The 144,179-nt window shown below is 41.0% G+C and overlaps 3 protein-coding genes across 8 annotated transcripts; 2 read left to right on the top strand and 1 right to left on the bottom strand.

The window, feature by feature from the left end:
* Positions 1 to 2,839: 2,839 nt before the first annotated feature.
* LOC117559685 (polypyrimidine tract-binding protein 1-like) lies at positions 2,840 to 45,707 on the bottom strand. Of its 6 annotated transcripts, XM_034236355.1 has the most exons (16): positions 45,623 to 45,691; positions 38,741 to 38,774; positions 28,066 to 28,120; positions 27,143 to 27,203; positions 26,774 to 26,946; positions 20,948 to 21,094; positions 19,850 to 19,978; positions 19,567 to 19,677; positions 18,995 to 19,169; positions 18,366 to 18,443; positions 13,957 to 14,096; positions 13,117 to 13,150; positions 10,880 to 10,972; positions 6,817 to 7,033; positions 6,624 to 6,701; positions 2,840 to 5,903 (listed from the first exon to the last, which is right to left on the bottom strand). In XM_034236355.1, the coding sequence occupies exons 3-16, from the start codon at positions 28,075 to 28,077 to the stop codon at positions 5,771 to 5,773; spliced, it is 1,581 nt and encodes a 526-aa protein (XP_034092246.1). In that variant the 5' UTR covers positions 28,078 to 28,120; positions 38,741 to 38,774; positions 45,623 to 45,691; the 3' UTR covers positions 2,840 to 5,770. The 6 variants fall into 6 exon arrangements, with proteins under 6 accessions (XP_034092246.1, XP_034092245.1, XP_034092244.1 ...); XM_034236354.1 differs by lacking the exon at positions 28,066 to 28,120 and having other exon boundaries at positions 45,623 to 45,707; XM_034236353.1 differs by lacking the exon at positions 38,741 to 38,774 and having other exon boundaries at positions 45,623 to 45,700.
* A 6,359-nt stretch (positions 45,708 to 52,066) lies between these two features.
* On the top strand, positions 52,067 to 140,183 carry obscna (obscurin, cytoskeletal calmodulin and titin-interacting RhoGEF a). Its single transcript, XM_034236358.1, has 75 exons — positions 52,067 to 52,265; positions 53,517 to 53,619; positions 53,701 to 53,967; positions 54,345 to 54,506; positions 55,104 to 55,208; positions 55,288 to 55,554; positions 55,898 to 56,167; positions 56,837 to 57,103; positions 58,348 to 58,611; positions 58,910 to 59,176; positions 59,645 to 59,911; positions 60,264 to 60,530; positions 61,507 to 61,773; positions 63,171 to 63,443; positions 65,727 to 65,990; positions 67,037 to 67,303; positions 68,966 to 69,232; positions 69,742 to 70,011; positions 70,790 to 71,056; positions 71,893 to 72,168; positions 73,462 to 73,728; positions 75,624 to 75,890; positions 76,889 to 77,155; positions 78,161 to 78,427; positions 78,517 to 78,783; positions 79,443 to 79,709; positions 80,498 to 80,764; positions 84,266 to 84,535; positions 85,312 to 85,608; positions 86,413 to 86,670; positions 86,776 to 87,042; positions 88,045 to 88,311; positions 88,435 to 88,701; positions 89,300 to 89,566; positions 89,709 to 89,975; positions 90,227 to 90,493; positions 90,640 to 90,906; positions 91,154 to 91,420; positions 92,163 to 92,429; positions 92,677 to 92,943; positions 93,091 to 93,357; positions 93,581 to 93,847; positions 94,066 to 94,332; positions 94,667 to 97,000; positions 97,089 to 97,161; positions 97,257 to 97,357; positions 97,703 to 97,815; positions 101,118 to 101,318; positions 101,542 to 101,624; positions 104,734 to 104,907; positions 106,556 to 106,715; positions 108,033 to 108,134; positions 108,357 to 108,521; positions 108,857 to 109,015; positions 111,113 to 111,287; positions 112,399 to 112,512; positions 116,587 to 116,754; positions 116,916 to 117,018; positions 117,224 to 117,353; positions 119,383 to 119,757; positions 123,298 to 123,464; positions 127,608 to 127,735; positions 128,630 to 128,742; positions 129,731 to 129,899; positions 130,198 to 130,285; positions 130,982 to 131,182; positions 132,051 to 132,111; positions 132,210 to 132,287; positions 133,290 to 133,462; positions 136,104 to 136,130; positions 136,243 to 136,395; positions 136,602 to 136,647; positions 136,730 to 136,807; positions 138,231 to 139,157; positions 139,501 to 140,183. Exons 2-75 carry the CDS (start codon positions 53,568 to 53,570, stop codon positions 140,110 to 140,112), a joined length of 18,522 nt encoding a protein of 6,173 aa, XP_034092249.1. The 5' UTR covers positions 52,067 to 52,265; positions 53,517 to 53,567; the 3' UTR covers positions 140,113 to 140,183.
* LOC117559684 (obscurin-like) lies at positions 140,116 to 144,176 on the top strand (the record flags this gene model as incomplete). The annotated part of the gene is made up of 6 exons (XM_034236351.1): positions 140,116 to 140,301; positions 140,672 to 140,800; positions 140,927 to 141,049; positions 142,313 to 142,480; positions 142,768 to 142,873; positions 143,948 to 144,176. Coding segments are annotated over exons 1-6 (861 nt in total), but the record flags the coding sequence as incomplete, so codon positions are not given.
* Positions 144,177 to 144,179: the final 3 nt, after the last annotated feature.

Below are 144,179 nucleotides of genomic sequence, written 5' to 3'. Positions count from 1 at the left end.
TCTCCTGAATGTGAAACCCCACGCTTCACTTCTTCTGTTTTGTATTATCTCCAAACACTCCCTCCCTCTGTCGTCTTCTTCTGTTTCACGGTCTTGGCTTGGAATCAAAGCTTGCAACGGTTGGAGAAAAAATGAAAATGCATTAAAAGTAACATATAACAACTAAAGGTAATGAATTGCTGGCTTTATTCTATGTGTAAACTTTAAATAAACGCACTTAAATGTAGTGTCAAGCTTCAATTCATCATGTTTTGGCTTTGAAGACAACTCACTAGGATATAATATTCAAAGTTTTATCAGAAGCCTTCAATATATTTCTTCAACCGAACACCTGATGTGCATCTTTGGAGTCCAAGGTCACGAAGAGTTTTTGTTGGCGGGACTCCCTGAGAAATGTAAAGCATTCGGGTCTTATCGAACAAAACTTTAATACATTTAAGACTTAAGACATTCATTCAAAAGTCTTTCCTTGAGCTTTTTAAAATACCCTCCTCTCTGATGTTTGAATACTCCTTGCGTTTTAATACCGTGCTGCTAAACGTTTGATAGAGTGGGATGTGTTCGGTGTTTTGGGGAATGTAGAGGATGATGGATGGGGAAGTAACGGTGTGAAGTGAATGTTGTGTTCTTTGTATTTCTGGGAATAAACAAAACGGGCGAAACACTGGTTTTCAAATCTCACAAAAGAGTTAAGGCCTTAAAATGAGAGTTAAGGGATTTAATGTTAAGAAGTATAGATTTTGGTTGATTACTGCATCCTGTTTCTTATAGATTGTCTTGGTATACTCGTTAATTAACTACCATGACTTATAGTAATCTTTATTGTTGCTGTATTCTCTCTAGTACACGTGTCAAACTCAAGGCCCGGGGGGCAAATCAGGCCCTTGGTGGATTTAATTTCGGCCCGCAGGATAATTTCTAATTGCTATTAGATCTGGCCCTCCGGTATATTGCACGCACACCTTCACTCCATCCTGAGGGTCTCCTCAGCTCAGAGCCCAAACATTGATGACCTTGCTCCCAAGAGGAGATGCCAAGTATCTGAACTAGCATCACAGAGCAGCACACTGAGTTCAATGGATGTTTCCTTCTGCACTTTCTCTCTCAGGACAACAGGGCATGTTTGGTTTTCTCTTTGAGGGAAATAGTTTTGTTGAAGCTGTTGTTGGCCTGTGGGAAAATGTAATCATAAGAAATGACTCTGGAAAAGCTGCAGATAGAGCCATAAGAAATGAATGCAACTGATTATTTAATGTTGTTTTTATAGGCAATAATTTAAGCTGTGTTAGTTCCAGGTTTAATATGTGCAATAAGTTCATTTCAATAAGTTCTGCAATAAACATTGAACCAGTCCGGCCCTCCACTAGTACCCATTGTTTTTATTTTGGCCCACTGTGTATTTGAGTTTGACCCCCTGCTCTAGTAGTTTTGTTGTTTTAAGAGATTAAAGTAGGTTTTTTAAAGTACTTTTAATCCTACATCAATGCAGTTATAAAGTCATGATAATCTGACTTGAGTACGGTTTTGTTAACTCACCAGTGACCAACCATATACAGTCTGTTGTGTTCAGAAGGCGTTTATTATCTGTGGTCTTGTTCAGTGTTTGCTGCCACCTGCTGGTTTGGATCACCACATTTCAGATGTATTCTTTCTGTTCATGTGTGTTGGTCCTCTCCTATTTAAACTGCATTGTACATGTGAGTTTGATGTTAAAGTTGTGTGTTAGATTGAATCTGTCAGACTTGAAGCAGCTTCTGTGCGACCGACTTTAGAGGAGGGGGATGTTTGAGTATCTGCTCTTTAAGGACTGTACAGAAACTGAAGAGAACTCCTAATCATTTCAAATAAAACGCCACCTCTGAACATCTTGGGAACAGACTGTCATAACAGGGAGGATAATGACCGAATTGAGTTTGAAAAAACTGGTGAATATTACTGATATTACACCGTCAAAATACTCTTACTCGAGCATTGGAAATGTACCTTTTGCAAACATAAGTATGTAGCTTAAAAGTATTTAAGTTAAAGTTAAATATTGTTTCTCATGCATTTTCAACCATTAACAGTTTTCTTTTTCATACCATTCATTTTGTTTACTAATACAACTAAACTAATACATTTTTATATGTAAAGTAAAAGCAGCAAATCTGGAACCATTACATGTTTTTACATAAACAAAAAATGTATTTTCTGTGAATTAACTTGTTGAATGAAAGAGTTTGGTATTTATGGTTCTGTGAAATAAATGAGTCTGATTTATTATTCTTAAATATCAGGTTCATACACTTTATCACCAAGGATTTTCAATGACTTCTCCATGACCTTTACCTAAATGACTCTTTCTCAGCGGTTCCACTGATTTATTTTAACATGGAACAGTAAAATAAGGTCTGCATCTGAAACATGTTGCCTATCTGAAACAAATCAAATAGGCTGACTAGCTTCTACTGAAATCTCACCAGCAAAACACCTCGACAGTTAAAAGCCATTTTACGTTTCATTACTATACGATACAGTATTTATCATCATTATAGAATTACTATTTCGGCGATTAGATAAAATATAAATTATATTTGATGCAACTTTAGTTACATTTCCATGACTTTTCCAAAACTTTGGGAAAAATATTGTTTTCCAAAACTTTTCCAGGGCCTGGAATTAGCATTTTGAATTTCATGAATATTCCAGGTTTTCAATGACCGTAAGAACCCTGGACTATACACTAAACGATAACCCTTGTAGGAATACTAAAAGCATTACCACATGTAAGAAAAAGGGTATTTATATTAAAAACTGCAATAAAGTATGAAGAAATTTTGTTTCCAAAAACATCAGACTGTTTCTGCTTCTCGTCTTTTTATTTTCATCACAACATCATACAAACATCAACAGTGTTGGATATAAACAGACGACTCGTGCCTTCAGAGTTTTCTGATAAAAAGTGATTTTAATCTGCTTCTTGTTTTTGTGACACAAACAGTGAAAGGCTCAGAACCGGGCGCTCACTTTGAATCAAAATATACATCAGATATAAAACCACCATCAGCTCTGACACGTCACTGTGGTATAAAACACGTATGTACAGCTCAACACCCCCGCCCTCCTCCCCCTCCCCCCCCGCCTCTCCCCACACTGAGGCCGTGATGCATTCAAGGCCCCTGGGAAATAACTGAATGTGTATCCGTCAGAAAATACAGGACTTAATGCCAGTGTGTCTTTCATTTTTCTGGCAGACACACTAAAGGAATCTCTGAAAGAATTAACAAAACTATTATTTACATCCAGCAGGTTTTCATTGGTCCACTGGGAGAAAACAGCTGCTCACATCATTAGTTTTGATGTGGTGTGTGTGAATGTTTAAGCTCCTCCACACGGTGTGAAAATGATCTTACACACTCACTGGGAATGTAACAGGCAGATCTTTTCTGAAACATATTGTATTTGTGACATGCATTAAGGCCATTGAAGGAAAGAATAAATCCATTATGGAAACCGGAATGAGGTACATTCAAGAAAAATACTAAATACTTAACATGCACACTTACATGCAGTTTTAAAAGATGCCATTTACATTTTATATTATGTATTGATATTTGGAGCCTTACTTGGCTCAGCGGCTCAGTCTCTAGACTTGGGAACTGAAGAGTTGCCGGTTCAATGTTCACTGTTTTGCGCCGTGACTTAGTATAGACTGTACAGCCATGTAACAGTGCAAAAATATGAGTTTCATCAATTGGTTTGACTGAATTTGGCTCATTCAAAGTTGAATGATTGAAACAAAGCTCATTATTTTCTATCATTTCATTTATTTTTACGTGTATGAATGTGTACGTTTTCAAAGTATCAAAGAATTGTATATCAACACATTTTAAGGTTCAACAACCGGTGAGAAAAGTTGGAAAAAACATTTGAGTTATTAGGAAAATGCACAGCTAACTGGAAAAAGTTAAACATTTATATACAATATTCATGCTAACGGCCTACGAGGGAAGGGTCTTTCATCCAGAACAAGGGCGTCAATTATATTATTTTGTGCGTAGAAACGTAGTCAGTTTAACTCTGTATGGGAACCTTCTCTGAAGCTCTGGAATGAGTCCGGACTTCTGTTCAGTAACTGTTTAAAAGCTCAGCTGCTGAAACCTCCCAGGGGCCTTGAATGCATCACGCCTCAGGGGAAACGGGGAATCGGGGAATCTTCGTCACGAGCAGCTGGAATGTCGACGTAATAATATTAAGACACAGATAAACCAAACCAGCACCTTCTAGTTTCAGCACATTTGTGACGGCCGCGGGGTTTTCTTCTCCGTCAAACTTTCATCTCGGAGTAAAAGAGGAATTAATACCTGATGTCCGACTCGGCGCTGCGTTTGAAGGCACTCACACGTTACATCTGGGTTTGCAATAGAGATCCAGTGAAGCGGTGGAGAAATGAATAAAAACCTCCCACAGGAAAACACCACCAAAGCCTAAACCAGCTCACAATCTTCCATCTTTGTGTGTTATTGTTCTGAAGTCCTTAAAACCAGAAACCTGAGGCAGGCGGATTTGTTGCATCTAAAAAAGGCCGTTTTTGGTTTCAGCTGTAGTGGATCACAAACGTATAAATAAAACCGTTCAGAGGCGAAGCGAGAAGACGAGACAGGCGAACACGTCGCGACTCACAAACCCGACAGAAACAAAGCGACATTCGTCAGATTGTAAAAAGGCAGCAGGAGAAGAACCGCCGAGCCACCGACAAAAAGAAAAACCAACAAGTAAAAGTTGAGGAATGATTAAAATATTGCTACAATATTTGATTTGAATAAAACGTGATTGCATACATGGAAATAAAGAAATCAAAAGGAATAGAGGAACAAAAAGAGTATCTAAAGAAACCCGCTACAACAGAATCCGTTCACATGTTCGACGCTACAGTAACCAGCAGTACAAAACACTAACAAAGGAAAAACACCAATAAAATACACATAAAAGGATATATCTGTAATACATTAACAGTAAACCTTTATCAACTGTAAACCTGCACTTCGCCAATTTACAGAGGCATGATGGGAGATTTTTTTTTTAACATGTCAAAGTCGAGCTCATTCTGACTCCAGGAATAAGGCACAGGGATCATATGAAGGTCAAACTAAGCCTTCTTAACGAGGCCTTCCTTAACGAGGCCTTCCTTAACGAGGCCTTCCTTAACGAGGCCTTCCTTAACGCGGCCGGACTAGATTCTGACTGCTTGTGGGTACATTCTTGACTTCCCAAACGTTGTCAGAGCAGATCATTTAAAAAGATAGAAGCGTTACTTTAGAAGGGGGAAACTTTAGAGAAGAGGATTAGGAACGTCTAAGGACAACTTGAAATCTGAGATTTAAGGGAGAATTCTGAGTTTTTTTAAGTCGGGAAGTCAGCGTTGAGGAGAAAACTTTAATACCTTAATTGCAGGATTAAAGTCTAAAAGGCAAGAGTGGCTAATGGTTAAAAACTTCCCAACAAGGGCACTAATAACTCGATTATAATCAAAATCCTGACTATAATCGGAACATCTGTTTATTTCTGACAAACTCAGAATTCCGACGTCCGACATAAAAATCCAGAATTCTGACTTCCTCCCAAACTCCTTTTTTTCTTAAATTGCCCCCTAATCCTCTTTGAAGGCAAAAGAACCTAAAAATGAGTTTAAAAAAATAATTTAACATCACACCAGACTTCACGGTGGTTTCTTGCAGACGTGCGTAGGAATGATGGGAGTGTAGTGGACACGGTTCAGACGCTCTGAGGCTCAGATGGAGGATTTGGAGAAGGAGACTCGGAGGTGGTGGTTTTCTCCCAGGTCGTGGTTGTGGAACTCGATCAGGGACTCGATGGCTTCCTCCACCGAGCCCATCTGGATCAGAGCCATCTTGTGGTCCTTCCTGAAGGAGAAACATAACAGACGAGGACGATAAGTCAAGGTTTTTATAGGGTGGGACAACCGCAGGAAAATAGGAACGAGAAAAGATAGGTGAAAACAAAAGAGGAAGAGAATATAAGAATTCCAAAAACTATATATTTTCTGACTTTTTTCCAAAAATCTCCAAATTCTGACTTTTCTCCAAATTCTGAAATTGTTCTTACAAATTTGACATCCGCAGGAATATAGGAACGAGAAAAGACACTTGAAAACAAAACAGGATGAGAATTTAAAAAAGATCTATTTTCTGAAAATCTTAAAATTCTGACGTTTTGTCAAAAATCGGAATTTTTTCTCAAAGTTCTGACGTTTTTCTTACAAATTTGACAACCGCAGGAAAATAGGAACGAGAAAAGACACTTGAAAACAAAAAAGGATGAGAATTTAAGAATAAATAAAAAAAATCTATTTCTGAAAATCTCAAAATTCAGATATTTTGTCAAAATCTCAAAATTCTGAAATTTTTCATACAAATTTGACAACCGCAGGAAATTAAGACGTGTATATGGGTTTCAGGAGAGGACGTTTGACTTTAAGATAAAGGACAGCTTGGGAATAGTTGCAAGCTGCTCTCGCGTTTCTGTGCTTCTACATTTACAACAAAGGATTTCAATGTGAGAAAACGCAGCATTATGTACACCAATATGGCTTTGAAAGCAGGGACAGTAAACACAGGACTCACTGGAAGAACTTGAAGGCCTTGACCATGGCTCCTGATGTGGAAAACAGCATCTTGAGGTCGTCCTCCACCACAGACGGCCTGAAAACACAACATAAGCACACTAATTAGCATTTGGCGGTTTCCGTCAGGTGTATAAAGTTCTCCCTGAGTTTGGTCTACAGGCTGCTCCAGCACCTGCAGTGGGAGGACTTACGGGATGTTGGAGAGATGAAGGGTGGCAGAAGGCGGGAAGATGTTGGAGTAGTTTTTGGATCCGGGCTTCTTGAAGCGGTGCAGAGGAGAGTTGCTGTAGTCTTTGGTCAGGCCTTGATCCTCGTGGCCTTCACGGGGAAGCTGAACGCTCGTGTGTTTGGACGGCGTGATGCGGAGAGGCTTCCCGTGAAGCTGCTGCCCGCTCAGGTGGCTCATGGCTGCAAAGGGGAAGGGTGATCCAGTCAGAAATGTTTTTATCTTAAAAAGGTCCCCTATTATACTGTTCTTCATCAATGTATCACAGGTCTCAGATATATCCAGAGCCTGTCTCTGATTGGCTGAAACACCAAACAGATCATTGCAGCATTACCCATAATCCCCTCTGTTTCAGCCCTGTTTCCAAAGTGCTGATTCTCTGTCTGTTACTTTAGATGAAAATAAGGAGCCCCTCCCCACGCCCCTCTGTGAGAGGTTTGGTTACAAAGAACTCAATGTGCTCTAGGAGGAGATTCAGGTGATAAGGGGGGGGGGGGGGGGGGGGGGGGGGGGGGTCAACCACATGTTGATGTAGAAGAGACATGAAGAAGAGGGGACACATGTTGATGTAGAAGAAGACATGAAGAAGAGGGGACACATGTTGATGTAGAAGAGGCATGAAGAAGAGGGGACACATGTTGATGTAGAAGAGACATGAAGAAGAGGGGACACATGTTGATGTAGAAGAGACATGAAGAAGAGGGGACACATGTTGATGTAGAAGAGACATGAAGAAGAGGGGACACATGGTTGATGTAGAAGAGACATGAAGAAGAGGGGACACATGTTGATGTAGAAGAGACATGAAGAAGAGGGGACACATGTTGATGTAGAAGAGACATGAAGAAGAGGGGACACATGTTGATGTAGAAGAGACATGAAGAAGAGGAGACACATGTTGATGTAGAAGAGACATGAAGAAGAGGGGACACATGTTGATGTAGAAGAGACATGAAGAAGAGGGGACACATGTTGATGTAGAAGAGACATGAAGAAGAGGGGACACATGTTGATGTAGAAGAGACATGGAAGAAGAGGGGACACATGTTGATGTAGAAGAGACATGAAGAAGAGGGGACACATGTTGATGTAGAAGAGACATGAAGAAGAGGGGACACATGTTTGATGTAGAAAGAGACATGAAGAAGAGGGGACACATGTTGATGTAGAAGAGACATGAAGAAGAGGGGACACATGTTGATGTAGAAGAGACATGAAGAAGAGGGGACACATGTTGATGTAGAAGAGACATGCAAGAAGAGGGGACAATGTTGATGTAGAAGAGACATGAAGAAGAGGGGACACATGTTGATGTAGAAGAGACATGAAGAAGAGGGGACACATGTTGATGTAAGAAGAGACATTGAAGAAGAGGGGACACATGTTGATGTAGAAGAGACATGAAGAAGAGGGGGACACATGTTGATGTAAGAAAGAGACCATGAAGAAGAGGGGGACACTGTTGATTGTAGAAGAGACATGAAGAAGAGGGGACACATGTTGATGTAGAAGAGACATGAAGAAGAGGGGACACATGTTGATGTAGAAGAGACATGAAGAAGAGGGGACACATGTTGATGTAGAAGAGACATGAAGAAGAGGGGACACATGGTGATGTAGAGGAGACATGAAGAAGAGGGGACACATGTTGATGTAGAAGAGAGATGAAGAAGAGGGGACACATGGTGATGTAGAGGAGACATGAAGAAGAGGGGACACATGTTGATGTAGAAGAGACATGAAGAAGAGGGGACACATGTTGATGTAGAAGAGACATGAAGAAGAGGGGACACATGTTGATGTAGAAGAGACATGGAGAAGAGGGGACACATGTTGATGAAGAAGAGACATGAAGAAGAGGGGACAGATGTTGATGTAGAAGAGACATGGAGAAGAGGGGACACATGTTGATGAAGAAGAGACATGAAGAAGAGGGGACACATGTTGATGAAGAAGAGACATGAAGAAGAGGGGACACATGTTGATGTAGAAGAGACATGAAGAAGAGGGGACACATGTTGATGTAGAAGAGACATGAAGAAGAGGGGACACATGTTGATGAAGAGACATGAAGAAGAGGGGACACATGTTGATGTAGAAGAGACATGAAGAAGAGGGGACACATGTTGATGTAGAAGAGACATGAAGAAGAGGGGACACATGTTGATGTAGAAGAGACATGAAGAAGAGGGGACACATGTAGATGTAGAAGAGACATGGAGAAGAGGGGACACATGTTGATGAAGAAGAGACATGAAGAAGAGGGGACACATGTTGATGTAGAAGAGACATGAAGAAGAGGGGACACATGTTGATGTAGAAGAGACATGAAGAAGAGGGGACACATGTTGATGAAGAAGAGACATGAAGAAGAGGGGACACATGTTGATGTAGAAGAGACATGAAGAAGAGGGGACACATGTTGATGTAGAAGAGACATGAAGAAGAGGGGACACATGTTGATGTAGAAGAGACATGAAGAAGAGGGGACACATGTTGATGTAGAAGAGACATGAAGAAGAGGGGACACATGTTGATGTAGAAGAGACATGAAGAAGAGGGGACACATGGTGATGTAGAGGAGACATGAAGAAGAGGGGACACATGTTGATGTAGAAGAGAGATGAAGAAGAGGGGACACATGGTGATGTAGAGGAGACATGAAGAAGAGGGGACACATGTTGATGTAGAAGAGACATGAAGAAGAGGGGACACATGTTGATGTAGAAGAGACATGGAGAAGAGGGGACACATGTTGATGAAGAAGAGACATGAAGAAGAGGGGACAGATGTTGATGTAGAAGAGACATGGAGAAGAGGGGACACATGTTGATGAAGAAGAGACATGAAGAAGAGGGGACACATGTTGATGAAGAAGAGACATGAAGAAGAGGGGACACATGTTGATGTAGAAGAGACATGAAGAAGAGGGGACACATGTTGATGTAGAAGAGACATGAAGAAGAGGGGACACATGTTGATGAAGAGACATGAAGAAGAGGGGACACATGTTGATGTAGAAGAGACATGAAGAAGAGGGGACACATGTTGATGTAGAAGAGACATGAAGAAGAGGGGACACATGTTGATGTAGAAGAGACATGAAGAAGAGGGGACACATGTAGATGTAGAAGAGACATGGAGAAGAGGGGACACATGTTGATGAAGAAGAGACATGAAGAAGAGGGGACAGATGTTGATGTAGAAGAGACATGGAGAAGAGGGGACACATGTTGATGTAGAAGAGACATGAAGAAGAGGGGACACATGTTGATGAAGAAGAGACATGAAGAAGAGGGGACACATGTTGATGTAGAAGAGACATGAAGAAGAGGGGACACATGTTGATGTAGAAGAGACATGGAGAAGAGGGGACACATGTTGATGTAGAAGAGACATGAAGAAGAGGGGACACATGTTGATGTAGAAGAGACATGAAGAAGAGGGGACACATGTTGATGTAGAAGAGACATGGAGAAGAGGGGACACATGTTGATGTAGAAGAGACATGAAGAAGAGGGGACACATGTTGATGTAGAAGAGACATGAAGAAGAGGGGACACATGTTGATGAAGAAGAGACATGAAGAAGAGGGGACACATGTTGATGTAGAAGAGACATGAAGAAGAGGGGACACATGTTGATGTAGAAGAGACATGAAGAAGAGGGGACACATGTTGATGTAGAAGAGACATGGAGAAGAGGGGACACATGTTGATGAAGAAGAGACATGAAGAAGAGGGGACACATGTTGATGTAGAAGAGACATGAAGAAGAGGGGACACATGTTGATGTAGAAGAGACATGGAGAAGAGGGGACACATGTTGATGTAGAAGAGACATGAAGAAGAGGGGACACATGTTGATGTAGAAGAGACATGAAGAAGAGGATTTTGCACAATAGGTGACCTTTAAATATGTATATCTGTTAAAGTAGTTATAAGTGTAGGAAAGAGGAACAAGCCTCAATATCACGGCTGGTTTAATGTAAAAACACCAGAAGAAGTGTGTTAGGTGGATGCTGTTACCTAGCTGAGCCTGTGTGCAGTCAGACATCTGAACCAGAGCGTTCTCCTTCTTGTTGAACAGGATCTTCACTCTCATCACGTCGCCATAAACACCTAGTCAGAAACAAAGACAAAGGTTAAGCTGTTGTTGACCAGGAAGTGATAAACATAATAATCTAGACTTTGTTAAACCCTACAGACCCTTAGATTAACGCTCAAATTAAACTTATAAAATAACTTCATGTAAAACCTGGAGCGGGAGCGCCTTTGAGGATTACATTTAGAAGGCAGGGGTTTTTCTGGATGTTGAAACACAGGAAATGCAGTGAGGAAATTAAGGGTAAGGGTAGATGGCAGATTACACCGTGTAGGAGCTCTGAATTATGGAGTGTTGACGAGCAGCTGATTCAGCACTGAGGACATGCAAACAGAGAAACCAGGCATGCAAACTCAAAAATGTAGACTATACTTAGATCAGATAAAACACAATAAATGCAGCTTGAAAGAAAAAATAATCCCCTTCTGACTTTTTTCTGAAAATTGCAAAATTCTTCCTTTTTAGAGAAATTCCCCCAATTCAGAGCTTTACACCATTTTCACTTTTTTTCAGTTCTGACTTTTTTTCTCAATCTCATAATTCTGACTTTTATTCTCAATATTTTAAAGATTGATCCTAAAATTCAAACATTTTTCTCAGTGTTCAATTATTTTTCTCAAAAGATCAACATTCTGACTTTTTACAGAAAATCTCAAAATGTCAACAATTTTCTCATAATTCCGACTTTTCCCCCAAATTCAGACTCAATATTCTGAAATGTTTATTACAAATTCGACTTTTCTGAAAATCTGAAAATCCTAAAAATGCTGACATTTTCTTGAAATTATCAATATTTGGAAAAACAAAAAGTTTCTAAAACCACCTCAGAAAGAAATGACTATAAAAGTTCCCAGAGACTCTTTTCTTTCAACCCATATCATTTACTGGCTACATTTTACTATTATTAATTATTTTTCAGAATGTCATCCCCATGACGCGTCCTAAAACCCGGAAGTAAACTCCTTCCGGTTCCTTCGACAAAAACGCAATGCAGTTCCTCCATAGGGTTTAGGAAAATAGCTGAAATAAGGTCTGTGGTTGAAACACATTGAAGAGACGGATCACGTTTTGTTCAGCCGGATAATCTCCACCTACTTTCATAATTTTCTAATCATAAATCTAGTCGCCACGTTATGCTATAAAGCAGTGCTTCTCAAAGTGTGGTCCGCGGACCACTGGTGGTCCGTCAGCGCCCCCTAGTGGTCCGTGAGTATATTGGTAAAATTTCACATTTGAAATAAATACATTTATTTAAGTTTTCCGCACTCTCGCGGGAATATCTCCGCAATGGAACGAGCTTAAGTTTCACTTTCAATTGCATGATATAGCCCAGATAAACACCTTCATCACACATGTTGCCACTTGTTTGTACCATATTCAGGCGATTTGTAAAAAATGATGTGTTTTTGGATATTTGTGGAGTTAGGTGGTCCGCGAGTGTTTTTTTATTGGTTAAGTGGTCTTTGGTATGAAAAAGTTTGAGAAACACTGCTATAAAGGAACTACAGCCGGGTCGCTGCTTCAAAGTCACGCCAACTTAAGATCCATACTCAAACATACAGATTCTAAATGGAACGAGTTGAAGCGTTTGTTTGAACAGTCTGCAGGAGGCAAGGACTTGCTTTCAAGCAGAACAGAAACTAACTTAGAGGAGTGTTCACGTGTTCGGCGTAATGACATACAACGGCCTCGACAACTTCTGTAGTCCTATCCAGCCACTTGGTAACAACCATCGTTTCTCAGACACGTCAACTCTTCAGAAATCTCCAGCGGGGTCACTGCTGATGGATTTAATGTCGTAGAACAAAACGTGATCCGTCTCTTCAATGTGTTTCAACCACAGACCTTATTTCCAGATATTTTCCTAAACCCTATGGATAAATTCCATTGGCTCAGAGACGAGGGAACAGGAAGTGGTCAAATGCTAACTTACTTCCGGGTTTTAGGAGGCGTCACTGCGGCACTCTATGGTACGCCGTTATAAAAAAACATGTGTAAAAAGCTGCAAATATTGTGAATAAACCAAAATCATCAAGCAGAATCTGAGAAAACCAGCAGACAATAATTTCACTTTTCATTATTAATAACAAATGAAAAATGACAAAATAAAAAATCAGAAAAACCATCATAATTTCAAAATAAGAAGCTAGTGACAACATACCGAAGAGAATAAAGAGGCAGTGGGGCGTAACTCTCTTTAAAGACAGCAGAGAAGGCAGCGGAGGGACAGGACAGGTAAAGGTGGGAGGGCAGGACAGGTGGAGGTGTCCGAGGCGTTTCCATGGCAACAAATTAAAATAAGGGGAGAAAAAACAGATGAGGGGTCAATCAGAGGGTTAATTACCTGGAGAGGAGGGGTCAGATAATGATATCAATGTGATTGGACAGGTGTGTGTGTGTGTGTGTGTGTGTGTGTGTGTGTGTGTGCGTGTGTGTGTGTGTGTGTGATAATGTGAACACATTAAAAACATTACAGGGAGTCATAAGGCGAGACACAAGGATAAACACACATGACTCAAACAGCCAATCACAGGACAGAACACTCAAATATCTTTCTGATATCACTATAGGACAACGTTTTAATTGGAAATAAATAATGTCATAATAATACATTAAATATATGTTGATTTATCTCTGAATAATAGCCGTGCATAATTGTAATAGTATTATTTTGCATTTCTATATATTCTTTACTAATTTTCAAGTTTTTTTTGTAATTTTTAGAGCCAATTTTCTCGTCAAATAAAAAACGGATCGTCAATGCCGATTTAAGTGTGGCAACCCCTCTTAAAATCCTCCGCTTTGTAATATTTGATGCACTATTATTAAAGGGTGGAAAGCTATGCATGTTATTCTGTAAATACAGTAGAAATGTCTGTCACTGCCGTTTACAGTACGGCCTTATACTTGTGATTGTTTAACTGTCATTTCTGCTATTACTTCCATTACATTTAGACAAATTGTGGATAGCGTACAGACGTTTAGTCATCTTATAAAGTACCTCTGGGTTCAGGTTGCTGACCAGCAGGACAGAGACTCCTGCAGAGATGTGAGGGAACCCCAGCCTGGAGGCTCCAGGGAGGGAGAGAGCGGCGAGGCCTCCTGGCATCCCAGGGACCAGACCTGGGTAGTGGGAGGACACTGGGGGAGAGGGAGACATTTTGCTTGATTAATATGATTATTTGTATCCAATAGGAGGTCTCTTATAATCTATCTGTATCAATAAGCCCCTTTTTGGCTTCAAACTTCTCCTGCACAACGTTTGAACTTTTTCTTAAATTGTTACGATAAGATAAGATAAGATGGACCTTTATTAATCTCAACATATATACATATTAAATATATTTACATGTATGTGTGCCGGTAAAAACTTATTGTGAAAACAATGCATTATTTATCTGCAGTACTTTATTGCCTCGACGGCACACTTTCATTCAAATCTCACATCAGTAATATCACTCGGTCTGCCTATTTCCATCTACGCAACATCAACCGCCTCCGGCCGTCCCTTAACCCTAAGACCACCGACATTCTTGTTCACACCCTGGTCACTTCCCGCATCGACTACTGCAACTCCCTTCTCTTTGGTCTCCCTCTCAAATCCATCCACAGACTTCAACTGGTTCAGAACTCTGCCGCCCGCATCATCACCAGAACCCCCTCCATTAACCACATGACTCCTGTTCTTCAGCAGCTTCCCTGGCATCACCAGAACCCCCTCCATTAACCACATCTCTCCTGTTCTTCAGCAGCTTCACTGGCATCACCAGAACCCCCTCCATTAACCACATGACTCCTGTTCTTCAGCAGCTTCACTGGCATCACCAGAACCCCCTCCATTAACCACATCACTCCTGTTCTTCAGCAGCTTCACTGGCATCACCAGAACCCCCTCCATTAACCACATCACTCCTGTTCTTCAGCAGCTTCACTGGCATCACCAGAACCCCCTCCATTAACCACATGACTCCTGTTCTTCAGCAGCTTCACTGGCATCACCAGAACCCCCTCCATTAACCACATGACTCCTGTTCTTCAGCAGCTTCACTGGCATCACCAGAACCCCCTCCATTAACCACATCTCTCCTGTTCTTCAGCAGCTTCACTGGCATCACCAGAACCCCCTCCATTAACCACATGACTCCTGTTCTTCAGCAGCTTCACTGGCATCACCAGAACCCCCTCCATTAACCACATGACTCCTGTTCTTCAGCAGCTTCACTGGCATCACCAGAACCCCCTCCATTAACCACATCACTCCTGTTCTTCAGCAGCTTCACTGGCATCACCAGAACCCCCTCCATTAACCACATCACTCCTGTTCTTCAGCAGCTTCACTGGCATCACCAGAACCCCCTCCATTAACCACATGACTCCTGTTCTTCAGCAGCTTCACTGGCATCACCAGAACCCCCTCCATTAACCACATGACTCCTGTTCTTCAGCAGCTTCACTGGCATCACCAGAACCCCCTCCATTAACCACATCACTCCTGTTCTTCAGCAGCTTCACTGGCATCACCAGAACCCCCTCCATTAACCACATCTCTCCTGTTCTTCAGCAGCTTCACTGGCATCACCAGAACCCCCCTCCATTAACCACATCACTCCTGTTCTTCAGCAGCTTCACTGGCATCACCAGAACCCCCTCCATTAACCACATCACTCCTGTTCTTCAGCAGCTTCACTGGCATCACCAGAACCCCCTCCATTAACCACATGACTCCTGTTCTTCAGCAGCTTCACTGGCATCACCAGAACCCCCTCCATTAACCACATCACTCCTGTTCTTCAGCAGCTTCACTGGCATCACCAGAACCCCCTCCATTAACCACATGACTCCTGTTCTTCAGCAGCTTCCCTGGCATCACCAGAACCCCCTCCATTAACCACATCACTCCTGTTCTTCAGCAGCTTCACTGGCATCACCAGAATCCCCTCCATTAACCACATCACTCCTGTTCTTCAGCAGCTTCACTGGCATCACCAGAACCCCCTCCATTAACCACATCACTCCTGTTCTTCAGCAGCTTCACTGGCATCACCAGAACCCCCTCCATTAACCACATGACTCCTGTTCTTCAGCAGCTTCACTGGCATCACCAGAACCCCCTCCATTAACCACATCACTCCTGTTCTTCAGCAGCTTCACTGGCATCACCAGAACCCCCTCCATTAACCACATCACTCCTGTTCTTCAGCAGCTTCCCTGGCATCACCAGAACCCCCTCCATTAACCACATCACTCCTGTTCTTCAGCAGCTTCACTGGCATCACCAGAACCCCCTCCATTAACCACATCACTCCTGTTCTTCAGCAGCTTCCCTGGCATCACCAGAACCCCCTCCATTAACCACATCACTCCTGTTCTTCAGCAGCTTCACTGGCATCACCAGAACCCCCTCCATTAACCACATCACTCCTGTTCTTCAGCAGCTTCACTGGCATCACCAGAACCCCCTCCATTAACCACATCACTCCTGTTCTTCAGCAGCTTCACTGGCATCACCAGAACCCCCTCCATTAACCACATCACTCCTGTTCTTCAGCAGCTTCACTGGCATCACCAGAACCCCCTCCATTAACCACATCACTCCTGTTCTTCAGCAGCTTCCCTGGCTCCCCGTCAAATCCTGTATCGTTTTTAAGATTCTGCTCCTCGCCTTTAAGGCCATCCATAACCTCACTCCTCTGTACCTCTCCGACCTCCTGCACATCAACACACCCATCCGCACACTCAGGTCTTCTGCTTCCCTCAGCCTCACTGCACCCCCCTTCCGTTTAACCACCATGGGGTCTAGAGCCTTCAGCCGCTCTGCACCCCGCCTCTGGAACTCCCTCCCACCTGACATCCGCAACACTGACTCTCTCCCCATTTTCAAATCACGCCTCAAAACATATCTCTTCACACTCGCATATCCACCCTGATCATTATCCATCACACATCCTCTGTTTTATTTATTTGATTTGTTGCATTGTCTTGTTTATGTTTCTTATGCTGGTGTTAGGTATTGTGTATCTTGTTTTTTATGTGTTTGTACGGCGACCTTGAGAGCCTTGAAAGGCGCCTATATAAAATAAATGAATTATTATTATTATTATCTTGTTATATATGCAGTTACTGATAGGAAAGGGTATCATTAAGGTTTTAACAGTACTACTACTTTTATCGATACCGCTTATCGATCCGGTCTTTTATCGGTTCTTTGAGAGAAAAAAGGTAAACTAATTAAACAAATTGTGAACAAAACTAACATTGCTTTTTATTTAAATGAAATAAATAATATTTCACATCAAAAGAAACAACGTTTTCACAAATCGTGTTAAATAATGTGATGACAGAACTGTAAACAGAATAGCTGAAACTTTAACTAAGTAACTCAGTTTCCTCTAATCATTAACCCATGTTTGTATAATGGAGTTAACTCCGTGTGTTGCTGCTAACATACATAACACCTGACGTGGAAACGTTACTCGTGGATGGGGCTACAGAGCTGCTAGAAAGACAGTGGAACCCGGTACATTCCTCCGTCTGGATGTGGTGCACTTTTGCTAAATGTTTAGACACATTGCTCGTGTCACCGCCCTTACATGATAAACTCTTATTCCACTTTAGGCAACGAGCATCGAGACGGGTAAAGTTTAACCACACCTCGGAGCGAGTTCTCTCCGCCATCTCCTCCGTGTGTGTGTGTGTGTGTGTGTTGCTGCATGTAGCAGCTGCGTGTGTGTAAACTGCCCCGCCCCCTCGCACACAGGCGGGGGAGAGAGATCTCGTCTGGATTGGAAAGATCGAAAATACTAAAAATAATCATAGTCTTTTTGTTAGAAACGGAGTTGGCGAAACTAAAACTGCAATATAATGTTTGTGTAGCAATAATACATGCCATATTTTCCGCAGTCTTCAGTACCGATAAAAAGACCGATAGCGTCGGAGCTTAACGGTACCACGGTCTTTAATAATTCAGCCCCGGGGCCCCTTTAATACCGGGGCTCGGTACCCATCCCTAGGTACTGAGGTACTGTGGACAAGCGAGACTATTGTATATTCAGAGAAAAGATGGACCAAAAAAAGAGAGAGAACTTCTTTCCCAGCTGGTAATCTGCATCACATGCATGCAGATATGGAAAACCAGATGCACCGTGGTGCTAAACCAAACAATAATTAACAGTGGCACTGTCATTAAACACATCCTAACCGAATTAAGGAGGAGGAAAAGCCTTGACTTTACCATGGACCGTAATGAGTCAACGTGATTGAACAAAGGCGATCGGACAATGCACTTTCTGCACCTCTGAAATGCTGTTATTGTGTGTTTAAGTATGTATTCGTATATTATGTGTATTTTCAATGTAGTATTTTGTGTATGTCTATTATGTATTGACAAAACAATTTAAAGGTGAGACTGACTTGTGGGCTGCAGGGTGAAGGCGGGGGGGAAGCCGTGGGCCGCTCCTCCGTACGGGCCGGCTGAGATGATTCCTGGAGCTGCAGAGAACAAAGCGCAGTCAGAAAATCCCCCGTGATGAGTGTCTCCATGCAAGACTCTGAATGTGGACTGCATGTCCTGATCCTGCAAGCACGTGGTTCAGCAGTAGGACATCGGGCTACATTCTGCCTTTTTACAGAAAATCTCAACAGTTCCTCAAAATTCTGACTTTTCCCCCCAATTTCCAAATTCAAGATTCTTTAATTACAATTCCGACTTTTTACAGAAAATTACAACAATTATTAGTGTGTGTGTGTGTGTGTGTGTGTGTGTGTGTGTGTGTGTGTGTGTGTGTGTGTCTGTCTGTCTGTGTCTGTCTGTGTATGTGTCTGTCTGTGTATGTGTATGTCTGTGTATGTGTATGTCTGTGTATGTGTCTGTCTGTGTATGTGTCTGTCTGTGTATGTGTATGTCTGTGTATCTGTCTGTGTGTGCGTATGTGTGTGTATATGTGTGTGTGTGTGTGTGTGTGTATGTGTGTGTATGTGTGTATGTGTGTGTATGTGTGTGTATGTGTGTGTGTATGTGTGTGTATGTATGTGTGTCTTACTGAAGGCGCTCATGCCCGGGTGCTCCATGGTGGGCTGGCTGTCCCCACTGGGCAGGTCTGGTCTGGTGAAGTCGCGGCTCTTCTCGTTGTTGTACTTGACGTTGAGGCTGGTGAGTTTAGAGAAGCTGATCCTCAGAGTGCAGCAGCCGTTGTAGATGTTCTGTCCGTCCAGAGACTGAAACGCAGAGAGAACAGCTGCTCAACACCTCTCTAATTTAACTGGGACTCTAATGCATTAAGTGCAAATTCTGTGTTTGAAATCAATAGAACATCTTAAAGTCCCTTGAACTTTCATTTGTGTTGTAACCGAGTGTTAAAGGGGGATTGTGCTTGATATGGTACATATGTTTGATTGTATGACTGCGTAGGAAATAAATACATTATTAAAAACACACAATAAAATAACAATAAGGACTTAATCGTGAATAAATAGTGATAGCTTTTGTATGTCTAAATGTTATTTTTGTGTGTGTGTGTGTGTGTGTGTGTGTGTGTGTGTGTGTGTGTGTGTGTGTGTGTGTGTGTGTGTGTGTGTGTGTGTGTGTGTGTGTGTGTGTGTGTGTGATGCTCACCAGTTTGGCTGACTGGGCGGAGGCTCCTTCAGCGTACTGCAGCAGAGCCTGAAACTGACTGTTCTTAGTGAAGACGATGATCCTCAGCACCGTGCCGAACTTTGAGAAGATCTGAGGACCAGAGAGGAATCAGGGAGTGTTTTTATTACAGGAGTTGTAAACAATGATGGTAAAGAAAACAGCATTCAAGATTCAAAGGTGTTATTGTCATATGCACAAAGCTAGTGTAGAAATGGCAATGACATTCTTCTGACCTGAGCATTTGTGTTGTTGTTGTGTTTACCTGGCAGAGGGCGTCCAGTGTGACGGGGTAGATCAGGTTCTCCACCACCACCCTCAGCACGGTGCTGGGAGCCACCACTACCCCGTCCACATGTGAGGAAGTGAGGGCGCGAAGAGCTGCCTGGGCTCTCTGAGGGAGGAGAGAGAGCAAGAGCAGGATTTACATGCTATTCTTTAGCTTAAGGAGGTTCCTAACTCCTAACAATATGTCCAGAACTCTGCCGCCAGGCTTCTCACCCGCACCAAGCCATGGCACCATATCACCCCCACCCTCATCCACCTACATTGGCTGCCGGTCAAGTCCCGGATTCAATACAAAACACTCCTCCTCACGTACAAGTCCCTCCATACCCTCACCCCTCAGTACTTATCGGACCTCCTCCATCCCTACACCCCTTCTCGGAGTCTGCGGTCCTCAGACACGGCCTGCTCTCCATCCCCCGCTCTCGCCTCCGAACTGTTGGTGACAGGGCATTCAGTGTTGCGGCCCCCACCCTCTGGAATGCACTTCCTGCCGAGATCCGTAATGCTGCCTCCCTGGACATCTTCAAATCATCATTAAAAACACACCTGTTCACCCTGGCCTTCGGGCCCGAGCCCTTTTCTGGTCCCCCGGCTTCCTTTATTTATTTATTTGGTTTGCCCGTTGATTGTCTGTTTGTTTTGTTTGTCCACCATGTACAGCGACCTTGGGTCCCTTGAAAGGCGCTATATAAATATCATTTATTATTATTATTATTAACTGAGTGAAATGACCCAGGCGTACTTTAGTGGCAGCCATGGTAAGAGCAGTTCAAATGATCTAGATCAGGGGTTTTCAAAGTGTGGGAACATAACAGCCGCGCCAGATACACAAACCGTCCTTTACGAAAAGGATAGATGAGGCTGTCCCATCCTTCGCTTGATAGAAACTCACATTTTGGCGTTCATGGAAACAACTGCTTATCACGACCATCAAACACAGGTTTTGTAAGTTATCATTTTCAACACTATTTTCTGTTGTGAAATGATCAAAACAAAGTCAACATGTGAAGATGTTTCCTGAGTTGTGTTTGAGTTTCTTGAGCTTATTTGTGCTTAAACCCTGAGAGATGGTTACCTCCTGGTTGGGGGAGTTGTCGGTCTTCAGCTCCTTGTGGTTGGAGAACTGGATGTAGACCGGGTGGTGCCTGATGATGGGCACCAGTGTGGAGTAATATCCCACCATGTTCTGAGCCGCTTCCTCCGAGTTCATCTCTAAGAAGGCCTGAAGAGGGAGGAGAGGTGAGTATGGTAACGGAAGTGTAAAATAATAATACTGCAGACCCTGCTGAGCTTAGGGACTAGGGATACATATCGTTGACTTTTTTACGATACTGATACCACTGAACGATACCGATACATATCGTGATACTTTCTTGTTGCATAAGGGAACATTGAAGCGCTTTATGATAGTTAACATGTCAAATGAATATTACAATTAATTGTGGGACTTCAACCTTTTAGTACTGAACAAACAATGAAAAACACGTTTGACAACACGGGCTTGCAGACTGTACATTCCTGTACTCTGATTTTATGTGACAGTAGCAAATGTTTTGAGAGGTTGGATGTGTTGCCGCTAGTGCTGCGTACCTGGACTCACATTCAGGCTTGTGTCAAGTTGTGCGAGTAACTAAAGTGAACTTATTGTGAGCTAATTATCAATTGAAAATTAACTCATAATCAACTTAAATTCAAACTCGTCAGGTTTATTGTGCTCCCTTCCAACTTGTGTCTACATTTCTCTACAAAGTACAAATGTAAAAAAAACACTTTTTGCCACTTAGTCTACAAATGACTTATGACAGCAACTACAGTGAACTACTACAAAGTGCAAACATTTATTTCATTTACCAAACTAAAGTAACCGAACAGTCCCTGAGCTGACTGAGCCTAAATCCCTAAAACGTTGCTGAAAGGTAGAGTGTAGAGTAGACTATACGCATTACACTGTTACACACCTACTATACAGTATAGGCTACACTGTAGTGACTGTACAGTCAGAGTGTACTGTACTGTCTGTACACCATGTATTTTCTACAACTCTACATGTGTAGAGTTATACAGTACATACTACTTACATAGTGATGTACATACATACTGTTAGAAATTAAAAGCAATATGGCGTAATTTTGAATTAAATACACTATTTAATTTAAATCAGTTTTATTCTGAAAAAACCGGAAGTTCACACTATTAACGTAATACTTTTATTCTGAAAATTATTCACTTCCGGTTAGCATTAGCATGTGGCGAAATGCTACGTTTTCAAACCGTGAATCGAAGGTGAAATGACATGTGATGTTGTACACTGAGCACACTGGGATTAGCACTCATTTATTGACGCTGAATAACGTTTATCAGGGAATGTTTAAATAACCACAGACACCAGAATATACGTAAGTGCTAGTTTTTTTGCGAGTCCAAGTACCGGTTCCCGACGTTCCGGTTTTAACCGGACTTGAACCGACATTTTTTACAAGTCCAGTACCGGTTCTGCGTACCGGTTCGGCGTACCGGTACGCAGCACTAGTTGCCGCCTTTCCCAGAAATAAACTTCTTGCAGTGGTTACAGACCCCACCATTCAGACTGGCAGTGGTTACAGACCCCACCATTCAGACTGGCAGTGGTTACAGACCCCACCATTCAGACTGGCAGTGGTTACAGACCCCACCATTCAGACAGGCAGTGGTTACAGACCCCACCATTCAGACAGGCAGTGGTTACAGACCCCACCATTCAGACTGGCAGTGGTTACAGACCCCACCATTCAGACAGGCAGTGGTTACAGACCCCACCATACAGACTTGCAGTGGTTGCAGACCCCACCATTCAGACTGGCAGTGGTTACAGACCCCACCATTCAGACTGGCAGTGGTTACAGGACCCCACCATTCAGACAGGCAGTGGTTACAGACCCCACCATTCAGACTGGCAGTGGTTACAGACCCCACCATTCAGACTGGCAGTGGTTACAGACCCCACCATTCAGACAGGCAGTGGTTACAGACCCCACCATTCAGACTGGCAGTGGTTACAGACCCCACCATTCAGACAGGCAGTGGTTACAGACCCCACCATTCAGACTGGCAGTGGTTAGAGACCCCACCATTCAGACTGGCAGTGGTTACAGACCCCACCATTCAGACTGGCAGTGGTTACAGACCCCACCATTCAGACTGGCAGTGGTTACAGACCCCACCATTCAGACTGGCAGTGGTTACAGACCCCACCATTCAGACTGGCAGTGGTTACAGACCCCACCATTCAGACTGGCAGTGGTTACAGACCCCACCATTCAGACTGGCAGTGGTTACAGACCCCACCATTCAGACTGGCAGTGGTTCCAACCCCACCAATCAGACTGGCAGTGGTTAGAGACCCCACCATTCAGACTGGCAGTGGTTACAGACCCCACCATTCAGACTGGCAGTGGTTACAGACCCCACCATTCAGACTGGCAGTGGTTACAGACCCCACCATTCAGACTGGCAGTGGTTACAGACCCCACCATTCAGACTGGCAGTGGTTACAGACCCCACCATTCAGACTGGCAGTGGTTACAGACCCCACCATTCAGACTGGCAGTGGTTCCAGACCCCACCATTCAGACTGGCAGTGGTTCCAACCCCACCAATCAGACTGGCAGTGGTTAGAGACCCCACCATTCAGACTGGCAGTGGTTACAGACCCCACCATTCAGACTGGCAGTGGTTACAGAACCCACCATTCAGACTGGCAGTCATATGCAGCCAGACTTTAGATTTTCGTGCTGACATTGCGCAAATGAAAAAACGAAAGCTAACCGAAAGGCTCAGACGTTTGGGAGGAAGGTGAAGGGCGTTGCTTGGCAATCAAGCCAATCACCGAAGCCGTTGCAAGACGTGCAAACGGATTGGCTGGTGGTTTGGGCGTGAGTTTAAGGATATCACGCCTAACTTAAAAAAAAAAATCGAAAAAATATCAAAAACCGGATCTGATTTCGGTACGGTATAACGTAGCCGCCAGTAACCGGTATTTCGGTAATACCGGGAACCGGTATGCACCCCTATTAGGGACCCCACTCTACCAGATATATTGTAATGCTATGTAATAGAGCTGCTCAATTAAAGCCAAAACCACAATTATTTTGATCAGTATTGAGATCACTGTTATTCATCATAAACCAAATTATCCAAATAAACAAAGCACTTCTTTTTACTTCCATGTCGTGCTACAAATATTGGAAAACCTTCATTGCAATATTTATTTTTCTGTGATAGTTATTGCAATATTAATGGGATATTCACCCTACATTAATAAATTCAACATGTTATGCATTTTGAAGGCAACATAATGAAGCTATATTAAGATTTGATCATCTTTACATAGGTTGATAATACAGCTCAAAGGACACCGCAAAATGTTTTTAAATCGCTTATTTCAAACTTTAAAATGTGATTATTCCTGCAGCTCTAGTATTTAATATCCTTTTTTAAATATATGTTTGACGACAGTAGTTCCCAGTCAGCGTGCGTCACCTGGTTTTTGGCTTTGAGCATCAGCAGGTTGGTGACGTCTCCGAAGGGCAGACCGAGGCTGATGACACACCTACTATACAGTATAGGCTACACTGTAGTGACTGTACAGTCAGAGTGTACTGTACTGTCTGTACACCATGTATTTTCTACAACTCTACATGTGTAGAGTTATACAGTACATACTACTTACATAGTGATGTACATACATACTGTTAGAAATTAAAAGCAATATGGCGTAATTTTGAATTAAATACACTATTTAATTTAAATCAGTTTTATTCTGAAAAAACCGGAAGTTCACACTATTAACGTAATACTTTTATTCTGAAAATTATTCACTTCCGGTTAGCATTAGCATGTGGCGAAATGCTACGTTTTCAAACCGTGAATCGAAGGTGAAATGACATGTGATGTTGTACACTGAGCACACTGGGATTAGCACTCATTTATTGACGCTGAATAACGTTTATCAGGGAATGTTTAAATAACCACAGACACCAGAATATACGTAAGTGCTAGTTTTTTTGCGAGTCCAAGTACCGGTTCCCGACGTTCCGGTTTTAACCGGACTTGAACCGACATTTTTTACAAGTCCAGTACCGGTTCTGCGTACCGGTTCGGCGTACCGGTACGCAGCACTAGTTGCCGCCTTTCCCAGAAATAAACTTCTTGCAGTGGTTACAGACCCCACCATTCAGACTGGCAGTGGTTACAGACCCCACCATTCAGACTGGCAGTGGTTACAGACCCCACCATTCAGACTGGCAGTGGTTACAGACCCCACCATTCAGACAGGCAGTGGTTACAGACCCCACCATTCAGACAGGCAGTGGTTACAGACCCCACCATTCAGACTGGCAGTGGTTACAGACCCCACCATTCAGACAGGCAGTGGTTACAGACCCCACCATACAGACTTGCAGTGGTTGCAGACCCCACCATTCAGACTGGCAGTGGTTACAGACCCCACCATTCAGACTGGCAGTGGTTACAGACCCCACCATTCAGACAGGCAGTGGTTACAGACCCCACCATTCAGACTGGCAGTGGTTACAGACCCCACCATTCAGACTGGCAGTGGTTACAGACCCCACCATTCAGACAGGCAGTGGTTACAGACCCCACCATTCAGACTGGCAGTGGTTACAGACCCCACCATTCAGACAGGCAGTGGTTACAGACCCCACCATTCAGACTGGCAGTGGTTCCAACCCCACCAATCAGACTGGCAGTGGTTAGAGACCCCACCATTCAGACTGGCAGTGGTTACAGACCCCACCATTCAGACTGGCAGTGGTTACAGACCCCACCATTCAGACTGGCAGTGGTTACAGACCCCACCATTCAGACTGGCAGTGGTTACAGACCCCACCATTCAGACTGGCAGTGGTTACAGACCCCACCATTCAGACTGGCAGTGGTTACAGACCCCACCATTCAGACTGGCAGTGGTTCCAGACCCCACCATTCAGACTGGCAGTGGTTCCAACCCCACCAATCAGACTGGCAGTGGTTAGAGACCCCACCATTCAGACTGGCAGTGGTTACAGACCCCACCATTCAGACTGGCAGTGGTTACAGAACCCACCATTCAGACTGGCAGTCATATGCAGCCAGACTTTAGATTTTCGTGCTGACATTGCGCAAATGAAAAAAACGAAAGCTAACCGAAAGGCTCAGACGTTTGGGAGGAAGGTGAAGGGCGTTGCTTGGCAATCAAGCCAATCACCGAAGCCGTTGCAAGACGTGCAAACGGATTGGCTGGTGGTTTGGGCGTGAGTTTAAGGATATCACGCCTAACTTAAAAAAAAAAAATCGAAAAAATATCAAAAACCGGATCTGATTTCGGTACGGTATAACGTAGCCGCCAGTAACCGGTATTTCGGTAATACCGGGAACCGGTATGCACCCCTATTAGGGACCCCACTCTACCAGATATATTGTAATGCTATGTAATAGAGCTGCTCAATTAAAGCCAAAACCACAATTATTTTGATCAGTATTGAGATCACTGTTATTCATCATAAACCAAATTATCCAAATAAACAAAGCACTTCTTTTTACTTCCATGTCGTGCTACAAATATTGGAAAACCTTCATTGCAATATTTATTTTTCTGTGATAGTTATTGCAATATTAATGGGATATTCACCCTACATTAATAAATTCAACATGTTATGCATTTTGAAGGCAACATAATGAAGCTATATTAAGATTTGATCATCTTTACATAGGTTGATAATACAGCTCAAAGGACACCGCAAAATGTTTTTAAATCGCTTATTTCAAACTTTAAAATGTGATTATTCCTGCAGCTCTAGTATTTAATATCCTTTTTTAAATATATGTTTGACGACAGTAGTTCCCAGTCAGCGTGCGTCACCTGGTTTTTGGCTTTGAGCATCAGCAGGTTGGTGACGTCTCCGAAGGGCAGACCGAGGCTGATGACCTCGGCCTCACTGATGTCAGTCGGGAGCTTTCGGATGTGGATGACCCTGGACGGCACGCCGGGGCCTCTTATGTCACCTTTGAACTTCTTACTGTCGTTGCCATTGGCTACAGAGGACAGGAGACAACAACAGCAGCAGCAGGTCAAGACAAATTCATAACAGAAACACTGATGATACACCAGCAGTGATGGGTTATATCCATTCGGATTATTCTACTACTCTTAATACGATTTATCACTGAGCACATTTTTAAGAAATTGCAATTTGTATACAACAAAAAAATACAAAGTGATGTATCTGACCTGTGGTGCTCATGATATACGGGGCGCTGGAGACGCTGGGGAAAAGCTCTTCAGATCCTCTCTGAAAAACATCAAAACAAAACACCCGTTAATTTCCTTAATTACAATTATTCTAAATAAACATTAATAATAAAAGACATTTTAGCAAACTAGCCGTCAGGAAAACATTTTAACAAAGCTGCGGTTTTGATAAACTAGAGCCTCAGTTTAATCTAAGGATGCTAATAAGCATGCAGGCTACAATAATAGTAAATGTTTGGTCGGTAAAATGTCAGAAAATATAAAAATGTGTTCTTAACAAATTGTTCGATGACATATTTGGTTTATAATCACAAAACTAAAAGCAGGACATCTCCACAGGGAGCATTCGATTCCATTTCGCCTTTAAAGAATGTCTGTTTTATTTAAGGAAGTGATTATCAAAAAGGTTTTTTGGAGGATTTTCTGCTTTTTAGTTAGAAGTTAAAAGTGAAAGTGGCACAAGCATGCTGCTGCCACCAGAGGTCAGTAAAGAGCATCGTCTCACTAACACATACTGTGTATATATTTAGCACAACTGAGGTGAACTGTCCTTTGTGTCATTTCAACCGTTAATATGAAACGGGTCAAACATCCGCCGTCATCCCCCTTCTTCGACCCACAAAGAGCAGTCGAGTGTGTGTGAGTATGAGTGTGTGTGTAAGGGGGGTGAATTCCTGTGTTGTGGAGCTCAATGAAAACCAGATGTAGACAAACAGGCTGGGCCACATTCAACACACTGCAGTTCTTCTACTGTTTGTCACTGATGCATTTAACACTTCAGAATGATAAGCTTCTGCTCAATGCTCGGGTTGGGGACAAAAGGATTTCGACCAAATACAGTCAGTACTACAGAATACAGATTCACTTTAAAACAATTGTTGCCCAATGTAATATATAAGTACCTGAAATTGCATCTCGGAAGAAGAGTAACTTAATTTAGAGAGAGAGAGACCAGGCCTGAAGAGGGACACAGGAAAAGTTAGAATGGCATCAACATGAAACCTTTTAATGACACGGTTCCATTTTCTTTTACAACATCAATGTTTTCGACCACTTTTTAAAGTCACCTGAGAGTCATCTGGGTTAAAGAGCACCCGACATGTTATGGAGACCTAGGGGAAACTATACCACGTAATGCTACAGCTTGTTTGAGTCACAGTGAGGTTACACTTCTCTTTTGAGACTAGATATGGTTTTAGTTATGTGTTATTTTGATAGGTTGCATTACAGTCAAGTCACTTTCTGACCTGTTCAAGCAGTTGTATTATAACCTCTGCCTGTCTACTCAATATATACCCACTGCAGTCAGCATCCACGAAACTAATGGCTATTCATCAAAAAAACAAAGTTACAATATTGTCGCTTTATCAATGTATGTGATGAGAAATATTGTAATCTTCTGCATACAACCCAGCCCTACGTCACTAGCGACGTCTCAATGACACGACTCAGGATGGCGTTTCATTTTGGCTGACAGCATGGCGCTGCAACAGCCGCTTTTGTTTTTTTGAAAAGGTTCAGCATGCAGCAAGGCTCGCCATCTGTAAACACAGCATTTGAAGTGTGCCCTTTCTCCTCCGTGCAACAAGTAAGCAAACAAAGAGAGAGTTAGCATCATGTGTTGAGTGAGCCTGCACCAGTCAATACAATCTATAAAACAGTTTTAAAAATGTGCAATTTCTGGATCTAGCACTTCTAGCTAATGTAGCTGCAGGATGCTTGCCTCTCTTCTGCATCAGATTAATGAAACGCAAAGTAAGAAAGCAGTGAATCAGAGATAATAAATGATATTTTCTGTTTGTGTCACAACAATGATATTCACTAGACCAGGGGGGTCAAACTCAAGGCCCGGGGGCCAAATCCAGCCCGTGACTCCATTTTATGTGGCTCCACAAGAGCTTGCAAAGAATATAATAAGTTTATTATACGGTTCGATGCTACTTTACAGAAGCACGTTGCCCAAAAACTACATGTCCCACAATGCATCTCAAATTTGACTTTTTTCTCAGAATTAGATTTTTTTTTTTTATGTCACTTTCCACAGAAATGTTACTTTCTTTTCAAAATGTCACTTCTTTGTTTTGTTTTTCCAGAATTTGGCTTTTCTTTTTAAATCATTGTGACTTTCTCACTGAAGAGACCTGCAATTATTTGCACTAGACTTCTGCTTTCAGACGTAGTTAATTATGAAGTTATTACCCTATCCGATAGCAATCCAATGCAGAGGAAATAATGTAATATAATGCATTATTTTATATATATTAAATATTTATATATGTATTTTTATATAGTCTTAAAGTTACAACCGGCCCTTTGAGTGCAACCTTCATGCTGATATGGCCCGTGATGAAATTGAGTTTGACACCCCTGCACTAGACACCCTGCAGGAAGGTGTTGGACTCAAAATGAATGCAGTGAGGTGCACACTTCGTCCTGCTGAGTGTGTCACTTCCATATGAAAAACACAGGAGAGTTTGACATGATGCATTTGTGTGTTTCTTTGGATCGGAAGCAGCCTGGTTCTCTGAGAGGAACCTGAGCAGCACACATTTCCATCTGAACAAAAGCAGCTGAGATCTCCTTACAGCGCCTGCCATGAATAATAGAGCAGAAACCTGAGTGCTGCTGTCCCTCTCTGGATCTGCTGTCGGACAGCTGCTGACCGACTGACCGGCTGCCTCAGGCTGAAGGAGGACAAAAGACACCGAGACAGACAGACAGCTAACAGTCTGTCAACCAGCGAACCACAACAAGATGACTGTTGATATAATGACTGAGGAGCTCCGTCTCAAAACTGCAGCAAATCCATAACCTGAACTCACTTCTTTCCTTCTCTGTCTGCAGACCAAACTATAAGCTGAATCATTTCAATCGCAACATGGACGAGTGCAACATTGCATTAAGCGCAATATTTGGTAAAGATTCAAATCAAAATCATGTTTATATATTTTTTAATGTGACTACGGTTACAAAAAGGATAATTTGCTGCATTCTGCAATTACAATATCAGTGAAAATACATGCAATTAGTTGTTTTTAAAACGGTGCAGCCGTGGCTTATTTGGTTGTACATCTTCACGTTTCTGCAACTACGGGCTAGCGCTATGCATTTGGTTGTTCAGATATAACTGCACACAAATACTGATAAAAGATAAGAGCTTTAATTAAAATGTAAAATAATCAATTCCTTTTTCACTAATAATATCTCCGTTTTTTTTTGTAAGACAGCCACTTTGTTTTACAAGAGTATTAAGGTGGGGTAGGTAAGAACGGAGAAACCAGCTCGAGTGCGCTAGAATTTAAAAATACACAACCGGGAAAAATCCTTCCTTCAGACTTCCTTACAGAGCCCCTCCTCCAACACACACGAACGAGCACATGACCAATGAGGGCACGAGATAAGTTTGTGCCCAGATGGAAGGCTGACAGGCAGGTAGGCCATCCAGTTACTTTAGCCGGCTCAGATGATTGGTCGTGCTTTTTACAGCGCCACGGCTTCCACAGATGAAATGTTTATGTATTTATTGTCAAAGCATTTAATGTATTCATTGCTATCGGCATGTTAAGAGCATTCCATGGAATATAACAAGTGTTTCTGGAGTGAATTACCTACCCCACCTTTAAGTGCAGCTTTGTGAAACTGCATTTGAGTTCATATTTGACCAAATTAATTAGTTTACAGCATTGACTTTGTTTTATTGGGATACATTTGATGTTCTTAACCGTTTTCTCCTTTCTCAAGAGCGATTATACAAAAGGTGATAAATGACTACCTTGTGTTAGGGCTGCTCAATTAATCGTATTTTAAATCGCGATTACGGCTTGCAACGATTACGAAAACAACGTAATCGAAATAAAACGATTATTTTTTAATTATTACTTTATTTTTTTCAGTTGAATTCTACTTAAAGTTCAGGGTAATCAACTGTTAAAAACATACTGTTCAAATGTTTTTTCTCCAATAAATGGATGTTTTCAAAGTCAATGAATAATCGCAATTACAATTATTGACCCAAATAATCGAGATTAAGATTTTTGCCATGATCGAGCAGCCCTACCTTGAGTATCTGATATGAGACTCCTCCTTGGCTTTGAGGAGTTACATGTTTGGTCTACTGCAGTCCTCTAGTGACCTTCAATGACTTCACACTTATTAAACTGAATATTATGTCTATGTGCACATTCTGACAATCATGCAACATTACGTTTGTCTATTATCGTCTTCTGCTTAAATTTGAAGAAAGAAAAAAGAACACGTACCAAAACCAGTTCTTAAACTGGATCCATTGAAGACGTTTTCGGTTTAGTTCAACAACTGGTGGTTTCTTTGGTTGTTTGATAAATTGATCAGATATGATTTTGGTTTGCTGGCATGCAGAGTCTGCGTGTCACAACTAGTGATTGCTCAGAAGCTTTTATTACGAGTAAATCATATCCTCTCCGACAGACTTCTTGCAGACAAGTCATTCAACATTTTCTATTAAGACACAACAACTTTGTAGCATGATGATGGGTTTCAGTTCATAGAGCTCTCTTGACATCGCATGTCCTTCAATATGACTATTGCGCATGCACGGTTAATGTAGAGTAATTCTGACACGGCCTATAGTTACGTTTATTTCTATTTAAAAGCACATAAAGTCCTGCCAAAGCACAGGTGTACAAGAGGTCATTTTAAATCGCACTTTCCCTCTTGCTACTCGTGCTATTTCATCATTTGTTTATTTTAATTAGGAAGACTTGAGATTTCAAAGCAAATGACGTTAATATAACTTGACATGAATTATTATTCCAACAGACTATGGATTCTAGTGAGATGGGCGAGGGTAGCAACACTTCTTAACAAACTACCGGTAGTATAAACTCTGATCCGTCCCTTTAAAAGGATCCGTGTTCAGGACGGTTTCAGATGACTCGCTTGAGGCCAGAGGAGGAAACAGGAGAGCTGTACGTCGTCCTCCTCCTCCTCTTCACAGCTTCTCTAAACCTTCATGTGGTTTTGGCCCAGACTTTAAATTAAAAAAAAGCGGCGGCGGCGGCGGTCACCACGATGAAGCCGGACGCTGACCACCACAGTGAGAATGTGAAAAATGCTGCAGTTTCACATCCATGCACTCAAGTACTTTTCTAACAGTGAGACTACTACTCTCCTAGCTCCATCATAGGGATCCAACAATCATTGAAATAGGTCGATGTTGGATTAACACAAAGCCCCTAACAAGGAGAGAAACGTGGCTCTTGTTCCACCTTACATCACTACAGGTAACGCACAAAGAACGACGGAAATGTAAATGCCAGAAATGTCACTAAAAAGTGTATCCTCGTGGTTGGGGTTATAAAAAGTCGATGTATTGATGAAACTAAAATGTGACAAAGTGCAGTCAAACGGGATCCCTGGAATAAGTGACGACAGACAGAGAGCATGTGACGTCAATGTGCAATGAAGCTTTGAAATTGTGTACACATTTAAAAAAAGAATTGGTATATAAACCTAGCCAATAAAGAGACACAACACTCCTTTCTGGAAACAAAGCACTACAAACTCTTCTGTAGTACACGATGAACACTTTTGCAGAAGGCATCCGGTCACAGAAGGCTATAAAACTGCAAAAGCATTTCATAATTTATGCTTTCTATTGTAATAAAGGTTGTTCTCCCCATGTCACTGCGGCTTTACAAGCAATCATTCACTCAGATATTCATCTTCAAGCAGATGCTTCTTAATGGGAGGATATCCTGTCCCCATGACTACAGAAAGACCTCTAATGTGAGACTGTACTTCAGGTTCATAAAGGCCACGCCCACCACATCAGAGTGATCAGCTGATTGGCTCTAATAAAGCACTGGAGCAGTCAGACTGGTTCAGAACTGAAGACACGTCACGGCTTAGATGTGAAGTCTGTTACATAAAACAAACACCTGACATTTCCCGTTTCCTCCTCTGACTTTCACACCGATGGATTTGATCTTGTTGACTCTCAAACACTGGGTATTAAATTATTTCCTTCCTGCTTCAGTGCAATTGGAGACTCTGCTCTTAGACAGATACTACAGACAGTCAGTCAGTTTTGATGTTGCATGCTTATGAGCGCTGCAGGTCGTTCATTCATCTGCAGACTATTTTCTTCATTTATCAAGTGATTTATTGGTTTGGTCTGTCGGGAACAAAAATGTAGAATTTAACTTAAAGTGGACCTATCATGCTATTATTGGAAACATATATTGTAGAGCCATACCTATACAAAACATGTCTGTGAAGTTTTTTGCTTCAAATCCCAAACAGATCCCCCATTGTAGCCGTGCCTCATACTGCTCAAACCCCTCTGTTGCAGCCCTGTTAGAGAAACGCGGATTTTGGGTCTTTAGCTTGAAAATAAAGAGGAGGCGGAGCTAATGCCTGATCAGAATTCTACCGGAGAAAAAGTTAAATTCTGCTGTGATAAAACGCCATCCTGTTCTAAACCACATCAAGGATTATCTCTGAAACAGTATGGAGCTCAAATGCTTTTTCTCTTGCGGGTTTATCACAAGGTGAGTTCCTTTTTTTATTTCCTGCTTTTTAAACACGTGCTCTCCAGTACAGGTTAGCTCTGAGTGTTAGCGATGCTAATGTAAACAAAGACCAGATTACGTACAAAACACGTCAGGCATTGTTTCTGATAGCAACTTTCTGTGGGTCCGCTGCCGATTTGAGGGGCTGCAACGGATCTGATAAAAACTGATCCAGATTTGAACACTGTCCTGACGTCAGCGCTACGGCTATTGGGCCAACTCTCCACCTATCAGGGGAATGTGGGGTTGGGCCACGGCCGCCCATTACGGCTCAAAAGCGCTGGAGACGCTGTAGTACATATGCCAGGCCTGTAAGTGGCGCTGTAGTTTGCCACAAAAGCAGTGAAGAAGACTTCCCGCGCATGGTTGCCTTTCTGTTTATTCTCCGCTGTGGCTCTTTTTCTCCCTCCCAGAGGCAAGTGTTTGCTCCCGCTGCTGTAATTCAATGCAATCCCTCCCCGTCCATTAAAGTTTAAATCTTCCAGACAAAATTAGAAAAGTGCCGGTCAAAGGTCTTCTTTGTTATTTATTGAGCTTTAAAACAAATGAATAACGACTCTATAGTAATATAATAAAACACGGAGGACGGAGATCTATTTTTCTCCCCCTCTTCTGACTTGATCAGAGCGGCTCCCCTCTCCTGCAGGGGGCGTGGTCAGCTGCAGCTCACAGAATCAGCCCCCTGAAAAAACAGCGCTGGAGAACAGCAAATAGAGCAAAATGAGGCATGGCTCAAATGCATGATCTGTTTGGTATTTTGAAAACAGAAACGTATAAATATACCTTATATAGGTATGGCCTAGGGCTGTGCAATTTAATCGATCCTGCGATATATATCGATATTTAGTTTTCCGAGAAAGTATCGATATTTCAGCTGCGGGTATCGATACATTAAGTCTGATAACTGTGTTCGTTATTCTCGCGTCCAGGAGAGAAGCTTTAAAAAGGAGACTAATTGAGTCTCTTAGAAGGTTCAAATGTATACTTTAATTAATAAAAAGCGCGGTAATGTTACAAGCAGAAGATGGTTCAGGTGAGAAAAACAGCTGTGTTCTGGCTCTCGTGAGCGAAGGGAAGAGAGCGAGAACCACTTTTCCAGCTGTTAAATATCCTCTGCTGGCTCCTCCCCGTGTGCCGGTTGGCGCTGCTGGGGGCCGGCCCTCCACGTCTCCAATGTTCGTTGTTGCGCATAACAGAGGATTCAGGCATTGTACATTACATATATAACTAAACACGCCTTTTCTCCTCCTTATCTCTTTCCATTTAATACATTTTAAACAGTGTAATCAATACTCCAAAAATACCTCACGGCTGGCATCATTTCCGGTAGTTTCGGATGTTGTCTCATGCTACCCACATCTGTAAACAAACGTATTCAAATAAACTGTACCTTCATTTAATATCCAGCAATAATAATATCTCGTTGTCTATAGTTGTAGTGTTGAAATCAGTAGGTTTCGGTGTGCAACACTCCGTGTCATATCGCTACTAAATTCACCTCTATAGTAAATGGTATATTAGCCACATGCTAAATGCTAACCGGAGATGAAGGATTTTCAGAATAAAAGCTTAACAACTGGTTGTGCACAAGAACTTCTGGTTTTTCAGTATAAAACAGCATTTAAACTGACGGTATGTTTAAGGTACTTTATGCCATCAAAACATTGATTTTAATTTCTAACAAGTCCCATTCAAATCCCCTGTGCTCCGCCACATGCTGCACCTTTTAATTCTCCATTGTCCATTGTGATACTGTACTTTATGTACTTACGTTTCAAAGGCTTGTAAGTTACAGTTTGCACTGTTTCAATAAATGAAACAAATGTTCTCACCACATCTTTTGATTCATTTTGTCCAGCATTTGCAAGCTGTAGACTCTCCGTCAGCCATATATTGTATAATTGATGCTTTCAGTTTTCAGTTGAATTCATTCAATCCAAGTCAAGTCACTCACAAGATGTCACCAAAATCACACTGTCCCTTTAAAATCTTTCAGAAAATGATATAAGTATATCGAATCGTATCGAATCGTATCGTTGGCTGAATATCGTGATATATATCGTATCGTGAGCTGAATATCGTATCGTGAGATTAGTGTATCGCTATAGCCCTAGTATGGCCCTACAATATATCATTTAAATATAGCATGATAGGTGTCCTTTAAGTTCCATTTAATTTGTTCAAAGAAATCCACTGTTCAAAAACAATGTATTAGATAAAGAAATCTGTGGTTATGGTTTTCGCTAACCTTTAGCAACCCTTGTAGAGAACTGAAACATGCCACAAAGAAAATGAAGAGAACCCAAAGGTCCTTCTCCCTAAAAATATGTAAAACCTGAACAATGATTCAGTCAGCAGGATTTATACTGAATGGGTGCAAAGTCAGCGGTCTGGTCCTTTAAGAATGTAAAATTATTGTTGAATAATCGGATTATCGTCAGACTTGTTGAGGAATGTGTCTAAATCACTGCTGCAGTTCAGAATACGTTTATAAAACAGTGAGAACCCAGCACTAATTACAGAGAAAACCTCTGAGTGTTTCCAGGTGGCAGCGCCGGACTCTAATGGTGTTCACGGGGTCGCGCAAACGTAAAAAATATATATTCAGGGTATAAGCAGGAATCCTGAAGTCAAATGTAAGACCCTTTCCATACAGTTTAAGACCTCATCGCCACCGGAGTTTTAACCGGTTACCTTGGCGACACACTTCACCTCACATTGACTATATACAGCATTTATTAGAGCCAGTATTTAGATTTTTATAAGAAAGGCCACCTAATTGTGACGTCTGTAGCCAACGCACTATAAAGGACTACATTTCCCACGGCACCTGGGCTAAAGCCACAGTGATGGGCAACCTGTTGAGACGCCGTCGAGGAACAGTTTTTAACCGTACCGTACACGTCCATACAAACCGTACAAGTACCCTTTAAGTTATGAAGTTATAAGCATTATCAAGACAGAAAGAATACCTAAGTTGTTTGTTATGTTATTTGAGTTTTGCCTATTTCTTTTGAATATTGTAAAGGCCTATTTTCTTTTTTGCATGTGCAAAAGTTTGTTATTTCATTTTTAGCAAACACATCGCAACATCTTCTAAACCATCGGAGGCCAAGCAACACTTCAAGCTGTGAGTGATTTAAAGGAAAGAAACAAGTTAGAACTGTCTGTTTAAGGCGTCTAGTGGCTTGATGGAAAGACAAGGAAGGAAGCCACGACAGCATCGATTGTCCTTCCTCCTTATCTTCCAACCGTTTGGACGCAGACTTGCATTTCCCCATAACGATGTTGCTTAGCAACCGGCGTAAACGGGCCTTCGCGCGCTATCAAGCAGTGAGCGTGCGATGTCCTGTTCAGATGACGTCAAACCCAACGGGATGCCATCAATAAACTACACAGAATCACACTACACACCTACGCCATGATTACATTCAGGCAGACTGTAGAACACAACCTCTCTGGACCATTTATATACTTATTGAAAACAAGATACAAAATGTAATACCTTGGAAAATGCCGTTAAATACTTTTTAGATAAATTGATTTATCAACTTTGAATACTTCTTAAGACCCCGCGGACACCCTGATATTTAATGTTTTTCAAGATCAATACAGAGACAATGAACTAATCTTTCCCAAAGCCAAAACAAATGCATGTTAGGGCTGAGCTTACAAATCTCATTTAATAATATTACATAATGAAATAAGTCAATTAAATGAATAAATGTGGCTATGAATTAAATCATGGAATAAAAATAGAATGAGTTTATAAATAAAAGCAATTGTACATTAATTGATATTTACAAACTAAAATAAAGTATTTAAAAAAAGGGATGTTTTTCAAAAGAACTACTACTTCAGCTAAATATAAGTTCCCTTTAATATGTACTGATGCAGAATAAGTGTCACGGGCTTTTGTTGTGAACGGTAATAACAAAAACCTGTATTTACAGCCTGCATACAAAAGAGAAGGACAAGGGGAAGTGCTTTGTGCAAACACTCGTAAATAAACACCTCTCTTAAAGAGGGCTTATTTAATATCAATATATTATGAATAAGTGTATGAATTAAATATGGCTATGAAATAATTTAGCAAATGAAAATAATAAGGTTATAAATAGAAGGAAATGTACAAAATTATTATAATTTAATTATTTTAAAAAGTAAGATTTTCTAGACTACTTTTGCCTTTTAGCCAAATTATCTTATGGCGCTTTTCCACTGCATATACAACGTTAGCTTTCCATTCAGAAAACACGCATTTTAAAAGGTTCTTCGCCTGCCGTCTGTCTGCAGACTTGTCAAAGCATTAATTCATGGTTTTTACTAACCGGTATCAGTATGTTGTTACTTCGGCATCATTTTGAAACGTGTATTACAATTAAATCACGGTCAAATATGTTCGTTTTGTTCTAGTTGTAGCCCCCTGACCAATCAGCAGTCGAGAGTGTTTACGTCACTAGTTTAGCATATTGAGCCCGGTTGTTGGCTCGGTAAGAACCTCGATTTTGGAGGGCCCGAAAAAAAAGTGAAAAAGTAGCCCCGAGCCGGAACTACCCCTAGTGGAAGACCGTGCTACGTGCTGCAGTGGAAAAGCGCCATTAGTGACTTTAAGTCCCCTTTAATGTTTAGAAAAGCAGCCTGTGTGTCTAGGGCTTTTATTGTGAAAGGAAATAACGAAAACCTGTACAGTGTGCATAAACACATGTTGGTGGCAGTACTAAGGAAACTATTATAAATTAAGTTCTAATCTAAATAAAGTAGTAAAACATTATTTTCACAATTTCCTGACATTTCATACTTCCAAAAACTAGACTATTAATTGATGAATAAACAATATTAGAATAAGTGTTTCCTGTTGGGAGACATTTTTCATGCAACTAAGACCTATCATAATTGAAAGGGAGATGTGTTAGTGACCTTAAATAGTGCAAATCAATCTAAGCATTTCACAGCAGAACACAAACCAACAAAGAGGAAGAGGAGGAGGAAGAGAGGGGGAGGAAGAGGAAGCAGAGGTGCCTACCTTAGTACCAACTGTTAAATCTTGGTGGACACTGCTGTAAAGAGAAGACAGCGTGTTAGAAGCAGCAGGGAGAGAAACTCAAAACAACAAGCCAAAACAAAAAGTGAAAATGAGGTTAAAGCCTGAGGAGAGAGAGAGACCCAGCAGAGGACAGGTCACCAGCTGACTGCAGCTTGTTTCAGATCAAAACATCTGCAAATCACAATTAAACTGCTGAACAAATGAATACAGAGCCGCAGAGCGGGTTAACATACAGGGAGTAGGAACTCGGGATTTAAGAGATCACATTTTCTTTCATCTGCAAATCCAATGTCAATGAATCTGCAGATTTGTTTAGCTGTACAATGGAGTATCAGGAGCATGTAGGTAAAGAAACTAAATAAAACACGGAGCCAATTTACAATAAAACATTACAACTTCATTTTATTTTTCATAAGTTTGTGATTATAGATTTTTTTCTTAAATGTTACCACTTTATTATTTGGGTATTTTTGTCCACGTGTCACTTTATAAAATATTAGAGGATATTCAGGTTTAGTATCTAAGACATTTCTTTTTTTTCTAGTACATTTTTAACCCAATTTAAACCATAAGAATATTCAAGTTTTTCCATAAATATTAGCGTTTATTTCTTTGAATAAATATAATTCTCCAAATATTTCCCTTTGCACCAGCCACCATTTATCCTTTTCTTTTTACGAGGGCCGAAGCTGCGTGTATTGATTTATGTCACTATATTAAAATGTGTTTCTCCAAACCGACAAACTCTGAGGTGATTCAACAAATCTAAGAGGGGGCTAAGCGGCAGGGGGATAACATTCGCTACGAGTCTTAAAAGCTCACGTGTTTCCGTTTGGGATTAAATGAAATTCCTGAAAATGCTTCTGACTCAAGGGAGTGTTCTGATATATTTCAAATAGTTGATATTGAAAGCATTTGAAAGAATGTGTGCAGATCTGCTGCATCACACTGCAGCTGTAAGTGGTCAGAATGAGAAGTGAGAAAACTGTTCATATCATTCACATGAAACCCTCAGAAAGCCAGCAGGCTGCTCCACAGAGAGGCTGAGCACAGACGGAAGGTCACACCAGTTTAAAGCGTTTAACATCAACACAGCATGCAGAGGGTTTCAGCTGCAGGGCAGGATGCTGCGGGATCAATATGTTACACCAGGGGTGCCCACACTTTTTGGGCTGGTGAGCTACTTTTGAAATGACCAGCTCACCGAGGTCTACCAACCAAAGATAAAATCACAAATTGCAAGGGTTGCTGAATAACACATTTTATTTATACATGGGACAACTAGGCTGCAACAAACGACTAATTTGATAATCGATTAATCTATCGATTAATGAAACGACTAATCGACTATTCGGACTATTACTGTATGCCTTGCACAATTTCTCAAACGCTCTTATTTAGCCATCAACTTTTAGATTTAGCTTGAGGTTGTTTTAGGCATGTGGAAACTAACAATGAAGACAATAAAGATGAATACTTGATTCAAAAGTACATATATTATTAAATTAAAGGTGGGGTAGGTAAGTTTGAGAAACCGGCTCGAGATCGCTAGAATTTGAAAATACACAACCGGAGAAAATCTGCCACTTCCTCACAGAGCCCCTCCTCCAACACACACGAACGCGCACATGACCAATGAGGGCACGAGATAAGTTTGTGCACAGATGGAAGGCTGACAGGCAGGTAGGCCATCCAGTTGCTTTAGCCGGCTCAGATGATTGGTCGTGCTTTTTACAGCGCCACGGCTTCCAGAGAGGACATTTTTTATGGATTTTTTGTCAAAGCACTTAAGATATTCATTGCCATCGGGATGTTAAGAGCATTCCATGGAATATAAAGTGTATCTCGAGCCGGTTTCTCAAACTTATCTAACCCACCTTTAAAATGGTAAATGGACTGTACTTATAAAGCGCTTTATCCAGTCTTTACGACCCCTCAAAGCGCTTTACATACTACATGTCATTCACCCATTCACACCCATTCATACAGAGCAGTACCACTTGCTCTAGGACCTAACATTCACACACCGTTGGCCATGCCATCAGGAGCAACTCAGGGTTAAGTATTTTGCCCAAGGAAACATCGACATGTTGGCTGCACGGGCTGGGATCGAACCCACAACCTTCTGGTTGAAAGACGGCCACACTCCCTCGCAGCCACAGTCTTCCCCTTTAACTTAACAAATTGTGAACAAAACTAACATTGCTTTTTATTTAAATGAAATAAATAATATTTTACATCAAAAGAAACAACAATGTTTTAACAAATCGTATTAAATAATCTGATGACAGACTGTAAACAGAATAGCTGAAACTTTAACAAAATAAATAACTCAGTTTACTCTAAACATTCATCCATGTTTGTATCATGTAGTAAACTCCGTGTGTCGCTGCTAGCATACATAACACCTGACGTGGAAACGTTACTCGTGGATGGGGCTGCAGAGCTGCTAGAAAGACGGTCGAACCCGGTACATTCCTCCGTCTGGATGTGGAGCACTTTTGATAAATGTTTAGACACATTGCTCGTGTTACCGCCCTTACATGCTAAACTCTCTTGGCAAGGAGCATTGTCCGCCTCAAGACGGGTAACATTTAACCACACCTTGGAGCGCTTCTCTCCCGCCATCTCCTCCGTGTGTTGCTGCATGTAGCAGCCGAGTGTGTGTAAACTGCCCCGCCCCCTCGCGCACAGACGGGAGAGGGAGATCTCGTCTCGATTGGAAAGATCAAAAATACACCGACCATAGACGCATTTGTTTGTCTTTTTGCATGTTAGAAACGAGTTGGCGACACTAAGATTGCGAGATAATGTTTGTGTAGCAATAATACATGACCTTTCTCTTTCTCAACTCGCTACTCGGAGGGAAGTCGCTGTCAGCCTTGTGAACACTCCGATAATGCCTCTCCACGTTACCTTTCTTTGGCAGAGCGACGCTTGCTTTAAGGCAAATAACCTTTGAATATAACATCACAAACAAATATTCTTCCTCCCATTCTGGGTGGAAGTGGTTTGTCTTTAGCTTCTTGCTCGGTCCTTGTTTGTCTCTTTAACTTAATTTGAGTTTTCCCGGCACTTGACTGATTTTGTATCGCTTTGCATTCTGGGTTAACAGACTGGAAAGCGATAGGTCGCTTTCTCTGTCAAGTAAACTCTTGAATTAAGTGGCAGGGAGGCGAGGAGGAGGGATCAAAACCTGTGTTGTCTATTTTAACGGAGCTGGATTTTTTATTATTATGAATGACTCGCGATCTACCAGCATTGCCCCCGCGGTCGACTGGGCACCTCTGTGTTACACAAATGACTCGCAGGTCGTAAATCTGAAAAGCAGGAAATTAAACAGGTGAGGTGAATGAATAAATCAGACTAAAAAGATGTGTCAGAGATACAGATGCATGAATAAATTAAGTCCTCATCTTCTAAGAATCTGCACACACATACAAAATAATTAGTACCAGGTACTTATCCACACAGAATCCTAATGAAAAAACAAAAAGAACGAGTCGAGCAGTAACGCACTGCTCTGTATTAACAATATTAAGCTAAAAAGGCATGAACTGTGCTGTTTGGAGACGCAGTGCCTTAAACCAACCTAGTGTAGACGACGTGTTGGTAAGGAAAGGTCCTCTAGCTGCTAGGCTAATTGATGTGGTGTAAACATTTCATTATATATATATATATATATATATATGAAATGTTATGACATCCAAAGCTTCTTTAAAACGTCAATAAAAGCTTCAAATGAAAAATAAAGACCGATGACCAAAATAACAAACATATTTCGACATTTAAAAAAAGGGTCTACTCAGTCTGACGAAGTCCTAAGATTTAAATACTTCTATGAATGAAGTGTACTTTTATGATACAATAATGATCTGCAGCCAGAGATATGTAGTGGAGGAGTACAATAACTTGTTTCATGTAGAGGCAGAAAAATAAGGACCCAGTCTGTAATGTCCTGATCATTCTGGAGAGATTTCCTCTCGGCCATTTTTCATTCGTTTTATTTCCTGGTTTGTCTCCTAGCTTCCGGTAGCTGCTTTAGTAAATCTACAAATCAAGAGCCTGAGTCTGCAGGAGCACATTATGAGGAGGTCATGTGACCCAAACAACAGATATCAGATTGAAATGAGCACCGTGCAGTAGACATTCATTCATTATTTTTTAATGTGAAGCGACTGGTTTGCATGAAGAATTTGACAATAAAAATAGGGGAAACTATTTTGTAATGATGTGTAATGTATCACTTTTAGTAGACCTACAATTTCAGACCCATAAAATAAGAAGTAGAACTGCAACCATTGTCTAATCAACTTTTTGGATAATTCATGACTCGCTTGTCTGTTGTATAATTTATTAAGGTGGATATCTTCAGGTTTTTGACTGAAAACACAGACATTTAGAGGCGTCACCTTTTACTAAAAAACTGGGATAAAAACAAAAGTCTAAAGTTCTGCCCAAAAATTGTAAATAGAAAATTCACAATAACAATATGAATAAATAGAATAAGGACACGTTAGGAACTACAATCCCAAGAACAAAAGACACTACCATTTTCTCACATAACAGAAATACTCTGAAGTACACGTATTTATGACATATACATGTACCATTGTGACATGAATACTTGAAGCACAGAGTTGGTCAAATGTCTTCGACAGTTACGGCCCGTCTACACTACAGGCATCAAAAAATCTTGAAGCTGGGCGTGTCTGAGGCTTGGCGATTTTTTGCGAGCAACGAGACCAACAACCAATCACATGAATCTCCCGCCCCCGACATACAAAGCAATAGCAATGTTAAAACGAAGTAAACTGGATATAAAATCCCCAAACAGGCGAAAACCTACCAGTTTCACCCACTGTCTCTGCCACCTCCCTCCATGCCTGGTTCCTCCGGTTTGTATCCCGGTAGATGAACAGAGACTGATCATACAGCACCGGGTGATTCACTACCGCTATAATCAATTTTCCCTCCATTTTTTTGAATATGAGGAAATGACCTGCGTAGTCTCTCCCAGCAGCGGTTTGATTGGCTAGTGCTTGTACTGGCAGATTTGCATGAACGGGATTTGATTGGCTGACGCCAGCTTCGAGCCTCAAAAGTTGAACATTGTTCAACTTTTGACGCCGATAGACGCTCGCGATGCTTGCAACGCCTTGCCATGCTACCCACAATGCAGTTCGGCGAAGTTTGAAAATATCCTATGTCACCCCATTCAAATGAATGGGCGAAGCGTTGAAAGCATTTTTTGACGCCTGTAGTGTAGACGGGCCGTTAGATAATGAAAAACCGGCTGGTCGGGCTGTACAGACTGTAAAGCAGCTGGAAGAGGACCCCCAGGGCACGAATAAGCCCTGGCAAGGCACACATATTCACAACAGGAACTCAAACGTCTCACAATCTGCAGCTAAAAAGGACCGTTATTATATTAACAGCTCAAAAGAACAGTTGACACCACACCATTGTCTTCAGATGTGTGGCCAACTGACTCCTTCAGGTCAATAACAAATAGATCAATACTATTGTAGTCAATGGAAAACAAACACATGCAGGACAAACAGGATTGTTCTCATGTTTCCTCCCTTTGCCAACAACTCAATAGAGTTGAGACCCGTTCTGTCTTAGGAGACCTGCAGTGTCACCAGGTGGAAATACAATCATTTAAAATAAGATTTACAACTCAATGTAAGCAGTATGAAGCTTGACAGAAGGCATTTCATCATAATTGCACCGTTTAACATCTTAGCAACGGTTACTACTTGTAAAATACTGTTGATTTAAAGTTCTCCTGTTAATCCTTAAAACCGATAAAGAAAATTCTCGTCCATGTCAAACTAAGATCTCTTTCTAATGAGGCAAACATGCAACCATTGAAGCTACTTTATTTCTTTAAAAAGCACAAATAATAGCTTCAATTGAGGCCTAAAAACACACCGTTGTTACACCCATAGACTCTATATATATATATATATATATATATATATAATACTCCCCTTCCCTTTTGAGCAAATAAAACTGAATGACAATACTATCATTGTAAAGCCATCTTTCAAAACATTAAATCCACAAACCTGCCAGGATATGACTCTTTACCTCTCAAACTAATCAACTGGAAACATTCAAGTCGACACACATGCAACATGTGAAGTTTTTAATAAAATCTTCATTAAAAAAGGGATTTGCTTGGCAACAAAACCCCTGTTAGACTATAATGGCCTACAGTCTAAATTACACCGAGTTCCGGTTACTTCCGTTCGTTACAGTGCAAATACAACTGAACTCCGTTTGAAACATGGTCATTTTTAACTTGCATTCTTAATCCTCACAACAACAAACCTATAAAAACATAATATGTTCACCTTAAACGAATCAACGGGGAGTACTCTTCAATTCGGCACACTTTTAACACATGCAATTACATTATTGTTCACTGAATCTACACTTTTCTAGGTGAGGCAGCATCGTGAAAACACTCAGTGGGCGTGAGAACATCGTGAATCTGTAACGTTACTGTAACTTAGTGATTCTTCCCACAACCTATTCAACAAAATCGGATCCTAAGAATAACGCTATGTGCTAAATAAATGTGTGTTTGCATGTAAACGAAAGCACCTTTTTTGGTGAAATTGAGGGTTTTGAGAATGGGCCGTCCCGATGCTAACGCTAATGCTAACTCCTGCTTATTTACCACTTTAAACACAACTTTATCGACAGTTAAGCGAACAACAACAACACCAACGGCTCTCTGGACAACCGTTAGTGGACGACATGTTTTTCTTATGGCTCTCAGGTGTGAATAAAACAGGCAGAAAGTACATTTTATCTGAGTGTGTACGTAAAGACGCTTGGAGAACTCACCCGTCCATTGCACAACACGGAACTGCGGAGCAACAGGTTCCAGCAACCAGCCGCCAACAGGAGACCCGACCATCGCTGTTATAAACCCACAAAATGGCGTTCGGGTGAAGGAGCTCCCTGATTGGACAGTGAGCGATATTTGTGGGCGTTTCGAACAGGATACTAACTCTGATTGGCTGGTTGGACGCAAGAGCAGCAACAAAGACAGATTCCAGCGATCTGATTGTCTATGAGGAAAAATGTGCGTCTCCGTGGTGGAAAAACGGACAGGGTTTTAATTCTGGCGAAGTGGGCGTTGTCCCGAGGAAAACATAAAGGGTCCCATGTGAAAATACCAGGTCAATCTTCTTTTTATCACTGTAAATTGTAAATCAAACTTCATTTAACCCTTTATCTTATTCTAAAAAGGCTGATAAAATGTCCTTAGTTGACCAAAAATATTCACTATTGATATTATTTTCAACCTTTACTGAATTCACTATTGTCGCCAGTCAGTCCTGACCACAATTACGAATTATTCTTTCATTTTCACAATCTTAACCAATTAAATAAACCTGTTTATAAAAAACTGAACTTTATTACCCAGGAAATGTATTTATTGTTGGTCCTAAAAGACACATTGCATTTGTTTGATATGTCAATAATTGGCAACAACATTGATGTTGAAAAATAGCATTATATTATATTATATGAAATGTATTAAGCCTAATATGGGAAACATTTCCTGGTTTAAACTCCTACGTTTTTTATCCATCCATCCACTTCACCGTTCCCTATGCGGACCGGATTAGAAGTGTATTGTGAAACATCATCAAAACAAACATAAACTGGGAGAAATTATGTTTCCCTTTAAATAGTAAATGTCACTGTTTAGTCATGTTTATTTGTGTTAATGTAATTCTGGGGAGACCAGACTGAAGCAGCAGGTGAGGCAGGACAGTTTGTGTGCGTGTGTTCAGTTTAAAAGCAGCAGCAGGTTTCTGTCTGACTGCTCAGTGTCAGTAACACTTTGATCATAAATAATTCCTCCACTTGTTGCTTTTCAGGAGATTACTTTTTGTTGGAAGATGAGACAGCTGCTTACACGTGAATAATTTAACACACACCCACACACACCTTTTCAAACTCTTTTGTTCAGCAAGATATCTTTTTGAAAAGGGAATTTGACACAAATATCCTCTTGGACAGAAGGAGATTTTGTTTGGCAAAGGTCAAGGTATACGCGAGACCTCACAAAACTTTTTTTTGTTGACATAACTCAAGAAGGAAAAGTAGGACAATATCACGCAAATATCTAACAGTCCATTCCTCAAAGTGTGTCCATTGTCCCTCCTTTCCTGTCATCCACTGAGATGGAACAAAAGAGGCAAAAACCTCGAACAATGGTTTGTATTATGAAAATATCTGAAACACTTGATTATTAACGGGTGCTAACTCCTGTCTTGTGACCGTCTTACTAAGAGTTTTCCTTAGTCTGCTCGAATGGATAACATTATCTCAGCATCATGTTCCATTTCCATGTTTCCATGGTAAAACCTTGCAATTGTTCTTCCACATTTGATTATGTGTTTAGTCAATGCTAACATTTTTACCTCATTAATAATGTGGAAATATCGACCTGTTCAAGCTTCAAGCACTTTTCCATTTCCTTAGTCTGTGTTTGTGCATGTATAAAGGCTAACATCCCTGTGTTCCCTTCGGAGAGAGTTTCTCTCCGACACAGTCCCCTACCCGTCTGAAACACCTCCATTGGACTCCTTTGTTTACTTCCATAACACAGTGACATCACTATGTCACACTCATGCTTCTATTGGCTAACGCTCCAACACATTATACGTGTTGAGGTGCGGGACATCTCTAAGCTGTTGACCAATCACAACAGAGCCGGCCAGCTAACCAATCAGAGCAGACTGGGCTCTGGTTTCATACAGATGGTGAAAAGAGGTGCTGCAGCACAGGCAGTATGAGAAAAATAAAGAGCTTTTTGAACATTAAAGCATGGAGACATGTCACAGTAGACTAGAGGCACTAAATACTTATATGAACCTGAAAATGAGCAGAGTAGGGCCCCTTTAAAGTATTTAACCACTTGTTAGTACCTCTGAGGCTCACTAGATGACACTGTGAGGCCACTTGTTTAGAAAGGATGGGATATTAAACACAAGGACATGCTGTAATTAGACATACCAAGACTGTCCACTTTATTTTCTTGACTCAAGGTCATGTAATGTTATTCTGATGTTTATGTATACAGAAATAACTCATAACTAACAGCATGCTGTTACACACAACATCTGTGGCTCATATTCAGATGAATAAATATACAGTATGTGTTTAACAGATACATATTCTTCTATATGTCAGGTGTAGAGTCTGGACCGGAGGAAATGTGACACACAGGAGGAGGTTGGGGTCGTTCCAAACAGGGATCCAGAGGCTTAGGTGGACTGTTCAGCTGTTTTGTCGACTTCTAAATTCACTCCACACATCCTCACATTGCCTTGGTTCCTTTAACATACTCTATTTTTAGACCGTGTGCACCATCAATAGGATGCTGCACACAAGGAGGCCCACATTTCTCCAGATAAGCTTGATCTGTTGGACGTCTTCACTTTTTGGAGGGAGATGATTTTAGGCCTTCTCTTACATCTGTTGGAGTTCAAAAGACATGACGTCCTCAAAAAGAAAAAAGGTCTGAGGTGCTCAGAAGTTCAGACATGGTGAGGAACAGAAAAGGTCCATATCTCTCTTCTTGCAAACAGTTAAAAAGCATTTAATCAGATTTAAAAAACATACTGCTTAGAAATGTTAAAACAGCCCTGATGAAGACAGTTTGTGTTAGTCGTTTTTATTAGAAATAGCCATTTAATTAAAGTTGTAGTGCCTTCGACCATTTTCCTATTTTGAACGTAACAGTTGGATTTGCATGAAAGGCATTGGAGTGCAATTACAAAGGGGTTGCCTCAACATCAAGCAACATTTGGGAATGAAATCTTCACAAATGTAAGATATTTTGTTTGTTTATTTCTGTCAAGTTAATCCTTATGTCACCCAATCAGGTACTCTGTGTAGATATGGTTTTGTGAATAACCTGTTGCAGTGTTTGTTTTGGTCCAAATTGACTAATTAATGCCAAAGACATAGAGTGGTGCATGCGGGATGACATATTTTGTAAGCTGACCCAGAAGATAGCATTGCACTGGTTCCCATAATCCTACACAGGAAATATTGGTGAGTATTTTTTCTAGAGTAATTACTATTTTGCTCTGAAATAGTGATATTTAATCATTTTGGAGTGTATTTATTACTCATAGCTTCTCGAGTGCGATCAAAAAAGCAGAGTCAATTCTATTGGAGTCAAACCATGACCACGCTGTAACGGAGGTGATCTCTGGGGCCGTAGATCTCGGTCTCTTATATTATATATAGCTTCGTTATTGGCGAAGTATATTACTTTGTTCCACGCTAAAACATTGCACAGGAAGCATGTGAATCTGTCATTTATGCATCTATTTGTCACGATCTGTCTATGTTTTAGTTTGTCTGTCTCTGTTTCCTGTTGTAATTTGAAAAGTGTTCCCCCTTGTCTTGTCTGTTGCTGGTGATTGTGTTCACCTGGTGCCCCTGTGTTTTCTCCTCCCTCCTCACCTGTGTCCTGTTGGTTTGATTAGTCCTGTGTGTATTTAGGTTCTGGTTTCCTGTTAGTGTGTGTGAGGTCCTTGTTGCTGGTGACTGTGTTCACGTGAGACAGTCATATTGAGGCTGTGTATCATGAACCACAGCGATGAATAAATGCCCACACCGGGTTGTATTTTAACTCTCTGCCTCTGCCTCCTTGCTTGGTCAGGCCGCTCAATGGTCAGCTTCACACACGCCCACTCGTGTAACTTAAGCACTTTGGTTTATTGACCTTTTTTATTATAAAGATCATTATGGTTAATTTATTCTATTCTGAGTAAAATTACCTTCTAGTTGGAGTAAAATTACCTTCTAGTTGGAGTAAAATTACCTTCTATTTGGAGTAAAACTACCTTCTAGTTGGAGTAAAATTAACTTCTATTTGGAGTAAAATTACCTTCTAGTTGGAGTAAAATTACCTTCTAGTTGGAGTAAAATTACCTTCTAGTTGGAGTAAAATTACCTTCTATTTGGAGTAAAATTACCTTCTATTTGGAGTAAAATTACCTTCTAGTTGGAGTAAAATTACCTTCTAGTTGGAGTAAAATTACCTTAGTTGGAGTAAAATTACCTTCTAGTTGGAGTAAAATTACCTTCAAGTTGGAGTAAAATTACCTTCTAGTTGGAGTAAAATTACCTTCTAGTTGGAGTAAAATTACCTTCTAGTTGGAGTAAAATGGCAGTAGAGTTGTTTTTAATATACACTACATAGAGTAAATAACCATTAAGCAGAGTCAAATCTAAGCACATAAAAGAGTAAAATGAACTCTAAAAATACAACTCTGAACAAAGAGTACATTTTACTCTATATAGGTTGGGACCAAGAGTAACATTTTCTTCAATTGAGATACGGGATTGTCCCACTGTCAATAGTTTTAAAGATCAACTCAAAGAATGGTTGAGAAACCAACAGACGTGCAATCACCGCTAAATGCACTCTAACACAGGGGTATCTCCTCTTGCACTTTAGGTAGCACTTGTATCTCCTCCTGCACTTAATATGTCGTAGCTGCTACATTGTACAACCTTGTGGTAAATGCTTGTATGCTGATCATGCTCTTTCTGCATATCATGTATTTCTGTTTGCCTAAAATGTTATGTTCATAAATGTTGTATGTGACGGGACTACGGATGGAAATTAGCTCAAAGCTAAAATCCGGCTCATTTACATTTCAAAGCATTATTTTGTTTAAAATGTTCATTAATGTTCATTGTCCCGGTTCAAATAAACGATTAAAAATACTGTCATGTGTCACTCACAAAAAAAAAAACATATCAAAAAAGGCTTTTTAAAGCAATGCATGTTCTGTTTGTAATGCATATGCACAAATCTATAAGTTACATTTACTAGATACGTTTCAAATAAAACAAAAATAAAGATAACTTGTTGCTCTGTAAACTCAACCCTGGATGAAAGACCTGTTGGTGCTCTTGGAAAAACAGGATGAACAAGAAGCCGCTCTACAACTAAAGTATCCAGGAGAAAGGAAATAGTAAAACACCTTTATGGCGGTGTCTGAATGATTGAAGGCCAACATGTTCTGACTAACGCAGGTCAGGGCTAATAAGAAAGGTGAGGCCTCCCCAATAAAGGCCTTTTAATATTTCCTTCCGTGGCTCCAAGAAGCTTGTTAAAAGCTCGGTAACGAGTGTCCTGCTGAAGAATTGTAAAAGGAGACTGCTTTGCTTCTGCAGGCCTTCGTCCTCTCTCAGTGACGACAAGTTGTTTTTTGGGCCCGAGGGATTATCCTGTCGAGTTTCACTGGATTAAGGAGGGCACATGGAACTGTCCGTCAAACTGAGGCGGACACAATGATGTCTGGATGAGAGGGGAAACCCCACAATGTTAAATCTTGTTTATTTTAAGCTAAATAAAACCCAGTCACCCTAAAATATTTTCAAGTTGGAGGCGCTAGATTAATTAATATCTGCATGGCTGCTGGGCCAGTAAATGACCTCACAAGGGAATGCCAATTAGGTGTATTTAAAAGAGGATATGTGAGACCCTAATCACACACTAACACTTTACACATTATCTAGACTAGTTCCCAAATTTGGCTCCCAAGGACTTTTTGATTTTTAGAGGTTAAAGAAAAAAGACTAAAAATAAAAATAAATAATATAAAAAATAATAAAAATAATAAATGTAATAAATAATAATAAAATATAAAAAGTAAATGTGAAGAAATCTTAAAAAGAATGTTTGGCTATCTTTAAACATTTAAAATATATATATATAAATTCACAGGATTTTTAAAAACACCTTAACCCAAAAGGCTTTATTCACAGAGCCTACAATATTGTATTAAATGTTCATAAAAAATAACTTGAAAATGTACCCCTGATAGCATAGCATTGGGTTTACTGTACATTTAATAAGTTGCTCTGCAATGTTTTAGTTATGCATTTACAATAATATAACATATCCCAAAAAGATGTCCCTTAATGGCAGGAAAAAGGTCTCTTTATGAAAAAGATTGGGAACCACTGACTTACAACTTGTTTGTCACTCATCAATTCTGTGTAGAAAACCATCCAACACTCACTAAGCCTATTGTATACATTTTGATTGTTTAACGATAGTTCCATTGATGCTGGACATGAGTTGCCTCACACCATTATAACCAGAGAGCTATCTTTGCCCTTACACTGACGGAGGGCTATTTTGGAGGTTAGTATGTGGGGAGAGATATGTCAGCTGTTCAGCACTTCGCTCCATCACCACAAGAAAAAAGAGAAAGCGCTTTATGCTGTCTGCCTCTGGGACTCTCCAACCTGGGCACGCTCTCCTCTGGCTAAACGTTTGTTGTTAATCTTAAAGGCTTTGTGAGACACAAGACGAGCCTCGGACACGTCTGTTGCCATGTTGGATGTTTTTATCCTATTTTTCTGGTGAGGGAGTTTTGTTTTTGTGCAACAAGAGGACATGCAAGGATTTATTCTTTCTAGAAACTCAAAGTTGAAGGTGGGTGCATCGCTGCAGAGGATCTGGCATATTCTTGGAATATTCTGGTAGTTTTTCTGTTTGTTTGAATTCTTAGGATCAAAAGATAATTTCCATCACATGTTATGTCAGTGGAAAATAAATTAAAGTTGTAATCCTAATCCTAACCCTAAACGTGGTATTTTTCCATATGACATGCTTGGAAAAGATCTCAACAGATAAAACTGATTTGGCCTCTAGAAAACGTAGATAATGATTGGCAGATTAAGTGTCGTTGTGCGACGCATTATGTAATTGCAGCCATTATGATGAGAAGGAATGTCCTCTTAGAGAAAACCTCGTAATGATAGTGGGAGGAGCCAGTTTGCGAGGATCTCATATAATATTAATCAGTTGTGTGATTGGAAGTTCTCATTTGTTTTTATACGCGTCCCCTTCTCCTCAGTTCAGTGCATGCAGCCTGATGGAGGTGGCATCACAGCTGAGTCTATATTGGTGGTGCTGAGCTCAGCCGAGTGAGGTGACAGAGATTACTCTGCTGTTATACTGGGGAGCGCTGGCATGCCATCGCAGGGTTCAACCACATCACAGTCAAGCCATGTCTTTCCATTTTGATCAGTCAGTGTTGCCATTTTGGAAGGCTACAACATCCTTAGCTTGGGAGGAAAACCGTGGTGCAGGAATTAGTTCTTAAACTTGGAAATTACTCAACATTTAAGCACTTCCTGTTCTCTCTGTCTCAAAGTCAATGAGGTTTTTGAATATGTTTTTTAGTTAGATGCCTGAAAAAAGATCTGTGGTTACACAGGCTGAAGAGATTTTCATGTTGTGTTCCATGACATGAAATAAGTCAGTAAATCCCCCACTGGTTTATGTCCAGTCGTGTCATAAAAACTGCGGTTTCTAAATGGCTAAATGCAAATACTAAACCTCATCACGCCTAACATTAGCTGCCTTTAGCTTGCCGGTGTTGACATGAAGTCAAGTGACCGTGAGGTAGTTCCTCTATTAGCTTTTGCCTTTTTATCAAGGAAAACGGGGAGATATTAACTTCCTGGTCTGCCTACAAAAATACTTAATCCCTGCACTACTCTAGTTGTTACGCATGTTAAATGTTAAAAACAATTGCAAAGGATAATGTGCAAAACTATTTTCTAAATAGAGTAACTTGAAATAGGCCGTGTGGCACAACCAAAGATCCTTTAATTGATACCTTGCTTAGTTTTCTTCTGGGTCAGTGTTATTTATTGATATGTTTTCTTCATTTTATAGTTATAATAACTTTGGTTAAAAGCAAACAAGATTCCCAATCACACTAAGAGAATGCCTGGAGACATGGGAGATACAATACCTGGAGGAATAGTAGCTGCTGCAAGTAAGTTTTCTCACACTATGTGGTACATTTCAGTGCAGTAGAGAACTACCTTTTCGATCTTTAACCCTGTGTGTGTGCCAGAGAACCGTCTGCAGGTGGTGAAGGGCCTGGAGGATGTGGAGGTGTCTGAGTGTGAGAGCTGCTCCTTCGAAGTGACCCTGAACCTGGCCTTCATCGAGGGCGTGTGGTCCAGAGATGACATGCAGCTAAAGTCCAAACCCAACTGGCGCATCAGCACACATGGGAAGAAACACTCGCTGGTGCTGAGCCGCGTGGCTTTAGGAGACGCAGGCTTTTTCTCTTTTGAGGCCAACGGCGTTCAGACTGCAGGCAGACTCAGTGTCACAGGTGAGGAGGTTCAATAGACCGAGCTACTTTCATTGTTTTGGTCTTATCACAAGGAAAATGAAAATGTCTGAGTCAAGTCCAAGTCATAGCCAGAACCTGACAAGACCTAAACATCCATATGAAGGGGCTTCAATTGGTCCAAAGCATTGGTTTAAGAATCTTCAATCTGCTGTAACTCTAAATATGGTATCCGCTCAAAAACGATGTGATATTTTCTTTTGTTTTTACACTTTTTTACTTTTAATCACCATGGACAACTTCCAAACACTGGTCAAAGTATTTTCAAAAAGTGATAATGTGATGACTAAGAGAGATCAGACAGGATGATAACGTTTGGTTACTTTAACGTCAGTCACAGTTTTTTTTTCTCCTGCCAGCTCGGGACATCCACATAGTGAAGGAGCTGGAGGATGTTGACACGATGGAGCGTCAACCTGTGAACTTCCTGTGTGAGGTCAACCAGGAGGATTTGGATGGTCGGTGGTACAGAGACGACTGCCGAATCCGACCTGGGGACAACGTTAAGACCAATCACCACGGTGAGACACCAACCGCTGAAATATAGGCCTAAAGAGTATAAATACTTTGTGCGTTACAGTAAAAACTGAAATATAAAACGTACAGATCACGGCCGATCATTTGGTCTTGGGATGGCCACATTTCAAGAGTTGGGAAGTCGCTCTTCGGGCTTCGGTTTTTTCTTGAGCTTTAAGTCATTATGTAACAACATGGGTTAGACGCTACAAATAAGATGTGTTATAGGATATTGGCAAACCAACTAAGAAAAAAGGTAGCGGGTCAGGTGATCCAGGAAATGCGTACACATTTTTTGCCGACTTTAGGAGTTGTTTGTTTGAATTCAAGGTGCGTTAATGCGAATTCTCCCATTTCACCTGAACCCATTTCCCCCATTATTTGGGCACCAAATAATTGCAGCACACATGCCTGATCTCACAATGTTAACAAAAGATAAATTAATTAAATTAATTAGGTTCTCCATTGTCCCATATTACAATCTTCTAGGAAATGTCATGAAAATCAGGCCGGTATTTTTTCAGACTCTTATTTACAAAGAAACACGTAATCCCCATGTTGGAGCTCTAAGTGAGACTTTTTTTTCTTTGATGTGATTGCAGGTAAAACTCACACCCTGTTCTTCAAGTCAGTCCGACCAGAGCATGCTGGAGAGATCAAATTCACTGCCGAGCGAGTCTCATCCTATGCGACTCTCACAGTCAAAGGTGAGCCAAATGACACAATTAAACCTGGACTTAAGTAGTAAAATATTTGGGGTTTTTAACTTGTTCCTTCCTTCTCCAGAGCTCCCAGTCGTGATAGTGCGTCCTCTGAGGGTGAAGATAGCCATGTATCGACACCGGGGTCTGCTGGAGTGCCAGGTGTCCCGGCCCAATGCTCAGGTCCGGTGGTACAAGAACAGTAAGGAGCTCGTTCCCAGCAGGAAGTACCAACTGATCAGCCAGGATGTCTACAGGCAGCTAACCATCGACGACGTCTGCTCTTCAGACGAAGACACCTACACCTGTGATGCAGGAGACGACAACACCTCCTGTCAGCTGCTGGTGGAGGGTGAGCCCGATGTCAACAGCCATTCAGAAATGATTGATTATCATATATAATTTGTATTGTGATGTCTATTAGATACAGCTCTTAGATACGGATCATGCAAAATGTATGGACCTTTACAAAACATATATTTGATTCTCAAAAATCCTCTCTTAAAGGTCCCCTATTATACTGGATTTTGCACAATAGGTGACCTTTAAGTTTATTGCCTACAGTATGTTTTTCATTCATGTGCAACACATATAGGCCTACTGCCAAACCATGAGTGTTTTTCATGACGCTTTTCCGTAATGTTGTAAGTCTGGAGTAGTGTCAGTGTTCATGTGTATAACGGCTGTACCTGCAGAGCAGGCGATCAGCATAGTGCGGGGGATGAGCTCCGTGGAGGTGATGGAGCCGGAGCCCGCGCTGTTCCAGGTGGAGACCAGCCTGAAGTCAGGGAGGCCCCCCCGATGGACCCTGAACGGGGAGGTGCTGGAGGCGTGTTCAGCAGTGAACATCGACAGGCAGGGCACCGTGCACAGCCTCTGCCTCACCTCCACACAGAGCTCCATGTCGGGCCCCGTGCTCTTTGTAGCCGGAAAGAGTCGCTCCACAGCGCAGCTTACAGTCAAAGGTGAGTGGTTCAAAGAGAGGCCGTTGATAAAGCAAATGAAATCACTGTATAGAGAAACAATATTGTTAATGGTTTCTATATTCAGTGGAATAGTGGAAACCACATACTCAAGTACCTTATACCTGCATTTTCTCTAATATCCGTGAGGGGGCAACTCCACTGGTTGCCAATTAAAGTGAGATTCTAGTCTATGAGAAAATGAACTTACTTCTCAATAGATCTGTTACCTGAGTAAACAATAATACTGAAAATACTTTTTTGTCTTAATCACTTACGTTTTCTTCAATAGCATGATGGTCATTTTGGTCCGACGTAAAGTAAAATAAACTTTTATTGTTGTCCGTTTTTCAGTTTTGTTTTTCGCTTCATGGAAGTTAATTTTGACATTTTAGTTGTCTTAGAATATCTTGAATACATTTTTTTTTTAAATTTCTCATGTGTCTATTTTCTATGTTGGAGAATTTTTTTCTGTTAGTCTGCTTACAAATGTTTTCTCTCCTTTTTTACTCCTTAATGTTTTTCTATACTGTCAGGTTGTTGTATTTTTTGCCCTTATTTTCTCTCTTTTGTGTTATAATTTTTCTTCTGCTTCATTCCTTTATCTTTGTCAATGAACTTGGGATTTTTGAAGAATGTCTTATTAAGCAGTATTTCATCGTTCCCCTGTAGAGCGTCCTCTTGAGGTTGCCCACCCCCTGGAGGATGTGGAGGCGAAGGAGAAGAGCTCTGTGACTCTGAGCTGTGCGTTTGCTCCGTCTCCCCGGGTGGTGCGCTGGTTTAAAGGCCGCACGGCTCTGAAGACCTCCAACAAGTACAGCATGAAGAGGGAAGGGAAACGAGCGCACCTGACCATCCATGGTTTAACAGGGATAGATGCAGGACAGTACCGCTGCATGGCCGGGGGCTCACAGAGCACAGCGCATCTTAAAGTGGAAGGTGGGTTGAATGTATTTTGGGGAAAGGTGAGGTATACAGAAGCCCTCAATGGCCGTTGTTGAATCATTTAATTACATTTGGTTAGCATGATAACAAGTAAGTTTGCTTTACATCCCAAAGTATTTATGTCCGTTTCTTGAAATAACAGATGTTCCCAAGATCATTTTTTTGCGTTCTCAAGATAACACAATTTCTTGAGAAAATTACATTATTTATTTAAGATAAAAAACAATGTTTGATAAATGAAACATAATCGTATATGCTGTTGTTGTGGCGATCCAGCATAACACAACAGGAAAGAATGAAACAGAGAGGAATCAATAAAACACAAACATAGCTGATCAATAATTATTATTTAGTTGTTGGAACAAACAAACAATAATGGGAAGTACATCACCTGCTGCCACAGCAGCCGATCGCGGAAATGCCCCCCAACAGTAACAATCATATAGCATATATAGCCACTGCAATGAACACACACACATTTTCCCTAAGCATGTTTAACGCACACACATTTTATCATGCAGCCTACCACACAAAGGTCACATGTTTTTCTCTCTGAAAGCTATACTTGTATATGTTTAAACGTCATCATCTCATGACATAGATAGTTAACTAACAAAGGTTAACTGTTTTTATAACCTGAGGCCTTCTCTGAACTTCCTCTAACCTCGGTGTCAGCTCACTTAAAATGAATACATCTATTGATAATTCAGAACGACCATTGTCTCTCTAACTGTGTGTGACCCAACTCAGTAACACACATCATATGGAATACCAAGTGATCTTTAATGAATATCAGAAATACGCTGTATTAAACATTCTGCTATAACACTGTCATCTCTGGGGAAAAAAACAATTGTAATTTCTAATTAATGCAATAAATAACCCCTTTTAAAAAAACGGGGAAAAAAGAACTGAAGTAATAAAATGTTTGAATAGGGTTCAACCATTTAGGTTTGACCATGGGGTTAAGGTGTAGTGAACTTTCTGTAAGGGGTGGGTAAAGAAATCACGTTATAATCAAGATGTATTTTGTTCTGAATCACGACTTCCAATATTTATGTTACAAGAGATACATCAGAATGCAGAAATAAGCATCTGGATCTAATTAGTTTTGAATCAAATAAGATACCGAAAATGTACACCCACACTTCCTGTTTAGGATAGTCATTACTTTCCCGTGTTTTTATTACACTACCTATTTACACGAGTTGTTGATTTGTTCCACATTTTAATTGCAGTGCGTATGCTGAAGCTGGTAAAACACCTCGAGCCGGTGGAAATCGAGGAGGAGGGCAACGCCACGTTCTCCTGTGAGCTGAACTACGTGGTTGCTAACGTGGAGTGGCTCCTAAACAACGTTCGCCTCTACTGCAACGCCATCAACAGGATCCAGCACATGGGCACCATGCACAGCCTCACTTTCAAGAAGCTGCGGCCACAGGAGAGCAGGGTCACCTTCAAAACAGGCCTCCTCTCGGAGACTACCACCTTAAATGTCAAAGGTCAGTTTGGTCAATAGCTGGGGGGATGATGTCTTCTAACACCTGTTCCTCGATACATAGAATAACATACACAACAAATGTGCCGCAAAAAAGGCAAAAACTAGGCCTGCATGATTGGGAAAAGAAATTAATTGCAATTATTTTGACTGATATTGCTATAGGGATATGATTCTTTAGCCACATATCAGACAATTGGAAGACATATGTCCAGAATTGTGGATGCATGCAAATAAACGTTTTTCTGGACCTCAAATTTCTGAGAAACATGCACGCTTATTAACGGTGTCTTTGGCTGCAGAGCGCCCAGCCGTGTTCCTGAGGTCTCTGGAGGATGTAGTAGGAGAAGAGCAAGGGGAGGTCTGTCTGCAGTGCGAAATTTCCAAAGATACGGTGACCCCTGTGTGGAGGAAAGATGGTACAGTCCTGACCGCTGATGATAAACACGAGTTACTTCAGTTTGGGAAATCCATGGCAATGATCATCCACTCCCTGAGCAAGGAGGACGCTGGACATTACACCTGTGATCTGGGAACCAGCCAGACCAAGGCCAAAGTTACTGTGCATGGTGAGTAGGAAGGCATTAGACCTGTTGACAACCGAGCTGCCAAATAATCAATTTATTGTCAAACAACTATTCGTAGGAAAACTTACGAAAAGTTCTCGTGTTTCCAGTCAACACATGCAAACATTATCTGAATATAAGAAAAGTAAATGTGAAAGAAACTCAAAATGGACTTCCATGTTCGTCGCTCATGTGTAAAAGTTTAGTGTTTTTGGAACAACCATTCAAACCAATCTCCACCCATTGTGGATAAAGTTGTTTTCTATACTTACTGGTTCACAATTACTGTATATGTAAAATATTGTGCAGTCCTTTTCATAGGTAGGGTTAATAAAATGATAGAAGAAATGGGGGAAATGTTTTAATTTTGAGCCTCAAAAAAACGTTGTTTAGAACTGACAGTTATGTTACAGTAAATGTATCCCCGTTGTGTATTGCTACTCTCTTCTTTGTTATTATATCTCCCTACAGACTTACACATCACTATTGTTCAACGCATGAAGACAACATCTGTTCTGGAAGGCGAAATCTGCACCTTTGAATGCAACCTCTCTCATAACGTCGATGAAGAACCTTTCTGGACCATTAATGGCCAGGTGGTAACCGACAGCCGACTACAGGTTATCAACAATGGTCGTAACTATAAGATGACCATAAGAGATGCTATGCTAACGGATGCTGGCGACGTGGTCTTCACAATTAAGGATCTAAGCTGTAGGACCATGCTCTTCGTTAAAGGTAAATACCTGTGTCACATTAGTTTTAGATTATTTTAAATAGATATTTACTTCAAATGTGTTAAGTTTGTGTAGGTTTGTAGGAGTTCCCTGTTCTCGATGCCCTGTTACTGACTGAGTTTTGGATAAGGAAATAACAGATTACCTTTGGTAACAGCAAATTATCAAACATTTTCCCAAGTAAATGAAAATAGAAGTGGGCCCAGGCACCTTCCCTGTGGCACACCACAACATGCATCTTTGCTTTCTGAGAAGTTTGAGTTGAAACACATCCTGCTTCATACCACACAAATAAATAGAACATGCATTGGTAAATGTAGGTATACACATGAGTGTGCATTTCCTTCCTTTAGAGAAGCCAGTGCACATCTTCAGGGACCTGTTGAACGTCAAAGCGGTACCGGGCGAGGACGCAGAGCTGAGCTGTGAGATCACCAAACCAGAAGCCACCATCCGTTGGCTGAAAAATGGCCATTTCATCCGACCGAGTCCCAAGTATGAGATGAGTGTAGAGAAGAACTTGGCACGATTGGTGATCAAGAACACCACCATCAACGACTCTGGAGAGTACTGCTGCGAGGCCGACGGCATTGCCACACGGGCCAAGCTGGACATCAGAGGTAGGTGTGGGCTTTCAAAACAAATGTGAGGTGAGCTTAATTAACAATACTATTTAGTGTTCTTCATCAATTGTTTTGCAATGCTGCTCTTAAAGGTGGGGTAGGTAAGTTTGAGAAACCGGCTCGAGATCGCTAGAATTTGAAAATACACAACCGGAGAAAATCTGCCACTTCCTTATAGAGCCCCTCCTCCAACACACACGAACGCGCACATGACCAATGAGGGCACGAGATAAGTTTGTGCCCCGATGGAAGGCTGACAGGCAGGTAGGCCAACCAATCCGTTTAGCCGGCTAAACGGATTGGTTGTACTTTTTACAGTATTACGGCTTCCACAGATGACATTTTTTTATGGATTTTTTGTCAAAGCACTTAAGATATTCATTGCTATCGGGATGTTAAGAGCATTCCATGGAATATAACAAAAAGTGTATCTCGAGCTGGTTTCTGAAACTTACCTACCCCACCTTTAAGTGTTATGTACTATTTGCCATGTGGATGGTCGACTGGAGAATGAACTCTGTGTTTAAGACAACTTGGAATTTGACAATGTTCAACTTCTTACATTGAAGTTGGACATTGTCAAGAAAAAATAAGTAAAACCTATGACTGTCTGTGACAAACATATATTTCTTTGGCCTGTGTACACAAAGCTGTTCTCTCAAGTGAAGTCTCCAAATGTTCTTTTAGCAATCTTAAACATTTTAATTACTTAAGTGCAGAGAAGTTTGCTTACAGAGATTGTCTACTCTAAAGTCTGCTACACTATAACATTGTCAACACATTTTGACATCTATTTACACGCAGAACAGTACATTAAGTATGTTATATTTAATTAAATAAATGCAAATGTACTTCTGATTACCTTTTAAATTGATGGTTGTTCATCTGGATTCCTTGAAAGTTTGGTCATTTCAAATGGAAAAAGTTTTCCGGATTGCAGCATAAATGTGAAGCTAAACATTATCCCTTTCAGAACTCCAGCACACATTTGCGAGGGAGTTGAGGGAAACACGAGCCGAGGAAAAGGGAAAAGTGACTCTGGACTGTGAGACCAGGCAGCCGGCCAAGCGGGTGACCTGGCTGAAGGGCATGGTGGAGCTGAGGTCCGGCAGGAAGTACGTCATCAGGCAGAAAGGCGTATTACTGTCTCTGACCATCACCTGTCTGGAGAAGTCGGACATGGATATTTACACGTGTGACGTCGGTACCATGCAGAGCCGAGCACAGCTGACTGTGCAGGGTGAGAACATGGGGCACTGCACTTCTACGGTTCAGGGGTGATACATTATACCTAGGTCAAATTATAGTTGGGCTAAAGGTACTTAAGGCCGCATCAGGACAGATCTTTATGTTAAGAAATGTGGAAGAATCACACATAATACAATGTATCCACCTTATTAATCAGGATTTTGCATCATTACAATTTTAAAGCAATTTTATGTTTTTAAGGCAAAAAAGTGGAATTGTTATACTGGCATCGCCGAAATCCCCTTCTCGGTTAACCAGCGAGATAAAAACTCACAGCAAATCTCAGGACCACGAGGTGATGTTTAGTAGATTTACTAAACAAGCAGTGTGAAACTGAAAAAATACAGAAATGACAGCACATATATATAACTATATATATAGTTTTTGTGAAAAAAAAAAATGTAATTATCTATTTTTTTAAATTATTTTTCTAATTGGTTTTTCAGTTATACTTAAAGTTCAGTTCTGTTAAAAACATACTGTTCAAATTTTTTTTCCAATAAATGGATGTTTTCAAAGTAAATCGATATATCGTTTTTAATAATCGTGATATCAATTATTGACCAAAATAATCGTGATTATGATTTTTGCCATAATCGCACAGCCCTAGTGAAAAGCGCTTTATAAATAAACTTTACTTACTTACTTTTAGCCTAAAGAAGCCATAGCATTTCTTTCACCACAAAATAAAGCAGCTCTTATAAATAATCTCTCTACACCAGAATCAGAAATGCTTTCCCCACAGCTGGGAAGTTTCCTGAGACTATGCAGAAGAAAGACAAAAATAAAAGCATTTGACTTGAGAGCCTCCTCACCTCTCTATGCAGACGGATGACATAACAATAACATATACATAGATATACTCCAAGACAGCATGAAAGGAGGTCAATACCAAAGTATATAGATGCAATGTTTAGGCTATATCGCATATACAGTACAACAACTACAAAAATGTAAGCTTGGATAAATGATCACAATAATGCACTCAAAGCAAAGATATTTAATGTAGAAACATAAAAACGTGCAGGTAATGCCTTCTCAAAGGCGATGAACTATGGATGGCACCGGATAAACAGACATCACCTTCACTGGAGGCACACATGCCATTTTAAAATGTCTTGAGCTAACTTCCTGTCACATGGGAACTAAAAAGAACTGCTTTCTGCAGTATGGTTAGTAACCAGAAGGAGTCACTAATTGGCATCAAATAATTGGCAAAGCCAGAACAGTCGTCGTTGACTATTTGTTTAGAAAATATAATATTTTCTCTATAAAATGTGACCTACAATCGATGCGTTCTTCTTCTTTTGGTCTTCTATCCGAATACAGCTACTGTAAATTAAGTTTATGGGATATCTGACTCTTCTATCTTTTCCACGTTTCACTCAGGTCAAAAGGTGTTGATCCTGGATGAATTGGAGGATGTTGAGTGTCTGGAAAGCGACACGGTCACGTTCAGGTGTCGAATTTGTCCCAGTGACTACATCGGGGTCAAATGGTATCTGGACGAGACTCTGCTGTACACCAACGACCTCAACGAGATCCAGATGGTGCCCGGAGGATACCACACCCTCACATTTAGACAACTCGCCCGCAAAGACACCGGCACCATCTCGTTTGCAGCGGGGGACAAAAGATCGTACGCCTCGCTGTTGGTTAGAGGTAAGGCTTTAATCCAGAGGTGGGAAGTAGAGGAGTACAAATACTTCGTTACTGTACTTAAGTACATTTTTATGGTACCAGTACTTTACTCCACTACTGACGACTTTTTACTTTTGCTTCTTACATTTTGAACACAAATACCTGAACTTTCTACTTCTTACATGTTGAACACTAATACCTGTACTTTCTACTTCTTACATGTTGAACACAAATACCTGTACTTTCTACTTCTTACATTTTGAATACTAATACCTGCACTTTCTACTTCTTACATGTTGATCACAAATACCTGTACTTTCTACTTCTTAGATGTTGAACTCAAATACCTGTACTTTCTACTTCTTACATGTTGAACACAAATACCTGAACTTTCTACTTCTTACATGTTTAACACAAATACCTGTACTTTCTACTTCTTACATTTTGAATACCTGCACTTTCTACTTCTTACATGTTGAACACAAACACCTGTACTTTCTACTTCTTACATTTTGAACACAAATACCTGTACTTTCTACTTCTTACATGTTGAACTCAAATACCTGTACTTTCTACTTCTTACATTTTGAACACAAACACCTGTACTTTCTACTTCTTACATGTTGAACACAAATACCTGAACTTTCTACTTCTTACATGTTGAACTCAAATACCTGTACTTTCTACTTCTTACATTTTGAACACAAACACCTGTACTTTCTACTTCATACATGTTGAACACAAATCCCTGAACTTTCTACTTCTTACATTTTGAACACAAACACCTGTACTTTCTACTTCTTACATGTTGAACACAAATACCTGAACTTTCTACTTCTTACATGTTGAACACAAATACCTGTACTTTCTACTTCTTACATTTTGAATACCTGCACTTTCTACTTCTTACATGTTGAACACAAACACCTGTACTTTCTACTTCTTACATGTTGAACTCAAATACCTGTACTTTCTACTTCTTACATTTTGAACACAAATACCTGTACTTTCTACTTCTTACATGTTGAACTCAAATACCTGTACTTTCTACTTCTTACATGTTGAACACAAATACCTGTACTTTCTACTTCTTACATTTTGAATACCTGCACTTTCTACTTCTTACATGTTGAACACAAACACCTGTACTTTCTACTTCTTACATTTTGAACACAAATACCTGTACTTTCTACTTCTTACATGTTGAACTCAAATACCTGTACTTTCTACTTCTTACATTTTGAACACAAACACCTGTACTTTCTACTTCTTACATTTTGAACTCAAATACCTGTACTTTCTACTTCTCACATGTTGAACTCAAATACCTGTACTTTCTACTTCTTACATGTTGAACTCAAATACCTGTACTTTCTACTTCTTACATGTTGAACTCAAATACCTGTACTTTCTACTTCTTACATGTTGAACTCAAATACCTGTACTTTCTACTTCTTACATGTTGAACTCAAATACCTGTACTTTCTACTTCTTACATGTTGAACACAAATACCTGTACTTTCTACTTCTTACATGTTGAACTCAAATACCTGTACTTTCTACTTCTTACATGTTGAACACAAATACCTGTACTTTCTACTTCTTACATGTTGAACTCAAATACCTGTACTTTCTACTTCTTACATGTTGAACTCAAATACCTGTACTTTCTACTTCTTACATGTTGAACTCAAATACCTGTACTTTCTACTTCTTACATGTTGAACACAAATACCTGTACTTTCTACTTCTTACATGTTGAACTCAAATACCTGTACTTTCTACTTCTCACATGTTGAACTCAAATACTTGTACTTTCTACTTCTCTCATTTTCCAAACAGCTGGTTCCTTTAGTCTGAATGTGTGTTTGATGCGTGATCATTATTATTTAGAGTCATTGCGTGCCTATTGATTTGAACACGATCCGTGAATCCATCATTTCCTGGTCTTCTCTAAAGAAGAGGGACCAATGGAAACGTTGTCATGTTGTCGTTGTTCAGCATGGAAACATTCATTAGCTAACAATGACATTATTGTTCTATTAATATAAAGGGAGGTCAGGTACTCTTTAAAGCAGCTGCTAGTTATGGGTACTTTTTACTTAAGTACATTTCAAAGCCTCTTTACTTTTACTTGAGTAAAGAAGTTTAGTCAGTACTTCTACTTTTACCATATTATTTTTAAACACGAGTATCTGTACTTCTACTTGAGTAAAGGATGTGTGTACTTTTGCCATATCTATCTGACCGACAGTGTTCACATGTCACATTTCCTGATTTGCATTTATTTCCCCATATTTTTAGAGAGGCGTCCAACCCTTATTAAAGCGCTGGAAGACTGCGAGGCAATTGAAGGAGGGGGGTTGGTTTTATTTTGTGTGGCCTCCAAGCCGTGTCACATCCTGTGGTACAAAGATGGCTGCCTGATGTGGAACTCCTCGAGATACGCCGCCAGTCGTTCAGGCTGCGAAGCACGACTGACGATTCGGGAGGTCTGCAACAGCGATGCCGGGGTCTATGAGTGCAGCGCTGGATCGGTCACCACCAGGGCTGTCGTCACGGTCAGAGGTACGAGGAGTATTTTATTAAAGGACTGGGATTGTTTACTTCTGCCTAACATTAACCTGTCAATATTATAAAACAATATTTGAATGGTCAATTTCGACTCCAAATTCAATCATATATAATTAGCAATCACATATTTATTGCCTGAAGATAAACACTGATTAATTAATTTTTCATGAATATATTTTGTATGATTTTACAACCATTTTAAGTCTAATAATGTAAGATTTCTAAACTTCCAGAAAACAGTATGTCCTACTAAGTTGTGTATTATGTGTAAATAATTAATAGGATGCCTGTTAAACTGAAAATAAAAACAAAACAGTCAGAACTAATTAAAAACTGTATTTCTCAATATCCCATGGATCCTCCTTAGACAGACTAACAGTGTAAACAGAAATTAGTCACTTTTACAATATGATTGATTGATTAAAATGTGCCTCACCTCATGGTCCTGAATAAAAGGGTGTGGCTCTACTGCAGTCCATTTAGATGATGTGGAGCACTGTGATTGGCTCATAAACATCCAATGAAATAAATGTGAGCATTCGGGTGGAGTCAGATGACGGTTAACATGGATCAAACATCCTAGAAAAGTTTTTAATTAATAAATCTTGTAGCGGAGTAATGCCGCTGAGAGGCTAAAACTAGCTCTTCGCGGTGACGCGTTCCATACAGAGTCCGTAGTCATTTGTAGTCCATGGTGTTTAATAAAGACGAAAAACAAACAATATACAACTCCAGACCACACGGTCAACAGAAAGTATCTGAGCAATTCACCCTCACCTCTACGTCATATCCAATACCGGCATCCAACAGGTGACCTAAATACCAATAAACCACACCCACGTGACCATTGCCGGAAGTGGTAAACAATAAGAATTAAACGTGAAAAAGAAATGAAGATAATAATTGAAATAATAACAATGGCAAGTCTGTTGGTAGGAGCGATATATATGAAAGGGTTAACTGTGACTGATTATATAGAAGCTATAAGTAAAATGTTCAATAGCATTTCATTCTCTCTTTTGTTTTTCCTCTGCTTTAAGCCATCCCCGCAGAGTTCACCCAGGGTCTGGAGCCCGTGGAGGCCAGAGAGGGGGAGACGGTGACCCTGAGCTGTGAGTACTCTCTGCCTGGGGTCCCGTTCCACTGGAAGAGAGGCTTAGAGAGCCTCAGGCCTTCAGACCGGGTCCTGATGAAACAGAAGAAGACCCTCATCACCCTCACCATCAAAGCCCTGAGGCCTGCAGACTCAGGAGAATACACCTGTCAGTGCAGAGACCACCGCACCACGGCCAGCCTCAAAGTCCAGGGTCTGTTGTTCACTTTGCACTTTACATAATGTCAACTAAAACATTCACAGTTTCATCAAAACAGTCTTTCACAGGAGTGTGTTTCAAAGTAAATTCAGCCATTTCTGTCTGATTTTCACATGTTTACTGTTGTGCTGCAGTAGTATTGATGAGCGCACATTAACTCAAGCTTTTGTCTTGGACATTTGAACATTTGAACTAAAATCACCCATGAAAAAGGTTTTTACGTTACAGAACAAAACCCAAAATGTCACAATAGTTCTGAAAGTGTTTCTTAGATTTGTCTTTATCAATATAACATTTTGTATTGTTAAATATCTCAAAGTGTAAACAGGGTTAACGTTCTTTATTTACCTTAATGGTGTTTCAAATACAGTATATTCAAAGTAAACCAGGTTAAATTAATTTATTTGTTTCGCTCTGTATAATGTTCATTCCCTGGAGCAAGTAGTTGCTGGGTAAACAATATAGAAAGGAATGGAGTTTGTACAATATGTTGATTTAATTTAGTTCAAGTTTGGCATTAATGGGCTACTTGTATTTATGCATCCAAAACAGTAAAATATGTTTTTATTTTTTGCTTAGGCAATGAATAAATGAAATGCTTTGACAAAAAATACATAAAAACATGTCATCTGTGGAAGCCGTGGCGCTGTAAAAAGCACGACCAATCATCTGAGCCGGCTAAAGTAACTGGATGGCCTACCTGCCTGTCAGCCTTCCATCTGTGCACACATTTATCTCGTGCCCTCATTGGTCATGTGCGCGTTCATGTGTGTTGGAGGAGGGGCTCTGTGAGGAAGTCTGAAGGAAGGGGCAGATTTTTTCCGGTTGTGTATTTTCAAATTCTAGCGCACTCGAGCTGCTTTCTTCAAAATTACATACCCCGGTAAGTTTCAGAAACCGGCTCGAGTGCACTAACATTTGAAAGTACACAGCCGAAAAGAATCCGCCCCTTCCTTCAGACTTCCTTACAGAGCACCTCCTCCAACACACATGAACGCGCAATGCACGCCCAATGACGGCACGAGATACATTTGTGCGTGCACGAGATGGAAGGCTGACAGACAGGCCCCGGCTAAACGGATTGGTTGTACTTTTTACAGTATTACGGCTTCCACAGATGACATTTTTGTATGGATTTTTTGTCAAAGCACTTAAGATATTCATTGCTATCGAGATGTTAAGAGCATTCCATGGAATATAACAAAAAGTGTATCTCGAGCCGGTTTCTGAAACTTACCTGGCTACCCCACCTTTAAGGGGGCAAAATAGGCTGCTCTAGGCAGGGCTACCTAGCCGGGTATTGTGCACGTCCTTGAGAGTTAAAATGTTATATAGTTCCACATGTTGTGGTTTAAAACGTTTTTCTGACTAGCTGGCACAATATCTATGTAATGCATCCCAATGCGTCAAACTTTTCTCTGAGCCTTTTTCTTCTTCCTCTTCATGTAGTTATTTAGGTCTTAATGTGTCTGTTGATTGTGTATATATATATATTATATATAGGTATATACATATTTTTTTATATATATTTGTTTTTGTATTCGGGATTGTGGGAAACGGTATTCCGATCCCTCTGTCTGTACACACAAACTGAAAGATTGACAATAAAGTTGAACTTAAAGTTAAACTTTAATAATATCTCCTCTGGTTTTACAGCCATCCCCATCACATTCGTCCAGCAGCTGAAGAGCATGCAGGCGGAGGAGGGGAACAACGTGCTGCTGCGCTGTGAGCTGTCTAAACCTGGAGTTCCTGTGGAGTGGAACAAAGGACACGAGCTGCTGAAGAACGGAGTGAAACACCAGATGAAGAGGAGAGACACCATGCTGGAGCTGCTCATATGGAAACCTGTTCCCGAGGACAGCGGGCTCTACAGCTGCGTGTGTGCCGACCAGAGGACGTCCGCCACCGTCAAAATCAACGGTAGGACACAAAACACACAAATGGGAAAGTGAGTTTAGTATAGCCTACAAATAGCATAATTAGGGCTGTACTGAATGTCGTTTGTTCAACAATTGTTGCTGCAATTGAAATGCAAAAATAGGTTACGTCATATTTTATGGTGACAGACATTCAAAGCTTAAATTTACCTTAAAATAATCCTCATATGCATAAAGTTATTAATTGGATTAATCAAGGAATATAACTTGTCAGTTTTTGTTAACATGGAATCTAATTCTACAAGTGGTATTATATCAAAAAGTATTAGATTAGACTTTATCTGTAAATACAAATGTACTGTTGTTTGTGTGGGAACAAGACCAACAGTATGAGAAATAAGTTTAACATTGTGTATCTTTCCCACTCTCGTGCTAAGGCTCTTGATTAAGCAAACACATCTAATAACATTTAATTACAAGGCCTAGTAGAAGTGTATTTATTCTCCCTCCATAGTGTTTAATCCTGACCCCTGTTCCCCCGTATCCCCTCAGCTCTGCCGGTCACGTTTAAGCAGAAGCTGAGGAGCGTAGCGGTGGAGGAGGGAGGAACGGCGGCTCTGCGCTGCGAACTGTCCAAACCCGTTCCCTTTGTGGAGTGGAGGAGACGAGGCAGCGAGGTGCTGACCCACGGAGAGAAGTACCACCTGAGGCAGAGAGACGTCCTGATGGAGCTCAGGATCTTTGACGTGACGCCGGAGGACAGCGACATCTACACCTGCATCTGTGGAGACATCGAGAGCACCGCCACGCTCACCGTCAACAGTAAGGAGTTTATTATATTCTAACTTACGTAAGGGGCAGGGAGTCCAAACTGAGACAACGTTGGGTTTTTAATCAACCAAATGTCTATCAGGGGTCAATGAGTGGAAGATTTCTAGTTAACTCAGATGAATATGAGTATTTTGATTGATGACTACATTCATTTTAAGCCACAAACCTGTTTCTTATGTAATTAGTTTTGTACTTCATGTTAAATTCCAAAATACTTTACCTTATCCAAGACTTATAAAACAAAATATATATACTACATTTACTACAAAACACATTTTATTTGCCAACTCCAGAAATAGACCACAAATAGGCCTCAAGTGGTCATTAAAGTAACAACAATTATTTGCACATTTAAACAAATAAAAGTCTAAATCAATGTACAGGTGTGGTAGAAACCCACTATGGGCTAAAAACTAAACAAAAACGAAATATAGTTTTCAAATCAGGATATAAAAATGGACATGAATGATCACATGTAATCATATATTTTGAAAAGTTATGCTGCAAAAGATGACTGCAAAGTTTGAATACGACACATTCATGTTTTCTTTTTTACATTAAAGCACTTAAAGACTCATTTTGTATGTAGACAAAATGGAAAATCAGTCAATAAGTAGATTTGTTTTCCATAATTGGTCTCCATGTTTTTATGTATCCATGAGATGGACAATACTTGGTATTAATCTTTGTTATTTATTTAACATTGCTGTTCATTAAACTCTTGATTAGCACTTCCTTCTCTTGACCTGCCTTTCTCTCTGCCTCTCAGTTGTCCCCGTGACCTTCAGGCAGAAGCTGGGGAACGTGCAGGTGGAGGAGGGTCAGAGCGTGTCTCTGAGCTGTGAGCTCTCTAAGGCGGGGGTCTCGGTGCAGTGGAGGCTGGCTGGAGATCTGCTGCAGAGCGGGGAGAAGTTCCAGATGAAGCAGCGCGAGGCCTGCGTGGAGCTGACCATCAGAGAGGCCGAGCCCGAGGACAGCGGCGTCTACAGCTGTGTGTGCAGAGAGCAGAAGACCAAGGCCACCGTCAAGGTCATCGGTGAGTTTAAATCAAATCAGTGCAGGAAAACACACTCTCTAGTTTCTTAGTTTTTCAGTTTGGCATCAGGTTTGCCATTATCGTGATGACTCAGGAACGCCTGGAGGGGGTTGCTTCAAACTTGGCACATATATTCTGCTTGATTTATTTTGTATTCATTTAGTTCACACACACAAACAAACACACCTCATTAAGTAAATACAAATTACTTTTGAGGGTGTGGCAGAAACCTGTAATGCCTCATAGACATTTTTGGAGTGAATACAAAAAAAAGTACTTAATGAGTTTTTGATAGCAATCTTTTTTTCAAAACGTAAATGTTTTTCACAGTATTTTCAAGTCTCATTTGGAGGTCAAAGGTCACAGGCAGCCACATTGGTATTATACAGTGATTTATATATTCTATAGAATGGTTACTCGTTGATTACATATACATAACACTACAGGTTACACAGTGTTGTATTTAGTCCTTTAAGTCATATAAAAAAAAATATTGAAGTTAGTTTTATATAAAAGAAGAATAATTTATTTTAATTCGTCACAAATGTCCACTTAGAGTCTAAGTCTTAGACCCAGAGATAAAATAAATAGAGTTTGGAGGCCAAAGATCAAAAGTCTCTTGTGACTTTATAAAACGCATTTAGGGTCATAACACATTTCTACTAGGATAAAATAACGAAGATAACGAATATACACTTCAACTTGATTGGTTTACAGAGGCATACAACCTACTCAGTAGTCGAATTAGAAGTGTATTGAACTACCTGTAAAATGCCTCTTTAAAGATCTTCTTTTTGCTCTCATGTTGAATCAGGACTCTTGTGTTTTTTCCTCAGCGGTTCCCGCCACATTCAGAGTGAGTCTGAAGGGTGTGGAGGCGGAGGAGGGCAGCAGTGTGACTCTTCGCTGCGAGCTGTCCAAGAAAGGCGTCCCGGTGCAGTGGCAGAGAGACGCTGAGCTGCTGTCAGAGCTCACAGGTCGAGGGAAGTTTCAGATGAACCATGAGGGGAAGGTGGCTCAGCTGACTGTCCTCCATGTGCAGCCAGAGGACGCAGGGAGGTACAGCTGCTCCACAGGAGAGGAGAAGACCTGCGCCGAGCTCAGAGTCAAACGTGAGTGTGAAGAGAAGAAGACTGAAGAGGATAACACCGTTTCTATCTGTGGACCATATTAGCTCTGCTGTACTTTTAAAACTATGTGTTTTTTAACTCTTAACCTTTTTAAAAACGGTTCCAGTTAAAGTGAAAACAGAGATGTTAAACAGTCAAAGTGGGACATTTCAGTCAGACAACTCACGTGTTTCTTAATGTGTTTATTACAAGCAGCATATAGTTTGAGTTTGGCGTCTAAGCTCGGGCCTCATCACTCCACAGATTTACAAAGAACATTGAGTGATGATTAGATAACTATCCCCCGAGTCTACAGGTGGAAGCTGGGGTGATGGTGGGGGTGGAAGCTGGGGTGGAGCTGGGGTGGAAGCTGGGGTGGAAACTGGGGGGGTGGAAGCTGGGGTGGAGCTGGGGTGGAAGCTGGGGTGGAAGCTGGGGTGGAAGCTGGGGTGGAAGCTGGGGTGGAAGCTGGGGTGGAAGCTGGAGTGGAAGCTGGGGTGGAGCTAGGGTGGAAGCTGGGGTGAAGGTGGGGTTGAAGCTGGGGTGGAAGCTGGGGTGGAGGTGGGGTTGAAGCTGGGGTTGAAGCTGGGGTTGAAGCTGGGGTTGAAGCTGGGGTGGAAGCTGGGATGGAAGCTGGGGTGGAAGCTGGGGTGGAAGCTGGGGTGGAGCTGGGGTGGAAGCTGGGGTGGATGCTGGGGTGGAGCTGGGGTGGAAGCTGGGGTGGAAGCTGGGGTGGAAGCTGGGGTGGAAGCTGGGGTGGAAGCTGGGGTGGAAGCTGTATGGAGTAGTTTTGAAGAGGAAAGGAACATTTGTTATTCAGTAATAGTAAGAAAACGTTTTTAACACTATGGTACATCAATTTGTATGGGACATTTTGAGAATATTTGTCATAAACATTTAACAACAGCCTTATTAAAGACCAGCTTTTAAAAAACAACTGGCAATCAAGTAACGAAGGGGAGAAGGAAGGTGATACAAACTGGGATGGTATGAGCAACACGAGGAATAATCAAGAGTCAGATTTTATACCAACATTAAAATGGTTTATTGTAAGCTAATGTTCTTGCTGATTTGAGTTTCTATCTTCATGGTTGATGGACTTATTGTAATTTGATTTGGATCAAAGTGTCAGCTAAATGAAATGTAAAAGCCAACCCTCCTTCATCACTGATACTCATAGGCTGTACACCACGGATACAAATGTGTCGATAGAAGTCAAGTTTATTCTGTCTCATATGATGTTTTATTGAATCTTTTGTACATATACGGACAATAACGTTCTTTCCTAAACAACAGCTCTTGCGGTGACGTTCAAGCGAGAGCTCGTGCTCCTGGAGGTGAAGGAGGGGGACGGAGGGGTCTTCTGTTGCGAGATCTCCAAACCCGGAGCTCCTGTGGAGTGGAAGAAAGGCCGAACGGCACTCAAACCTGGAGACAAATACGAGATGAAGCAGGAGGGACCTTTCACTAAACTCATTATCAACAGCGTGGAGGAGAGCGATGCTGGGAAATACACCTGCATGACCAAAGACAGCCAATCCACCGCTGAGCTCTCCGTCAGAGGTGAGACACAAGCACCTCAATCTTCATTATTATGTGAAGCACAGTTATAGCTCTATTTGAATATTGCTAACAATAGTAACTGAGTAAATTGACAATGAATGCTAAGGTTTGCAAAGGTTCACAACATCTGTACTTTTTAAGGAAACGTAGATCAGGGCTCGAGCTTAAGGACGTCCCGTCGTCCCGGGGCCGAAACAAATAGTGTCGGGGAGGATACAAAATAATTTTGGGACGAGAGTTAAAATAAAAATACCGTTACTACAAACGGCGATGAAAATTAAACCGACTGCACGTTTTGTGTAGCACAGTTATTAAACCTCCTTATCAACATAAACACACACGCACAAAACATTTAGCAACCCGCGAAATACCCCCCCCCCCCCACACACACACACACACACACACACACACACACACACTGTACGTAGCTACAGCTGTGCCCGCGAATTCCTGGCCCGCAAATTTGCGGGTCTAGCTGTGTACTGAGTGTGTGTACTGAGTGTGTGTACTGAGTGTGTGTATTTCGCGGGTTGAGTGATGAACAATGGCATCCCGTGGAGGAATTCTGAAATGTTTTACCGTTAATCACAAAAACGCACAGCAGAACCAGACCCTGGAGCGCCGGCCTCTTTATTTACTTACTCCTCTTCATCCCCTATGGGTAATAAGGAAGAGAACTCTCCATCGTATTCAGTCCTTAGCAATATGCTGCCTCTCCCCATGTAGGGATGGGTACCGATCCCCGGTATTAAACTGGCCCCGGGCCAGAATTATTAAAGACAGTGGTAACGTTAGGCTCCGACATTATCGGACTTTTTATCGGTACTGGAGACATTTAAAAAATATATGTCATATGTATTATTGCTACATACACATTATATCGCAGTTTTAGTTTCACCAACTCCGTTTCTAATATGCAATAAGACTACAACATGCGTCTATGATGTATTTTCGAGCTTTCCAATCCAGACGAGATCTCTCTCTCCCGTCTGTGTGCGAGGGGGCGGGGCCGTTTGTAAATTCGGGACGGTCCACATTAATTTCGGGACGGCTTAGATTGTATTTCGGGACGGTGGTGAAAAAAGTTAGTCGAGAGCCCTAGACGCTTTAATGTGGACAGAACTATACTGATATTATTTTATTCAACCTTAATTTACATTATATTGACATTGTGTATTTGGGGGTATTTTTGCCTTTCCAAAACAAGGACAAACTGGACGGAGATGTTAAACTTGGTGACAGGAATAATGGGAAATTAATGTGCAATTAAGCTTGATATTTGAATGGTCTTCATCTTTGATTTGTTATGTTATATTAAGCTATTGTTGTTATTTGCATCACGGATGGTTGTTTTTGATATTCATGTGCAAAGCAAATTCCTCTAAGGGCATTTGGGGTTTAATAAATACATGAATTTATTGAATTTTCCCCAACAGAATCACCTGAGCGCAGACGTCAAAGAGGTCAGCTCTAACGTACAATAAAATAGACCCATTAGCGTTGTGTGAGCTCCATCATGTACCTTCATATCTGTTTCCTGTACATTACCTCTCATGAGCTCATTGAAAACACACAGACATTGGGATGTTTAGGCAACATTTTGCAATATGATACATCCCAAACAGCTCTGTAACTAAACTGTATCATTAGTTTTTTTTCATGAAAGTGATATTACATGTTTTTATGTAATATTGGATCATCTTATCCATTCCAGGGTTCATAGTTAGCTTTAAAAATCCATTATGAGCAAGACGGATAGTCTAGTGAACACACCTGCTGTGTTGCTCATACCACTATCATGTCACTTCCATGTAATATTGATTATGTTCTTTCAAAAGCACCTTGCATGGTAGCCCACTGTGTGAGTGTGTGTCTGATCTTTTCTGTGTTAACAGGTTCACCACCGAGCTTTAAGATGCTGTTGGTGAGTCAGGAGGAGACGGAGGGGAACTCTGTGGTTCTTCGCTGTGAACTCAACAAACCCGCCTCCTGTGTGGAGTGGAGGAGAGGAGGGGAGCTGCTGAGGAACGGGGACAAATACCAGATGAAGAAGAAGGAGCTGCAGGTGGAGATGAGGGTCGCTGACATCACTCTGGACGACGCTGGAGATTATATCTGTTCATGTGGAGAACAGAGCACCACAGCTAGGATCTCTGTGAACGGTGAGCACTGCTAACAATACAATAACCTGGATTGTTTTGCTTCAGGGCTCATGAATACACAGTATCAAAAAAAGGTCAAACATTAGCATTCTATACACTGAATATAAGAAGTGGAAGTAATTGTCATGACAAAAGTACATCTGTTTGAGGACAATGGTTTTGAAGCCTCGAGCATATCGGGTTTTTTGGATAACCAGAAGTGACTCAAGAGGGTGGAGCTAAGAACCATCCGAACACTAAACAAGTCATTTTTTGTTGAGGGTAATGTTGTGAATCGAGTGGCCTGTGTTCGTCGTGGCCTGTGTTCGTCGTCCATAACATACGCCTGCCCATACCATAACCCCACCACCACCATGGGCCACTCGATTCACAACATTACCCTACCCCTAACCCTACCCCTACCCCTACCCCTACCCCTCACACCAGATACTGCCTGGTTTTCGGACCCCCCCAGACCCCCCCAATAAAGAAAAACTGCACGTTTCAGAGTGGCCTTTTATTGTGGCTAGCCTAAGGCACACCTGTGCAATAATCATGCTGTCTAATCAGCATCTTGATATGCCACACCTGTGAGGTGGGATGGATTATCTCGGCAAAGGAGAAGTGCTCACTATCACAGATTTGTTCAGATTTGTGAACAATATTTGAGAGAAATGGTTATTTTGTGTTTATAGAAAATGTTTTAGATCTTTGAGTTCATCTCATGAAAAATGGGAGCAAAAACAAAAGTGTTGCGTTTATATTTTTGTTCAGTGTAAAATACATTTAATTCGTCAATATGGGGAGATATTTTATAGTAAATTAGTAGTATACACATCATATATTCATCACCAAGATCATGTTATTTATGGTAAAACTAACTACAAGTGTCAAATAAATATACCTTTGTATATTCCACATACAGCTTTCTTAATTTGACTTATCACTTGAGACTAGAAAGCAGTAAAATCCCCTAAACTATAATATTTGTCTAAATCATTTTGGTGTTCCTCCTGCAGAGCGGCCCGTCAGGTTCCTGCAGGATCTGAAGAACGTGCAGGTCCAGGAGGGGAACGCAGTGACGCTCAGCTGCGAGGTCTCTAGGGTCTCTCAGGTGCAGTGGAGCAGGGGGGCCACGCTGCTGACCCCCGGGGGGGAGAAACACCTGATGAAGCAGAGCGGATCCACCCTGGAGCTCCACATCAGGAAGAGCCAGCCAGAGGACAGCGGCTCCTACAGCTGTGTGTGTGGAGAGGCCAGTACCACAGCTATTGTCATCATCACCGGTGAGTTACACTATGTGACAGGAAACGTATAGTATGTTTTTGTAATCTGCATGTTGTCATGGATCGATTATGATACTGTCCATCCTGTCTTTATAGGAACAGCACACACAAACGCAGAGTCTCAAAGAGTCTACTTTTAGTCATTTTCTAACTCTTTGTAGTTGTTTTTCACGTTTTAAAAAATGTGTTATGTCTTCATAGTCATTGTATTCATTTTGAATCTCGTTTCTATATTGACATTTTGTGGTCCTGTTGTGTCTTGGTGGTTTGTTTTATGTCCATTTGAGACATTTTGCAACTCTCATTTTTAAGGTTGTGTGTCTTTTCAGTCATGTTGTGGTTGTTTTGTGTATGGTTGTGGTCATTTTACATATTCTTAAAGGTGGGGTAGGTCATTTTGGAGAAACAGCTCGAGATCGCGAGAATTTGAAAATACACAGCCGGAACAAATCTGCCACTTCCTTACAGAGCCCCTCCTCCAACACACACGAACGCGCACATGACCAATGAGGCACGAGATAAGTTTGTGCCCAGATGGAAGGCTGACAGGCAGGTAGGCCATCCAGTTACTTTAGCCGGCTCAGATGATTGGTCGTGCTTTTTACAGCGCCACGGCTTCCACAGATGACATTTATTTATGTCAAAACACTTAAGATATTCATTGCTATCGGGATGTTAAGAGCATTCCATGGAATATAACAAAAAGTGTTTCTCGAGCCGGTTTCTCAAACTTACCTACCCCACCTTTAAGTGATATTGCACTTCCTTTTTGTATTTTGTTTAGGCTTTGAGTCTATTGATTGTCGTTTTTAAATTTTTTTAAATGTACTCATATTTTAAGTCAATTTCAGAATGTTTTTGGTTATTGTTTTCTCCTTGTAGTTGTTTACAACACATTTTGTGTTTATTTTACTGACATTGTGTAAGTCAGACCCCATGACTCCTTTAGACCCTTTCAGTAATCCATCCATGCATGTTTAACAGTATTCTCCGTTCCCTCCACAGCCATCCCGGTGACGTTCAAGCAGAAGTTGAAGAACCAGGAGGCGGTGGAGGAGGGCGCTGTGACGCTGCGCTGCGAGCTTTCAAAAGCCGGCGTCCTTGTGGAGTGGAGGAGAGACGCTCAGCTGCTGAAGGAGGGGGAGAAGTATCTGATGAAGCAGGAAGGCCGGATCGCTGAGATGCAGATCAGAAACCTCAAACTCACAGATCTGGGGGAGTACAGCTGCTCTGTGGGCACCGCTGTGACCTCCGCCGACATCAAAGTCAGAGGTATGTTGTACCACACTTTCAGTACTTTTTGTAGGGTAGATGTATTCACAATCACATATATCCATATTTCTTTATTTTTGCTACCTCAGAAATCCCTGTCACCTTCAAAGTGGAGCTGGAGGATGTGGAGGTGAAGGAGGGGGACAGCGGGGCGTTCTGCTGCCAGATCTCCAATCCTGGAGCTCCGGTGGACTGGAGGAAGGGAAGAGTCGTCCTGAAACCTGGATATAAATACGAGATGAAGCAGGAGGGACGTCTCACTAAACTAATCATCAACAACATGGAGGAGAGCGATGCTGGGAAATACACCTGCAAGACCAAAGACAGCCAATCCACCGCTGAGCTCACCGTCAGAGGTAAAGTAATGAACACCCTGAAAAAATGATATCCAAACGTTTCATAGATATCATTCCCTATTTGATATAAATGGGATTAAACTAATGTACAGTCATTTTGTGAATGTTTGTGGATATTTGCTTCTCCTTTTAGTCGTTTTTGCTTCGATTTTAGACTTTCTATCTCTATGATGTTTTTTTGACGTAGGAATGCATATCTTTGTCATTTTAGTCGCCTTTTAGTTGTTTTTGTTCTTTGGTAAATTGTCATTCATTTTGTGTTCGTTCTCTGTCCCTTATGGTTGTTTTACATTTGTTTTGAGGCACTTTTAACTTTTGTGATTGTTTCGCCTCTTATTTTGATCACATTTTGTCACTTTGTTCTTGGTCATTCAGTGGTTCTTATGTCTGTGGTCATTCTTACAATATGTGTATTTCTTTGTGTTCTTTCACTAATCCATCCATGCATGTTAAACACTATTCTCTGTTCCCCTTCCCTGTTGTTTTACATAGGATTAAAATAACTTACAAAAAAGTTAAATTCAATGTTTTATTTGAAATCTTGTCACTGAAGAGACCTGCAACACATGTCAGTATGTGGTTGAGTCAAATCAGTTTTGTCAAACTAATGAATAACACATTTTTAAATAGTAACCATTTCTCTTTTCCTCCTCCGTCAGCGCCTCCCATCACCTTCAAGACGAAGCTGAGGGCCCAGCAGGTGGAGGAGGAGAACAGCGTGACTCTGAGCTGTGAGCTTTCTAAACCCGGCCTCACTGTGGAGTGGAGGAAAGATCAGGAGCTTCTGAAGAACGATTTCAAATTCCAGATCAAAAACAGAAACAGCAGCATGGAGCTGACCATCAAAAACTCCCAGCTGCAGGACAGCGGCCTCTTCAGCTGCTCGTACGGAGACACCAAAACCAGCGCCAACGTCACCATCACACGTAAGAGACCACTGTTAAACTTCACCTTTTTGATGTATTTAATACATAAATATGTGTCCCCGGTGTCAGTAGACTCACAAAGTGTCCGAAACTAAAACCCTCTCTCTTTTCCTCCGTACCCAAATCTCTAAAAACGGGGGTACAACGAAGCTGATCCAGATTTGCGTCCGATATGACGTAATATCTGAAATGTGGACCCGGCCCAATCAGAAACGTTGCTATCAGAAACAATGCCCGACTCTTTTGGACGTAATATGGTCTTTGTTTACATTAGCATCGCTAACACTCAGAGCTAACCTGTACTGGAGAGAGCATGTGTGAAGAAGCAGGAAATTAAAAAAGGAACTCACCTTGTCGTAAACCTGCAAGAAAATAAGTATTTGAGCTCCATACTGTTTCAGAAATAAGCCTTGATGTGGTTTAGAACATAATATGGCGTTTAATCACGGCAGCCTTTAGCTGAGTATCTCTCGGTAGAATTCTCCTGCATGAGCTTTCGTTTTTTTTCCTACTTTTTTTAAAGCTACAGACTCGGAATCAGCACTTCTCTAACAGGGCTGAAATAGAGAGGGTTTGAGGCTAGAATGGGTGATCTGTTTGGTATTTTGAGCAAAACACTTCATAGACATATTTTTAATATATCTGAGACCTATAATATATGCCTAAAAATAGTATAATCGGAGACATTTAATTCAAGAGACACTTAAGAATCATGGCTGTTTAATCTGCTCTCAACAGGGTTTCAACTCTTATGTCAGACTACAATAAAACCTGATGTTCTCCCGCAGCTATCCCGCTCTCCTTTAAGATGGGTCTGAAGAACCAGGAGGCTCCTGAGGGAGGAAACGTGTCCCTGCGCTGCGAGCTGTCCCGGGCGGGGGTCTCGGTGCAGTGGTGGAAGGCGGAGGATCAGCTCCAGCAGGGGGGGAGGTACCAGATGACCCTGAAGGAGAAAACCGCAGAGATGCACATCAGAAACGTCCAGCCGGAGGACGTGGGGGAGTACAGCTGCGTGTTCGGGGAGCAGAAGACCACGGCCGAGGTCAGCGTCAGAGGTACTGCAATATAATTATTACACTTAACACTTACTTTATCTTCAGCTGCATCTCTCCAGAGGCTGGTTTTATGGTCAATTTGAATTAGGATCTAACTTTGTTTCAGCAATCCGTTGAAGCGAGTAGTTAACACTAGAACCGCCAGAGGTCGCTGTATACCTAAAACCGCCAACGGGTAAAATGTACCCGCTATTGATTTTCAAGGTACAATGTTCTTTTATTTATCATACAGAACCGTGAGTTTTGATCGCACAGGGATGAAACCTATACCAATAGAATCTGTGGACTCTCAGCTTTTCATATGATATAGTTTGTGCAGATAGCATGAAGTATAAAATATGGCTAAGAGTGCTGATTTAAACGCTTGGTGTGTTAGACTTGTGTTTTGTTTAGGTACAAATCTCTCTATCTCTCTCTCTATCCATCTATAACTATCTATAGATATATCTGTAATGTTCTGTTCTATGTTCATATAATTGTCTACATAAACAGACAACGCGGACTACTTCGCTCATTCCGAGTGTCCATCTTTATTCAACTGGCACGTAACCTGCACACATGCATTACGTCCTCAACGTGAGCTCAGTCATCCAAGATCTTGTATTCTCCAAGATGTTACACTATCTATCTCTCTCTCTCTCTATCTATCTATCTATCTATCTATCTATCTATCTATCTATCTATCTATCTATCTATCTACCTACCTACCTACCTACCTACCTACCTACCTACCTACCTACCTACCTACCTACCTACCTACCTACCTACCTACCTACCTACCTACCTACCTACCTACCTACGCTAACCTACCGACCTACCTACCTACCTACCTACCTACCTACCTACCTACCTACCTACACACTACCTACCTACCTACCTACCTACCTTCGTCCTCTCTCGTCTCATCTCTCTCTCATCTCTCTCTCCTCCCGTCCTCATTCTCCTCTCTCATCTCTCTCTCTCTCTCTCTCTCATCTCTCCCTCTCTCTCTCTCTACGTTCCTCGTCTGCTCTCTCTTCCAATCTCTCTCTCTCTCTCTCTCTCTCTCTCTCTCTCTCTCAATCTATCTCTCTATCAATAAACGAACCGCAGTAGACAAAAGGTGTTGCTATAGTAACACGTCATGTTTACGCTGCATTTTCTATGAGGTAAATATTACCCGCTGGCGGATATAGGTATAAATGGCATTTTTGTTGGCGATTTTTTTCAATCTTACTTCATATTGACAATTGTTAACAACAGAGTGCTACATAACACACTTTCAGGAAAAGTCACGGACTGGGAGACTTTAATATGTTATTGAAAAAAAGTTACATACAATCAAAAAAACAGCTGCGGGTAAAATGTACCCGTTGGCGGTTCTAGTGTTAAAAGAACAGGGTTTGTGTCACTTTTGTATTTATGACATGTTGAGTGATTGATTTATGACCCCCCATAAAACCTTAGTCCCGCCCCTAAATCCCTTGTGTGTGACAGGTGTCAGTGCACCTGTTGTAGTGCCCCCCTAATAAACCATTGTCTTCGTTCTTTTTATGACTTGTTTGTTTAGCTGTTTATTGTTTTACTGTCCCCTATAAAGTATTGTTCCTAAATAGGGGGGTAATAAGACTTTTTTGACCCTTTGACTGTGCACCTGTTGTAGTGTACCTCCTAGTAAACCATTGTAGTCAATATTTGTTTTATGACTTATTTGCTCACCTATTGTTGTTGTATTGCCCCCTATAACGTATTGTTCCTTAATAGTGTAGTAATAATACTTTATAGACCCTTTGTTCTTGTTTTAGACCCTTTATTCTTTACAACTGGTAAAGAATTAAGTACTTTTTCTGAATATATGTTCCTTAAGAATCCAACTCTAAAGAGGGATTGAATTAATCCAAAATGTTGTACAACCTAGACTTGATAAAGTTACTTTGGGGGTGCTACGTCCGGCAGGTCCTGCTCTCCTGGATTTAGCACCCCCCCAGTAGCTTTGTCCAGGATAGTCATACTCTCACCAAAATCACACTGGTGTTGTCTATTTACCCCTGGTTCATGCACACACAAGCATTTGACTCTGGGCTCATCTGGTGAAACACTAAAGAGGGGCTTCAAAATCTGGCAGAACAGGTGTTGCTGCTGCCGGACAACAGAAGCGGCCAGCTAACCAATCAGAGCAGACTGGGCTCTGGTTTCAGACAGAGGGTAAAAAGAGGTGCTGCAGCACAGGCAGTATGAGAAAAATAAAGAGCTTTTTGAACATTAAAACATGGAGACATGTCACAGTAGAGACTATGTAACGATACCAAAAACTCACGGTACGATAATATCGCGATTAAAAAGTCCACGGTACGATATTTATCGCGATATTGAAAAAGAAAGAAAAAAATGTGAATCTTTTTTTTTTTTACTTGCATTTTTTTTCTTTATTAAATAATAAATGTGATTTGTACAGCATTTTAGTAAGATAGTAGTATTTTAAAGTGTCAACAATATAATAATCAGACCCTGCAATAGAATAAATCAAGTTTCACTTTAGTTTTTCAAGTAACTCAACTCTAACTCACTCACTCACTCACTCACTCACTCACTCACTCACTCACTCACTCACTCACTCACTCACTCACTCACTCACTCACTCACTCACTCACTCACTCACTCACTCACTCACTCACTCACTCAGCATCATCAAGGTTATCTTTTAGGAAGATGAGCATGTCCACATTTCCAGGTAGAAGCTGGGATGTTTGGGCGTTTGAAAAATCCCCTGCTGTGGAAAAAACTCTCTTGCTTGGTACTGATGTTGCTGGGACAGAGAGATATGCTTTGGCCATGGGTGACAGCAGTGGGTAAACTGTGCATTGTCTATCCACCACTTCAAAAACAATACAGTTGTTGCCAAGAAGGTGAGGCTTATTGACAGAGATATAAATATACTGTTGGTACTTGTCAATGTCTCTAGGTATGTACATGTAGCCCTGTAAATACCATGTCCTTTTGTGTTATCTGTTGTTTTATGTTCATGTTGTAACCTACTTGCTGCCATGTTGGACAGGTCTCCCTTGAAAAAGAGATTGATTATCTCAATGGGACCATCTGGTTAAATAAAGGTTTAAAAAAAAAAAACTATTTAAAAAAAAAAATATATATTTAAAATTGTTTTTAAAAATCGCGGTAGATTTTGTCAGTCTCACGACGGTATTGAGACATTTATTTACCGCGATATTCGATATATCGTTACATCCCTAGTAGAGACACTATATAGTAATGAAAATGAGCAGAATAGGGCCCCTTTAAGCGCTGTAACATGCATAGTGTGACTGCATTAGCTCAATGTGAAAGGAAATTAAAACATGGAAACATGTCCAACAGTCGAGACATTAAATATATGAACTTGAACATGAACCCCCTTCAAATGGTAGGAGAACAACATCTATCATAATCACATCATTACATTATCACATTATTTTAGATGTCAATTTAACTTCCCTTCCATCCCGTCTACTTTCCTCCCGTCTCCAGCGGCAGCGTCCGTTTTCTTCGAGAAGGAGCTGGAGAGCCAGGCGGTGATGGAGGGGAAACCTGTGCTGCTGTCCTGCCAGGTGTCCAGCGCCAACGTCCCCGTCACCTGGAAGAAAGATAACGCTGTCCTGGAGGCAGAAGGGCGGTACATCGTGAAGAAGAACGGCCCCACACACACTCTGGAGATCAAGAAGCTGCTGCTGGAGGACGTAGGAGAATACTGCTGCATCTCCAGAGGAAAGAAGACCTCCGCCAAGATCATCGTCAGGGGTAGGTGGAGAACCATTTTCAGAGTTGGACAGTTCATTTACTCAAGTACAATTTCAGGAACTAAATACTTTATAGTTTGACTACACAATGCAAATATTGTACTTTTTACTCCTCTTCAAATTCAAAGGCTTTTACTGTCATTTGCACAAAAGACGTCCCAGAGTGTAAAATGTATATACTTAAGACATCAAAATAAATAACAATAGTGCAAGACGAGATAATAAATAAAATACTGCAAGAGAAAGGTGACACTATCGTGCAAATAAAATGCAGACATTTAACTAAATACATGTAAAATAGAATGTAGCAAATATCGTTCTTTATAATCCACTACATTTATTTTATAACTTTTATTATACTTTTTTTTGTTTGTGTGTAAGGACAGAAGGTTTCTGTATTCTGAACAGACTGTAAAGCCCAGTGATGACAAATGTGTCATTTATGATATTGATTAATTGATTGAATATTTAAATTAAGATTAATAAAACCAAATATAATCAACAAATAATTGATTTTGTATAATGTAAGAAAACTTTATTAATACCGTGATTAAATTCAAGCTCCTCCAGCTCGAACGTATATATTGAACACTTGGTATTAATTAATAATTACTTTTAACTCATGTGCAATGCTGGTTCTGGTTATTTCTTTAACCTAATGTATCACTTTAATACCCATATATATATTTTATACTAACTCATTTAACCTACAAGGCCTTCTCATCTTAATTGTTGTAAACATTTGCCATTCCACCTCTAAAGTGCAGCTGTATATAGCTCCCTCTTCCTCCTCAGAGCGCGTGCGGGTGGTCTCGGAGCTGCAGGGCATCACGGTGACGGCGGGCGAGGACGCCGTGTTCGAGTGTGACCTGACCCACGCCGATGTGAGCGAGGGGGTGTGGTGGCTGGGCCAAAGCCCCCTGCAGAGGAACGAGATGAACCAGATGACGGTTCGAGGCCGGCAGCAGCGCCTGGTGCTCACCATGACGACGCCCGACGAGACCGGCATTGTGGCGTTCGTGATCGGGGAGGAGAAGACCTCCGCACGACTGCTGGTGGTTCCCAAAGCAACAGGTAAGTGAAGAGAGAAGATGGAGGGGTCATTTAGGGGAAAAGGAGAACAGAAATCATTGATTTTAGCAGTGGGGAAATATATATTGGAACAGCAAATTACACGGTACAGATAATAATAATACATTTTATTTATATAGCGCTTTTCCTTGTGCTCAAAACGCTTTACAAGCAAGTAAAGAAGATAAAGACAAGATGAAGAATACACTATTATTTAAAGAGACCAGCACATTATAAAAAAGAATAAAATCACATTGGTACACATCTGAGGTATAACAAAGTAAGTAGCAGTTATACAAGTAAGTGGAACATTTAAAAGTAGGTAGCAGCCAGTAATAACATTAATAAAGAGCACACAGTATATTTCCCAATTTTATTTTACAAAAGTGTTGTTACAGTCTTAAGTAAAAAGTAAACAGCCAGTAATAGAAATTGTAAAATAGTATATATTGCACATAAGAACTGATAATTGCACAATATTGTTTTGGTGGTCTACCCGTGGTGGAAGAAGTACCCAGTTATTTTGGTTAGTACAGAAATGAGTAGTATTAGAATCCTGCATAAAATTGGAGTTACACAAGTAACTAAAGTTTTCAGAGGATTGTAGTGATTAGTATAATATAAGCTTCCAAAGTGTAGTCTAGTGGAGTAAAGATAAAGTAGTAATAGCATAAATAAAGTACTGTACTGAAGAATATTTTAATGTTACTTCGACTTTACCTGAATACATTCCCATCATTATATTCCACCACTGGAGGATGTCATTTCCTGCGAACCAGAATTTCTAAAGTGGCATTTTCATTTCAGTTTTGTTCGAGGAGAAGCCCAAAGACGTTGTGATAATGGAAGGAGAGTCGGCCACTCTGTCCTGCATGATCTCTGATTTCACCTCCCCGATCACCTGGACGCGCAACCACATCCCGCTCAGAGACGGAGAAAAATACGAGATCCGTAAGGAGGGAAAAATCAACCTGCTGATAATCCGTGATGTGGATCCTCTGGATACCGGCACTTACTGCTGTGATACAGGAGATGACCAGAGCAGCGCCAAACTCACTGTAACAGGTAAAAATGCAAACATGTAGATGGTAAAAAAGAATAAACATATTTGCTTGAATGCCTCAACACTTTGAAATTACACCAAATGTGTCTTTCTCCGCTGTTTTCCAGAGCTTCCTCCTTTCTTCCAAGAGGAATTACAGAGTGTGGAGGCTGAGGAGGGAGGATCAGCCTCTCTGTACTGTGAGCTGTCCAAACTTGGAGTCCCGATTCAATGGTTGAAGAACAGGCTGCCACTGAGAGGCAGCAGGAAGTACGATATCAGGCAAGATGGCTGCCTCCTGCAGCTGCACATCAAGGATCTCAAACCTGAAGACAGCGGCAGCTACACATGTCAAGCAGGAAGTGCAGAGACCACTGTGACTGTGACAGTGAAAGGTGAGTGCATTTGGACATTATGTATTCCTCTGTGTTTGCTATGTTTACAATTAAACACACAACATAATTGTGGGGGGGAAAGTTCTGTGTAACAATGCAGGAGGAGTCACCGACTCAGGAAGGAGACACGGGGAGAGCTGGAGCTTTGATGTCAAACACTGATGGTTTATTTAGGAGCTTCGGCCGGAGAATTCACAAAACAAATCAGGAGTCAGAGGTTCTGACTACACGGTAGAGTTGCCACGTCAATTCTGAAGAGCCTCTCTCTCGATAGACCTTTTAACTTGTTCCGAGAGGGTAATCAACATATTTGGGGAGATAGCCTAAACAGCTGGGAACACTGAATTACTTGCGTCTGACACTTATGGCCTCGAAGATTTCACACCTTGGAGTCCACAAGCCCCAAGAAGGAAGTGTTCCAGTGTACCCACAACAATAAACCATTTGTGACCGAGAGTTGCCCGGTCCTAAACTGGTAACAACAACATATGGCTGAAGCAGCCCCTTCCTTAAGGGAGATAACAGACGCCAGGGTTGGTCATAAACGTCAAAGGGCAAAAGGTGGATATCTAGGAGAATTATTCCCTAACAATAATTACTGCAAATGTTACTTTATCCGAATCTCAGTCAGTAGACATTAATGATACTTCCTCTGGTCATGTGAACATTCGGGAATTCGATTGAAGTCACCGACAGAAATCACCCAGACTGAATTAATGAAATGATTGCCTTTTGTTGCCAGTGCACGAAAAAAGAAATTAACACTTGATTTGGACGACACAGCACTATTATCTTGCACTGTTATTTATTTTATTTCTATCTTTAAAAGGGATAATTTGAGACTCGTTAAACGTAAACTCATAAGGTCTGATGTCTTGTGCACATTTATTTTTCGTACTAAGGCATGTGAGGCCAGAACACAGACCCTTATACTTTCCCAAATGACTTCACAATGGATACGAAGTTAAACTTAAATGCTTGTTGTTTGATTTTGTTCTCTAGAGCTGCCTCCATTCTTCAGGAAAGAATTAAAGCGTGCAGAAGCTGATGAGGGCGGATCAGCCTCTCTGTGTTGCGAGCTGTCTAAACCTGGAGTGTCAGTGCAATGGAAGAAGAACAGGCTGCCACTGAGAGCTAACAGGAAGTATGAGATTAAACAAGATGGCTGCCTCCTCCAGCTTCACATCAAGGATCTCAAACCTGAAGACAGCGGCAGCTACTCGTGTCATGCAGGAAGTGCAGAGACCTCTGCTACTGTGACAGTGAAAGGTGGGGATGTTTGGAAATATATGATTCATTATAATATGAAGCAAACACATTCTCACAAATTGTATTTTATTACAATAAGTGCAATTTCACTTCATTAGTCTGTTACCTTCATATCTTTCCCAGAGCTACCACCATTTTTCCAAGAAGAACTTCAGAATATAAAAGCTGAGGAGGGAGGATCAGCCTCTCTGTGTTGTGAGCTGTCTAAACCTGGAGTGTCAGTGCAATGGAAGAAGAACAGGCTGCCACTGAGAGCCGACACAAAGTATGAAATAAAACAAGATGGCTGCCTTCTTCAGCTCCTTATTAAAGAGCTTTCACCTGAGGACAGTGGCAGCTACTCATGTCAAACAGGAAGTGCGGAGACCACTGCAACTGTGATGGTGAAAGGTGTGTGCATTGGGAAATTTGTATGTGTTTTAATGTATCATCAAGCTCTTAAAGGTGGGGTAGGTAATTTTGGAGAAAGCAGCTCGAGTGCGCTAGAATTTGAAAATACACAGCAGGAAGAAATCTGCCACTTCCTCACAGAGCCCCTCTTCTAACACACACGAACGCGCACATGACCAATGAGGGCACGAGATAAGTTTGTGCACAGATGGAAGGCTGACAGGCAGGTAGGCCATCCAGTTATTTTAGCCGGGCTGGATCAGATGATTGGTCGTGCTTTTTACAGCGCCACGGCTTCCACAGATGACTTTTTGTTATGGATTTTTTGTCAAAGCATTTAATGTATTCATTGCTATCGGGATGTTAAGAGCATTCCATGGAATATAACAAAAAGTGTATCTCGAGCCGGTTTCTCAAACGTACCTACCCTACCTTTAATCCTAGTAAAAATATATTCTCAACCTGCTCTAGAGTTCCTCATTTATTACAAATATTTGTCTGCATCTTATCCTTAAGTTGATAATGTCTTAAATGTAATGTCTGTCCTGGTGAGACATCCCTCTGTGCTACTCCCTAAATGTTGTTCTATTTTTCACAGAGATTCCAGTATTTTTCAAAGAAGATTTACAGAATATAAAGGCAGAGGAAGGAGGATCAGCCTCTCTGTGTTGTGAGCTGTCTAAACCTGGAGTGTCAGTGCAATGGAAGAAGAACAGGCTGCCATTGAGAGCCAGCACAAAGTATGAAATAAAACAAGATGGCTGCCTTCTTCAGCTCCTTATTAAAGAGCTTTCACCTGAGGACAGCGGCAGCTACTCATGTCAAGCAGGAAGTGCAGAGACATCTGCGACAGTGAGAGTAAAAGGTGTGTGCATTTGGATAATTATTATTACTTTATTAGCGCATTTTTGTCTTAAAACTGCATGCATTTTACTAAGTAACGTATCTCTCGTATCAATCCGGTTCACATCACTGTACCTTTCTGTTTTTTCTTGCCGATATACCAGAGCTCCCTCCATTCTTTAAGGAAGACTTAAAAAGTGTGGAAGCTGAGGAGGGAGGATCAGCGTCTCTGTGTTGCGAGCTGTCTAAACCTGGAGTGTCAGTGCAATGGAAGAAGAACAGGCTGCCACTGAGAGCTAACAGGAAGTACGAGATGAAACAAGATGGCTGCCTCCTCCAGCTGCACATCAAGGACCTGAAACCTGAAGACAGCGGCAGCTACTCATGTCAAGCAGAAAATGCAGAGACCTCTGCAGCAGTGACAGTGAAAGGTGAATTCAGTTTGCTATTGTTTGCTCTGCATGCATGCAACCGCACAACAGAACAAGGGGTACTTTCTCAATATTGTCTGAAGTTTCAGGAATGTGTTGCCACCATCTACATTAAAAGTTGGTCGGAAGCTTTGAAAATATATTCATTACCAGAGTAAAGTGTTATGTTTGTTAGGTCTCAAGCATTTTTTGTATTCCACTTGAGATTGAAAACGGCTTTTTTTTTCAAATCCATACACATTTTTTTGCAGAGATTGTACCATTCTTCAAGGAAGACTTAGAAAGTGTGGAGGTTGAGGAGGAAGGATCAGCCTCTCTGTGTTGTGAGCTGTCTAAACCTGGAGTGTCGGTGCAATGGAAGAAGAACAGGCTGCCACTGAGAGCTAACAGGAAGTACGAGATGAAACAAGATGGCTGCCTCCTGCAGCTGAACATCCAGGATCTCAAACCTGAAGACAGTGGCAGCTACTCATGTCAAGCTGGAAGTGCAGAGACCTCTGCTACTGTGACAGTGAAAGGTTTGTGCATTTGGATGATTCATACTTTATTAGAACATTTTAGTTTTAAACTTCATGCATTTTATGCATAAAGGTTTCCTGTACTTCTTTAGATTACCTGGTTCCAATCACATGTACCTTTCTGTTTTTTCTTGCTGATTTCCCAGAGCTCCCTTCATTCTTTGAGAAAGACTTAGAAAGTGTGGAGGCTGAGGAGGGAGGATCAGCCTCTCTGTGTTGTGAGCTGTCTAAACCTGGAGTGTCAGTGCAATGGAAGAAGAACAGGCTGCCATTGAGAGCTAACAGGAAGTACGAGATGAAACAAGATGGCTGCCTCCTGCAGCTGCACATCAAGGATCTCAAACCTGAAGACAGCGGCAGCTACTCGTGTGAAACAGGAAGTGCAGAGACCTCTGCGACTGTGACAGTGAAAGGTTTGTGCATTTGGCAATAAGAAATTCTGTGTCATGCATGCATTCAATACAATACCAAAACTTAAAGTATTCATTATTGTCTAAACTTTCCGGTGAGCTGCAGGCATAACAGTCCCATCCATCTGCATTTTAAGTATTCAGACAGCTTTTGATACTGTATGTATGATCGAAGACAACTTGGTCCCTTTTCATTTTGTTTTCATTCACGTTCCCATTGAACTAACATTTTTTAAACCCTTTTTTCCAGAGCTTCCACCATTTTTCCAAGAAGAATTGCAAAGCACAGAGGCTGAGGAGGGAGGATCAGCCTCTCTGTGTTGCGAGCTGTCTAAACCTGGAGTGTCAGTGCAATGGAAGAAGAACAGGCTGCCTCTGAGAGCTAACAGGAAGTACGAGATGAAACAAGATGGCTGCCTCCTCCAGCTGAACATCAAGGATGTCAAACCTGAAGACAGCGGCAGCTACACATGTCAAACAGGAAGTGCAGAGACCTCTGCTACTGTGACAGTGAAAGGTTTGTACAATTGGCAATAAGACATTCTGTATCATGCATGCATTCAATAAAATACCAAAACTAAAAGTACTTTTTAGTTTTATTTATTTAAAGGACAGTGCACATGAATCCACATTGCTGTAAATGAGCCAGTATTAGCCAGCAGGCTAATTTTCAACTGTTGTCCTTGGCAAGATGTTAAATGACCACAACAAGACTAGAGAAATAAAAACATAATTAAATAGAGTTCAGCAGACAACAGCAGTACAACAATAGAGAGGAACAAGCAAACTGATGAAATACCATCATACCTTGATGCAGTTAAAAGTGTTCATATTTTTGGTTGCTTAAAAGCCAGTTCTTATGATTGTGGTTAAATGTATGATAGGAGGTGTTATTCCTTATCTGTATTGGTATTTTGTTCGAGAGTGTTGGTGCCCTCACAGAGAAACAGTGTTTACCAAAGGAACTGGACCTAAGAGGGACCACACAGTCCCCTCTTAGGGCAGACCTTGTGGTTTGGCTGTTTGAATTTTTCTGCTGTATAAAAGTGCAGAGTGGTGGGGGTGCCTTGCCGTTTAGAATTTTAAAAATGAGACATGTGTCAGTGTGTGTTGTTTAAGCCTCTAGTTTTTCTGGTGAGCTGCTAGTGTTAGTCACAACCATCCATTGTATTGTATGTACAAAAACAACTTGCTCCCCTTTCATTTGAGCATTTTTCCATTACGCTAACATTTTTTCCAATCCTTACCTATTCTTCCAGAACTCCCACCATTCTTCCAAGAAGAGTTGCAAAGCACAGAGGCTGAGGAGGGAGGATCAGCCTCTCTGTGTTGTGAGCTGTCTAAACCTGGAGTGTCAGTGCAATGGAAGAAGAACAGGCTGCCATTGAGAGCTAACAGGAAGTACGAGATGAAACAAGATGGCTGCCTCCTGCAGCTGCACATCAAGGATCTCAAACCTGAAGACAGCGGCAGCTACTCGTGTGAAACAGGAAGTGCAGAGACCTCTGCGACTGTGACAGTGAAAGGTTTGTGCATTTGGCAATAAGACATTCTGTGTCATGCATGCATTCAATACAATACCAAAACTTAAAGTATTCATTATTGTCTAAACTTTCCGCTGAGCTGAAGGCATAACAGTCCCATCCATCTGCATTTTAAGTATTCAGACAGCTTTTGATACTGTATGTATGATCGAAGACAACTTGGTCCCTTTTCATTTTGTTTTCATTCACCTTCCCATTGAACTAACGTTTTTCAAACCCTTTTTTCCAGAGCTGCCACCATTTTTCCAAGAAGAATTGCAAAGTGTGGAGGCTGAGGAGGGAGGATCAGCCTCTCTCTGTTGTCAGCTGTCTAAACCTGGAGTGTCAGTCCAATGGAAGAAGAACAGGCTGCCACTGAGAGCTAACAGGAAGTACGAGATGAAACAAGATGGCTGCCTCCTACAGCTGCACATCCAGGATCTCAAACCTGAAGACAGCGGCAGCTACTCATGTGAAGCAGGAAGTGCAGAGACCTCTGCAACTGTGACAGTGAAAGGTTTGTGCATTTGGATGATTCATACTTTAGTAGAACATTTTTGCTTTAAACTTCATGCATTTTATGCATAAAGTTTTCTTGTACTTCTTTAGATTACCTGGTTCCAATCACATTCATCAATCTGTTTTTCCTTGTTGATTTTCCCAGATCTCCCTCCATTCTTTGAGAAAGACTTAGAAAGTGTTGAAGCTGAGGAGGAAGGTACAGCTATACTTTGTTGTGAGCTTTCCAAACCTGGAGTGTCAGTCCAATGGAAGAAGAACAGGCTGCCACTGAGAGCTAACAGGAAGTACGAGATGAAACAAGATGGCTGCCTCCTTCAGCTGCACATCAAGGATGTCAAACCTGAAGACAGCGGCAGCTACACATGTCAAGCAGGAAGTTCAGGGACCACAGCTACTGTGACAGTGAAAGGTGTGTGCAATTGGCAAACATACATTCTGTATCATGCATGCATTCAATAAAATACCAAAACTAGAAGTATTTTTTAGCCTCTACCGTAGACTTTCAAGTGAGCTGCTTGTGTTAAAGTCGCAACCATCCATTCTACTGTATGTACAAAGAAAACTTGCTCCCCTTTCATTTGAGAATTTTCCCATTACTCTTAAGTGTTTCCAATCCTTACCTATTCTTCCAGAGCTCCCACCATTCTTCCAAGAAGAGTTGCAAAGCACAGAGGTTGAGGAGGGAGGATCAGCCTCTCTGTGTTGTGAGCTGTCTAAACCTGGAGTGTCAGTGCAATGGAAGAAGAACAAGCTGCCATTGAGAGCTAACAGGAAGTACGAGATGAAACAAGATGGCTGCCTCCTCCAGCTGCACATCAAGGATCTCAAATCTGAAGACAGCGGCAGCTACTCATGTCAAACAGGAAGTGCAGAGACCTCTGCTACTGTTACAGTGACAGGTTTGTACAATTGGCAATAAGACATTTTGTATCATGCATGCATTCAATACAATACCAAACTAAAAGTACTTTTTAAGCCTCTAGACTTTCTGGTGAGCTGCTATTGTTACAGTCACAACCATCCATTGTACAGTATGTACAAAGAAATCTTGGTCCCCTTTCCTTTTAGCAGTTTCCAATTATACTAAAGTGTTTCCAATCCTTACCTGTTCTTCCAGAGCTCTCACCATTCTTCCAAGAAGAATTGCAAAGCACAGAGGCTGAGGAGGAAGGTACAGCTATACTCTGTTGTGAGCTGTCTAAACCTGGAGTGTCAGTCCAATGGAAGAAGAACAGGCTGCCACTGAGAGCTAACAGGAAGTACGAGATGAAACAAGATGTCTGCCTCCTGCAGTTGCACATCAAGGATCTCAAACCTGAAGACAGCGGCAGCTACTCATGTCAAGCTGGAAGTGCAGAAACCACTGCGACTGTGACAGTGAAAGGTGAGTGTGTCTTAATACCTAATTAGTAAGAGTGTATCTGCAAACAAAAATGAATGGTTCTGTGTTTATGTACCTCAGTTTTGGGGGTTACGGTTATTTCTTAAGTTAAGACATTCACATACTGGCATATTGTCTATAAGAAAAAAAGATAGGGTTGGGGTTGTCTTGTAAATGTTGTGAACATTGTTATGAACAATTTTTACAAAGCCAGCCTTTAGCGCTTCAGTCCATACCGTATGAATACATGTACCTTTACAACCTTTATTTCTCTCTCAAACCACCGCCACACACTAACAAGTTGCCAACCAATTATGTCTTGCAATCTCTTGTCTAGCTCTAGAACCAACTCCACCAAAAGTAGAGCCTCCCACTATCCTTCCCCGGGCTAAGGGCACTGTTTCCAAACCAGCTTCTCCTCCAGACAACCAGAAGCCTGGACTCCCAGAAGCCAAACCTGTTCCTCCAGAGCCCAAAAAGAGAGCTGCTAGGAAAGCATCCATCACAAGTTTAGACAAAGATGTGGAGCCAATGTTTGACATTAAACAGGGCGTCCAACCTGCGAGATTGTTGGAAAAAGTTGTCTGTGCAACACAGAATGTAACACAACTTGAGAAAGACAATGAAGTGTACAAGAAGGTCGACGAGGCAATGAGACAACTGGAGAAGGAGGATGGGGTTGACAGGGAGGTGGAAGAAAAAGCAATGCCTTTTGAGATGGAGAAAGGTGTATTTGTGGAGAAGAGACAACCAGGAACGCGTTCAGAGAAATTAGTTAAGGTTGAACACAATGTGGCTCAGTCAGACACAGTTCTAGGAGACGCTGTATTTGACCAAAAAGAAAAGGAAAATGAAGTTGAACAGAGCTTAAAACAAGCAGGAAAGCCTTTGGAGAAAACAAGTGAAGTTGAGAGGAAGGTACGACATCCAGAAAAAGTCCTGTGGAAGAACATTGAGGATAAAAAACAGCCTGTGAAACCTATGGAGAAGTCTATTGGGGATGAAACACTTAACGTGCTAGAAGAGAAGTCTACAGGACAGAAGGTCAAAGTAGTAGAAGATGAACTGTTCAAACCACCAGTTAGATCTAAAGTGAAGGTAGCAGTAGGAAAGGAACCACTTGGATATGATATAAAGGAGAGCATTGTCCAATCAGTTAAACCTACTGTAAATGACTCTGAGGACGACCAAAGAGATTTGAAACAAGTGTCCACAGAGGCAGAGCAAGAGAAAAATACACTTAAACTAGTGCCTTCTGTAGATCAGCTGGAGAAACAATCATTAGCACAACCAGTAAAGACTTTAGAAAAAGAAGCCCCTCCAAAACCACCCGCAAGGATTAAAAGCAAATCAAAGGGGGGAATGGAAAAGCAATCATCAAGGGACACGGAGACGGATCAAGACGAGCGTACGATGCCAAGAGTTGTGGTGAAAACAACAGATGATGATCGGCCAATGAAACAGTCTTGGAAAAAAGAGGTTGAAGAGAAACCAAGATTGGAGAGGAAACTATCTTCAGCTAAAGACACTGAGATTGTTGAGAAGCTTAAGCAACCGGTGAAGGACGCGGAGAAGGATGCAAACGCCAAGCAACCGATTAAACAACCAGTAAAACCAATGAGAAAGGAACTGGACCAGGAAATTAAACTGGCAGTCGAGCCGATAAGAAGGCAAGAGGATCGACAAACGACAAACGTTTCAGAAGGAATTCCTCTCCTCTACATTTCTGAAGATGAAACGTTCTCAGAGGCTTTGACCGAGATACCATCGAACCACAGCATCGTCCACCCTCCTGTCTCTTTTGTTGATGGGTCAACCCAGCCTGCTACTCTTCCTCCAATTACAGTACCCCAGAAAGAACAGCCACCAAATGAAGACTCCCAAGAAATGGACATCAGTGTTGAGGATGAACCCCAAATGCAAGAGGCTGCTGTCAAGATCCAGGCAGCCTTTAAGGGCTTCAAAACCCGCAGAGACATGCGACCCGTCTTCAAAGAGGTGTTTAAGAACCAGAGTGCAGATCTTCATGATACAGTCACGCTGGTGTGTGTTGCCGAAGGAAAAACAAGCATGGCGCGCTGGCTGAGAAACGGACAACAAATAATTAATGATCAGCGATGCCGTGTTGAGACCACAGAGGATGGTGTTTGCACTCTTGTGATCAAGAACCTGACCCTGATTGACAGTGGGATCTACACATGCGAGGTGGTGAATAAGTTTGGTATGACCTCATACAATGGAAACCTAACAGTAGTGCCGCCTCAGAGACCTGCTCCGATAAACCAGAAACCTGTTCACCCTCTGCTTGCCGCCATAACTCCTCTGCAAGTCGCACCGCCGAAGCCTGAGGCAGAAACACAGACTCAGGATCTTCCTCAGACTCAGGACCTTCCTCAGACTCAACATCTTCCTCAGACTCAGGTTCTTCCTCAGACTCAGACTCAACATCTTCCTCAGACTCAGGTTCTTCCTCAGACTCAGACTCAGGATCTTCCTCAGACTCAGGATCTTCCTCAGACTCAAACCGAGGTACCGTCATCAGGTATAGATGCTGAAAACTATGTAGAAAATGAGAGTGTCTCTCTGTGGGAGTCCTATAATCTGACGGAGCAGGACTCTCAAAGGAGACTACAGGAGAGGAGAGGATCCTCGCTTATTGCTGCCAGCTCCAGTGAGTAACACGTCTGTAATCACAACAAATGAGGAACTATTAAGCCATATGTTTGGATTTTATTAACATGAGTTTCTACCTCAATCAGTGTCCAGTCCTTCGGATTATGACACGGCTCCGGATATGTTGGAACCTGTTGATTCTGGTCCAGATGTGCCAAGGTCAGAGATCAGAAAGATTAGTTTTGTTATCTAAATTGTAATGCTAATCCTTTGCATTGTGCTATTGAAGATAGACAAACAATTTATGAATACAGTTTCAGAGAAGTGACCAAAGCAGTCGATCAAGCATCTCCAAAAGATGATAAAGAACAGATGGCTCCTACACCACTTCCCAAGACTCGACTGAAGTTCAAAGGTCGGTAAAGTTGTCTGTATTTTCTAACTTTCAAACTTTTTTCAGTCTTTGTTTTCTTACTAAAACATAGAGTAGAAAGGTTTAGTACATTTAACTAAAGATCATATCATTCAAAACCGGTTTTACACGCATTATAGTTTATATAGAATTGCCTTATCTGGAAATTCTCAGTTTAAGTTGAGAGCCTGGGAAAAAACTTTCAATCTGAAATTTTGAATTTGAAAGCAGTTTCTTAAGAAGTCTATAAATACATGCATTTTAACCTAACTAGTTTTAATTGTTTATAACCTCACCAGCATATTTCATATCAGGCATGTCATAGTGTCGTACGTCTCTAATTTATAGGTGGTCATGAAAGTAAGATGAGGGCACCGTCTCCCAAACACCACCGCACTCACACACCTCTCACCAGCACCGTCTCTGGATCAGAGTCAGAGGGGGAGGAGGACAGACGAGAGGTACTTTCATATTTTATATTTTGCATGTGTGTTCTGTGTCAGCAGCAGTATTAACAACTGCAGAAACGTGACATTTTGTATTTTCCATTTTCATGTATGTGCTCTATTTAGTAGTATTAGCAGCAGCAGATTTGCACAAAGAACCCTGACCTTTTATTTTGTATTAAGATATAATTAAAGGTGGGGTAGGTAAGTTTCAGAAACCGGCTCGAGATACACTTTTTGTTATATTCCATGGAATGCTCTTAACATCCCGATAGCAATGAATATCTTAAGTGCTTTGACAAAAAATCCATAATAAAATGTCATCTGTGGAAGCCGTAATGACTGTAAAAAGTACAGCCGGGCCGGCTAAACGGATTGGATTGCCGCCCTGTCTGTCAGCCTTCCATCTCGTGCACGCACAAATGTATCTCGTGCCCTCATTGGGCGTGCCCTCATTGGGCGTGCATTGCAGCAGTACTTCAATGACTCGCCAGCAACAGGCGGCCACTTTCACCAGTCTGCTGACGTCATGTGCGCATTCATGTGTGTTGGAGGAGGTGCTCTGTAAGGAAGTCTGAAGGAAGGGGCGGATTCTTTTCGGCTGTGTACTTTCAAATTTTAGTGCACTCGAGCCGGTTTCTGAAACTTACCTACCCCACCTTTAATGTAATTTCACTAAGGTATACAGTTGAAGGAAATAGAAATACTAAAGTAATGTCAATTGACAAAAATAGTTGTAGTTACTGTCCACCACTTAGTAGTAGTAGTAGTGGTAGTAGTAGTAGTAGTAGTAGTAGCAGTAGCGGTAGTAGTAGTAGCAGTAGTAGTGGTAGTAGTAGTAGTAGCGGTAGTAGTAGTAGTAGCGGCAGTAGCGGTAGTAGTGGTAGTTGTAGCGGTAGTAGTAGTAGTAGTGGTGGTGGTAGTAGTAGTAGTAGTAGTAGTAGTGGTGGTGGTGGTAGTAGTAGTAGCTGTAGTAGTAGTAGCTGTAGTAGTAGTAGCGGTAGTAGTAGTAGCGGTAGTAGTAGTAGTAGTAGTAATAGCGGTAGTAGTAGTAGCGGTAGCGGTAGTAGTAGTAGTAGTAGCGGTAGTAGTAGTAGCGGTAGTTGTAGCGGTAGTAGTAGTAGTAGTAGCGGTAGTAGTAGTAGCGGTAGTTGTAGCGGTAGTAGTAGCGGTGGTGGTGTAGTAGTAGTAGTAGCGGCAGTTGTAGCGGTAGTAGTGGTGGTGGTAGTAGTATCAGTAGCAGTTGTAGCGGTAGTTGTAGCGGTAGTTGCAGCGGTAGTAGTAGCGGTGGTGGTGTAGTAGTAGTAGTAGCAGTAGCAGTTGTAGCGGTAATTGCAGTGGTAGTAGTAGCGGTGGTGGTAGTGGTAGTAGTAGCGGCAGTTGTAGCGGTAGTAGTGGTGGTGGTGGTGGTGGTAGTAGTAGTAGTAGTAGTAGTAGCAGCTGTAGTAGTAGTAACGGTAGTAGTAGTAGCAGTGGTAGTAGCGGTAGTAGTAATAGCGGTAGTAGTAGTAGTAGTAGTAGTAGCAGTAGTAGTAGTAGTAGTAGCGTAATACTACTATATAGTAATAACGCGCTAACGCAAAAAAAAATTACCGCCACTAATTATTTTAACGCATGTATTTTTTGTCCTCGGCCACCCCGTAGTTTCAGAGCGCATCGAGTTTAAAATACCATCTACAAGCTGATGCTGACAGCCCCGCTCCTGCTGCCCGCTTGTGGCAGACCACACTTCCACGCTCACCGGCAGGCACCGACTGGCCATCTGGAGGACCGGGAGGGTGTGTGTCTGTATGGCACGAGCGAGCGAGAGAGACCTTACGTGTATTGCTGTTGTTAGCATCTGGTGCTAGCTAGCAGCGCTAACGGATATAAGGAGCTGTTTAAATGAAAACAGAGGAGCGACATTTCGCCGACAACTGCGCCGAGCACTTGACTTTATGCAGGAAGCCAGACAGTGGGACATTGTACGAAAAGTCAGCACACTCAGCACGGATAGTGCGCGCAACATGATTGTAGCGTCCAGGCAGCTCCTGTTCGAGCATATGCCTTGAGTTGCACATAGCTCCAACGAACACACACACACACACACACACACACACACACACACACACACACACACACACACACACACACACACACACACACACACACACACACACACCAGGGTTTCCGCTAGGATTTTTTCTCGCCGGTCAAATGTCCGGGCAGAATTTATTTTACCGGACAAATTTGAAACTTACCGGTCATATTTCAATAATAATAGTAAGAGTTGTGTAGCAGAGTTTCCGTTAGCAGGTCATTACCGGACTATGAGCAGATATGCTTCAGTTTAAAACTCAGTTAATGGGCTCATTTTTATATTGCTTCAGTCTATCATCGTAACAGATCGAAAAATTCAGATCCATTTTTCAATAAATGATTCCACAAACAACAAACAACATAATTATTACATTCAAACAAACTACTTGTAGTAGATAACGTACATTATTCAAAAGTTTACATTAACTTTGAATAATAACACGGGAGAAACGGATCATCTCTTTTCCCCTCTCCCTCCCTCTCTCCTGACAGCCCGTCAGTTTCTCATGCAGCTAAACAGAGGGCGGGGCTTCAGGTGATTATGCAGAGCTGCTTGTCTCGGTCAGACTCAGCAGCTGATCTGATCTCTCTCTCGCGTGTCCGGTTATACTTCACTCGCGTTTATGTCCATATCGATCAGATCCAGCTCTCCTGATCGTTCTTTATAGAGAGCACCGATCAAACTATTAAGAGTGAATATCGGCCGATAATGACCGGTGGCCGATCTATCGGAGCCTTCCTAATTATTACCAGACATTTTGACCGGCAGGTTTTGAATTTACCGGTTTTTAATATATTTTACCAGCTAAAAACCGGTAATTACCGGCTAACGGAAACCCTGACACACACACACACACACACACACACACACACACACACACACACACACACACACACACACACACACACACACACACACACACACACACACACACACACACACATTGTATTGTATGAGAGGTTCCAGGTTGAATTGAGGGGAATATTTGTAATGTTCAGAGGTTGTTGTGTTTAATATTCATGAGAATATTTGTCATTGTTCAAATGATAATAAACATTTGCATAAAGCATATTTGTCCACTCATATGTTGATAAGAGTATTCAAAACTTGAAAAATATTCCTCTAAGGTACATTTAGAACAGATAAAAAATGTGCGATTAATTTGCGATTAATCGCGATTAACTATTTTAATCGACTGACAGCCCTAGTTGTAACATATTTGCTTCTTTCCTCTCAGACTTTTGAAATGTACGTGGCTCGAGCTGACTGCAGTCCAGACTTTGGGAATAAGGAGAGTTTTGTTCTGAAGGAGGGTCAGTTTGTGGAGGTTCTGGACTCTGTTCATCCCGACCGCTGGCTAGTGCGGACCAAACCCACCAAAACCACCCCCGCCCGACAGGGGTGGGTGTGCCCCGCATATCTGGAGAAGAAGAGGAAGGTAGGATGCATAAATCGACAAGTAAACTCCAATACTTTGCAACGGTGTTATAGTCTGAAACCTTGAGCATACTGTATATGAAGTATGAAGTATTCAGGTCTTTACTCAGCAATACTCAATTGTACTGCAATGTTGTGTTGTTGTTGTTGTTGTAGATATTAATTTCATCAAGTAATAATCAATGAAAAGGCTTTACATAATTATTAAATGATGGTTTGTACAGGAGACCTTCCCTCAGCTGAGAGCCCCTCAGGAGGATCTCGATGGGATCGGGTCGACAGGAGAAGAGTACAGGAGAGCTCTGAGGTTATCCTGCAGTTATATATTATATTTAGGGCTGTCAACCGATTACAATTTTTAATCAGATTAATCACAGCTTAAAAATGAATTAATCATGATTAATCACCATTCGAACTATGTCCAAAATATGCCATTTATTTATGTATATTGTTGTGGGAATGGAAAGATAAATGAAAGAAGGCGAATATATCCATTTAACATACAGTATCTATGTTTATTATAACATTTTTCTGCGTGTCAAAATGAAAGACAACTTCGTGACCACAGAGTGTGTGCGTTGTGATCAGCTGTTTTAGCGCAGTTCTCCAGTGAAGGGGGGGGGGGGGGGGGAGTCTCCCTCCGCCGCCGGTTGGCGTAGTTTTGGCACAATTCCGTTGAACAGACCGACGTTAACAGCAGCCCTGTCTGTGCACACGGAGACCGACTCTGTCGTCCGGTGATCTAACCGCCTTCTGGAAAAGCTTCACTAGTACGTCGGTACGCAAATGCGCTTTGTGACACAAGTGACGGTACGCATTTCAGATTACTCACATAACCTGCCTACCAGTTATGTGCACCCCTGTACTACAGCAAAAGTATTCTCTGTCGGGACTTCCTGCAACAACACCACGCCGTTATCAAAGATGTTCTATTGAGAAGACGATCACTACGTGACAAAAGTTTTCAAAACCGTGGCTACTGAAATCAATTTTACTAACTGCTGTCTGTGCAATTTACTCCGCGCGAGTTGGCAGACTTATTTAGCTTACTTTAACATCATTTTTCATGGTGGGGCTAAGCCATTTCTTGGTATGGGTGTAGCCTACCCCAGCCATACCCTGGCGCTGCCACTGGTGGCACGTACGGGGCGGGCCATTCTCAGTGGCGTTTTTATATGTACAAAAGTGGTGGGGCACAAAAAACTTAGATGTCTATATATAAGCTTCTGCAGTGAGGTTCATGGCTGGTGAGGCACTGGCTCTGACTCTTCAGGTTTACAAATATTATATTTTGACCTAAATCAAAATATCATATTATTTTCAAAAGCTTTTTTTGTCTGATGCTTCAATTAATTTTAAACAGACAGTTCAACAAAAGGATACCCCAAAAATGTAATTGTATCATTTAAATATTGAATTGTTCTCTCTTAGTAAGATCCCATTTTCAATAAAATTGCAGTCTTACCTTGACATGAAGATGAAGTCCATTTGCCTATCCCTCTGGACAAAAATCTCTATTACTTTTTTGTAAAAGTTCTCCTTATGTTCTTGTAGTTTCAAAAGTCTATCATAAATCTGATCTAATCAATAGATTTATGATTCGAAAATTATAAAAGTAGGGTAGACATGTGGATATTATCCGGCTGAACAAAACGTGCATTTATCTAACAGCTACGTTTCCCAGAGAGCTTATTTGGAGCTATTTTCTAAAATCCTATGGAGAAATCTCATTGCTTTTTTGTCGAGGGAAGCCATGCGCAGCTTACTTCCTGGTTTTAGGACGCCTCACTGCAGCTCTCTCTCCTCTCCTCTTCACACACCACACTTTTCGCGGCACACGTACTTACAGCCAATCAGCTCTGAATTATGTGAGATGACGTATGGTGGGGATGGCAGCTCTATGCCCCTATGGTCATTATTTTTTTGCCACACACATTAAATAGGACAATACTCTGAGCATGCGCAGTGTAGTTTTTACAGTCACCATTGACTTAAACAGGGAGAGGGAGGGGCAGGATCAGGTTTTGTCCCACATGGCTCAAAACAGCTCAATAGGCACACACTGTAGACACTAATTAGAAGAACACAGACTAAAACAGCAATGTACAGACGAATCAGATGAATAAACATGAACATGATTTTTTAATTTATTTTTTGCATTTTTTTGTAATCATTATTTTAAATACTTTCTGCTGACACTAGGTGGGGCTGTGCCCCACCTGCCCCTAATGACCAGTCGCCACTGGCCATTCTGCACATGCGTTAAATGCGTTAAATATTTTAACGCAATTAATTCAAAAAATGAATTACCACCGTTAACGCGATAATTTTGACAGCACTAATTATATTATATTGACTTCTATACTAAACTAGTAATGTCATTAAATCATGACACTACTGGTTTTGCTTCTTCAACATGTTTTTTTCTTTTTTAAACTACTGGAAAGAAAACTTCTAGAATACACATTTAGGAGTTTTTTGCTGTCTCTTTGTGCCTCTAGATCAGGGGTGTCAAACTCAATTTCATCTCGGGCCACATCAGCATTATGGTTGCACTCAAAGGGCCGGTTGTAACTTTAAGACTATATAAAAATACATATATAAATATTTAATATATAAAATAATGTATTATATTACAGTATTGCCTCTGCATTGGATTATTATGGGATAGGGTAATAACTTCATAATTAACTACATCTGAAAGAAGATGTCTAGGGCAAATCATTGCAAGTCTCTTCAGCGAGAAGGTCACAAAATGATTTTAAAAGAAAAGCCAAATTCTGAAGAAAAAAATTATAATTAACATTTTGAAAAAAAAGGGAAATTCTGAGGAAAAAGTCAAATGAGAGATGCATTGTGGGACATGTAGTTTACGGGCAACGCTTCTGTAAATCGGCATGTAATCGTATAATAAACATATAATAGTCTTTCAGAGCTCTTGCGGGGCCACAGAAAATGAAGTCGCGGGCCGGATTTGGCCCCCGGGCCTTGAGTTTGACACCCCTGCTCTAGAAGATGTCTCCTAAATTCTTGATGAAAAAATGCTTTTCTTACATAAACATAACATTTCCGAAAACTTGTAATACAAAAAAAAATGGTCTTTATGTAAGTCATAAACTGGGGAAGTTTCATGATGATATCTATTCCTCTCTTCACCTAGTGACTTACTTTAAATATGCTGTGAGGAAAGTGAAAGGGCACAATTATTTTTGAATGCATCCATTTATAATTATATTCATTTGAGTTATATGTATGTTAATTATTATTTCTACAATTTGGTTATTCTTGCTTTTATTTCTCAAAGCATCTTTAACTTTTGTGATGATGGACATAATTGTCCAAATAACAAATCTCAGATGAAAAAACAAACACAGCTGCATCACATCTGATCTGCATTCACTTCCTTTAATCTCCAGCCAACTGATCCAGGGCCTGATTGATGGAGAGGAGGAGTTTGTGAAGGAGATGAAGATGTTCACCTCTCACCAGCTTCAGTACCTGGAGTCCAGCCGACACGTCCCCGTCAACATCCTGAACCAGAAAGAGGTCATCTTCAGGAACATCAGGGACATCGTGTCTCTGCACGAGAGGTAACACACACACACACACACACACACACACACACACACACACACACACACACACACACACACACACACACACACACACACACACATACCCATACCATGTATACATCACTTCAGGGGACATTACATTGACTTACATGCATTTCCTGGAGACTTATCCTGACCTTAACCATAACCAACACATGCCTAACCCTAACCCTTAACCTCTTACCCTTACCCTTAACCAAGGCTTCACCCTAAAATTAATGATTCCCCTCATGGGGACCTCCATTGTGTCCCCATAAGGGAAGCCAGTCCCCACACGTGACTGTGTAGACAGATTTAGGTCCCCACAAGTATAGTAATGCTAGGACACACACTATGGGCTCAGAACAGTCTCATAATACACACATGCACACAGAAGGATTCACACTTGTATTTCATGATCCGCAAAATGATTCAAACTTGTATTTCCGGATCCACACTTGTGTTTTTCAATGCACACACAAATGTGTTCCGTTTCATATACATGTAAATAAAATCCAAATACAGAAAAAAGTTTTACATGTGTATTTTTGATCCTCACATATTTGTTTTCCGTTTAAAACCTCTGAACCTGCAAACACAAACCGCTTTCTGTGCACGGATCGCTTTGCATTCGTGTGTGGGTTTTTTGAGACTCCCCTGACGGTCAGCCGATTCATACTTGTAATTTTTTCTATCTATAGCCAATCAGATGTCTCCTTCATTCTAAGCCAATCACATGAGCGCGCCCCCACGAGGGTATGATTTATTGCGTTCATGACACTTCATATACGCATTTTTCGTATTCAGCTCGCTAAACAGAGGGCGGAGCATCAGGTAATTATATAGAGCTGCGTGTCTCCATCAGACTCAGCAGCTGATCTGATCTCTCTCTCGCGTCCGGTTATAATCCTTCTGTGTGCATGTGTGTATTATGAGACTGTTCTGAGCCCATAACACACACACACACAACCTTTACTTTGACACAATGCTCATTTGAATGCATCTAGGCAACATCCAAATAAATAAATAATACATACATAATCAGGTTCTGGGGAAAAATCGATTGAGTAAATTGAGATTCCTACCTTCTTAGATTTTGATTGAATTTCTAACTTCGAAGAATAATCGAAAATGTTTTTTTCCCTGCAAAACAAGGTAGATATTTCTTCAAATGCACACCAAGTCAATGTTGTGTCAGTCATTACTGTGCATATCACACAAGATACAGTTTTTACATTTAATTTAGTGTACAATCTATTTTTTTATTGGAAAGTTTCTGATCAAATGTATGTAATGTATTTAACAGGCAAACTGCATGAATTATACTTACTTACTTGTTAGTCTTATGGTCACTGAGAATTTAGAAATACTAAAAACGTTCCAATAAAAATTGTCGTTATCCTTTTTGTCTAAGGTTTGCCTTTGTGTTTACAGTGCATCAAGGCAATCAATTGATATAACGTTTTAAAGTATAACAACTCTATAATCCTATACACATCCCTTTGCTCTCGTGCCATTATTTGCCACACTGCATGAACGTAAGTAGTTTGTTTCCAGCTGTGTGTATGATGTTTTCCAATGTCTCTTTGCACTGTGTCCTCTCCACAGTCAAACTGTTATAACTCACTATCTGATGTCTGCTCAGGTCCATCCTCCCCCGGCTCAGAGACTGTTCCACAGACGACGACGTGGCGATGCTTCTCCTGAAGAACGCTGCAGACTTTGAGAAGTATCTGCACTATCTGACGGGACAGACTCAAGCTGAGGCCTGCGTCTCTGACAAGACCGTCCAACAGTACTTTAAGGTATTCACGAAACCTGTTTCTATTAATATTAGGGCTGTCAAGTTAACGCAAAAAATTTTTTAACGCCACTAATTATTTTAACGCGATTAACGCATGTGTATTTTTTGTCCTCGGCCGCCCCGTAGTTTCAGAGCGCATCGAGTTTAAAATACATTCTACAAGCTGATGCTGACAGCCCCGCTCCTGCCGCCCACTTGTGGCAGACCACACTTCCACGCTCACCGGCAGGCACCGACTGGCTGTTGGGAGGACCGGGAGGGTGTGTGTATGTGTGGCACGAGCGAGGCATACCTTACGTGTATTGTTGTTGTTAGCATCTGGTGCTAGCTAGCTGCGCTAACGGATATAAGGAGCTGTTTCAATGAAAACAGAGGAGCGACATTTCGCCGAGCACTTGACTTTATGCAGGAAGCCAGACAGTGGGACATTGTACGAACAGTCAGCACACTCAGCACGGATAGTGCGCAACATGATTGCAGCGTCCAGGCAGCTCCCGTTCGAGCATATGCCTTGAGTTGCACATAGCTCCAACGATCCATCACAGTGTCTCTCTCCACACACACACACACACACACACACACACACACACACACACACACACACACACACACACACACACACACACACACACACACACACACACACACACACACACACACATTGTATTATTGTATGAGAGGTTCCAGGTTGAATTGAGGCGAATATTTGTAATGTTCAGAGGTTGTTGTGTTTAATATTCATGAGAATATTTGTCATTGTTCAAATGATAATAAACACACATATAAAGCATATTTGTCCACTCATATGTTGATAAGAGTATTACAAACTTGAAAAATATCCCTCTAAGGTACATTTAGAACAGATAAAAAATGTGCGATTAATTTGCGATTAATCGCGATTAAATATTTGAATCGACTGACAGCCCTAGTTAATACATACATAACATTGTTTAACCCAGTTTCCTGAATTGCAACGTTGGTGTTTTTCCTGCATGCCTCCACATTGAGCAAAGTATCTAAGAAAAAGCTGAGACAAATTCTCGAGGAACTACAAATAAATCACTTTAAAAACAGAGAAAACTATTTTGAACACTTGTATTATTCACCTTAAAATGTAAAACACTCAAGTTTGTAAAGTAGTGAGCATATGACTGGAGAAATGCACAAGTTCTGTTAGAATTTGGAAACGGTTGTTTCATATATTGTAGTTTTTCTGTTAAACGTTGTCCCAATTTACTTCAGGCATGCAAGATAAACAAAAATAGTTATATAAAAAATGAACATTTTGTGGGTGAAAATGTCCCTCATCTCACTTCAGGAGCTGCCAGAATCTGGTGAGTCTGACGCTCCTCTGATGGACGTCCTCACGTTCCTGCAGAGACCAGTGGAGAGGCTCCAGACGTACCAGGCTCTCCTCAAGGTCTGCACACGTTTAATCTTTCACTATTACATGTCAAACCTTGATCATTAATGTCAGAGTTATAGTCAAATACTTAATTCCATCTTGCAACTCTGAGTCAAAAAGGACTATTATAGAGAACTTTGAGTATTTGCAAAATGGATATTTATAATATATGTTGCACAACTTGTAGTCTCTTCTTTAGAGTGTGTCCGCTGAATGCCTGTTATGTGCTACTTGCAGGAGTTTATAAAGAACAAGGCTCGCAGTGGTCAGAGCTGCTGCCTGCTGGAGGACTCCTTCTCTCTGGTGTCCTCTCTGCCCTGGAGGTCAGACAACCTGCAGCAGGTCTCTCTGATCCAGAACTACCCGGCTCCTCTCATCGCTCTGGGGGAGCCCGTCAGACAGGTGACCACAAGCTGACATGTATTTATATCAGGTTAGCCTCTGGAGGAACACAAACATCCTGAACTAACTTGGGGTTATTATGAGGCTTTTTTCCATTTAAAGGTCACCTATCGCTTTGGATAAAAGCGTCAGCTAAATGCAATGCAATGTAATGTAATGTAATATTATGAAAAATCCACTTTTTCATGTCTTTTAAACATCAACATGTGTCCCCTTTGCGTAAAGAGATTCTGAAAGTTTCAGGAAAAAAGATTCGCTCACTCTTTGTCCTGATCCATTTATATTAAAAACCTTCAATTTGCACCCCGATAAAACCCTGTATGGTTTCTCTTCAGGGCGTGTTCACGGTGTGGGAGGAGTCTCCAGAGGTGAAGGCCGCCTCCAGAGGACACCAGAGACAAGTGTTCCTCTTTAAAGAGTGCATCGTGCTGTGTAAACTGAAGAGAGACTCCGGTGTGAGCAGCGACTCCTACACCTTCAAGAACAAGATGAAGGTGAGATCTGCTGGAAAATTCAAACTGGTGCTTTTTATATAACATCTTAAATATATCTAAACATATATTTCACGTGTTCATACATTTTCAAATACATTCAATCAATTAAAGTTGAGAAAATGTTCCATAAAAATCTTAGTTGATATTAACAAAGCCCAATCACTTATGTGCAGAACGAGCTTGAAATACACCCTTCCCATTTCCACTTATTAGCAACAATCTGAGGCTTCTGTTTTAAGGAATGAGCTGCAAACCAAATAAATTGAACCCTACGGAGAGCTTAACTAAACTAATGAGACACGATCCTCACCTCTAGTGAGGGGCCAAGCCCTTTGTATATTTTTCTGTATGTGGCTGTTAGAAAAATATCACTGGTCACCGGCTTGAGCTTCAACCTCAGGATCCATGTATCTGTGATCCTCTCCAGAATGGAAGTAGTCATCACATACAGAGCATCAACTAGTTCCTGAACAGTGTCCTTCACATGCTGATATCCAAGAGAGGGAGTTACCCAGATGGAGGAATATTCTTAAGTAATCATACATCCTGTCATGTACAAAATACTGAGTTTTTTTTCTCTGAAAATCTCAACATTCTGGCTTTGTCTCAAAATTCTGACTTTTTTCTCAAAATCTCAAAATCCAGTCTTTTTTTCTCAAAATCTCAAAATTCTGTCTTTTTTTTCTCAAAATCTCAAAATTCAGTCTTTTTTTCACAAAATCTCAAAGATCTGACGTTTTAACTCAAAATCTCAAAATTCTGAATTTTTCTCAAAATCTCAAAAATCTGACTTTTTAAACTCAAAATCTCAAAATTCGGACTTTTTTCTCAAAATCCGGTCTTTTTTTCTCAAAATCTAAAAATTAGGTCTTTTTTTCTCAAAATCTCAAAAATCAGATTTTTTAACTCAAAATCTCAAAATTCTGAATTTCTCAAAATCTCAAAATTATGTCTTTTTTCTCAAAATCTCAAAATTCTGACACTTTTTTCTCAGAATCTCAAAAAAGTAGTCATCACATACAGAGCATCAACTAGTTCCTGAACAGTGTCCTTCACATGCTGATATCCAAGAGAGGGAGTTACCCAGATGGAGGAATATTCTTAAGTAATCATACATCCTGTCATGTACAAAATACTGAGTTTTTTTTCTCTGAAAATCTCAACATTCTGGCTTTGTCTCAAAATTCTGACTTTTTTCTCAAAATCTCAAAATCCAGTCTTTTTTTCTCAAAATCTCAAAATTCTGTCTTTTTTTCTCAAAATCTCAAAATTCAGTCTTTTTTTCACAAAATCTCAAAGATCTGACGTTTTAACTCAAAATCTCAAAATTCTGAATTTTTCTCAAAATCTCAAAAATCTGACTTTTTAAACTCAAAATCTCAAAATTCGGACTTTTTTCTCAAAATCCGGTCTTTTTTTCTCAAAATCTAAAATTAGGTCTTTTTTTCTCAAAATCTCAAAAATCAGATTTTTTAACTCAAAATCTCAAAATTCTGAATTTCTCAAAATCTCAAAATTATGTCTTTTTTCTCAAAATCTCAAAATTCTGACACTTTTTTCTCAGAATCTCAAAAAAGTAGTCATCACATACAGAGCATCAACTAGTTCCTGAACAGTGTCCTTCACATGCTGATATCCAAGAGAGGGAGTCACACAGTCACAAGATGGAGGAATAGAAAGCAGTATTCAATGTTTACTTCAGATTAGCTCCACGTCAGAAATGAGCATGCTTGATGTCTCTCTCCATAGAGGCTGAATCATCATGTTAATCACATAGCTATCATATGCCTCAAACAGTCCTGATGCTCTTCTAGGTCATCACACATCCTGTCATGTTCACAGCTACAGTTGATACCTTTGTTATCACGTGGACTCTCATGTTGGAAGAGGACATTCAGTATTTTCCCAACAATGGCCCTCAGTGAAAAAAGTTTGGACACCCCTGCTTTATCCTATTGGTACGCTGTCGTCAGAGATGACTTATCCCTCTTCCTCTTATTGTCACTCCTCCTCCTCCTCCTCCTCCTCCTCCTCCTCCTCCTCCTCCTCCTCCTCCTCCTCCTCCTCCTCCTCCTCCTCCTCCTCCTCCTCCTCCAGCTGAATGACGTGGAGGTGAAGGAGGCTCTGGGTGAAGATGAGAGGTGTTGGGGTCTGTGGCACGAGCACCGGGGGTCCGTGAGGAGGCTGACGCTGCAGGGCCCCCCCGCGGTGAAGCTGTCCTGGCTGAAGGACGTGAAGGAGCTGCAGCAAAGGGCCAGTCTGCCCGGCAACAGTGAGTGCCCTTCCGCTTATATTTATAAGATAAGATAAGATGTACTTTATTGATCCCAATTTGGGAAATGTTTGCGTTGCAGCAGCATAAGAAATAAAATAGCATTTAAAAAAAAAAAAAAATTTTAAAAAAAAATTAAAAATATACATGTTGAATTACAAATGTACAGTAACAAAATATAAAGCAGGATATTATATATACATATTATTATCAATGAATCAAAACTATATCAACATTTTTTACTCAATTTTCAATCAACATGCTCTAATCGATGATGGCTGCCGTGTCTTTGGCTCCGTTCCAAATCTGCCTTTGTTTCGTATTATTTAAGTGTTTGTTTAACTATTATCTGTTTTATTGTGTTGCACTCTTGGAGGAGCTTGTGACCTAAGCTTTTCATTGATATATCTACACTGTAGCACACATGACACTAAAAGCCTTAAATCCTTAAATCCTACAATGGCAGCTTAAACAGTGTTTATCTAAGTTTCTCAATAATGTTCCTTTTTTTTACCCCTTTTTTCCACACAGATGTCGGATTTCGTAAACAACAACCATGTACCTGAAAAATACTTAAATGCTGTATTTGAAATGTTCAGTCCAGTCAATCTATCCCTTTTAATCGTGCAATAGCACTACACAGGCATTGCAGTTGCATCTTTTTAGAAGCTGCAATGACAATTTAGTGTGAAATATGTTATGTTTAACTTTTCCTCTCTGTTGTCAGATGTATTAGGGCTGCTCAATTAATCGTATTTTAATCGCAATTACGATTTTGGCCTGCAACAATTATGAATTTCTTTTTTTGTATTGGTTTTTCATTTGAGTTATACTTAAAGTTCAGGGTAATCAACTGTTAAAAACATACTGTTCACATTATGTTTTTCAATAAATGGATGTTTTCAAAGTAAATGGATAATCGTTTTTAATAATCGTGATATCAATTATTGACCAAAAATAATCGATATTATGATTTTTGCCATAATCGAGCAGCCCTATGATGTATTGCTGCTAACTTCCAACTAAAAATATATTTTTTGACTGCGTTTATTGCAGAAGCAGCTTCTTTTAAATCTCACATGATTTTATGTCTTTGTGTGTGTACCAACAGGTCCTCCAGTGTTTGAGTCTCTGCTGTCTGACTGCACCTCAAAGATAGGAGAGACCATCAAACTGACCTGCAGGGTCTCAGGGTCGCCCAAACCGGAGGTCAGCTGGCTCAAAGGTCAGAAAACCTCATTAAGACATTAATATACTACATACTGTACCAACGTTTTTTACCCCCTGTAATGGTTCTTCCTCATTTACCCAAGAAGAAAATGCTCTGGTAAAAGTAGAAGTACTGACTAAACTTCTTTCCTCAAGTCAAAGTAAAGAGGCTTTGAAATGTACTTCAGTAAAAAGTACCCATAACTAGCAGCTGCTTTAAAGAGTACCTGACCTCCCTTTATATTAATAGAACAATAATGTCATTGTTAGCTAATGAATGTTTCCATGCTGAACAACGGCAACATGACAACGTTTCCATTGGTCCCTCTTCTTTAGAGAAGACCAGGAAATGATGGATACACGGATCGTGTTCAAATCAATAGACACGCAATGACTCTAAAGAATAATGATCACGCATCAAACACACATTCAGACTAAAGGAACCAGCTGTTTGGAAAATGAGAGAAGTAGAAAGTACAGGTATTTGTGTTCAACATGTAAGAAGTAGAAAGTACAGGTATTTGTGTTTAACATGTAAGAAGTAGAAAGTACAGGTATTTGAGTTCAACATGTAAGAAGTAGAAAGTACAGGTATTTGTGTTCAACATGTAAGAAGTAGAAAGTACAGGTATTTGAGTTCAACATGTAAGAAGTAGAAAGTACAGGTATTTGTGTTTAACATGTAAGAAGTAGAAAGTACAGGTATTTGAGTTCAACATGTAAGAAGTAGAAAGTACAGGTATTTGTGTTCAACATGTAAGAAGTAGAAAGTACAGGTATTTGAGTTCAACATGTAAGAAGTAGAAAGTACAGGTATTTGTGTTCAACATGTAAGAAGTAGAAAGTACAGGTATTTGAGTTCAACATGTAAGAAGTAGAAAGTACAGGTATTTGTGTTCAACATGTAAGAAGTAGAAAGTACAGGTATTTGGGTTCAACATGTAAGAAGTAGAAAGTACAGGTATTTGTGTTCAACATGTAAGAAGTAGAAAGTACAGGTATTTGAGTTCAACATGTTAGAAGTAGAAAGTACAGGTATTTGTGTTCAACATGTAAGAAGTAGAAAGTACAGGTATTTGTGTTCAACATGTAAGAAGTAGAAAGTACAGGTATTAGTGTTCAACATGTAAGAAGTAGAAAGTACAGGTATTTGTGTTCAACATGTAAGAAGTAGAAAGTACAGGTATTTGGGTTCAAAATGTAAGAAGTAGAAAGTACAGGTATTTGTGTTTTAACATGTAAGAAGTAGAAAGTACAGGTATTTGTGTTCAACATGTAAGAAGTAGAAAGTACAGGTATTAGTGTTCAACATGTAAGAAGTAGAAAGTACAGGTATTTGTGTTCAACATGTAAGAAGTAGAAAGTACAGGTATTTGGGTTCAAAATGTAAGAAGTAGAAAGTACAGGTATTTGTGTTCAACATGTAAGAAGTAGAAAGTACAGGTATTTGGGTTCAAAATGTAAGAAGTAGAAAGTACAGGTATTTGTGTTCAACATGTAAGAAGTAGAAAGTACAGGTATTTGTGTTTAACATGTAAGAAGTAGAAAGTACAGGTATTTGAGTTCAACATGTAAAAAGTAGAAAGTACAGGTATTTGAGTTCAACATGTAAGAAGTAGAAAGTACAGGTATTTGTGTTTAACATGTAAGAAGTAGAAAGTACAGGTATTTGTGTTCAACATGTAAGAAGTAGAAAGTACAGGTATTTGAGTTCAACATGTCAGAAGTAGAAAGTACAGGTATTTGTGTTCAACATGTAAGAAGTAGAAAGTACAGGTATTTGAGTTCAACATGTAAGAAGTAGAAAGTACAGGTATTTGTGTTTAACATGTAAGAAGTAGAAAGTACAGGTATTTGTGTTCAACATGTAAGAAGTAGAAAGTACAGGTATTTGAGTTCAACATGTTAGAAGTAGAAAGTACAGGTATTTGTGTTCAACATGTAAGAAGTAGAAAGTACAGGTATTAGTGTTCAACATGTAAGAAGTAGAAAGTACAGGTATTTGTGTTCAACATGTAAGAAGTAGAAAGTACAGGTATTTGTGTTTAACATGTAAGAAGTAGAAAGTACAGGTATTTGAGTTCAACATGTAAGAAGTAGAAAGTACAGGTATTTGTGTTTAACATGTAAGAAGTAGAAAGTACAGGTATTTGAGTTCAACATGTAAGAAGTAGAAAGTACAGGTATTTGTGTTCAACATGTAAGAAGTAGAAAGTACAGGTATTAGTGTTCAACATGTAAGAAGTAGAAAGTACAGGTATTTGTGTTCAACATGTAAGAAGTAGAAAGTACAGGTATTAGTGTTCAACATGTGAGAAGTAGAAAGTACAGGTATTTGAGTTCAACATGTAAGAAGTAGAAAGTACAGGTATTTGTGTTTAACATGTAAGAAGTAGAAAGTACAGGTATTTGAGTTCAACATGTAAGAAGTAGAAAGTACAGGTATTTGTGTTCAACATGTAAGAAGTAGAAAGTACAGGTATTAGTGTTCAACATGTGAGAAGTAGAAAGTACAGGTATTTGAGTTCAACATGTAAGAAGTAGAAAGTACAGGTATTTGTGTTTAACATGTAAGAAGTAGAAAGTACAGGTATTTGAGTTCAACATGTAAGAAGTAGAAAGTACAGGTATTTGTGTTCAACATGTAAGAAGTAGAAAGTACAGGTATTTGGGTTCAACATGTAAGAAGTAGAAAGTACAGGTATTTGTGTTCAACATGTAAGAAGTAGAAAGTACAGGTATTTGAGTTCAACATGTAAGAAGTAGAAAGTACAGGTATTTGAGTTCAACATGAGAGAAGTAGAAAGTACAGGTATTTGTGTTCAACATGTAAGAAGTAGAAAGTACAGGTATTTGTGTTCAACATGTAAGAAGTAGAAAGTACAGGTATTTGAGTTCAACATGTAAGAAGTAGAAAGTACAGGTATTTGGGTTCAACATGTAAGAAGTAGAAAGTACAGGTATTTGAGTTCAACATGTAAGAAGTAGAAAGTACAGGTATTTGAGTTCAACATGTAAGAAGTAGAAAGTACAGGTATTTGAGTTCAACATGTAAGAAGTAGAAAGTACAGGTATTTGAGTTCAACATGTAGAAAGTACAGGTATTTGTGTTCAAAATGTAAGAAGTAGAAAGTACAGGTATTTGGGTTCAACATGTAAGAAGTAGAAAGTACAGGTATTTGGGTTCAACATGTAAGAAGTAGAAAGTTCAGGTATTTGTGTTCAACATGTAAGAAGTAGAAAGTACAGGTATTTGAGTTCAACATGTAAGAAGTAGAAAGTATAGGTATTTGAGTTCAACATGTAAGAAGTAGAAAGTACAGGTATTTGAGTTCAACATGTAAGAAGTAGAAAGTACAGGTATTTGAGTTCAACATGTAAGAAGTAGAAAGTACAGGTATTTGTGTTCAACATGTAAGAAGTAGAAAGTACAGGTATTTGTGTTCAACATGTGAGAAGTAGAAAGTACAGGTATTTGAGTTCAACATGTAAGAAGTAGAAAGTTCAGGTATTTGAGTTCAACATGTAAGAAGTAGAAAGTACAGGTATTTGAGTTCAACATGTGAGAAGTAGAAAGTACAGGTATTTGAGTTCAACATGTAAGAAGTAGAAAGTTCAGGTATTTGAGTTCAACATGTAAGAAGTAGAAAGTACAGGTATTTGGGTTCAACATGTAAGAAGTAGAAAGTACAGGTATTTGAGTTCAACATGTAAGAAGTAGAAAGTTCAGGTATTTGTGTTCAAAATGTAAGAAGTAGAAAGTACAGGTATTTGTGTTCAACATGTAAGAAGTAGAAAGTACAGGTATTTGTGTTCAAAATGTAAGAAGTAGAAAGTACAGGTATTTGTGTTCAACATGTAAGAAGTAGAAAGTACAGGTATTTGTGTTCAACATGTAAGAAGTAGAAAGTACAGGTATTTGTGTTCAAAATGTAAGAAGTAATAGTAAAAAGTCGTCAGAAAAATAAGTAGTGGAGTAAAGTACTGATACCAGAAAAATGTACTTGAGTACAGTAACAAAGTATTTGTACTCCACTACTTCCCACCTCTGATGGTTTGACAGTAACTCTCTGATGCCCCCCCCCCTCAGACGGCCTCCCTCTGGAGGACGACCCCCGTCACATCATCTCCTCTGAGCGCTCTGGCGGCTGCACGCTGGTCCTGGACAGCCTCTCCTCGGAGGACTCGGGGCAGTACGCCTGCTACGCCTCCAGCTCCATGGGCAGCGCAGGGACTCTGGCCAAGGTGGTGGTGAGGGGTGAGTCTGGGGGGGAGGAGAAAAAACAGGTTCAAACGGACATTCAAGTTCCAGTCCCACTTCAATCTGTGAAATCTCATTCACAAAACGATGGAATCTGTCAGGATTGGGGGGAAATAGGACAGCTGATACTTGAATGTGTTTCTTCTTCTTCTCTGCAGCTCCACCCAGGTTTGTGTGTCGGCTGGAGAGCGCCTGTCTGATCGAAGGAGAAGACGTTCAGTTCACCTGCTCCACCCTGACTGCTCCTATACCACGGATACGGTATGACAACATTGACGTACAGTAGTTACCACGTAATATATCGATTATTGTGTGTGGAAAAAAACATCAATACATTTCGCCTAGCTCTCTTTAGACACATATTTCTTATTTTCTGTATTTATATTTCTTGTGCTCAAAAGAACCAAGGCACATTTCTTCCAATCTTGCAGCAAACGAAGATTTTGATCCAGATTTTTTTTTGCAGGTGGATGAAAGATGGCAGAGAGCTGAGCGATCAGCAGAAATACTTGATCCTGAACGATGCTCGGAGCGGCATCTTGTCTCTGACGGTCACCACGGCAACGGAGGCAGATATCGGACAGTACGAGTGTGAGGTAAAAAAACATATCCATATAATCAAAAGATTCTGAATGTAAAGGCATCTGCACAATAGCCACCTACTGTATCTTCATATGTTAATTATGTAAACATGTATATATTACAATCAGTGGTGAGCCGTGACTTTTATACCTAGGACCTCTGACCCACCCAAAGCCCACCCATTTAGAGGGAAGATATGATTGGTCAATTGTACTGTCAGTTGACATTACTCTCTCGTTGAGTTACTGTAGCTCGCCCTCTGTGAATTTACAGCAGGACCACCAATCAGCTCCCGTCTTCACAGTAACTCGCAGAGACGAGCTTCATTCATTCATTCTTTCAACCCTTCACATTCCAACAGAAACTGAATAGGCAGATTTTAAGGATTTATTTCTTTGGAAATGTTATTTTAAATACAATTAAATCAAGTTATTTTTGGTAAAACTAATGAAAAATATAACAAAAAAAATATTTAAAATATTAAGAAAAATAAATATATTTTTTTAATGTTTTCAAATATATATTTTTTTAATATCTTAGGCCCTCAGAACCCTAACCCTCACATTTTTGCATATGTTTTGTTACACATTTTAGTACAATGTGTATATTTTACATACAGTGGAGGAAATAAGTATTTGATCCCCCGCAGATTTTGTAACACTAACAAATAACTTAACAGTCTATCATTTTAATGGTAAGTTTATATTAACAGTGAGAGTAAGAATATCAAAAAGAAAATCCAGAAATTTACATTATATAAAAGACAAAAATGGATTTCATTTAACTGTGGGAAATAATTATTTGATCCCCTTGCCACCAACAAGGATTCTGGCTCCCACAGACGGAGACATAAGTCCTCTTCTTTAAAAAAAGCACTCATAACATCAACTTGTTACCTGTATAAAAGACACCTGTCCACAGAATCAATCAATCAGATTCCAACCTCTCCACCATGGGCAAGACTAAAGAGCTGTCTAAGGACCTCAGGGACAAGATTGTAGACCTGCACAAGGCTGGGATTGGCTACAAGACCACCAGAAAGCAGCTTGGTGAGAAGGAGACAACTGTTGGTGCCATTATTTGAAAATGAATGGCCTGAGGGCGATTGATTGTTGATTGATGCCCATTTTTTTTTTAATGCCAATTTTGCCCATTTTTTTCGGTCTGGGGCTCCAAATGGGTCATGGATGGGTCTTCCAGCAGGACAATAAACCTGAACATACGGCCAAGGCAACAAAGGAGTGGCTAAAGAAGAAGCACATGTAGGTGATGGAGGGGCCTAGCCAGTCTCCAGATCTTAATCCCATAGAACATCTGTGGAGAGAGCTGAAGCTTCCAGAAGCATCAGCCTCAAAACCTTCAGGATTTGGAGAGGATCTTCAGAGAGGAGTGGACCACAATCCTTCCTGAGATGTGCACACACCTGGGGTGTTTCTCAATCTCGAGTAAAGCTGCTCCAGAGCCACTATTTCAAGCATACTACGTCATCGAGTGCCGCCGAAGGATTGTTCCAATGTCCAGCATACTTGGAATTCTACCGAGCCCGGCGTACTTCAGCGAGAAATTTCCAGGGTGCACATGTGTAGACTCCGGTCTTAAAATCCCCACAATGCTTTACGCACGGACCAATTTCCCCAAATATGTGGCGGAAAATGTGTGGAAGACATGTGCTACCAAGCAAGCGTACTCGACATTGAGAAACACCCATGAAGACCAACTGCAAGAAGCGTCTGACCTCTGTGTGTCCAACAAGGGTTTCTCCACCAAGTACTAAGACATGTACTGCAAGGGGATCAAGCACTTATTTCTCACAGTTAAATGCAAATACATTTTTATCTTTTATTTAATGTCAATTTCTGAATTTTCTTTTTGATATTCTTACTCTCACTGTTTATATAAACCTACCATTCAAATTATAGACTGTTAATTTATTTGTCAGTGGGCAAACTTACAAAATCTGCAGGGGATCAAATACTTATTTCCTCCTTTGTATATTGTGCTTTTTATCATTTCATTCTGATTGTGATGTCCTGTGTGTTTCAGCTGTGTAATGAGTTTGGCTGTGTGAAGTGTAAAGCCGGTCTCTGCCCAGTTTACGTCCCGCCGACCGACATTGAGGACGACCGGCCGCAGGACTTACCTCCTAAAGGTAGGACAGAGCGACACGCTGCAGGTAAATATCCTGCACTCAGGGTGCATCATGGGAAAGAAGCACATGCCATTGTTCACATGATCTCTCCCCTTCTGATCCCGTCACCACGTCTTTTTACCTCCCAAAAAAAACACAAATTCCACTTTCAACCACTTATCCATCTGATCCAGTACATTTTGAGATTTTACTCATTTTCCCCTTTTTTCATTTCACACACAATTACATCATACTTCAAACTACCATACCAAGTGTCCCTTGATCCCTGGGAATTATGGAATAGATGATTCTACAACTATAGAAAATAGCATGGACTATCTTATTTCTATATCGTTTTATGGTCTAAAATACTTGATTTAAAAGCCAGCCTGTAATGTAATTCTCTTACAATGCACCTTCTACAATGGGTTCATCTGCAAACGGCATTCAAATCTAGCCTTACCTTCTCCATAGCATGTTTTGTAATGCTGTATTTTAATTTTAAGCTATCATCATATTTCTAGACCCTGTTTTATATCTCAATACATGAGGATATGTGTATTTAAACCTTTTTATCATTTCTATATTTCAACGCTCTCTTTATAAGTTTGTTTAAATAATGGTGAGTTGATTTCTGCTTCTGTGTGAAATTCACTTGGAAAGTTCATCAAAGTGATTATGAATCAGTCGTATGAAAATAAAATGTATTAACTACTAATTGTGGGGGAAACTTCTAAAGCAATGGAGAGTCAGGACTCAGAGAGGCACGAGGAGAGCTGGAGCTTTGATGTCAAACGCTGACGGTTTATTTGGAGTAACGGCCGGATAATTGACAAGACAGGTGGTGCGTCGCGAGTTGACACAGCGGCTGCCAAGAACTCTTCTGCAGCTCGAGGTTTTAACTAGTTCAGAGTGTAATAATCAACATTCTTTATCAGTGAGACTAAACATTATGGACCCTGAATCTATAGAGCTCTCGTCCATGGGAAAGAATGTGCGCCAGGGAGCCTTCGTCCCTGAACTGTAAACTACCTCATGGCGGCTTGTGCTCGGTCATAGACTGGCAACAACAATGCGCCCAAGCTGCTCCTCCTTAAGAGAGATAGCAGCAATACCCAAGGCCGTAGACCTATGCCGTGAGAAACGGCCAGTGAGAGGAGAAGACGAATATTATATAAGCAAATTATTCCCTAACAGAGTCTCTCTTTTTATCAATTTTGATAACCTAAAAAACCTATTCTAATAATGAATCAGTCCATAGCCAGGGTTACATAAACTAAGCTTTAGTTAACTCACCAAAAGTAAATGACTTAAGACAAATAAATAATATAAAGATGTAATACATTTTTCTAACAGCCTTCTATTGCCATAACCCTGCGGGATCAAGTGTCTTCCATCCAATATAGAAACCATACTGTATTTTCCCAGCATCCTCACCCATAAAAAGACATCAATACATATAATGTATGGAATGTTTTTTGTGTTTTTCATCACGTTTCCACTCTCCACAGAGGGCCTGGGTTGGGCTTAGGGATGCAGATTCACATGGACTTGTTTTATAGGTATAACTAAAGTTACATTAGTCATATTTCAAGCAACAATCAATGCAACACATATATATATATATATATATATATATATATATATATATATATATATATATATATATATATATATATATAATATAATATGCATAAAACTATGCCACCAGATTTCTTGTACCATTGGATTTTCCATCCCTGCCAACGTTATTTCAATCAGGAGAGACGGTTTTGATGTAAGAATACATATATTGCCAGGAATACACAAATGAATGTAATGGTGTTTTGGCGATTAGGCCCCGTTGTGCAGGAGTATCATTCGGGAGGGGAAAACTCCGATCCGGTGAAACCCCCCGGGGTCTATACACTGGTGGTGGTGAATGGATAGTTGGGTCGGTCTGAAGGGGAGGGGCTTAGCTTGACCCTGGTGGTGGTGAATGGATAGTTGGGTCGGTCTGAAGGGGAGGGGCTTAGCTTGACCCTGGTGGTGGTGAATGGATAGTTGGGTCGGTCTGAAGGGGAGGGGCTTAGCTTGACCCTGGTGGTGGTGAATGGATAGTTGGGGTCGGTCTGAAGGGGAGGGGCTTAGCTTGACCCTGGTGGTGGTGAATGGAGAGTTGGGTCGGTCTGAAGGGGAGGGGCTTAGCTTGACCCTGGTGGTGGTGAATGGATAGTTGGGGTTGGTCTGAAGGGGAGGGGCTTAGCTTGACCCTGGTGGTGGTGAATGGAGAGTTGGGTCGGTCTGAAGGGGAGGGGCTTAGCTTGACCCTGGTGGTGGTGAATGGATAGTTGGGGTCGGTCTGAAGGGGAGGGGCTTAGCTTGACCCTGGTGGTGGTGAATGGAGAGTTGGGTCGGTCTGAAGGGGAGGGGCTTAGCTTGACCCTGGTGGTGGTGAATGGATAGTTGGGGTCGGTCTGAAGGGGAGGGGCTTAGCTTTTGGTGGTGAATGGATAGTTGGGTCGGTCTGAAGGGGAGGGGCTTAGCTTGACCCTGGTGGTGGTGAATGGATAGTTGTGGTCGGTCTGAAGGGGAGGGGCTTAGCTTTTGGTGGTGAATGGATAGTTGGGGTCGGTCTGAAGGGGAGTGGCTTAGCTTGAGCCTGGATTCGGAGGGACAGGAGGTGAACAGGGATGGAGGCGGGTTGCGTTGAATCACCTGAAATGACCGCTGTCAGAGGGGGGAGAGCAAATTTAAAAGGGTTAGCGGAGCGCTATGATAGGCTTGAGAGAATAGAGCGAAGTGATTGGTTAAGCTGGGGAGTGACGCCCCCGATCACTTATTGAGAGGAGAGAGAGTAGTAACGTAGCATAGTAAATTAATGAGTAAAGAAGGTCTTCCTGGTTGAACTTGCGCTGAGCTCCATGTGTCATTTATATGTATTATGTATAGTTTGCACAAAATTAGACAGACTAGACCTTTTTCATCTATTATACCAAAAGTCAGATTAACCATGACGTCGACAGCCATAATACAATTAAAATAAGTACCACTTTTATTGTACTATATGTGGGTATTAGTCATTTGAACTAGTAGCTATTAATTTACCATTGTAACTATAGAAAGTATAAAACAGTATGTGAGAAGTCAGACTTATTCAGAATAATGATGTGGTTTCAGTTGTTTCACTTGCATACTGTATGTGTCATTTATATGTATAGTTTGCACAAAATTAGACAGACTAGACAATTTTGTATCCATTAAACCAAAAGTCACATTAACGTTGACGTCGACAGTCATAATGAAATCAAATAAAAACACATAAGTACCACTTTTACTTTACTATATGTAGGTATTTTTTATTTGTACTGGTGTCTATTAATTTACCACTGTTACTATCGAAAGAATATAACAGCATGTGAGGAGTCAGACTTATTCAGAATAATGATGTTGTTTCAGTTGTTTCACTTGCATATATATACATATTTTCGGGTTCACCATGTTTTCCCTGCCATTGTCCATAACCTCCATGTTTTTCCATCTCCCCTCTCGACTATTCCTGAAGCAGGAAGTTCCTCACATGGACCGCTCCATGTAAGTCATCATTGTCACGATAACAAATAACCTCTCAGCCTTTCCCTTTCTCCTCCTGCCAACGCATGCCCAGCTAACTCCTCACTCCTTCAACACCAGATGGTCATGTGCTGGGAGGAAGTGGGTTACGCTCACTTCCTGTTGGGTTAGTGGGGGTAAGCCCTCACGTTAAGGTAAGAAATGCATTAATAACGTTCCAGGTGTGTAAGGTAATGTACTTTTCTCCACTTTTCGCTGCATAGTAATACCTCAAAATATATTTAAATAAGTGTCTTACCCTTAAATTCTTTCTGAGTAGAAGTTTTGTTTCTGTAGACGCAGACTCAGAGGGTTGGTCCGCTGCCTTTGTGAAGAAATGGCTGCAGACTGATTTCAGCCCCACCTCCATCGCTAAGATGCTCTTCCCCCCCGAACACCCTGAACAGTACGTTAGTGCCTCTAATATTATGGTATTAACCTGTAAATTAAACAAGCTTCAGCCTCAACCTGGTACATTCTGTCTGTGGTTGGGTTATTGAAAAGTTAGGGAGGAATTATTCCCAAACTTTAGAAATATAATTGTTTTATAGAAAAAGAGTGTTGACTTTAGTCACATGACTTGGACTTCAGTCACAGTTTTGATGACTTTAGACTTGGCCAAATCAAAAATTTCAAATCACTTTTGGATTTTTACACCAGTAGGAGAAGTACTCAGATCTTGTACTTGAGTAAAAGTAGAAGTACTCAGATCTTGTGCTTGAGTGAAAGTAGAAGTACTCAGATCTTGTACTTGAGTAAAAGTAGAAGTACTCAGATCTTGTACTTGAGTAAAAGTAGAAGTACTCAGATCTTGTACTTGAGTAAAAGTAGAAGTACTCAGATCTTGTACTTGAGTAAAAGTAGAAGTACTCAGATCTTGTACTTGAGTAAAAGTAGAAGTACTCAGATCTTGTGCTTGAGTAAAAGTAGAAGTACTCAGATCTTGTACTTGAGTAAAAGTAGAAGTACTCAGATCTTGTACTTGAGTAAAAGTAGAAGTACTCAGATCTTGTACTTGAGTAAAAGTAGAAGTACTCAGATCTTGTACTTGAGTAAAAGTAGAAGTACTCAGATCTTGTACTTGAGTAAAAGTAGAAGTACTCAGATCTTGTACTTGAGTAAAAGTAGAAGTACTCAGATCTTGTGCTTGAGTGAAAGTAGAAGTACTCAGATCTTGTGCTTGAGTAAAAGTAGAAGTACTCAGATCTTGTACTTGAGTAAAAGTAGAAGTACTCAGATCTTATACTTGAGTAAAAGTAGAAGTACTCAGATCTTGTACTTGAGTAAAAGTAGAAGTACTCAGATATTGTACTTGAGTAAAAGTAGAAGTACTCAGATCTTGTGCTTGAGTAGAAGTACTCAGATCTTGTACTTGAGTAAAAGTAGAAGTACTCAGATCTTGTACTTGAGTAAAAGTAGAAGTACTCAGATCTTGTACTTGAGTAAAAGTAGAAGTACTCAGATCTTGTACTTGAGTAAAAGTAGAAGTACTCAGATCTTGTACTTGAGTAAAAGTAGAAGTACTCAGATCTTGTGCTTGAGTGAAAGTAGAAGTACTCAGATCTTGTGCTTGAGTGAAAGTAGAAGTACTCAGATCTTGCACTTGAGTGAAAGTAGAAGTACTCAGATCTTGTGCTTGAGTGAAAGTAGAAGTACTCAGATCTTGTGCTTGAGTGAAAGTAGAAGTACTCAGATCTTGTACTTGAGTAAAAGTAGAAGTACTCAGATCTTGTACTTGAGTAAAAGTAGAAGTACTCAGATCTTGTACTTGAGTAAAAGTAGAAGTACTCAGATATTGTGCTTGAGTAAAAGTAGAAGTACTCAGATCTTGTGCTTGAGTAAAAGTAGAAGTACTCAGATCTTGTACTTGAGTAAAAGTAGAAGTACTCAGATCTTGTACTTGAGTAAAAGTAGAAGTACTCAGATCTTGTACTTGAGTAAAAGTAGAAGTACTCAGATCTTGTACTTGAGTAAAAGTAGAAGTACTCAGATCTTGTGCTTGAGTGAAAGTAGAAGTACTCAGATCTTGTGCTTGAGTAAAAGTAGAAGTACTCAGATCTTGTACTTGAGTAAAAGTAGAAGTACTCAGATCTTATACTTGAGTAAAAGTAGAAGTACTCAGATCTTGTACTTGAGTAAAAGTAGAAGTACTCAGATATTGTACTTGAGTAAAAGTAGAAGTACTCAGATCTTGTGCTTGAGTAGAAGTACTCAGATCTTGTACTTGAGTAAAAGTAGAAGTACTCAGATCTTGTGCTTGAGTAAAAGTAGAAGTACTCAGATCTTGTGCTTGAGTAAAAGTAGAAGTACTCAGATCTTGTGCTTGAGTAAAAGTAGAAGTACTCAGATCTTGTGCTTGAGTAAAAGTTAGGGGTGCACCGAATGGGAAATTCTTGGCCGAAACCGATACCGAAAATAGGAAACAGTTGGCCGAAAACCAAATGCCGAAAGGCCGAAAATGATTAATAGAAATATATATATATATATAATGTATACATTTTTTACCAATGCTGTTCAGCTACCTGATTATGGAAATAGACATGATTATGGCAAAACGTAACTTAAATAATAATCACTATTATGGGTCCATAAAACATTTATTCAGCACTTTTGAATGCATACAGTACATTTATATATGTCATGTATTATTGCTAAAAAACATTATATCGCAGTCTTAGTGTCGCCAACTCGTTTCTAATATGCAAAGACAACAAATGCGTCTATGATGTATTTTCGATCAGACGAGATCTCTCTCCCCCGTCTGTGTGCGAGGGGGCGGGGCAGTTTACACACACGCAGCTGCTACATGCAGCGGAGCACACTGCGGAGATGGCGGAGAGAACGCGCTCCGAGGTGTGGTTAAACTTTACCCGTCTCGATGTGGAGAATACTTGTTACCATAAGTGCAATAAGAGTTTAGCATGTAAGCACGAGCAATTTGTCTAAACATTTAGCAAAAGTGCACCGCATGCAGACGGAGGAATGTACCGGGTTCGACCGTCTTTCTAGCAGCTCTGTAGCCCCATCCACGAGTAACGTTTCCACGTCAGGTGTTATGTATGCTAGCAGCAACACACGGAGTTAACACCATTATACAAACATGGATTAATGATTATAGGTAACTGAGTTATTTAGTTTGTTAAAATGTCAGCTATTCTGTTTACAGTCTGTCATCAGATTATTTAATACGATTTGTTAAAGGCTCAGGGCAATCTCGATGACAAAGGTCAATGTTCCCCCCCCCCCTCCTGTGAGCCAGCCGCGAGCATGGTCGCCGCGTCTTTATTACGTCATCACAACAACACGTTAGGTTACCAACGTAAGCCTGTTGTGACATTCGGTGATATTTTTTCGGTGCTAAAACCCTTTCGGCCGAAAGCCGAAAGGGCCTTTTTAACCATTTTCGGCCGATAATTTTCGGTGGCCGAATATTCGGTGCATCCCTAGTAAAAGTAGAAGTACTCAGATCTTGTACTTGAGTAAAAGTAGAAGTACTCAGATCTTGTACTTGAGTAAAAGTAGAAGTACTCAGATCTTGTACTTGAGTAAAAGTAGAAGTACTCAGATCTTGTACTTGAGTAAAAGTAGAAGTACTCAGATCTTGTACTTGAGTAAAAGTAGAAGTACTCAGATCTTGTGCTTGAGTAAAAGTAGAAGTACTCAGATCTTGTACTTGAGTAAAAGTAGAAATACTCAGATCTTGTACTTGAGTAAAAGTAGAAGTACTCAGATCTTGTACTTGAGTAAAAGTAGAAGTACCAGAGTGTAGGAATACTCTGTCACAGTAAAAGTCCTGCATTCAAAATGTTCCTCAAGTAAAAGTAGAAAAGTATTCTCATCAAAATATAGTGAAAGTAGCGACAGTAAAAGTAGTCGTTGTGCAGATTGGTCCATTTCAGAATAATATATATGATATGTTTTATAATGATTGATCATGAAAGTGTTCTCAAAGCTGGTGAAGGTGCAGCTAGTTTGAATGGCTTTGTATACTGCAGGGTAGCTGGTGGATTTACTCCAGGTGGAACTAAAGTCTGATTTAACACTTGATTATATTTCACATCATTCATCCAGATCTGTGAAGTAACTAAAGGGATTAAATACATGTAGTGGAGTAGAAGTACAAAGTAACAGGAAATACCTCAAAGTACCTCAAAATTGTACTTAAGTACAGAACTTGAATACATGTACATAGTTACTTCCCACCTCTGGTGACTCGTGACTTTGGTTTGGACTTAGGCCTTTTGACTTGAAAATATATCTGAAAACTTGTTCCCCAAATCATAATTTCCGGGGGAGGGAACCATGAACAACTGTTGTTACTTTTCAGAGTCAGAGATGGGAAAATCATCCCAAACCTCATTTTTGTTCATGTTCGAAAACTAACAATTCGCTGTAGGTAAGAATTGCAGAAGGAGACTCATTCTGACCCACAATGTAGGACTTTGGACTAGCAACACTAAATAAGAACTGGGTTGTAAAAGAGCATACATCAAAATGGTTATCCATAATTCATACTTGCATTGTTCTTTTATCACATCTTCCTCCCCAGAGCTGAATGTTCTGAAGAGGCTGCCCCCCCCTCGGCCTCTGTGGGTCAGGTGGTGCAGCAGCCGCCTCTGTACCTGGAGGAAGAGGAGGAGATCTTCATCTCAGAGCAAATGCAGGAAATGACAGATGGTATTACTCCCTCTTTAAAGTAGAAATGCATAACTGTTCTTACTTTCCCCCCTTGTTGCAGCTGTTGGATCCTTTCCTTTGTTTCCTAGGACTTTTATTTTAATAATTGCAACATTCGACACCCATAGAGAGGCGAAGTCCCGCCCCTTTTACTTCCGACCCATGGGACCTTATTTCGGAGTCAATGGAGAAAGACTATCTTTCGATCCCGTTTGAATTGTGCCACGAATTCCACATATGATGTTTGTCAATCTTAAAAAATCATTTCCGTGTCAAAAAAGTCACAGTTTGTCGTAAAACTGTTGAAATATAAGACTGTGAAAAATACGCAACTAGAAAGACTACAAGTCCCAGAATCCCGGTCCCGCATGCTGGCTCTTAGGAACCGACTAACTCCCCTTGTGTGTATGTACAGCTCTCAACGTGCCCAGACTTGGAGTGATTTTCAACTCTTTTAATACTTTCCGCCTCATTCTGAAAGAAAGAAGTGAAATGTTTCAACGTGACGGCCGTCTGGGTGTGTGGTGCGAGACGGGAGATGTAGTTCATTGAGCGGTTTCACACAAACAAAGGGTTACTTCACAGTTTTACGACACATTTTAATTTGTTTGACTTGCAAAATTATCTTTTAAATTGACAAACATCATATGTGTAATTCGTGGCACAATTCAAACAGGATCGAAAGATAATCTCTCTCTCCATTGACTTCAATACATACTTTTTCTGAAATAAGGTCCCATGGAGCTCCCCGGAAAGGGAGGGACTTCGCCTCTCTATCACATTGACTTTACACTGATCATTTAAAGCAAAAATAGTGTCTATCACCACTTTAACATTATTTTATGACTTGTATCCCCTTTGATTAATCACCTATTGATCTGCTCTCCCGTTCAGCCCCCCCCTCCATCCAGGTCCCAGCTGAGGATCTGAGTGTAGACCCCGGCACATCGGCTACATTCACTGCCATCATCACAGGAAGACCCTCCCCTAATGTGCAGTGGTACAAGGTAGGATGCACAACACTGGTGGGAGCAACCTGTCAATCACAAGGAAGCCCCGCCCTAAACCAGAGCCGGACTGACGCTCTATTTTTATATGTGCTTTAATTAAGAAAACTATAAACTAGAGTTTGAGACCATAATTCTCAAGTTTACTGAGCTCATAAATCAAGAGAAAAATACTTACATCTCACATTGACTTCCACACAATCTGACCTCTATTGGGTCGCCCCCTGCTGGGATTTAAGGCACTTCATTATTGGCTTCGCTTTTCAGACTTAGAGGTTTATGCCTGGCTGTGAGATGATTTAGGGATGGATAACATATCATATTCCTTCAATGCAAGTTACTTTTATATATGCTTTTTAAGTGTGATTAACCTGGAATACATGCAAAAATGCATACCATAAATGTCACAGATAAGAAATACCTATCTTATTATTTTATTTACATGATTACATTACATGTTACTTGTTAGACGCTTTTATCCAGAGCGACTTACATACTCAATACTGTGGGCAATCCCCACAGGAGCAATTTGGGGTGAAGTGTCTCAGGGACACAACAACATGCTGACTGCAGTGGGATTTGAACCTGTGACCCCCTGAACCCAACACCATCGCACAAGCCACTGCACCACACGCCATACAGTGACACACCTATTAAAACAATAAATGTTACTTTGCACCTTTGCACTTTCTGCCACTTTCTGTGCTATCACCGTAGCACAAGATGTTTTATTCATTATTTTATCCATTTCCTCAAAACAAATCTATTTAAAGATGTTTCATTTATTGTTGAATTGTTATACGTTTTCTGGTGTGGTTTATTGTGAACTGCTGCAAGTCAAATGTTCCCTAGTTGGACAATAAAGATAAACTGAACTTCCATCCATTTTTGATTGGTCAGGAGGGCATTATGTTATTTAAGGAGGACACAACCAGTATTTGTAGACCTTATATCTCTCCCTACTGAATCTTTCCTCTTGTGTTTGGAGGATGGAGAGGAGCTTGCAGCTGATGACAATGTGCAGATAGTTCAGCACGGAGCTCGTTTCTCAGTGACCATCGTGTGTCCTGAGGGCGAGGACGGAGGCTCCTACACCTGCTTCGCCTACAACGAATCCGGACATGCTTCATGCCAGGCGGAGCTCAACGTGGAGGAAGGTGAGCAGAATGCATCATATTCAAGTCTGTGTGCTTCCCTTCCCGGGATCCGGAGTCATGGATGATCCTGCGGTCCTGTGTCCTGGATCGCGAGCCCTGGATCTTGAGTCGTGGCTGTGGTCCTGGATCATAGGTCCTGGATGGATATCCTCGTGGATTCATCTTCCTATTATACACACATGCATTTCCAAACATTTGGTCTACCTATGTTACAAATGTGTTTGAATGAAAAGGATTATAGTTGATGTTGCTCCAGGTGTTGGACTTGTTTTATTCTCAGGTTTGATTTCCTCTGCAGGCCCTCTGGAGAGTCAGGAGCGAGAGACGGAGCTCGGGAAGAGGAGGAAGTTATTCTCCGTCTATGATGTCCACAAGGAAATTGGAAGGTGAACATACTCAATATTAACAAATCCAATCTGCCCTTAAGTCAAAGTCAAATGTATTGTCAATCTTTCAGTTTGTGTTAAGCTTGACAGAGATTTCGAAATACCGTTTCCCACAATCCCGAATACAATAACAAAGATATATAAAAATATGTATATACCTATATATATATATATACACAATCAACAGACACATTTGTACATATGCACACATTAAGACATAAATAAAAGCACAACAATCAATATATACAAAATAACAGTCACTTAAATAACTTTGAGAAATGTGCATTAGTGCAAGACTGTCCATAGCAGTGTAGAAAGTGTTCTGGATGTGAGTGTCTGAGTGTGTGTGGGGTGGTAAAGGGGACCTACAGTATCATGCAAAATGCACTTTTTGATGTTTGTTATACATCAACATGTGTCCCCGGTGTGTCGGGGAACTCACGCAGCGTCAGAAAATAAAACCCTCTCTCTTTTCCTCCGTACCCAAATCTCTAAAAACAGGGAACAACGGAGCTGATCCAGATTTTGTATACATCTGAGACCCATAACATATGCCTACAAATAGCATAATAGGAGACCTTTAAAGTCCAGTGGGGGAGGTGGGATGTCGTCATTTAGCCATGTTTCCGTGACAACGTACACACAGCAAGCCTTGGTATGATTTACTGTGATTTGATCCTTCTCTGTGTGTTTCAGGGGAACCTTCGGGGTGGTGAAGCGTGTCGTCCACAGACGGACGGGGGAAGTGTTCGCTGCTAAGTTCCTCCCTGTGAGGAGCAGCACTCGGACCAGAGGCTTCCAGGAGAGAGACCTGCTGTCCCGCCTGGCGCACCCCCGAGTCGCCTGCCTGCTCGACTTCTTCTGCACCCGACGCACTCTGGTGCTCATCACAGAGATGTATCCTTCCTGTTTTCAAGATTCAAAGGTTTTATTGTCATATGCACAAAGCTACAGTGTAGAAATGGCAATGAAATTCTTCTGAGCTGAGCTCCTCCAACAATGCAGCATATAATAAAATACAAAATGCAAAAATAAAAGTAGTGCAAAAAGTCTATATGTTTTAACGCTACAATACAGGGTATGCAGGCTTACTGAGTGTCAGCGCTGGCATTCGGCTTTAATGTTGTTAAAACACAAAAACACGTCTAAAATGGGAAAGAGCTGTTGTACGATTTACTGTCCAAATTTAGATTGAAGAGTTCAGAGTTATATTTATTTACACAGCTGAAAGAGAAAACAAATGGATCACCACAATCTGCAGAAACTACTAGAATGTAGAGAGCAATGGTAGTAATATGTTTGATTTTTGGGAATTAACTACTCATTAAGTCAATATAAACCAGCATTTATTAATAAAAGATCCATGATAAAGAGCCTACAAACAAAGTTGGGGGTGATCATGTTAGCTTCAGACAAAGGTAGCCCGAAAAAAAGTTTTAAACTCAAATAATCCCATTTTGAAGAACAAACGAGCAGCGAGGCATTTGTATGTCTTCTGCTTCGTAATCAGGTACATATAAATGCGATCATGAAATCCAATTTGTTGTTAATGTCCATGGACCTTTCATTAATTGGTCAATTGTGAGACTTTCTGTTGATTCCAACATCCTTTAAATTAAGCAGTTTATTGTTTGTTTTACTGCAGATTTTGCGTATGTTATTTTGCCACCAATTGACGTCATCGCTTCACCTCAATAAAACGTAACATTGGGATTAATTGTGTTGAACTTGATTTGTATTCAGAGTTCTTTAACACGTTTTCTAGCTGCTGTTCTCATGGACTTCTGGACCATCTATTACTGAAAGGATCCGTCTCAGAGAAAGAGGTGAGAACTCACATTCATTCACAAAAACCTGGCTAATATCATGTTAATATATATCATAATATTATGTGTCTGGACTAATATTCTCCACTTTATTTCAGGTTCAGTCTTACATCCAGCAAATCCTGGAAGGAGTCGGTCACATTCACAGCATGAACATCCTGCACCTGGACATTAAAGTGAGACTTCCTGTCCGAATGTTCATTAGTAAGCAGAGGTGGGAAGTAACTAAGTACATTTACTCAAGTACTGTACTTAAGTAAAATGTTGAGGTACTTTACTTGAGTATTTTCAATTATGCTACTTTGTACTTCTACTCCACTACATGTATTTAATCCCTTTAGTTACTTCACAGATGTGGAGGAATGATGTGAAATATAATCAAGTGTTGAATCAGACTTTAGTTCCACCTGGAGTAAATCCACCAGCTACCCTGCAGTATACAAAGTCATTCAAACTAGCTGCACCTTTACCAGCTTTGAGAACACTTTCATGATCAATCATTATAAAACATATCATATATATTATTCTGAAATGGACCAATCTGCACAACGACTACTTTTACTGTCGCTACTTTCACTATATTTTGATGATAATACTTTTCTACTTTCACTTGAGGAACATTTTGAATGCAGGACTTTTACTGTAACAGAGTATTCCTACACTCTGGTACTTCTACTTTTACTCAAGTACAAGATCTGAGTACTTCTACTTTTACTCAAGTACAATATCTGAGTACTTCTACTTTCACTCAAGTCCAAGACCTGAGTACTTCTACTTTCACTCAAGTACAAGACCTGAGTACTTCTACTTTCACTCAAGTACAAGACCTGAGTACTTCTACTTTTACTCAAGTACAAGATCTGAGTACTTCTACTTTTACTCAAGTACAAGGTCTGAGTACTTCTACTTTCACTCAAGTACAAGGTCTGAGTACTTCTACTTTTACTCAAGTACAAGATCTGAGTACTTCTACTTTTACTCAAGTACAAGGTCTGAGTACTTCTACTTTCACTCAAGTACAAGATCTGAGTACTTCTACTTTCACTCAAGTACAAGACCTGAGTACTTCTACTTTCACTCAAGTCCAAGATCTGAGTACTTCTCCCACCTCTGTTAGTAAGCTGTGTCATTATTCATTCTGCGTTTCTTAACTCCATCTTTATCTCTCCTCCCGTCAGCCTGATAACATCCTGATGGTGTATCCGCCCAGAGATGAGATTAAAATCTGTGACTTCGGCTTCTGCCAAGAAATAGACGCGTCCCGACACCAGTACAGTTTGTTTGGTACTCCGGAGTGTGTGGCCCCTGAGGTCGTTCACCAGGAACCAGTCACTGTTGCCACGGATATCTGGTGAGTCTAACATCTAACCAGACATGATGAATCAGATCATATTTCTATTTGTATTGTGTTTAAAGTTCTCTCTAGACGTATCGCTCTCACAGTGCAGAGTAAGACACAATGACATGTGTTTTTTCTATTTGGAAACTAATACTGTGGAGAATTATAGGCTTGCAAAATTATTTTCATCTTTTAAATCTCTTCTAAAATCTAACTTCACTATCACTCGTTAGTACTATAGACTTTCTCCTTCCTGATAACCATGAACAATTTGCAGTTTTCTGTATATCAGTGAATTATTGGCATCCTATGTACAGTGGGGCAAAAAAGTATTTAGTCAGCCACCAATTGTGCAAGTTCTCCCACTTAAAAAGATGAGAGCCCTGTCATTTTCATCCTAGGTACACTTTTACATTACATTGCATTTAGCTGACGCTTTTATCCAAAGCGACTTACAATAAGTACATTCGACCAGGAAGACACAACCTTGAAGAAAACAGAATCATATAAGTACATCAGGTTTCATAGAGCCAAACATTTCAAGTGCTACTCAACTGGCTTTAGATAAGCCAGTCCTTTATTAGTATATAAGTGCTCTGTTAGCAGTTCTTTGTTAGTAATTCTATCGCTTCAACCATGAGAGACAGAATGGGGGGAAAGAATCCAGGAAATCACATTGTAGGATTTTTAATGAATTAATTGGTAAATTCCTCTGTAAAATAAGTATTTGGTCACCTACAAACAAACAAGATTTCTGGCTCTCACAGACCTGTAACTTCTGCTTTAAGAGCCTCCTCTGTCCTCCACTCGTTAACTTTATTAATGGCACCTGTTTGAACTCGTTACCAGTATAAAAGACACCTGTCCACAACCTCAAACAGTCACACTCCAAACTCCACTATGGCCAAGACCAAAGAGCTGTCAAAGGACACCAGAAACAACATTGTAGACCTGCACCAGGCTGGGAAGACTGCATCTGCAATAGGTAAGCAGCTTGGTGTGAAGAAATCAACTGTGGGAGCAATTATTAGAAAATGGAAGACATACAAGACCACTGATAATCTCCCTCGATCTGGGGCTCCACGCAAGATCTCACCCCGTGGGGTCAAAATGATCACAAGAACGGTGAGCAAAAATCCCAGAACCACACGGGGGGACCTAGTCAATGACCTGCAGAGAGCTGGGACCAAAGTAACAAAGGCTACCATCACACTACGCCGCCAGGGGCTCAAATCCTGCAGTGCCAGACGTGTCCCCCTGCTTAAGCCAGTACATGTCCAGGCCCGTCTGAAGTTTGCTAGAGAGCATTTAGATGATCCAGAAGAGGATTGGGAGAATGTCATATGGTCAGATGAAACCAAAATAGAACTTTTTGGTAAAAACTCAACTAGACGTGTTTGGAGGAGAAAGAATGCTGAGTTGCATCCAAAGAACACCTACTGTGAAACATGGGGGTGAAACATCATGCTTTGGGGCTGTGTTTCTGCAAAGGGACCAGGACGACTGATCCGTGTAAAGCAAAGAATGAATGGGGCCATGTATCGTGAGATTTTGAGTGACAACCTCCTTCCATCAGCAAGGGCATTGAAGATGAAACGTGGCTGGGTCTTTCAGCATGACAATGATCCCAAACACACCGCCCGGGCAACGAAGGAGTGGCTTCGTAAGAAGCATTTCAAGGTCCTGGAGTGGCCTAGCCAGTCTCCAGATCTCAACCCCATAGAAAATCTTTGGAGGGAGTTGAAAGTCTGTGTTGCCCAGCGACAGCCCCAAAACATCACTGCTCTAGAGGAGATCTGCATGGAGGAATGGGCCAGAATACCAGCAACAGTGTGTGAAAACCTTGTGAAGACTTACAGAAAACGTTTGACCTCTGTCATTGCCAACAAAGGGTATATAACAAAGTATTGAGATGAACTTTTGTTATTCACCAAATACTTATTTTCCACCATAATTTGCAAATAAATTCTTTAAAAATCAGACAATGTGATTTTCTGGATTTTTTCTTTTTCTCTCATTTTGTCTCTCATAGTTGAAGTATACCTAGGATGAACATTACAGGCCTCTCATCTTTTTAAGTGGGAGAACTTGCACAATTGGTGGCTGACTAAATACTTTTTTGCCCCACAGTATACAGTATGTCTATGCTCCTGTAGTAAAAGCCTATATTCCTGCTACTGCAGTATTTTGGACTTTTTTAAGAACATTTTAATTATCCTGAATATTTGATATTGTTTATATTTGATATCATGTTTTTCATTTTGTTTTTCATTGTTAATTCAATATTTCACTTTTTAGGTATTTTTATTTTAATGTCTGAACACACTGCTGCTTCTGTAACTAAATAATGTCCCAAATTGGGATAAATAAAGTATCTACCTACAGTGTCTATCTATCTATCTCTCTCTCTCTCTCCCTACCTACCTCTCTCTCTCTCTCTCTCTCTCCCTACCTACCTGCCTGCCTGCCTGCCTACCTACCTATCTGCCTACCTATCTATCTATCTCTCTACCTACCTACCTAGCTACCTACCTACCTATTGCTTAGTTTACTCTGTGTTCCTCCCTCATTACCCTTTTAGCTAATACTTCTTTTAGGTCTTATTGTGTGTAGTACTTTATCAATATAATGTATACCTCTTATTCTCTCCTAGGTCTGTGGGTGTTCTAGCGTATATCTGGTATGTCTCACCACACTTTTAAACCTTCAACATCTTTAATATACAGTTCTATAAGAAGCTGTCCATATATGCAGGGTGTCTGTTCACTGTTCATCACTTTATGTCCTGACAGTCTGGTGTGTCGCTGCCCGTTTGTGGGTGAGACGGACCGGGCCACCCTGCTGCGGGTGGGGGAGGGGACGCTGAACTGGGACGCCCCCGATGTGACCCACAGGAGCCCCGAGGCCCAGAGCTTTCTCCACATGCTGCTACAGCCAGATCCAGAGTGAGGAAGACAGGAGTATTGAGATTATGTCAAACGTTTAGTGTGACCTGACAACAGTTTGAGTTATTCCCGACCTTTCCACTTTGTTCTCAAAATCGTAACTTTATTTTTCATAGCCTTGACTCTACCTTCAACATTTAGACTTTATTAGGGACATTTTCCTTCTTCCTCATTTCTTTTTCACTCCAAATGTTCCTCTATTGTAGGAAGCGACCCTCGGCCTTTGAGTGCTTGAGCCACGAATGGATCCAGGTGAGAGGAAATACTTTTTTTGAATGCATGTGTTCTGAAGTTAGGAATACAAAAACACAATACTTTCTAACTGTGTTCACAGGACGAACATGCAGGAGAAGATACGGATGAAATCAACACAAGGACTTTGAAAATGTTCATCTCCAAACGGAAATGGCAGGTCAGTTGCAAAAAGTGTTGGATAAGATAAGGAAGTTAGCATCCTTAGCAGAGATCCCTCGACTGAAAACAATGTCATTGGATTTTAAATACATGTACAATAACTTACTTATTGACTTTTTTACTGCCTTGACCGTATTGTTCTTGTATTTGTATGGTAATGTTGTATTGTTCTGTAAGCGTACTCTTCAATGTATCATAGGTCTAATTTATAGTCACTTTATATATATATTAAAAGTGTTTAGCTTGTATTCATCATCATCAGCTTTTATTTGAAGAGACTCTAGGTCCATTATTAAAAGACACACAACACTCAAATATAAATAAAAAAAGGCAGTTATACCAATGTTTCCACAGAGGTGCCTGGTATCGTACAGCACTGAGACACGGATTTGAAAGCAGCATAATGACAGTTATGAGAAACATTCAATCGACAGATGAATTTGTACATCAGATTTCTCAAGAGAGCATGGAACGTGTTGACTCGTGCATTACAAAACATTTCACTTGCACTGCACCACCTTGGTTTTCCAAGCAGTATACGCAGACAGTCATTATGAGCTTCTTGAGCACACGTGTCAAACTCAAGGCCCGGGGGCCAAATCAGGCCCTTGGTGGATTTAATTTCGGCCCGCAGGATAATTTGTAATTACTATTAGATCTGGCCCGCCGGTATATTGCACGCACACTTTCACTCCATCCTGAGGGTCTCCTCCGCTCAGAGCCTGAGCCCAAACATTGATGACCTTGCTCCCAAGAGGAGATGCCAAGTATCTGAACTAGCATCACACTGAGTTTAATGGATGTTTCCTTCTGCACTTTCTCTCAGGACAACAGGGCATGTTTGGTTTTCTCTTTGAGGGGAATAGTTTTGTTGAAGCTGTTGTTGGCCTGTGGAGAAATGTGATCATAAGAAATGACTCTAAGCTGCAGATAGAGCCATAAGAAATGAATGCAACTGATTGTTTAATGTTGTTTTTATAGGCAATAGTTTAAGCTTTGTTAGTTCCAGGTTTAATATGTGCAATAAGTTCATTTCAATAAGTTCTGCAATAAACATTGAACCAGTCTGGCCCTCGACTAGTACCCATTTTTTTATTTTGGCCCACTGTGTATTTGAGTTTGACCCCCCTGGTCTTGAGGTTCGCCTTCTTAAACTTGACCCACAAGGGGGCAGTATAGAGAGGAGTACAATAAGCTCTAAAGAGGTTCACCTTAACCTTATCTGAACACCAAGAGAATGTTCTAGCCAACATGTTGTCAAAATGATACTTATAGTGTCTGTTATGTGGGATTGCACCATCGGGAATGCTTGGAATTTCGCTGTTCTCTGTGTAGTGACAATAAAGGAATCTAATCTAATGTTCCCAAAGAAAAGCCAAATCCTCTGTCTTCACCACTGTCTCTCCTCTCCACCTCCCCAGCGTTCCTTGACCTCCATCGGGTCGGTCCTCACGCTGAGGCTGATCCCAGAGCTGCTGGACGCTCCGCTCAGAGAGACAGCGGTGACGGTGCCGCGGGAGCCGCAGGAGCACAGCAGCTCCTCCCCGAGCAGCGGGTCCTCCTCCGATTACGATGAGGCCGACTCCTGGGACTGTTTCCAGCACTACAGCCCCACGGAGGAGGAGGAGGAGGAGGAGGAGGAGGAAGAGGAGACCGAGGAGGAGTACGATCCTTTCCCAGAGCGAGAGCAAATCCCAGAGTCTTATCCCAAATGCCACCTGGATGAGGAGGAAGAGGAGGAAATGACGTTAGGGGAGGAGGAAGAGGAGGATGTGGAGTTGTTAGGACGGAGGAGTGTTTTCGAGAGGAGTGTCAGCAGGCAGTCGGTCGCTTCCTCGGACGTTTCCTCCCAACACACTCCTCAGAGAGAGCGGAGGTTCAGTAAGGACAGCAGTCAGTCCCTCTACCTGTCCGATGGAGAGGAAGGGTCAGGCAGTGATGGGGGTCGAATCCCTCGTGGCAGCGTCATCCGAAGCACCTTCTACAGCACCTCCCATCAGCTGTCTCCCATGTCCGCCAGACACATGACGCTACGGGACAAATTCCAGGCCAAGAAGCAGGAGAGGGGCCGCAAGCCTCTCCGGAGAAGCCTGTCCGGACGCCTGAACGAGCCTCTCATCGAGTACGTGGAGGACGACCCGGAGACAAACCGTGGGCAGAGACGGGGGTCCGTGCAGCCCACCATGCAGAAGTCCTGCTCCTTTGATAGCGGGGTTAGCCTCCCCCACGCTAACGCCCCCCCTCACAGGAGGAGCAGGTCTCTGGACGAGTATTCCCGAAGATCTCCGAGCTCACCGAAGCCGGATGAGGAGGAAGAAGGGTCTCAAAGTCTGAAGGAGGATTTGGAGGTGAGAGATTTTTTTATTATCAGCCATTATGTGTTTGACCTGTCCTTATGTCTTATGTCCGAGAGGCCTATGCACTTGTGAGGATGTTGGTGGCTACCCAGAAGTATTTTAACTTGTTTTAGCACCTACCGTATTTACAATGTTGTTTTTAAAGTATTCGGCATCTCTTTTATGCCTGGGTTTTATGAATCTGTTATTCCATTATATTTATTTATTGTGTTCCTTTCTGTTGTCTTCTTATTAAGTGTTAATGATGATGTGTCTGAAAATGTGCTATATGAATAAACGTACCTTACCTTAAGGGCATTATTTATTTGACTGATACTCAATCTCTATACTGAAGGAGGATTTGACCGATGATGAAGCCACTGGGAGGAACTTGTTGGCGATCCCGAGTCCTCAAAGACCCCCGAGAAGACGAGGCTCCATCGCTCCGGTACAAAGTCGGTCTTCTGTTCCCTTAAGCTTCATCGCTGGGAACAGAAGGACGCTGGATCCGTATCAGCTACCCCGGGAAACCTTCGCCGGTTCCCAAGGGTCTCTGGCCGAATCGTCTCTTCCGGAGCACGGTGGCTCCGAGTCCTCAAGTCGACTTGGCTCCTATGAAGAGCTCAGCCATGGTCTTATGAGAGGAGGAAGATGCAGATCTGGGGAAAGTGAAGGGTACGACGATCAAGGAGAGCCTCTGATCCCCCCGTCGCCATCTTCCTTCCAGGAGGTTAAACCCAGGAGTTCGTTCCCTCAAGCTCCACCACGAAATCGCACCCGATCCAACCCTAATTATGCGGTCAAATCCCAGCGAGTCCCAGTCCCAGCCTCTCGTCTCTTCAGGCTCCAGAGAGGCCCCCCAGATCCAGAGACAAGAAAGAAAGTGGGGGTCTCCAGAGACATGCATCTGATACAGCTCTGGAGCTCAGACCCCCGACGGGAAAGTCGCCCAAACTGGGTCTGCTGAAGATCTTCCGCAGGCAGTCGTGGACCGGACACTCGTACTCTCCGCTGGACAACCAGGCGTTAGGACCCACGCTGGGGGAGATCATGAAGCCCGACACCCCCACCATGTCTCTGAGGAAGAAGATGAGAGCGTCAGCCTCCAGTCTGACCAAACTGTTCACCAGGTCTAAGGAGGATGTGAGCAAAGGAGGTGAGACATCTAAATAGTTCTATCATGTGTTTGACTTGTCTGTGTGTCTCTTTGTGCAACGTCTCATTCTCAAACATCTCCAAATATGGTACAAATGTCCACTCAGGGATGAACTGATTTCAATCACTGTTTAAAGAATATTTATGGACGATAGAAATGAGAAGTCTTTGGCATTTAAACCCCGTGATCGTGATATGATGTATCTTAAAGGGGAGGTGCAGCTAAAGGTAGAATATGAAACACTCCCAGGGTCGAGACACTGTTTTGATGTTGATGGGATAAGGGCGTTATTATTTTGTTGTATTTACCTGAGCCGTTGCTCGTGTATTTTGTATATCTACACTGTCATGTTGTTTGTTTCCTCTCACAGGGCCAATAGTGAAAGGCTCAGCTCCGACCCCTCCTGAGAGGAAGCGCAGCTCTGGGCTGGAGAGTCCAAAAAAGAGAGCCTCCAAACTCCTGCCTTCTTTTAAAATACCTGCTTTTAAAAAGAACAAAGGTAGGAAATACACTTTTATTTATATATATATATAATATTTAATTAATAATATTTCCTGTAGGTCCAAAAGGCTTGAAACATAATGTACCTTAGCTCTGTCTGAGTATGTTTGTGTTACTTCTCCAGATCTGCTGGTTCGTCCAAACAAAGCTGAAGTGTTCCAGTTAGACGGAGGTGGCGTCCTGCTGGGCTGGAAGCCAGTTCAGACCAGTGACCCCGTCACCTACTGTGTGCAGTACTGCACAGAGGGTGGGTGCACACAGAAACACAGTAGCTGTTTTTTGCAAGAGCAATAAAGGAGACATATCAAGCGAATCTCAAGATTTATACTTATCTTATTAGGTTTGTAAAGGAACATGTTTACATGCTTTAAAGGTCCCATGTCATGGCCATTTCTACTGATCATAATTCCATTGTTGAGGTCTACTAGAATATATTTATATTGTGCCCCCCTCCCTATGAGCCCAGTGGCCGTCTGCGAGACAGCGAAACCCAGCCCGAAACACACACCCGCTGTGTGTGTGTGTGTGTGTGTGTGTGTGTGTGTGTGTGTGTGTGTGTGTGTGTGTGTGTGTGTGTGTGTGTGTGTGTGTGTGTGTGTGGTGTGTGTGTGTGTGTGTGTGTGTGTGTGTGTGTGTGTGTGTGTGTGTGTGTGTGTGTGTGTGTGTGTGTGTGTGTGTGTGTGTGTGTGTGTGTGTGTGTGTGTGTGTGTGTGTGTGTGTGTGTGTGTGTGTGTGTGTGTGTGTGTGTGTGTGTGTGTGTGTGTGTGTGTGTGTGTGTCGACTCACAGCCTCCCGCCGTCTCAGGGAGGAGAAATCTGTGGAGCTGCAGCTGAGAAAAGATTGAGTGTGTGTGAGGAAGTCCGCGGATTGGTCAATTTGGACCAATCCACAGAGGGGTGGAAAAATTGAAAAAGAAAATCTCCAACGAGGCGTTCTGGGGCAGCATAGACAGGTATTTTCTGTGTTAGAGTTTTACTCGCTACAGGGTGTACTTTGAGGGTTTGTGACTCTGCAGACCGTTTACATGCAGAACAACCTTCATAACAACAAGGGGACGGGTGATAACCAGAAAAGCATGACATGGGACCTTTAATGTTCCAAAAGCCTTTTTTTTCCTTCTCATAATGTATGTCTGTATGCACCCTTCATCTGAAACACTTTTAGCGCTTGTCTCTTTAAGAAGCCCTCCTCAAAAGAAATATGCTTTTATTGGCTTGCCAAGATAATTAAAGGTGCAAATGTAGTCGTCGAGTTGCATGGGAGATACTCTGATGGAGGGTGGATATCATGTAATGAGTCTGCATGTGACTTAGGAAGGGAAGTTACATCTAAACGACTTGTTGAATCTCATGTTCTCTAAATAACTCGGTTGTGTTATTCACAGTTTTTGGGTTGGTTGAGTTTTTCCTGGTGTACATCCTATCCACAGCTTGTCTCTATAGGATAGCATTTACATGTCCCCCAGCTGTGTTGTGGATGTCATTATAAAACTGATGTCATACCCCCTCAGGGCGGGAGTGGACGGTGCTGTCGGAGGAGGTGACGGAGAGCTGCCTGGTGGTGAAGGATTTACCGAGAGGAGCCTCCTATGTGTTCAGAGTCGGCTGTATCACAAAGACCGGAGCCGGACCCTTCAGTGACGCCTCAGCTCCCGTCGTCATGCCAACGCACCCTGAAGGCAAGAGAAACTCTCTCAAAGTCAAAAGTCAAAGTCAACTTTATTGTCAATCTTTCAGTTTGTGTGTACAGACAGAGAGATCGAAATACCGTTTGCCACAATCCCGAATACAAAAATACAAATATATATAAAATATGTATATACCGATACATACACAATCAACAGACATATTTGTACATATGAACACATTAAGACATAAATAAAAGCACAACAATCAATATATACAAAATGCTGTTTCACAAATATCATCTAATTCAAGGGTTCCCTAACTTTGTTCTGTTTTACAGAGATTCACATTCCTCTCATCCAGACGGAGACTCTGGGGTCAAAGGTCACCGGGTCAGAACGACAGACGACACACAAGAACTACAACTTCCTGTCTGAGATCAACAGGTGGGATTCGGAAGCAGAAGCTGTGTATTTAATTTACTGTGTTATGGTTTGCACATTATTTATTTTAGCTTTAATGTTTAAAAACATAGACGTGACTTCACAGGTTCCTCAAGTCCATCACAGATTCTGATATTTCTGTCGTCAACCAATATTTAGTTCTGATCAAAGATTCATTTCTAACGTTGACATTCACATTTTTGTACAACTAATTCTGAACTCCTCAAAGTTGTTCATGGTCATCTTTTAACAAAAGATTAATGTGATAACATACAAAATTCACAACATATCTATTGAACAATAAATGGTACCTTTAATTTATATTCTGTTTCCTTTCAAAAATGACTTTCACCGCTCTCCAAAAATCTGATTTTTTGGCAAAGTCAACAACAGTAAAATAGCCAATTAAAAAAAATACCATTTAAATGTTTTTGTATGAAAACAGCACACATCTGCTACTCTCCACTCGGCACATACACTTCAGACAGTCAGACAACTCACGTGTTTCTTTAACATGCTTATTAAAAGCAGCATATAGTTGAGTTTGGCGTCTAGGCTCGGGCATCATCACTCCATAGATATACATAGCACGATGAGTGATGATTAAATAACTAACCCCCCGAGCCTACAGGTGGAAGCTGGGGTGGTGGTGGGGCAGCAAGCAGCAGCGACGAGGAAGTAGCTGCAGCGATAGCAGCAGCAAGCAAAGCATAGAGAGAGATCTGGCAGGTTCAATAGAGCGGCATATTAAGGAGACTCTGATTGGTTGGTTGTAGAGTGGCAAGGGGCGTTATGTATGAATGCAGCATAAGTGCTCAAGTTGACTGCCTGAACTAGCTCGCAGGCTTCGCCCCATTTAATTGTTTTAAATAATAACATATTTAGATGTTCTACCAAACTGACCACCAGGGGTCACTGCACCACTGTTTCAGGACATCTGTAGACCATCATGGATGTTTACCTTTCTTTATTTAGAGTCACAGCGGACTGGAATCAGCCCCAGGATGCTTCAGTAAAATGATTGTTTTATCCCCGTTTTTTATGCTAATCTTCCTTTTTCTCCCTCTCCTCTCTCAGGGGGCGTTTCAGCGTCCTCTCCCTCTGCAGAGACGTGGAGACCAGCCAGGTGTTCGTGGCTAAGGTCACTCCGTACCAGGCGGAGCAGCGTCTGCTGGTGCTGAGGGAGTACCAGCTGCTGAGGAGGCTGCACCACCCCCACCTGCTGCAGCTGCACAGCGCCTTCCTCACCCCCCAGACCCTGGTGCTGGTGCAGGAGCTCTGCCCCGGCAAGGAGCTGCTCTACAGCCTG

Source organism: Gymnodraco acuticeps, unplaced genomic scaffold (assembly GCF_902827175.1).
Source record: "Gymnodraco acuticeps unplaced genomic scaffold, fGymAcu1.1, whole genome shotgun sequence".
NCBI lineage: Eukaryota > Metazoa > Chordata > Actinopteri > Perciformes > Bathydraconidae > Gymnodraco > Gymnodraco acuticeps.
The sequence above is the reverse complement of the archived record's forward strand: the minus strand, read 5'-3'. Positions and strand labels throughout refer to the sequence as shown.

Bases quoted from the DNA above. Each gene is read 5' to 3' on its own strand.
- LOC117559685 (XM_034236352.1), bottom strand. The intron at 6,702-6,816 runs GTAAGTCCTCCC...TTGTGTTTTCAG, and splicing joins CTTCATCTCTCCAACATCCC to GCCGTCTGTGGTGGAGGACG. The intron at 5,904-6,623 runs GTGAGTCCTGTG...TTTCTCCTTCAG, and splicing joins AAGGCCTTCAAGTTCTTCCA to GAAGGACCACAAGATGGCTC.
- obscna (XM_034236358.1), top strand. From the start codon at position 53,568: ATGCCTGGAGACATGGGAGATACAATACCTGGAGGAATAGTAGCTGCT. The intron at 56,168-56,836 runs GTGAGTGGTTCA...GTTCCCCTGTAG, and splicing joins AGCGCAGCTTACAGTCAAAG to AGCGTCCTCTTGAGGTTGCC. The intron at 117,354-119,382 runs GTAAAAAAACAT...TGTGTGTTTCAG, and splicing joins TCGGACAGTACGAGTGTGAG to CTGTGTAATGAGTTTGGCTG.